A 111,005-nucleotide genomic window follows, 5' to 3' on the forward strand; every position below is an offset into this window, starting at 1 on the left:
AATCCATTTTTTATTGCTAGTTATTAAAGTTGACGGCAGCAATTTTTTGAGGTACACAATAATTATTAATGAACTTGAATCAGGATGTTTATTTCCTCTTTGGATTTTGTCTTAATCCAGCCGCCTGTCATTGAGGAGGAATGTGCAGTGCATAGATAGTCGTGCTCGAGATTTTCCAGTTTGGTAAGCCTACCTCCACGCCCACATAGGCATCACATTACCCAAGGAGATCACCCCCAATTACATTAGTAACGTCAGCATCTAAAATTAATACTCTTACAAAAAGACATCTGGGCTCTCACTGTCTCAATGTCAGTAAATACTTTATCTGTAGAATAAACCATTAAAAATACAACACTGATTTGTAAAAAAAAATTAAAATTAAAATATTAATTTTTGCCCTTTCTGGCCAATATAACAATTGCCATTTTGAATTAGATTTTTAATACACAAAACACAATATCCTTCTAGATAATGCTGCGCTGTATATGAAACAAAATAGATTTCAGTAATGAACAAGTGAAACAGCTTCCTAACAGGACATCGGAGTGACCAGCCTTAGAAATGAGAACATTTTCGACAGGCAGTTTCTGCTCTTTTCTGACAGCTATACTGGGATATTTTCTGTACATAGGATATCTTTATAGCAGCTTTTGCTGCACAGGATTTGCCAAATGTTTAAAATAAGTTTTCCAATTTTTTTCTGTGGTCTTAACTCTGGTTTTGGAAAACATCTGTTCTCCAATGAGAAAGTATGCATCTTTTCTAAGGATGCCGATGCACCATTCCAATCATTTTCTACATCTTAAACACTCTAAACAATCAAACACAGTATTTCTCTTTTGCTGCCTCTGATGCATTTATAATCTATTGGAAACAGAGGGACATACAGGGCCACAGGGAGACAGCAGGGCAGTGGGTGTAGTTTTGCATTGCCATCGCAAATAGAGAGTATAGACAAAATGAGTCAAATGACCTCCTCCATGCTGTAACCCTCTCTGGTAATAATATACGATAGTGTATTGTTTTGCATTTTCTACAAGTTTATCCCCTGTAAACATTTGCAAATCAGAAAGTGATGATCATTTTGTGACTTTGAACCATTAGCCTGCAACGCCACATACCAACCGAACAGTCAACTCCCCCGTGGGCTGCAAGCCATTTTCTAAAATAGAAACAAACAATAAAAGCATAGATTACTTGAAATGGTTTGTACAATGAAATGGAAACAAACTCATTAAATTTCAAATGAAAGTTCAAATTAAATCTAAACATCAGATAGCATTACAAAAGAGATTCTATTCAGTTCCTCTTTATTTTTGTAAGCTTATTTTTCCAGGTACCATAGGGCTTACCTATCTTACCTCAATTGGAGAAAGCACTGATGTTCCATTTCTAGGCTAGGAGGTATCTCCCCTCTCCCCACTCTATCTCTGCAACTTCGTCCAGCCCTATAACCCTCTGAGGTATCTGCATTTCTCCAATTCTGGCCTCCTGTGTATCCTTGATTTTAATCGCTGCATCATTGGCAGCTGTACCTCCAGCTACCAAGGCCCTAAATTTTGGAATTCCCTCCCTGCCTGTCTTTCCTCCTTTAAGACACTCTTAAACGCTGGCTATCATGACCTCCAAATACCTCTTTATGTTATTTAGTGTCAAATTTTGTTTGCTAATGCTCCTATGAAGCTCCTTGGGAAACTTTACTATTCTAAAGACACTTAAGTGGAAGTGTGTGGTTGTTCTGTGAGGACACTCTCTAATGCTTTCTTACTCAGGATAAATGTCTCCACATAATGTCTTAATGCCTCCTTCAGATAAAGGAAAGGGAAAAATGACTATAGGAAAGCTCACCCATTTACACTCAGGCTTGGGCTAATAAGTGGCAAGTGACATTTCCACCACACACATTCCAGACAACGAACATCCATAACAGGATAAAATCTAGCCATCTCCCCATGTCATTCAATGGCATTACCATCACAAAATCCCCAACTATCAACATGCTAGGGTTATCATTGACCAGAAACTGAACTGGACCAGCCACATAACTATGTTGACTATAAGAGCAGGTTAGAGGCTGGAAATTCTGCAGAGTAACTCATCTCCTGACTCCCCAAAGCCTCTCCATCATCCACGAGGCACAAGTCAGGAGTGTGATGGAATACTCTCCACTTGCTTGAGTGAGTGCAGCTCCAACAACACTCAAGAACCTCAACACCATCCAGGGCTATGCAGCCCCCTTGATTGGTACCCCATCCATCACCTTAAACATTCACTCCCTACACCACTGAAGCACAGTGGCAGCAGTGTGTACTATCTACAAGATATACTGCAGCAACTAACCAAGGCTCCTTCAACAGCATCTTCCAAACACACGACCTCCTCCACCTAGAAAGATAAGGGCAGCAAACGCATGGGAATATGAAGGTCCCCTCCAAACCACTCACCATCTGATTTGGAAATATATCGCCGTTCCTTCAATGTCACTGGGTCAAAATCCTGGAACTCCCTCTCTAACAGCATTCTGGATGTACCTACACCACATGAACTGCATCGATTCAAGAAAGCGGCTCACCTAATGGTCTTCTCAAGGGCAATTAGCGAGGGTTAGAAATGTTGACCTAGCCAGCGATGCCCACATCCTGTGGATGCAGCTTCATAAGTTTGTAGAAGCTTTCTCCCCTCCAAGTCATATGCCATGCTGACTTGGAACTGTAATCGCCATATCAGGGAGATGATGGTGTCGTGGTAATGTCACTGGGCTGGTAATAGAACCATAGAAAAGTTACAGTACAGAAAGAGGCCATTCAGCCCATTGTGTCTGCGCCAGCCAAAAAGAGAAAAAAGAAACTAGCCGCTCATTTCAATTCCACTTTCCAGCACCCGGTCTGTAGCCTTGTCGGCTACAGCACTTCAGATGCAGATCCAGGTACCTTCTAAATGAGTTGAGCGTTTCACCCCCTTGGTGAAAAAGTTTTTCCTCATGTCCCCTCTAATCCTTCTACCAGCCCCTCATAATTTTGTACACTTCAATTAGGTCACCCCTTAGCCTCCTCTGTTCTAAGGAAAACAACCCTAGCCCATCCGATCTTTCCTCAAAGCTGCAGTTTTCAAGCCCTGGCAACATTCTTGTAAATCTCCTCTGTACTCTCTCCAGAGCAATTATGTCCTTCCTGTACTGTGGTGACCAGAACTGTACACAAAATTCCAGCTGTGGCCTAACCAGAGTCTTATATAGTTCCATCATTACATGCCTACTTTTGTATTCAATACCTCACCCAATAAAAGAAAGCATTCCATATGCTTTCTTGTCCACCTGTCTACCTGTCCTGCCACCTTCAAGGACCTATGACATGCACTCCAAGATCTCTCACTTCTTCAACCTCTCACAGTGACTTCCCGTTTATTGAGTATTCCCTTGCTTTGTTTGCCCTCCCCAAATGCATCACCTCACACTTTTCCGGATTGAATTCCATTTGCCACTTCTCCGCCCACTCAAGCAAACCATTGCTATCATTCTGGATTCGACAGTTATCCTCTTCACTATTAACTACAAGGCCAATTTTTGTGTTATCTGCAAATTTCCCAATCATGCCTCCCACATTTAAATCTAAACCATTAAAATATACAACAGACAGCAAGGGACCCAACACTGAGCCCTGTGGAACACCACTGGAAACCATTTTCCATTCGCAAAAACATCCATCGACCATTACCCTTTGTTTCCTGTCACTGAGACAATTTTGGATCCAACCTGCCACCTTCTCCTGTATCCCATGATGTCTCACTTTCCTGACTAGTCTGCCATGTGGGACTTTGTCAAATGCCTTACTGAAATCCATGAAGACAACATCTACGGCACTACCCTCAACAACCCTCCTTGATACTTCCTAAATAAGTTAGTGAGGCACGATCTTCCCCTAACAAAACCATGCTGACTATCCCTGACCAATCCGAGCCTTTCTAAGTGACGGTTTATCCTGCCTCTCAGAATTGTTTCCAATAATTTGCCCACCACCAAAATCAGACTGACTGGCCTATAATTTTCTGCCTATCTCTTGCATCATTTTTAAATAATGGTACAACATTCGCAGACCTCCAATCATCTAGTGAGGATTGGGAAATGATCCTCAGAGCACCTGCTATTTCCTCCCTGGCTTCCTTCAACAGCCTGGGATACAATCCATCTGGGCCTGGTGATTTATCCACCTTCAAGGGTTCCAGTCCCTCCAGTACTTAGGAACAACCGTCTTGCTGATGCTCAGTTTGGGTTCTGCCAAAGCCACTCAGCTCCTGACGTCACTACAGCCTTGGTTCAAACATGGACAAAAGAGCTAAACTCTCGAGGTGAGGTGAGAGTGACTGCCCTTGACATCAAGGCCGCATTTGACCGAGTGTGGCATCAAGGAGCCCGAGCAAAATTGGAGTCAATGGAAATCAGGGGGAAAAACGCTCCGCTAGTTGGAGTCATACCTAGCAAAAAGGAAGACAGTTGTGGTTATCGGAGGTCAGTCATCTCAGCTCCAAGACATCACTGCAGGAGTTCCTCAGGGCAGTGTCCTAGGCCCAACCATCTTCAGCTGCTTCTTCAATGACCTTACCTCCGTTATAAGGTCAGAAGTAGGGATGTTCACTGATGATTGCACAATGTTCAGCATCATTTATGACTCCTCAGATACTGAAGCAGTCCATGTCCAAATGCAGCAAGACCTGGACAATATCCAGGCTTGGGCTGACAAGCGGCAAGTAACATTCATGCCACACAAGTGTCAGGCAATGACCATCTCCAGCAAGAGAAAATCTAAACATCGCCCCATGACATTCAATGGCATTACCATTACTGAATCCCCCACTATCAACATCCTGGGAGTTACCATTGACCAGAAACTGAACTGGGCTATCCATATAAATAATGTGGCTTCAAGAACAGGTCAGAGGGTAGGAACTCTGCGGCAAATAACTCACTCCTGACTCCCCGAAGCCACAATCTACAAGGCACAAGTCAGGAATGTGATGGAATACTCCCCACTTGCCTGGATGAGTGCAGCTCCAACGACACTCAAGAAGCTTAACACCATCCAGGACAAAACAACCTGCTTGATTGGCCCCACATCCACAAACATTCATTCCCTCCACCACCAATGCACGGTAACAGTAGTGTGTACCATTTACAAGATGCACTGTAAAAACTCACCAAGTGTCCTTAGACAGCACCTTCCAAACCCACGACCATTACCATCTAGAAGGACAAGGGCAGCAGATACATGAAAACACCACCACCTGGAAGTTCCCCTCCAAGCCACTCACCATCCTGATTTGGAAATATATCACCGTTCCTTCACTGTTGTTGGGTCAAAACCCTGGAATTCCCTCCCTAACAGCACTGTGGGTGTACCTACACCACAGGGATTGCAGTGGTTCATGAAGGCAGCTCACCACCACCTTCTCAAGGGTAATTAGGAATGGGCAATAAATGCTGGCCTAGCTAGCGAAGTCCACATATCTTGAATGAATAAAAAAAAAACTTCCTTTCTCACTATGCTTATTGTATCTAACATTTCACACTCCTCCTCTTTAACTAGAACGTCTGCATCATCCCTCTCCTTAGTGAAGACAGAGACAAAGTACTCACTGAGAACCCTGACCACATCTGCTGCATCAACCCACAAGTTACCATCTACATCTCTGATAGGCCCTACCATTTCCTTAGTTACTCTCTTGCTCCAGATCTGGCAACATGGGTTGAAATCATCTGAGAGGAGAAATATAAGCAAGTCTCTGCTAGACGGAAGAAGGAAAAGGGAAGGGAAAATGAAAAGATTCTCCAATCACCAAGAGAAGCATAAGGAATAGGAGGAGGCCATTTAGTCCCTCAAGCTGTTCTGCCATTTAAATTATTCTTTCAGGGTTGTGGGCATTGCTAGCAAGGCCAGCATTTGCTGCCCATCCCTAATTGGCCTTGAATTGAGTGGCTTGCTAGGCCATTTCAGAGGGCAGTTAAGAGTCAGCCACATTGCTGTGAGTCTGGAGCCACAGGTAGGCCAATACAGCAGATTTCCTTCCCTAAAGGGGCATTAATGAACCAGATGGGTTTGTACATCAATTGATGAAGGTTTCATGGTCACCATTACTGAGACTAGCTTTCAATTCCACATTTTATTAATTGAATTTAAAATTCTCCCAGTTGTCATGGTGGGATTTGAACCCATGTCACCAGAGCACTATCCTAGGCCTCTGGAATACTAGCCCAGTGACTTTACCACTATGCCACCACCTCCCCAGATAATGAGATCATGGCTGCTCCGTAACCTCATTCCATTTACCTGCATTTGTCCCATTAACCCTTAACAAACTTTGGTTGACAAAGATCTATTAATGTTAGTCTTAAAATTAACAATTATTCCAGCATCAATTGTTGTTTGAAGAGGAGAATTCCAAACTACCGCCATCCTTTGTGTGAAGAAGTGTTTCCGAAAGGTCTCACTCTAATTTTTAGACAATGCCCCCTAGTCCTAGACTTCCCACCCAGCAGAAATAGTTCCTCTCTACCTTGTCTGTTCCCCTTAGTATCTTGAAAACTTCAACAAACCACCTTTAACCTTCTAAGTTCCAAGGAATACGACGCTAGTTTGTGTAAACTCTCCTTGTAATTTAACCCTTTTGGTACAGGTATCGTACTTGTAAATCTACACTACGCTCTCTCCAAGGGTGGTGCCCAGAACTGCCCACAGTAACTCCAGGCGTGGTCTAACCAGGGCTTTGTAAAGCTAAAGCATGATTTCCACCCCCCACCCCTTTGTATTTTAGTCCTCTAGATATAAAGACCAGAATTCCATCAGCCTTTTAGTTATTTTCTGTAAATGTTAAGGACATTTTAATGATCTATATTGAGACCCCTTCAGGTCTTTTTGAGCCTCCACTGTTCCTAGCTTTTCAGCATTTAGAAGGTACACTGTTCTGCCCCTTTTAGGTCCAATGTGGATGACCTCATATTTGCCAATGTTGAAATCCACTTTGTCACTGGATTTTCTGCTCCCCCACCGGTGGGTTTGAAGGTGGAGGGGGGTCTCGTAAAATACAGTGCATGACCTGCCTGCTATCTTTCTTTTTATTCATTCATGGGATGTGGGCTTGGTTGGCTGGGCCAGCATTTGTTGCCCGCACTCAACCTGTCTCAAATTTTATGGGCGCAGAGGAAACGTCAGGCATTAATTGGCCACTTAAGGGTCTCATCCTGTCCCCACTTGCCGGTATTTTACCGCTGCAGAGGGAAGCACACACCATGCGGGAAGCCCAGCAGTTTTAGTTTTGCAGGCCAGTGTTTGGGCAAGTTGGGGAGGACCTCCTTTGCAGATCCCCTGTGCCCATCGGAGGCAACCGTACCGCAGAGTCATTCTTTCCCTGTTACCCTCCAACCTGGCCTCTCAAACCCAGCCCCTCACCCCCTTCACAGGGGTTTGCAAGCCTGGCTCCGTCGATACCCTGCTCTTAACTCGATTCTGGGCTCCTCTTCATCGGGATTGCCTGTATAACCAATAATGGCCACCGCTCCCGCCTGGCACCACTGGGACTATAGAGCTGCCGGCAATCTGATTGGCCGGAAGCCCTCTAAGACAGGACTTCCTCCTGAGATTGGGGCAAAAAGTCTCAGCTTGAAGCAATTAACGCTGCTCCCAACATTAAATTGCTGAGGGGCAGCTGTCACTAAGGTGGGTGGGCTCGTCACTGACTGGAGGGTCAGGGGTCACAGCGCCCCGTAAAATCTAGCCCTTTGTAATTTTATGCATCCATCTACACTGGTTATAATGCTGCCTATCTTAGTGTCAATGGAAAATTTTGCTATGTGGCTTTCTATTCCATCACCTGTTATTATAAAGTAGTGAATAGTTGAGGCCTAACACAGATTCTTGTGGGACACCACGAGTCACACACAGCCAATTAGAGAACATTCCCATTATCCCTACTGTCTATCTCCTGCCACTTTACAAGTTTCCTTGTCAGGTCAATAATTTGCCTTCAATTCCAACTTTAACTAACTGTCTCTTATGGGGCACTTTATCAAATGCCTTCTGGATGTCTATATAAATGACATCTATGGATAATTCCCCATCTACCATTTCATTCACTTTTTCAAAAAAATTCAATCATGTTTCTGACCCTTTACAAGTCTATGTTGGCTCTCTCTGATCAGCTACGCAATGATATTCAAACACCCTAACCAAGAAGCAGAAATCTCATAAGTGATACAAAAAATCATGTCAGTGAAGCAGGGTAGAAACATTGACCCAATCTTCCGTTGTCCATCTCATCAAAATCTGGACTTAAGTTGGGAGATGCACGTCTGGACCCTGCGCATACTTGCGCTGAAATTGCCCAGGAAATTTAAACTTCCGGTGGGCTGATTTCCGCTGCCTGGACCCCTCTGCGAACACCTGCGGCCCTGAGCTCAGTGTCAGAAACTTGGGCCAGATGCATGGCACTTACCCAGATACTTACCCAGGAAATGTTATGCTGGTTAACACCTGGTCTAAATCAGTGATTAGCAGTGTACCTGAACTGAGTACCACAAATGACCCCCTCAATCACCCCCCCGATCTGACTACCCCTCCTGACCTGACTTCCTCTCCCACCACCACCCCTAAGACGCAACTCGACTACCCCCTTGACCCAACCTTACCTGAATACGGCAGCTACTGTTTTAAAAGGTGGCATATCCTCTCCTTCCCCCCAACTCACCTACACTCGCCAGTTTTCCACAAGGATGACTGGCTAAGTGGATCGGAAATCCCAACTGAAAATGGACAGTATTGATGGGGCAATGACAATGCTGCTGACTGGAAGATGTGGGCCATTAGGTTTGTCTATCGGGCGGGTATAGCATAGGGAACACATCCAAAAGACTGGCTGGATTTTGTGCTAGTAATGATGGCAAATTTCTGTCAGTGACTCCATGCTTCTTCATAGGTGCACTGCTGAAGTCCTCCAAACTGGAATCAAATGGAAATCATTGAACTAATGAGAGTTTCCGCTTTTACACTATTATTCTCGCTTATTCACCTCATTGAATGAGGTGTAACTGGATTTTTAACAGCATATTAAAGTCATAATTACCGATAAACATCCTCACTGGCCCTGAAAAATAATTCTTTTATCGTGGAATGAGAAATTTCCCCATTTCATGTACTGCTTTTTTTTTTAAAGATATTTTAGCTTCTACCTGAATCCCATGTGCATATCCCAATCATTTATTTTTACTATCTATAAAATTTAAATTAAAAGTGAAGGCTTTCAGTGTTTTTTACTTCCTGGTTTCCTGTCTGTGAGAATATTTCATTCTGATTGGCTGTTTGTAGAAATCACTGTTGATGAACATCTGGAGATTCCCTCGATTTGGTACCAGAATCAAACTGATGGCAAAGGGGAAATCCAGCCACAGAGATCACAATATGCGGGCAGCTCTCTTTAAGATCAGCATCGAGCACTGTTACTTCTCTGCTAACTGTGAAATCTGGGATATTAATACGTTTTACTACTTACAGATGATGAATGCTGTGTATTTCTAGCATTTTTGCTTCAGGTTTCCAGCATGCAGAATTAATTTTTTATTACATGCGCATGATAATTTTATGACATTGCAGAAAATCTTTGTTTCTACCATGAAAACATGTTCCTTGTATATTTGTTGGTACTACCACTGTCAATGTTCTGCATAAAGGACACATTTCGCTTCAAGGGATAAATAAATAAATACATATAGATAATGTGATAAGCTTAGGAGTTCTCTGAAACCTCCTGCTACTGAACTAGAATTTGCAAAACATTCGGTGACAGTCAGATATTTGTAGTAGCAGGGAGGATATCATAATGTTATGATCCCAGCTGATGTTACTACTGGACAAATCAGATTCCTGGGTAGAAGCCGGCTTGATAGATCCTAACTTTTATTTTTTATTTAGGAATGTGGATGGTGGCTACTGAACAAAGCCACTGATGAACTTGTAATAAAATAAAACATTTAATTAAACAAGAAAAAGATGAACTATATTACATTACTCCTTCACCCACAACCATATCTTTTCAGATAAATATGGATTCATAAGAATAACACGAGTTATAAAAAACCTATCTCTTATTCTAATGTTCACAGTAAGTATAGAGACCATATAAACCAGTAGGAGACATGTGGTCGGACACATCAAAATCAAGTGAAAGATGCCAACCAAAGCAGATGCTATGGATCTCTCATCAACTCCCCCCCCAGACACTCGTCACACTGTGAGCCAATCGGACTCATGAAAACTTTGTCTTTCACACGGGGGTTTCCAATCCCAACGCTCAAAGAACTCCCCTTGGAATCTTCTCCCAGACAACAGTTTCACTCAGTCATCTTCCACAAAGATCCACCTCCAGGGTTTCAATCTCTCCTTCTGACGTTCCTTTCCCCTGGATCGCCATGTGCACTGAAGCTTCACCTTCCACGCACTTTCTCGCAGATACTCAGCCTTGCCAAAAGAACACCACTGCTTCACAGGCACATAGAAAGGAGTCACCAACCTTTGGCTATCTCCTCAGATCTTCTGGCTTCTCACAAGTCCACTTTGCCTGGATTCTGCTCCCCGCAGCTTTCTCTCTTTAATTTGGAGTCCTTTCCTCTGCTCCTTACTCTAACTTTACTGAACAGGATCTTGTTCCAGATTCCTGTCTTATACTTTGACTTAACTTAAAGGTCTTCTTGGGACCTTTCTCCTTTTCCTCTAGGACCTGCTCCCTGCAGTTCCCTCTCCCAGTAGACTGCTGACAACTTGGTATCTCCCTTGAGACCCAGAACTCACTCTACATTCGCTGTTACTTTAACTTTAGAGAAACTCATCTAAGATTTTTAGATTTATTTCCCTCAGCAATTTGCTAGTAGGCTCCGCTAGAGAGAGACTTAAACTGCTCTATTCACATTAGAGCATAATCACCAACTGAACTCCAACTGCTTTCTGTTTCTCTGTCTCTGTTGCCACCCAGTTGCTAGGAAACAGCACCATTTTCCCTAAACAAAAACAGAATTACCTGGAAAATCTCAGCAGGTCTGGCAGCATCGGCGGAGAAGAAAAGAGTTGACATTTCGAGTCCTCATGACCCTTCGGCAGAACTGAGTAAAGTTAGGAGAGGGGTGAAATATAAGCTGGTTTAAGGTTGGGGGGGTGGGTGGGGTGGGGGGAGAGAAGTTGTGGGGGGGGGCGGTGGTTGTAGGGACAAGCAAGCAGTGATAGGAGCAGATAATCAAAAGATGTCACAGGCAAAAGGAACAAAGGGGTGTTAAAGGTGGTGATATTATCTAAGAAAATGTGCTAATTTTCCATTTTCCCTACTTTGTTTTAACTTCCCTAAAACCTCAGTAAAATGCAGGTGTACAAACAAGCCCACAGGCTTGCTGACTCCAGTCTAAAATGAAATCAAAAATCCAGGTTTCACCTTTCTAGCTTACAAATAAAAAACATATAAATTAAACTTAACTTTAAAGCTAAAGTTTAAACTTAAAGCTGTAGCGTATTCCTAAAACCCACCAATAGAAGTATAACTTACTTGAAACTAAGTCCAGATCCTAACAATAGTAACATTTAATTCAGGCCATATAACCATCCAGCAAATTGGGGGAAATGACTTGGAGGAGCTACTTGACAATATGACGGAGCTAAATTAACAGTAAATGTGTATGAATTAACTAAGAGACCCTGACGAATGCTCTGGGGACATGGGTTCAAATCCTGCCATGGCAGCTGGTGGAATCTGAATTCAGTTAATAAATCTGGAAGTGAAAGTTAATCTCAGTAACGGCAACCATGAAACTATCACTGATTGTCATAAAAGCCCACCTGGTTCACTAATGTCCTTTAGGGAAGGAAATCTGCCGTCCTTACCTGGTCCGACCAACATGTGACTCCAGACCCACAGCAATGCGGTTGACTCTTAACTGCCTCTGAACTGGCCCCACAAGTCACTCAGTTCAAGGGCAATTAGAGATGGATAACAATTGCTGGTGTTGCCAGAAATGTCCACATCCTGTGAAAGAATAAAAAAAGAAACTTAACACTCTCAAATTTTAACATGCATCAAAATTACATCAACAAAAACTCTTTTATTTTATTCATTCACGGGATGTGAGCTTCGCTGGCTGGGCCAGCGTTTATTGCACATCCCTAGTTGCCCTTGAGAAGGCGACGGTGAGCTGCCGCCTTAAACCTCTGCAGTCCATGTGGTGTAGGTACACCCACAGTGCTGTTAGGAAGGGAGTTCCAGGATTTTGACCCAACAACAGTGGAGGAACGGCGATATATTTCCAAGTCAGGATGGTGAGTGGCTTGGAGGAGAACTTCCAGGTGGTAGTTTTCACATGGATCTGCTGTTCTTGTCCTTCTAGATGGTAGTGGTCATGGGTTTGGAAGGTGCTGTTTAAGGACTCTTGGTGAATTCTTGCAGTGCATCTTGTAGATGGTACACACTGCTGCTACTGTGCATCGGTGGTGGAGGGAGTGAACGTTTGTGGATGTGGTGCCAATCAAGCGGGCTGCTTTGTCCTGGATGGTGTCAAGCTTCTTGAGTGTTGTGGGAGCTGGACTCATCCAGGCAAGTGGAGAGTATTCCATCACACTCCTGACTTGTGTCTTGTAAATGATGGACAGGCTTTGGGGAGTCAAGAGGTGAGTTACTAGCCACAGGATTCCTAGCCTCTGACCTGCTCTTGTAGCCACAGTATTTATGTGGCTAGTCCAGTTCAGTTTCTGGTCAATGGTAACCCACAGAATGTTGATAGTGGGGGATTCAGTGATGGTAATGCTATTGAATATCAAAGGGCAATGGTTAGACTTTCTCTTGTTGGATCTGGTCATTGCCTGGCACTTGTGTGGCACGAATGTTGCTTGCCACTTGTCAGCCCAAGCCTGGATGTTGTCAAGGTCTTGCTGCATTTGGACATGGACTGCTTCAGTATCTGAGGAGTCACAAATGGTGCTGAACATTGTGCAATCATCAGCGAACATCCCCACTTCTGATCTTATGATTGAAGGAAGGTCATTGATGAAGGAGCTGAAGATGGTTGGGCCGAGGGCACTACCCTGAGGAACTCCTGCAGTGATGTTCTGGAGCTGAGATGACTGACCTCCAACAACCACAACCATCTTCCTTTGTACTAGGTATGAGTCTAACCAGTGCAGAGTTTTCCCCATGATTCCCATTGACTCCAATTTTGCTAGGGCTCTTTGTTGCCACACTAAGTCAAATGCGGCCTTGATGTCAAGGGCAGTCACTCTCACCTTACCTCAGGAGTTCAGCTCTTTTGTCCATTTTTGAAACAAGGCTGTGATGAGATCAGGAGCTGAGTGGCCTTGGCAGAATCCAAACTTGGCATCAGTGAGCAGGTTCTTGCTAAGCAGGAGCTGCTTGATAGCTTTTTTGATGACTCCTTCCATTACTTTACTGATGATCAACAGTAGACTGATGGGGCGGTAATTGGCTGGGTTGGATTTGTCCTGCTTTTTGTGTACCGTACATACCTGGGCAACTTTCCACATAGCCGGGTAGATGCCAGTATTGTAGCTGTACTGGAACAGCATGGCTAGGGGCGCGGCAAGTTCTGGAGCACCAGTCTTCAGTACAAACAAGCTTCACGTTTAACATTAACATCAGTTCTCCAGGTTAATATAGTGTAACATGTTAATACTATGAAAAGGCCAGAAAATCTGGCTCTTTAATCAGCTAATCTATCATATGAGCATTTGAAATAGGAGCAGAAGTAGGCCATTCAGCCTGTCAAATCTGCTCCGGCATTTGATAAGATCATGGCTGATCTGTTTGTGTTTTAAATTCCACATTCCCATCTAACCCTAAATGTCAACCGTATAACTAGGGAAGTAGAGAGGGTTTTAAACTAATAGTGGGTGTAAGGGATCAAATGTAGAAAGACGTGGCTTATCAAAAAGTAGAGACAAGGTAAGAACGCACCAACTAGATGTTACAAAGATAACAAAAAGGCAAAACTAAAGGCGCTGCATCTAAATACGTGTAGCATTCATAACAAAGCAAACAAATTGATAATGCACAGTGAAGTAAATAAATATGATATAATTGCCATTATGGAAATGTGGCTGCAGGGTGACAACAATTGGGTCCTGAATATTGAAGGGTATCTGACATACAAGAAGAATAAGAAGCTAGGTAAAGGTGGTGGGGTAGCACCGTTGATCAAGGATGGATTGGTGCAATAATTAACTGTTGACCTTGGTTCAAGAGATCAGGATGTAGATTCGGTTTGGGTGGAGGTGAGGAATAGCGAGGGAAAAAAGTCACTAGTGGGAGCAGTCTACAGGCCGCCTAACAGTAACCACAACGTAGGACAAAATATACAAGCAGAAATATTGGGTGCTTGTGATAAAGGGAAAGTAATAATCATGGGTGACTTTAATCTACATATAAACTGGAAAAATCAAATTGACAGTAGTAGCCTGGATGAGGAGTTCAATGGGGCTTTTGAGATGGTTTCTCAGAGCAGCATGTTCTGGAACTAACCAGAGAGCAGGTTATGTAAGACTTGGTACTGTGTAATGTGACAGGATTAATTAATGACCTCAGAGTGAAGGCACCCCCTAGGTAGCAGTGACCAAAATGTGATTGAATTTTACATCCAGTTTGAAAGGGTGAAGAGTGGATCTAAGATTAGTATGTTAACCTTAAATAAGGGCAACTGTGTGGGCATGAAAATTGAGCTAGCTGAAGTGAACTGGGATACTAGGCTAGCAGATAGATCAACAGAGAAGCAATGGCTGACATTTAGGGGGATATTACAAAATACTCAGAATAAGTATATTCCTACTATAAAGAAAAAAATTTAAAGGGAGGAGCCACCATCCATGGTTAACTAAAGAAGTTAGGGAAAGCATCAAACTTAAGGAAAAAGCATATAACTGTGCAAAGATGACTGGCAGGTCAGATGATTGGTCAGAATATAAAGAAGGGTGGAGAATGACTAAAAGGTTAATCAGGAGAAAGAAATTAAACTGAGTGGAAGCTAACTAGAAATGTAAAAATGGATAGCAAGAGTTTCTACAGGTATTTAAAAAGGAAAAGAGAAAGTGTTCGAATCATATCTCTTTAAATTGGATTTTTCTTTTTAAACATGGAAGGACATTACATTATTTGGACATTTGGAGGCTGCCTGAGAGTTTTTTTTTAAAAGGGTCACAAGTTCACCTTGGAACTGTCAACAAGCAGGCCTCTTGCAAGCAATCACCTGAGCTATATGGTACTTGAGTTGTATGTTTGTTCTGAACTGCAAAGTACTTTAATTAATGAAGCTGGAAGACAAAAAGGCAATTGCATGACAGAGGCAAACCTTAAGTTTGAACCTGTGGTTTTGCTTTCAGTCTTGTTGGGGAAAGGCTGAGAACAGAAGGCTACTCTGACTAGCTCTCTCTCCCTCTTTGATTTGTGAAACCGTGTGTGGTTCTTGACTTGTAGCCAGATAATCCTCATCTGAGTGTAGTTTGTCTGCATAGTTTTCGACTTGCTGGCTGAGACAGGAAGAATTGGTCCAGCGATCTTCTCCTCCATGCTGAAGCATCGTTGATGAACTTTGAACTTCCCAACATCTACTGGGTCCAGTGGCACATCTTCACCTGACGGAACTTCAGACTGACAGTGTCGAACCTCCATGAACTTTAATTTTTTTGTCTTTCTAAGAATGTTTTAATTCCATCCGCCCGACTCTGCAGAGACTATGTGTCTTTTGTTTGTGTGTGTGTGTGTGCACACACTGGGGAAGCTTAATAGGGTTGGTTAGTTATACGTCCCGATTACAATCATGTGTCAACCAGTTCTTGAAACTTGTTTAAAAGGAGTTTTGTTTTAGGATAAATTAATCATTTTGAGTTTTTTTGAACAGTGTCCCTTTTCTGCTGGGTAAGAGAAGTATAGGTAAACAATTGGCCATTTTGGTGAGAAAATTAAAGATTTAAGTTAATGTTATGGCCTGTAGAGTGGTCGGGCCGGATAATCCGTGCACTCTTCCCATCCCAGTTGTAACAAAGTAAAGTGAATGTTGGTCCTCTAGAAAGTGAGAATGAATAATTAATCGTAGATAATAAGAAAATGGCCGATAAAATGAACAAATATTTTGCTTCTATCTTCACTATAGAGGATGCTAAAAACATTTCAGTAATAGCTGTAATAAATCAGGAGCTGGAAGAGAGAGAGAGAGGAACTTGGTGAAATTACAATCACGAGAAAGCGGTACTGAACAGATGGGCTTCATGCTAGGGTACAAAAGAGGTGGCTAATAAGGTAGTAGATGCACTGGTGTTAATTTATTAAAATTCCCGAGATTCTGGAAAGGTCCTATCAAACTGAAAAGTAGCAAATATAACCCCTCTATTCAAGAAGGGAGGGAGGGAGGCAGAAAACAGGAAACTATAGGCCAGTTAGCTTGACATATGTCATGGGGAAGATGTTAGCATCAATCATTAAAGAGACTGTAGCTGGGCACTTAGAAATCAGGAACAGTCAGCATGGTTTTGTGAAAGGGAAATCATCGGAAGCATTTGATAAGGTGCCACATTAAAGGTTATTATGGAAAATAAAACCTCATGGTGTAGGGGGTAACACATTAGCATGGATAGAAGATTGGCTGGCTGACAGAAAACGGAGAGTATGCATAAATGGGTCTTTGTCTGATTGGCAGGATGTGACTAGTGGAGTCCTGCAGGGGTCTGTGCTAGGGCCTCAACTTATTACAATTTACATCAATGTCTTAGAAGAGGGGAACAAAGGCATGGTAGCTAAATTTGCAGATGAAACAAAGGAAAGTATATTGTGAAGAAGACATAAAAAGTTTGCAGACAGATATAGATAGGTTGAGTGAGTGGGCAAAAATCTGGCAGATGGAGTATAATGTGGGAAAATGTGAAGTTGTTCACTTTGGCAGGAAGATTAAAAAAGTAGAGTAGTACTTAGATGGAGAACGGCTGCAGAATTCTGAGTTGCAGATGGATCTAGGTGTTCTAGTGCATGAGTCACAAAAAGTTAGTATGCAGACACAGCAAGTTATTAAGAAGGCTAATGGAATGTTATCCTTTATTATAAGAGGAATTGAACATAAAAGTAAGGATTTTTTGCTTCAGTTATACAGGGCATTGGTGAGACCGCATCTTGAATATTGTGTGCAGTTTTGGTCTCCTTATTTAAGGAAGGATGTAAATGCGTTAGCAGAGGTTCAGAGGGGGTTTACTAGATTGATGCCTGGAATGAGCAGGTTGTCTTATGAGGAAAGGTTGGACAGGTTGGGTTTGTTTCTACTGGAGTTTAGAAGAGTGAGGGGGTGACTTGATTGAAGTATATAAGATCCTGAACAGTCAACAAGGTGGATGTAGAAAGGATGTTTCCTCTTGCGGGCGAGTCCAGAACTAGGGTGCACTGTTTTAAAATTAGAGGTCACCCTTATAGGACGGAGGTGAGAGGGAATTTTTTCTCTCAGAGGGTTGTGCGACTTTGGAGCTCTCTGCCTCAGAAGGCAGTGGGGGCAAGGTCATTGATGAATATTTTTAAGACAGCGGTGGTTAGATTCTTGTTAGGCAAGGGAATCAAAGGTTATCGGGTATAGATGGGAATGTAGAACTCGAAACACAAAAAGATCAGCCATGATCTTATTGAATGGCAGAGCAGGCTCGAGGGCCTACTTTTGCTCCTATTTCGTATATTCATATGGAGAACCTCCCTTCATAAATAGTACGTCATTTGATGTAGCATTGGATTTGATATGACACTTAAGTGCATACTGATGGAGTGCTGCACTATTGGTAGTTTTGTCTTTTGAGGAAACATTAAACTGAGGTGTGACCTGTCCAGGTGAGTATAAAAGAGCAAAAAGGTACTTTACAAAAGAGGAACTGGGTGTCCTTCTGGTCCTTTGTCCATCATTTATCACACAATCAACATCACCAAATTAACTGTTCTCAATGCAGTTTTTTCATAACGCTCTGCACAGATTGGTTTCTTGCCTACCTGCCTGCCATCAGCCCTTTAGACTTTCGCATAAATCCCATGAGCACCGGATTCAGCCACAAAAACGGATGTGGCTCCCACTTCCGATTCCATCCCTAGTCTGTTAAAAATGCATATGCCTCTCACATCAATGGCATTCAAATGGAAAGACATTCTTAGCTCTTCTGCAGATCCCAAAGACCAAACCAATGTCATTCTAAAACCATCTGCAACCAAAACAAAAATAGCTGGAAAAACTCAGCAGGTCTAGTAGGAGATTTTAATTTTCCACATATTGACTGGGACTCCCATACTGTAAAAGGGCTGGATGGCTTGGAGTTTGTCAAATGTATTCAGGAAAGTTTTCTAAATCAATATATAGAGGTACCAACGAGAGAGGATGTAATACTTGATCTCCTATTAGGGAACCAGACAGGTCAGGTGACAGAAGTATGTGTAGGCGAACACTTTGGGTCCAGGGACCACAATGTCATTAGTTTTAAGATAATTATGGATAAGGATAGGTCTGGTCTTCGAGTTGAGATTCTAAATTGGAGAAAGGCCAATTTTGTGGAAATGGGAAAGGATCTAGGAAGAGTGGATTGGCATAAGTTGTTTTCTGGCAAGGATGTGTTCAGTAAGTGGAAGGCATTCAAAGGCGAAATTTTGAGAGTGCAGAGTTTGCATGTTCCTGTCAGGATTAAAGGCAAAGTTAACATGCATAGGGAACCTTGGCTTTCAAGGGATATTGGCGATCTGGTTAAGAAGAAGAGAGAGGTGTATAGCAGGTATAGGCAACAAGAAACAAATGAGGTACTTGTAGAGTATAGAAAATGTAAGAAAATACTAAAAAAGGAAATCAGGAAGGCAAAAAGAAGACATGAGGTCGCTTCGGCAGATAATGTGAAGGTAAACCCGAAGGGTTTCTACAAGTATATTAAGAGTAAAAGGATAGTAAGGGACACAATTGGTCCCCTTGAAGATCAGAGTGGTCGTCTATGTGTGGAGCCTCACGAGATGGGGGAGATCTTAAACAGTTTTTTTGTATCAGTATTTACTCAGGAAACTGGCATAGGAAGGAAGGGAAACAAGCAGTAGTTTCATGGAACATATAGAGATTAAAGAGGAGGAGGTGCTTGCTGCCTTACAGCGAATAAAGGTAGATAAATCCCCCGGGCCTGACATGATATTCCCTCGGACCTTGAGGGAGACTAGTGTAGAAATTGCAGGGGCCCTGGCAGAAATATTTAAAATGTCCTTAGCCATGGGTGAGGTGCCGGAGGATTGGAGGGTAGCTCATGTTGTTCTGTTGTTTAAAAAAGGCTCCAAAAGTAAACCAGGTAATAACAGGCCAGTGAGCCTGACGTCAGTAATAGGTAAATTATTGGAAGGTGTTCTGAGAGATCGGATATATAATTATTTGGACAGCCAAGGGCTGATTAAGGATAGTCAGCATGGCTTTGTGCGTGGTAGGTCGTGTTTAACGAACCTTGTAGAGTTTTTCGAGGAGGTTACCAAGAAAGTAGATGAAGGAAAGGCTGTGGATGTTGTCTACATGGACTTTAGTAAGGCCTTTGACAAGGTCCCACATGGGAGGTTAGTTCAGAAGGTTCAGACACTTGGTATCCATGGAGAGGTTGTAAACGATACGAAATTGGCTGTGTGGGAGAAGACAGAGAGTGGTAGTGGATGATTGCTTCTCAGACTGGAGGTCTGTGACTAGTGGTGTGCCTCAGGGATCTGTGCTGGGACCATTGTTGTTTGTTGTCTATATCAATGATTCGGATGATAATGTGGTGAATTGGATCAGAAAGTTTGCTGATGACACTAAGATTGGAGGCGTTGTGGACAGCGAGGAAGGCTTTCAAAGCTTGCAGAGAGATCTAGACCAACTGGAAAAATGGACCAGAAAATGGCAGATGGAATTTAATGCGGAAAAGTGTGAGGTGTTACATTTTGGAAGGTCAAACCAAGGTAGGACATACACAGTAAATGGTAGGGCACTGAGGAGTGCGGAGGAACAAAGGGATCTGGGAGTTCAGATACATAATTCCCTGAAAGTGGCGTCACAGGTAGACAAGGTTGTAAAGAAAGCTTTTGGCATACTGGCCTTCATAAATCAAAGTATTGAGTATAGGAGTTGGGATGTTATGGTGAGGTTGTATAAGACATTGGTGAGGCCAACTTTGGAGTATTGTGTGCAGTTCTGGTTGCCTAAATACAGGAAGGATATCAGTAAGATTGAGAGAGTGCAGAGAAGATTTACTAGGATGTTGCCGGGTCTTAAGGAGTTGAGTTACAGGGAAAGATTAAACAGGTTAGGACTTTATTCCTTGGAGCGTAGAAGAATGAGGAGAGATTTGATAGAAGTTTACAAAATTATGAGGGGTATAAACAGAGTAAATGCGAGTAGGCTCTTTCCACTTAGATTAGGAGAAATAAACATGAGAGGACATGGCTTTAGGGTGAAAGGGGAAAGGTTTAGGGAGAACATTAGGGGGAACTTCTTCACTCAGAGAGTGATGAGAGTGTGGAACGAGTTACCATCTGATGTGGTAAATGCGGGCTCACTCTTAAGTTTTAAGAATAAATTAGATAGATACATGGATGGGAGAGGTCTGGAGGGTTATGGACTAGGTGCAGGTCAATGGGACTAGCGGAATAATATTTCGGCACAGACTAGAATGGCCGAATGTTTTTCTGTGCTGTAGTGTTCTATGGTTCTATGGTTCTATGGTCTGACAGCATCTGCGGAGAGGAAGACAGTTAACCTTTCGAGTCCAAATGACCCTTCATCAGAACTAAAGAAAAATAGAAATGAGGAGAAATATAAGCTGGTTGAGGGGGGTGGGACAGGTGGAGTTTGATAGAGGGCCAGTGATAGGTGGAGGCAAAGAAGAGATTGCCAAAGATATCATAGACAAAAGGACAAAGGGGTGTTGACAGTGGTGATATTAGCTAAAGGATGTGCTAATGGTGACATTAAGGGTAGAAAGCAGGACGAGCAAGTGACAGATGGTACTAGTGGGGGTGGGGTAGGGGGAAGGGATCGAAATAGGCTAAAAGGTGGAGATAAAACAATGGATGGAAATAAATTTTAAAATAATAATAGAAATAGGCGGGAAAAGAAAGATATATTTTAAAAACATATAAATTATTAGAAAAAAGGGGGATCGGAAAGGGGGTGGGGATGGAGGAAAGAGTTCACGATCTGAAGTTGTTGAACTCAATATTCAGTCCGGAAGGCTGTAAAATGCCTAATCGGAAGATGAGGTGCTGTTCCTCCAGTTTGCGTTGAGCTTCACTGGAGCAATACAGCAGGCCAAGGACGGACATGTAGGCATGAGAGCAGGGTGGAGTGTTGAAATGGCAAGCGGCAGGGAGGTCTGGGTCATGCTTGCGGACAGACCGAAGGTGTTCCGCAAAGCGGTCACCCAGTCTGCGTTTGGGCTCTCCAATGTAGAGGAAACCGCATTGGGAGCAACGAATGCAGCAGACTAAATTGAGGGAAGTGCAAATGAAATGCTGCTTCACTTGAAAGGAGTGTTTGGGCCCTTGGACGGTGAGTCCATCTGCAACAATTTTTTTTTAAATTCATTCACGGGATGTAGCGTCGCTGGCTAGGCCAAATTCACTTCCCATCCCTAAATGCCTGCGAGAAGGTGGTGGTGGTGAGCTGCCTTCTTGAACTGCTGCAGTCCATGTAGTGTAGCTGCACTCAGTGCTGTTAGGGAGGGAGTTTCAAGATTTTGGCCCAGTGACAGTGAAGGAACGGCGATATATTTCTAAGTCAGGATGTTGTGTGGCTTGGAGGGGAACTTGCAGTTGGCGGTGTTCCCATGCACCTGCTGCCCTTGCCCTTCTAGGTGATAGAGGTCACAGGTTTGGAAGCTGCTGTCGAAGGAGCCTTGGCGAGTTGCTGCAGTGCATCTTGTAGATGGTACACACAGCTGCCACTATGCATCAATGATGAAGGCAGTGAAGTGGTGAATGGGGTGCCTGTCAAGTGGGCTGCTTTGTCCTAGACGGTTCCAGCTTCTGGAGTGTTGTGGGAGCTGCACTCATCCAGGCAACTGAAGAGTATTCCATCACCCTCCTGACTTGTGCCTTTTAGATGGTGGGCAGGCTTTGAGGTGTCAGGAGGTGAGTTACTTGCTTCAGAATTGTCAACCTCTGACCTTCTGTTTTAGCCACAGTATTTATATGGCAAGGTTCTTGAGAGTGACTGGAGTTGACACTCCCTCTAATTTCCTTCCTTCCAGGAGGAAAACACCCAACAACCATTCTGCACCTCTTCATGGTTCAACAGCTGTGGACTGTAACTCAGTTTATGGGCAATAACAAGTGCTTGATTTGTTACATGCTCTAGGGTTCCATCAAGTTATCCTTGACCTCATTATCTGAACAAAATCACCATATTGTGTTAAAGGTGAAATACATGACTTGCTAAAATGAAGAAAAAGCTAGATTCAAATTGTGTATTTCATAGTCAGATCATTCAACAGAAGAAAGGAGTGATCGACACATGGAATGAGCTCTCAGGTAGGGTAGTGGATGAAAGTCCTGGAAACATAACAAAACAACTGAATGGATGACTTTATTGTCATTCTGATTGGTAAAACTAAACTGGGTTGAATGACCTTCCTCACCTGTAATGATATTACAATCTGTTAGTATATTACTGAATAGATACATAAGCAAAATACTGCAGATGCTAGAAAGCTGAAATCAAAACAGAAAACGCCGGAAACACTCATCAGGTCAGGCGGCATCTGTAGAAACAGAGTTAACGTTTCAGGTCAATGACCTTTCGTCAGAACTAGTTAGGCGATGGTTTTGTTTCATATGAGAAACAGGTGAAATAGGTCCTTCAAAACAATTGCCTTTAAGATTAAAGGATTAGTACAGGAAGTTGCTGCAGATCTGAAACTGAAATCCCAGCAATAATTCTATTTTTTTGTTGTTTAGGACAATATTTTCTAGGCTTCCACCTAGCAATATTAGAAAGCTAGGGCTGCACATTCAACATATATTTTTGGCCCTGAAATGTGCTGGTTTACCATCACTGAAATATACAGGAAGCAATTGAATCCTCTCTCATGGCTTGAGAACATAAGAAATAGAAGCAGGAGTGGAGCGCACAGCCCATCAAGCCTGCTCTGGCATCCAATACCATCATGATCTTCGGCTTCAGCTCCACTTCTCACCCGCTCCCCACATCCCTCGATTCCCTGAGAAACCAAAACAAATCTATCTCAGCCTTAAATATTCAACAATGGAGCATCCACAGCCCTCTGGGGTAGAGAATTCCAAAGATTCGCAATCCTTTGAGTGGGGACATTTCTCTTCATCTCAGTCCTAAATGGTCGGCCCCTTATCCTGAGACTGTGCCCCCATTTTTTTAGATTCCCCAGCCAGAGGACACAACCTCTCAGTGCCAGCCCTGTCAAGTCCCTTCAGAATCTTGAATGTTTCAATGAGATCACCTCTCATTCTTCTAAACTCCAGAGAATATAGTTCTAATTTACTCAGCCTCTCATCGTAAGACAACCCTCTCTCATTCTTACTGAAATCTTAAGCACCAGAGTTAAAGTTTATACCTACTTTTACTAATAATCATACTTCACTACATCAGGATACAGAAAATCTATTGAAATCAAGTGGGCTGGCCCCATTTCTTTTAGAATGATAACAGGCACGGAAACGAGGAGTTTAAAAAAAGGAGTTGATCAGCTTTGGGGAGTACTTTTCTGGAGTTCAAACCAATAAATGTCTACTGGAACTAATTGCAGCAAAGGGTCAGATGACAGCCTGGTTTAAGATAATCTTTCCATTTCTTTGGTGTGTATCAATTGTGCATCATTATATCACAAATTCCACCAATTTAACCTGTTGCAATGCATATTATTTTCCACCACCACTTTTATAAAATATATCCAGTTGGCGCTTCTCCTCACCAATTTTTCCTCCCCAACTCTGGCTCAAGTTGCAACGATTCATCTGTGACTCTCAACATTGGCTGCCAACAGGCGGTTTGACCACAGGGGATTCACAATCAAATCAATTTCTGCCCTCCAGCGAGTTCCACAGGTGCAATTTCCACAGGGGTGCTGCACAGCAGTTTGGGGTGGAATTTTCCCAGATTTGCACTAAGTGCAGTAGCGGGCGGGTAAAATGATGTTTTACCTGCCGGCCGCGATGGCGGGTTTTCACGCCATATCGTCCCAAACCCGCTACGTTATTTATGCATTCTCAGGAAAAACGCTGTTTCCATGGCGAGTGGGCTTGCATCTGCCCGCCCACCATCGTGTCATTGCTGCTTCACGCCGGGCGCCATATTTAAAGTCCAGCCACAAGCCACACATCTCAGTGCTTCCAGACCACCACTGCTGCACGGAAGACATGGCCTTGAAACTGAAGAAGACTGAAGTCCCCAGGTTCAGCGGCACATCGCTCGAACGCCTTCTGGCCGCAGGATGGACAGCAACAGCACTAGCCCAGCTTGGGAGCCAGTATCAGTGGTGGTCAGCACCAATGTCCTTCAAAAGAGGACAGCCACCCAGTGCCGCAAGAGGATCAATGATCTCCTCCGTTCTACCAGGGTAAGTCACTCTTCTCATCACTTCCAACTCACGTACCCATCACACATCCACAGTAATCTCACTCGCTGCCAGTTCAAAGGGACATCACCATTCACTCTCACACACACCATCATTGTCCTCAGCCTGCCCATGGGACCACTCACCACCCTCACAGGCCAGGCATACTTATCATCTGGCCTGGCAGGCATCCTGCTTACACTTTCTCCATCTCAATTCATGCAGGACAAGCTGACACACATCAAGAGGGAGAGTTCGCAGACCGGTGGAGGAATGCTCGAAGTCAAGGTCCTCATGGACTTTGAAAACAGAGCCATCCAGCTGGCTGGCGAGGATCTGGACCGTTCCTGTGCTGACGGTGAGGTCGCCAAGTGAGGGTCCAGCAGTGCAACATACATCGGACAACCATGCTGTGAGTAATGTGTCCTGTTTCACAGGCCACTGCCATGCACGAATTATCTCCCCTTGCTTTCACAGACACATCTGGGAAACAGCGGATGGAGTCCATGACCCAGGGCCTCCAATCGAGCCCCGAGAAAACCTCTGAAGAGGAACCTGGAGGCACCCTCGAAGTCCCGTCACAGCGCTCACCCACACTCTCCACCAGCGCAGAGACACACACCTCGTTGGGACCTAGCTTTAGAATAGCCTCGGGATCGCAATCTGGTGAACACATCGCACTGTCTGATCCATAGCAGGTGGAGGCAGGGACCTCCCTGTCATTCGATACTCAGAGGACTGCTGGAGGCCAGAAATTTGCAGAGTCAGATGACGAATCTCTGGACTCGGTCATGTCACAGTTGCTGGAGCTACAAAGGCAAGCTCGGGAACATCAGGAAGGGATGTCCGCTGCACTCCTCAGATTGCAAGGCCCGATGGAGGAATTCATCCACCTTCACTCTGAGGTTATAATGCTGGCATTGCCAACGCACCGAGGCCAACACTGGTAGGATGGCAGCTGCCATGGAGACCTTGGTCCAGCACTTTGCCCCTGCACTGCTGTGTGGGCTGAACTCCATTGCTGGTGTCATAGATGGCCTCCAACAGCGTGTACACAAGAGGGTTGCCGGGCAGCTCGATCTCACTTCAGCTACCCCTGCTCCTCAAGGAGTCATCCTGGGGCCCTCGGGCACCCATAGGGAGGATCAGTAGGTGCACACTCCGGGCCCATCCACCCAGGTGACTCCAAGAGCGTCCGGCCCATCCAACTCCCCTCTTCCCGTGACCTCAGCAACTGCAGAGGCCAAGGTGGGTGCTGGTGCCACACAGCAAGACCCCAAAAGTAGGCCGGAGCCCTCCAAGTCTCGGCCCTCCAGAAGATGCCCACCAAGACCATCACTGATAGGGTGTCGCAGTCAGCAGGCTGCCTCCAACTCCGCTGTGGATGTCCGGCGAGCGTCAAGTCAGGGTTAGGAAAGTTAAGGAGAATTAGTTGCACAGCCTGGGCATGGGTGTTAATCACATGTACATACTGTTCACTATTGTCAATAAACTCCCAAGAATGTCTCCCTGCCTCTGGCTCCTTATTCTGATGAGCAGTGTTCCTGTCACTCAGGTGTGAAACCTTTCTGCACAAGATAAAGGCAGGTGTCTCAGTCCAGGGCCTTGTCCCTGTGCTCTGTGAAGCCTTTGGACCAAAGTGATGGTCCAGCCTCACACTTAGCAGAAACATTACCGATGCCTACACCTCGGGGGTGCTGTTCATTGCTGCCAGAATGTAGTGGGCAGGCGCCACAGAGTTCTCTCATTCTCTCTGTGTGCTCTCAGCACCTTCAAGGTGGGGCTGGCCCCCATCTCTTCAGCATCTGTGACCAGTGACGCTGTGCTCCTGAAGGGCTCAGGTGAAGGCAGACAAAGGATCAGATGCTTCTAAAGTTTCATGGCTGCGTCTTTATGATATGACTCTGATCACAGAGTGAAAGCGAGCTGCCCTCGGCTAGACAGGAGTCAGACATTCTCAGAGGCTATGTGAAGATCTATGGAATGTCCTCACCGCATGTCGTCATCATTCTCCTGCAATCGAGCGACTATTAGGGCCTCCGCTGTGTCTCCATGACAGCAGCATTCTCACAGAGGTTATTCACACTGCCATAAGCCAGACTGGAGTCAAATGTTCACAGATGCAATGTGAGGATCTATGGGCTCACCTCGCTGCATGTCGTCACCATCCTCCACAAAACTAGCAGCTACGAGGACTTCCCGAGCGCGCCTGCCTCGTCTGGCCAGTGCGAGGGCCTCATCCCCGTCATTGTCACCTGAGGACCTCACCCTCATCCCCGTCGCCATCCTCCTCATCGGAGGAGACCTCCAGATCCTCTTCAGCCAGCTCATCTCCCTGTTGCAGTGCCAGGTTGTAAAGGCCGCAGCAGACGACAACGATGCTTGACACCCTCATGGGCTTATTGCAGACAAACATCGGAACCTCAACTTCAGCATCCCGATGGTCTGCTCCACCAAGTTGTGAGCTGCAGCATGAGCCTTATTATAGCGTCACTTTGCTGCAGTCTGAGGCTGCCGCACGGGTATCATCAGCCACGGCCTCTGCAGGTAGCCCTTGTCTCCGAGGAGCCAACCCTGCAGCTTCTGCGGACCCTGGAAAGACTCCAGGGATTTGTGAACGACTGAGGATGTAGGTGTCGTGCACACTTCCTGGAAACCAGGCGCACAACTGCAGGATGAGTTTCTGGTGGTCGCACACCAGTTGCACATTCAGCGAATGGAAGCCCTTGCGGTTGATGTAGTTGACCGCGTGTTGCGACGGAGATCTGAGCGCCACGAGTGCAGTCGATCACACCCTACACCTGTGGGAAACCCGAGATCTGGGCGAATGCAATCGCTGTCGCATCTTGGCTGTCCTGGTCCCGGGCGAAATGTATAAAGTTGTGTGCCCTTGCAAAGGTGGCATCCGTGACCTCACGGATGCATTTATGGGTGGAGGCTTGTGAGATCCCACAGAGGTCACCTGTGGCACCTTGAAGGGAGCCACTGGTATAGAAATTGAGTGCCAGTCACTTTCACAGTCACTGGCAGTGGATGGCCCTCGATGTCCCCGTGGCGCCAAACCCTGCAGTAGCTGTTAGATGTGACCGACCAGTTCCCTGGACATGCGCAGTATCTGGCAACACTGGTTCTCAGTCATCTGCAGGAATGAAAGGCGACATCTATAAATCCTGGGTGTCGCTAGTCGCCGGCCTGTGACGGCTCACTGTGGCTCTTGGGTGGCGTATGTAGGAACCCCAGCTGCCCCTTCTTCCTGAAGTTGCAGATAGGCAGGTTGGCAGAAGGGGTGGTGTTGCTTTGTTAGTAAGAAATGAAATTAAATCGATAGCAAGAAATGACGTAGGGTCAGATGATGTAGAATCTGTGTGGGTAGAGTTGAGGAACCGTAAAGGTCAAAAAACCATAATGGGAGTTATGTACAGGCCTCCGAACAGTAGTCAGGATGTGGGGCACAAGATACACCAGGAGATAGAAAAGGTGTGTAAGAAAGGCAAGATTACAGTGATCATGGGGGATTTCAATATGCAGGTAGACTGGGAAAATCAGGTTGGTAGTGGATCCCAAGAAAAGGGAATTTGTGGAATGTCTACGAGATGGCTTTTTGGAGCAGCTTGTGGTGGAGCCCACTAGGGAACAGGCAATTCTAGATTTAGTGATGTGTAATGAGGCAGATTTGATAAGGGAGATTAAAGTGAAGGAACCCTTAGGAGGAAGTGACCATAATATGATAGAATTTACCCTGCAATTTGAGAGGAAAAAGCTGGAATCAGATGTAACGGTATTACAGTTGAATAAAGGCAACTACAGAGGCATGAGGTGGGAGCTGGCCAGAATTGACTGGGAGATGAGCCTAGCAGGAAAGACAGTGGAACAGGAATGGCAGGAGTTCCTGGGAGTAATTTGGGAGACACAGCAAAAATTCATCCCTAGGAAGAAGAAGCATACTAAAGGGAGGACAAAGCAACCATGGCTGACAAGGGAAGTCGGGGACAGCATAAAAGCTAAAGAGAAAGCGTACAATGCGGCGAAGAGCTGTGGGAAACCAGGGGATTGGGAAGCCTACAAAGACCAACAGAGGACAACTAAAAAAGAAATAAAGAGGGAGAAGATTAAATATGAGGGTAAACTAGCCAGTAATATAAAAGAAGATTGCAAGAGTTTTTTTAGATATATAAAGGGTAAGAGAGAGGCAAAAGTGGACATTGGGCCACTGGAAAATGACGCTGGAGAAGTAGTAGTGGGGAACAAAGAAATGGTGGAGGAACTGAATAGGTACTTTGCCTCAGTCTTCACGGTGGAAGACACGAGTAACATCCCCAAAGTTCAAGAGAGTTGGGGGGCAGAGGTGAGTATGGTGGCCATTACCAAGGAGAAGGTGCTAGGAAAACTGAAAGGTCTGAAGGTGGATAAATCACCTGGACCAGATGGATTACACCCCAGAGTTCTGAAGGAGATAGCTGAAGAGATAGTGGAGGCATTAGTGGTGATCTTTCAGGAATCACTGGAGTCAGGGAGGGTCCCAGAGGACTGGAAAAGCGCTAATGTAACCCCTCTGTTTAAGAAGGGAGTGAGGCAAAAGACAGGAAATTACAGGCCGATTAGCCTGACCTCGGTCATTGGTAAGATTTTAGAGTCCATTATTAAGGATGAGATTTCAGAATACTTGGAAGTGCATGATAAAATAGGGCAAAGTCAGCATGGTTTCATCAAGGGGAGGTCATGCCTAACATATCCGTTAGAATTCTTTGAGGAGGTAACGAGTAAGTTAGACAAAGGAGAGCCAATGGATGTTATCTACTTGGACTTCCAGAAGGCCTTTGACAAGGTGCCGCACAGGAGGCTGCTCAGTAAGATAAGAACCCATGGTGTTAGAGGCAAGGTATCAGCATGAATAAAAGATTGGCTGTCTGGCAGGAGGCAGAGTGGGAATAAGGGGGTCCTTCTCAGGATGGCGGCCGTTGAATAGTGGAGTTCCACAAGGGTCAGTGTTGGGACCACAACTTTTCACTTTATACATTAATGATCTAGATGAAGGAACTGGGGGCATCCTGGCTAAGTTTGCAGATGATACAAAGATAGGTGGAGGGACAGGTAGTATTGAGGAGGCGGGGAGGCTGCAGAAGGATTTGGACAGGTTAGGAGAATGGGCAAAGAAGTGGCAGATGGAATACAACGTGGGGAACTGTGAGGTCATGCACTTTGGTAGGAAGAATAGAGGCATAAACTATTTTCTAAATGGGGAGAGAATTCAGAAATCTGGAGTGTAAAGGGACTTGGGAGTCCTAGTCCAGGATTCTCTTAAGGTTAACTTGCAGGTTGAGTTGGTAGTTAGGAAGGCAAATGCAATGTTGGCATTTATTTGGAGAGGACTAGAATATAAAAGCAGGGATGTGCTGCTGAGGCTTTATAAGGCTCTGGTCAGACCACATTTAGAATATTGTGAGCAATTTTGGGCCCCGTATCTCAGGAAGGATGCGCTGGCCCTGGAGAGGGTCCAGAGGAGGTTCACAAGAACGATCCCAGGAATGAAAGGCTTAACATATGAAGAACGTTTGAGGACTCTATGGAGTTTAGAAGGATGAGGGGGGATCTGATTGAAACTTACAGAATACTGAAAGGCCTGGATAGAGTGGACGTGGGGAAGATGTTTCCATTAGTAGGAGAGACTAGGACCCGAGGGCACAGCCTCAGAGTAAAGGGAAGACCTTTTAGAACAGAGATGAGGAGAAACTTCTTTAGCCAGAGAGTGGTGAATCTATGGAATTAATTACCACAGAAAGCTGTGGAGGTCAGGTCATTGAGTGTATTTAAGACCGAGATAGATAGGTTCTTGATTGGTAAGGGAATCAAAGGTTACGGGGAGAAGGCAGGAGAATGGGGTTGAGAAACTTATCAGCCATGATTGAATGGCGGAGCACACCCGATGGGCCGAATGGCCTAATTTCTGCTCCTATGTCTTATGGTCTTATCCTGCCTTTGCGCAGTCAGAAGCCTCAGTTGCTCTCTCCTCCGTCATCTTCGCACTCTGTAGGCCATCAGGCATACAGCTAGTTCACCAGGCTCCATGATCATGATGTACTCCTCCTGCAGTTAGCAGGGGTGTACTAAGAACCTGTCCAGATTAAGTGTGCAGGCCTCTTAACGACTCCCAGAGAGTGCTGGCCACCACTTGGAAACCCCACCAACTTCACCCCAGTTCGCCCGACCGATTGGTGGCAGCTTTGCCCACTGCACTGCATGCTGTGCTCTCAGCTCAGGTGCAGGCATTCTCCTAACCCACGCTGCAAGGCTGCACTGTTAGTTTGAACCATGGGGAATACTGGTCCAAGCCTAGATGCTGAAATTGCAAGGGTCGGTCCAACAGTGACTGCTCCACGGCCAGTTTTAGCAAGGAGATTGTACAACGTGTGCAGTCATCCAACTGTTCTGCTGTCCACTAAAATGTTCATGACTTTGCAGTCTGTGCTGGGAAGGTGGGGGGGGGGGGGTTAAAAGCTTTGGGGCACTTGGTGGCACTTTGGTGCCTCTGTATTGTTTGAGTGGGCAGATAAACTAGAAGCCCAACTCTGATCATATCAATGTGGCTGCGCCTGAACGGAGTTACAGAGGAATGGTCATTTTATACAGGTTTCCCTAATTCATGGACAGTTCCCTCGCCCACCCTACCCCCACCCCGAATGCGTGTGTGCCATATTCAGCGGCGGGCCCTTGGCATCCACCCCCCCCTCCACAAATCGCCTCAATGGCAAGGCTGCCCTTAATCCCAACCCCCCCCAGCGCCCCTCAAGCTTGAAGTCCAACAGGCGACCCTGGCGAGCGCTGCACAACGTTACTGTGACTCACCTCCGAGTTCCCCAAGTGCACGTCGCTTATGTGCTGTTGCGAAACACATCAGCATGCTTTCCCGCCAACGTGGACAGATGATCCAGCCAGTGGGGGGACGATTCCGGCGGGCTGGGCTGATAATGATATTCTGATGTATTACAATGAGGTTCCCGATGTCCGGTGGCAGGAAACGTGGCCTGCCATTGGCGGGTTGAGCGGACGATCGTGAACCGGTTTCACGTGCGCCATATTGTCCACTCACGCCACCAATCACGCCCAACACCAGCGGGCAAGGAAAATTCCGCCCCTTGGAGTGGGAACCCTGGCAAATCTTTCTCTTCCTAATTCTGTAGCACGGAGGCTATTTGTGGCTTTTTAAAATTCATTTACGGGATGTGGGCGTTGTTGGCCATGCCAGCATTTCTTGTCCATCCCTAACTGCCCTTGAGTTGGTTCTCTGATACATCCTGACTGAGATTAGTTAACTCAACAAAGACCAGGGGTCAAGTCTTTTCTGGTCTGCATGGTTCAGTTACTGACTGAGCCATCAGGAGATACCATTTTGTGTGAAAATGATAAACTAATACTTGCTCAATTTTAGTGATGTACAAAAGTAGTCTCTAACAAGAAAACTTAATGTGTAGCTCAGCGATATATTTTAAGAAGTGATTGCAGGGGAGAAAAAAAATCCTTTCCAGTAAATAACGTCCTGGATAAAAAAAATACCCTCCAGTAACATGCATCAGATCATACTGCTTTAAATATCTGTCTTCCTTAATGCATTTTCTTATGGTCTGTTTCATATTTTTTTAAACTTTGAAAGTACTGTACATTAGAAAGTGATATTTGGAAGTGTCAAACTTAGGGATTTTGCTGCCAGTTTTTGGCTGCCAAATCTACTGCCTTCGGAAGTCTAAATTTATTGAAAAGGTGCAATGAAGTTTGAGTCCCTTCAGGAGAAGCAAAGTAATGAATCCATAGCATTGCAGTTCTTAAGCAAGTTTGACATTGTTCTATGTTCGATTTGTGCAACTTGTTTTAAATAGCATAGCTCCTTTTAACCAGTTTGCCCAATAAAGAGAATAATTTTTGCCACTAAGACCGGCAGCTGGATTCTCAATTTATTTATTTTAAGTTCAGTCAACCCTTTGAAGTTTGAGTGAATGTCACCTTGATAAATTAACTCAATGCCAACCTTGGCCTTGTGAGTATTACATTAAACAAAAATCTATCAATCTTTGCATCTGATTTTTCAACTCTTTCTTTCGAACACTTATCATCCCTTATATATCTTTCAATCAATATTCATTCTTATTTATAACAAATTTCTCAGCATTAAGGCAATAGGAAGAGGAACCAAGCGCTGTATACAAGCAACTCTTAGTAAACATTATGATTTGAAAAATGTTTTCCAACACTATTCACAACTTTGTTGTACCCATATCCTGAAGATCAGCTTCCCAATTAGATAAAATGCAGGAGATCCAAACTATATTTTTCCTAAACTTGTAATTAATGGTGAAACTCTCCAGACATTCAATTTTAAATTAAAAGTCCAGTGCCTTGGAATTAAGGTGTCAATATCAACAGACAAAATTTTAACACATATGTGTAATGTTCTTTTCAACAGAAACAATGACCTGTTAAAGATTTTTATTTTATTTTAACTGTATCGCCCAAAAGTCCGACTTTCAAACAAAATACTAAAAGGCCAGTTGGGTCTCTTGTTCTTTCGCTTGTTTTCACACTGTCATGCTCTGTGTGCATTTCGTCTCGTAACATTATCTTCAATTCCATCGTGCCTCAGGGTAAATTGTTCGAAATGTCAGGTTTATTCGTGGATTTCTGTCATGGTACTCTTTTGGCACTCGATGCTAAAAACAATGATAGTAAAATGTATTCAAAAATGTACAGTACTAGTTTCAACATTCTTGAACAGACACCCTACCCGTCCCACTCTTGGACAGTTCCCACGCAATGAATTGCTAAGTCCCACTCCAAACACCTCATCAAGATACCCTTATTCTTTTCCTCCCTCAGCCACTTGTGAGAATGGATGTTTTTTAAAAAAAATATTTTGGGGTAATATTGCGTTATTCTGTAAAGAAGGCTGGATGTCTGTGTCTGTGTGTGATTAATTAAGCTGGGCAAGAGGTTGGTAGGAGTTCAGGTTGTCTAGGGTTTTGGAAACATGAAAAGGATAAGAGGTGTTAAGTTGAGGCGCAAGTAAATAGGTTTGATCTAACATTTGCATTTTTTGATAAGTTGAGAGGTTGTTTGGTTTTCAAAGGGGAATCAAAGGTAGAAAGAAAAATGTTTGCATCTTGCAGGAGTCCATAGGGAAATAGTAGTGGGGATGTGATATTTTATTGAGCCAAAAGCAAAGACAAGGTGGAAACATGAAAGATCTTATATTTGGAAGGGTTTGAGTTTCAAAGAGGTGTGAGAACAATGAGACTGAGATGAAAGGGAGAAAAGGTATATTAAAGTTACTGGGGATAGCTATCGAGCTGGATAGCTGTTAAGCTGGAGATGGCTCGAGATAGCTGAAGCTGTCTTGAGCTGTTGAAAAGTCTTGGACTGCGGCAAGCAGCTTTATTCTGAAGTTGATTCCATACCATAAAGTGGAAGAGGGGTAAAAGTCATATGGTACACCTTTATTGAAGCAAAAGCAGTTTGTCTTGTGTGATATTACTGGATTTTTTCATATTTAAACATCTATAAGTGAGTGTTGCTTGGAAGGTGTTTACCTGTGGGTTTGACCAAGTAGAGAGTTTTGGAAGAATGTTTTGTAAAACTAAATGTAATTTTGTAACTGTAATCTTGTATGCCAGGTTGTCTTTTCTTTCTTGTTAATAAAACTTATATTATTAAGTTTAAAATACCCTAACGTGTTCCTGGACCTCTTACTGCTGAGATCGGTATGTCATCTTCTCATTATCAGAATACAAAAAAAAAGGTTGTGGCCTGTAAGCCAAGTTTCGCTCTGGGATTTGGTTTGCGCAGCAATTAACATCGGCTGTGGTCATAACACTCTGCACTGAGTGACTGCTCATCCTCGATGATATCAATCTCCATCTCAACTCACCTTATCCTCTCTTCAATGATTTAATTTCCCTCCTATTCTCTCTTAACCTCTCCCTCCATATAAACTCACTTAACCATATTCATACCCACACCCTTGGCCTTAATATCGCACTTAGCCATTCTGTTTCCATCATCTGGAAAACTGACAAGGTTATCTCTGATCCTATCACAATTCATGTCCCCCCTACCTCCTTATAATCCCACTTCCTTTTGCATCTTACCAGCACCCACCCCCTCAAATCCCAGAAGTTATTTACAATTACATTTTGAAACTCACACATGTCCAAATGTCTAGAGCTTGCACTTTCATTCTAATAACTAACCACCAATCTGCTCAAACACACACTCACCTTCACCTTTAATGTCATTCATCCCAATAAAACTCTTACTCTCACATTGCATCTGTAAATTGGCCATACCCATCTCTCCCCCCATCACCATCTCTCAACCCTTCCACTGCCCCTGTGTTGTCAGCCTGATTGTCCAACATCGGGTCCTGGATCAGTTGTAATTTCCTCCAGTTAGATATTAGGAAGACCAAAGTATTCCGAAAGTCAAACTTATCTTTAAGAGTGCGGTTGGGAACTTCAACTCCCGACAGACCTCGGAGCTTTTGCACATGCACAGACTGGGAGTGGGCTGCACATGTGCAATTATACATTTTCACATTCTTTGGGCCCAGCATGCCTGGGCAGAGATGAAAAACGATGCGAAAACTCAGGTCAGATAACTAGGTATGGAGCACCATGAAGACTAGTGTCCCAAAGAGGAGAGGGGACAGGGAGAGGTCCCAAAGAGAGAGGGGGCAGGGAGAGGAAAAGATCTCAGTTCAGTTAAAAGAGAGGAGCAGAGAAGGGGGCTCAAAACAGGAAAAGTCTTCTCCCAGCAGCCCTTTAAGTGAAGAGGCCAGGCCGAAGGTTGGTGACCTTGTGCTCCTGGCCGTTGCGGCAAAGGTGAAGATTGGAATCCCTCGTGAAAGAGACAGAGTTTCAGTGAGATTGGTTGACTCACTGTTTACTGATGTCTGGGTGGATTGCTAAGAAATCCATGGACTCCGTCTTGGTCGCATTTACCATTTATTGTATAGTATGGGGTGTTCGATCAGTTTGCCTCTTAATTCACATGTAGCACATATTAACCCTGAATGTTAGAGTATAAGATAGATATTGTAAATTGTTTTATCTTTCTCACTTTGTATAGTAAAGTTTATTTTTGTTTCTTCAAAACCTGTGGAATCTCGTGGCTTTATTCACTGGGCAAGTATCTTGAATCTCAAAATTTGTCTACTTTAGCAAAACATTATTGGTACTTAGCAGAATCTGACAGAAACCTTGGGAGTCTGGCCAAGGATCATAACATAAATTGGGGGCTTGAGGGATTTCAAATCCACAGACAAGTATGAGTGCTGGTACTTGCTGAGCTTAAGACTGATAAGATTTCCAGGGTGAAATTTACTATACTAATTGAAAAGAAGAATGGTTTTGCCAATCGCTATGGATTTTCTGGAGAGGAAGATTTATCTCTGAGTGATTTGCAACAGTTAACCAAGGCTAGGTTAATCAAATTAGCAAAGAGTTTGACTTAAGAGCACGGGCTAAGAAAGCAAAAATAATTGAGGTAATAGCACAGCATCTGGGATTGGAAGAAGAAAAGGTTAATCCAGATAGAGTTTCATTTGAGTTAGCTAGAATTCAGTGGCAGATGAGGCAGCTTGAGATAGAAAAAGTCAATGAAAAAACTAGAATTGGAATAAGAAGAAAAAGCGAGAGCAAAAGAAACGGAAATGTGAAAGCTTGAACTTGAACTCCAGAGAGAGAGGTTAGCAATGGAGGAAAGAGATAAGGAAAGGGAAAGAGAGTTTCAAAGCCAAAAAGAAATCAGATAGCATGAACTGGTTAGAGAAAAGCGTGAGTTGCGGGGTGAAAGAGTGTAGTCGTTCAGATGAGGAATTGAGTCCCATCCCGAGCTTTGATAGAACAAAGAGTCTTTGTCTATTGCCTAAATTCATGGAAGGCAGAGTGGAGAGATATTTTATCTCATTTGAAAAGGTGGCTACAAAGCTAAAGTTGCCAAAGGACACATGGACTTTTATTTTGCAAAGTGTTTTGTTTGGAAAGGCTATTCTAGATTTTCAGAAGAACAATCTTAAGATTATGCGGTAGTTAAAACTGCAGGACTGAATGCTTATGAGCTTGTCCCTGCAGTATTTCAGTTGAAATTTTGGACTTTAAAGAAAAGACCGAATGAAACATTTGAAGAATATGCTAGGGAGAAAGAAATGTTGTGGGCCCGGTGGTTTTGATCCTTGAAGTTAGAACGAATTTTTGAAAATGTGAGGGAACTAATGATACTGGAAGAATTTCAAAATAGCATCCCAATAGCTATTAGGTCACACTGGAAGACCATAGGGTTTCTAAGGTACAGGAAGCAGCGGTTCTGATAGATGGGTATGTTATATCACATAGACAGCTAGGGGGCAGTAGATATCCATTTATAAATCTGCAAGGAAGCTGGAGGAACATGAAAGAGTCTAGCTTTAGGGATCAGGAAGAAGCTGTTCCAGTCAATAGAAATGATAGTTTAGAGAATAAAAGGGATACAAGTAAACTGGTATGCTTTTATTGCCATAAGACAAAGCATCTCAAAGCTCATTGTTGGAAGCTGAATGGTAAACCGGTGGCAGTGACAGGAATGCTTATGGAGTCCTTAGAAAAGGCTGTACCAGAAAAGGAAATGGGTGGTAAACCCATAACAATAGTTATAACAAGTGAAACGTGTTCCCTCTGAACCTACAAGAAAAGGGGGATATGGCTCAGGATAGTCAAGGGAAGAATATAAACGTGTGCAAAAGACTGAGGAACACCTCTTGGATAGACTAGAAAATGACGAGTAAAAAGAGAAAAATTCCTTCAGTGCAAGTTTATTCATTGGGTGTTGATCAAAACAATGAAAAGACAAAGTTTGTTATGGAGGAAGTGATCAAGGGAGATAATTTTGAAGCTGATTGTCAAACAGGCAAACACAGTTTCGGTAGCAAACTTGAAGAACCCATTGAAGGCATGTTTCCTTCAACAGAGGGGAAGAGTAAGAGAAACACCATGTCCTTCTGCCTTAAAGTTGAGAAATCTATGCGAAAGTCATTTGTATCACATAGCGTGACTAATATGCATCCATATGTGAAGAGGGGAAGACCACATAATGGTGGTCACACCAGCTAGATTGAAAACCCCAATACAAAATAGAGATACAAGCTCGTCAAGATGTTTTTAAGGAAAACTTTAATATATCCTTACTACCTTTGGTTGACCATGAAACTTTATGGCCAAAAACCATATAAATGTCAGCGTTCTGTTCAGAGTTTAAAGAAATGGTGTAGGAGAAAAGGCAGTTGCTGAGTTACAATAATTCGATGATGTTTAAATCCTGCTAATCCTATTTGTTACATGGACTGGCTTTGTCATTTTATAATAGTGTGCAATTGTAGAACAAAATGAAAACGTTATTTGTATAATATGTAAGAAGCTGTTCGTTAGATGGTTATGATGTTAAACACTTCTTGTGAAGAAAGCGTAAAGCTATTGTAAAGAAACCTTCACTGTAGTAAAGCTTCTTTCTTCCAAGGGATAGGGTGTGATGAAAGTCAAACTTTCCTTCCAAAACGTTGAGAGCGGAGGTTGGGAACTTCAATTCCTGATGGACCTCGGAGCTTTTATGCATGTGCAGACTGGGAGTGAGTGCACATGCGCAGTTCTACACTTTGACATTCTTTGGGCCCAGCGCACCTGGGCAGAGATGAGAAATGGCACAAAAACCCAGGTCAGGCAGCCGGGTACAGAGTGCCATGGAAAACTAGTGTCCCAGGCAGGGGACGGGGAGAGGGGACTGGGAGAGGTCCCAAAGAAGGTTCCTAGAGAGGGGACAAAGGCAGGAAAAGGTTCCAGTTCAGTTAAAAGAGAGGAGCAGAGAAACAGGCTCCAAACAGGAAAAGGGCTGCAGGCATTTGGGGCAAAGGTACCCCTTTGGAGCAGGAGTGTTTTGCTCAGCATGGCTTTTAAGTTGGTGCTCGAGTGTATACGTGGGAATCCGGGGGAACGGAATCTCAGGAGACTAGACTAGGTTGAGCGTAATTGATGCCACATGAGTCTGGTAATTGAAGAGGGCTCAGGAGAAGTCCTGAAAACCCAAGAAGTGTCTCTGTGCTGTGGGCTGTTGAGGCAAAGATACTCCTATGGAGCAGCCGTGTTCTGCTCGATGCAGCGGAAGAGCTGAAGCCGTGCTTGAGAGTTGGTGCTGGAGTGCATACTCCGGAACCCAGGGGAAGAGAATCTTAGGAAGCAAGATTGAAACCTTGCTAGGTGGGCCGTCGTTGATGCTGTTTGAGTTGGAACGACTTTGAGAGAATTCCAAGGCAAGATATCTGAAGGTGAAGATTGGGATCCCTCATGAGAGAGACAGAGTTTCAGTGAGATTGGTTGACTCAGTGTTTACTGACATCTGGGTGGGTTTTTAAGAAATTCATGGACTCCGTCTTGGTTGCATTTGCCACTTATTGTGTAGTTTGATATGTTCAACCACAGTCTGCTTGTTAATATCAAGTACATGTGAAATAGCCCTGAATGTTAGAGTATAAAATAGATATTGTAAATTGTTTTATCTTTCTGACCTTGTATAGTAAAGTTTATTTTTGCTTGTTCAAAACCTGTGGAATCTTGTGGCTTTATTCTGTTAGCAAGTATCCTGAACTTCAAACTTAATCTACTTTAAACAAAACGTTATTGGTCCCTGGCTGAATCTTACTAAAAACGTGGGGGCCTGGGCAAGGATCAGAGCAAAAGTCATGGTCTTTGGACTTGACGCAAGCCTTGCACCCTCATCACTGATCCCAACCCCAATGCCAGGCACTGTCTCGGGTGAAAGTCAACTGTTCACAACCTTACTGTCCTATTTGGCTCCAAACTGAGCTTTCAACCCCATATTCCTCTCCATCATTAAGACTGCCTACTTCTACAGCCGTGCCCTTGGATCACCCTCATCCATGCCTTTGTCACCTCCAGGCTTAACTATTCCAATACTCTCCTGACTGGCCTCCATAAAGATCAGTTGATCAAAAACTCTGCTGCGTGTATCTTAACCCTCAGTATCTCCAACAAGAGAGAATCTAACTATCGCCCCTTGACATTCAATGACATTACCATCACTGAATTGCCCACTATCAACATCCTGGTGGGTTTCCATTGACCAGAAACTGAACTGGATTAGCCCTATAAATACTGTGGTTACAAGAGCAGGTCAGAGGCTAGGAATCCTGGGTTAAGTAATCCATCTCCTGACTCCCCAAAGCCTGTACACTATCTACAAGGCACAAGTCAGGAGTGTGATGGAATACCCCCACACCTGGATGAGTGCAGCTCCAGCAACACTCAAGAAGCATGTCACCATCCAGGACAATGCAGCCCGCTTGATTGGCACCCCTTCCAAAAATTCACTCCCTCCACCACTGACGCACAGAGGCAGTAGTGTGTACCATCTACAAGATGCATTGCAGAAATTCACCAAGATTCTTTGGACAGCACCTTCAAAACCCATGACCACTACCAACTAGAAGGACAAGGGCAGCAGGTACATGGGAAAACCACCACCTGGAAGTTCCCCTCCAAACCCCTCACCATCCTGAATAAAAAAATGTCCTGCTCATCCACAGCTCCCTGACCTACATTGGCTCCAGTCCTCCAACGTCTCTGATTTAAAATTCTCATCCATCAGAGCTTCCTCCCATCCCATTTTTAAAATTTCATTCATGGGATCTGAGTGTCACTGGCTAGGCTAGGAATAATTGCCCATCCCCAATTGCCCTCGAGAAGGTGGTGGTGAGCGGCCTCATTAAACCTCTGCAGTCCACATAGTATAGATACTCCTACAGTACTGTTAGGGAGGGTATTCCAGAAATTTGACTGGGCGATGATGATGGGGTGGCAATATTTTTCTAAGTCAGAATAGTGGGTAACAGAGGGGAAATTGGAGATAGTGTTCTTGTACTTCTAAAGCAGTAGAGGTCACAGGTTTGGGTGGTGCTGTTGAAGATACCTTGATGAGTTGCTGCAAAGCATCTTGTATTTGGTATGCATTGCAGCCATGTTGTACAAGTGAGGAAGGGAGTGAATGGTTAGATGGTGGGTGGGATGGCAATCAAGCGGAATGCTTTGTCCAGGATGACGCTGAGCATCTTAAGCATCCAGGCAATACCTCAGTCTCTGATTGCTTTTGTAGCCACATCAGTGTTTTTGTATCCAGTCAGGTTTCCGGTCAATGGTGACCCTCAGGATGTTGACAGTGGGGGATTTAGCAATGGTAATGTCATTGAATATCATGGGGAGGCCTTGTTGGAGGTGGAATATATTAGTACAGCACAGAAATTCACAGCCTATTGCGTTTGTGCCAAATTAGGCCTCAATTATCCCCTACTCCCTTTGCCTCACAATTGGTGGCTTTGCCTTACCATAAATTGGTAGCTTTGCCTTCAGTCAGTGAAGGCCTGAGCTCTGGAATTCCTTCCCTTACACTTTGCCTTTTTCTCCTCCATAAGGACCCTCCTCATAAACTACCTCTTCAATCAAGCTTTTAGTCATCCCTCTTCTTTGGTTTGTTATGAATTTTTGTCTGATTATGCTTTTGCAAAGTGCAATGGGATATTTTTCTATGTTAAAGGTGCTGCATAAATAACGATTGTCAAGCAATTAAAAATTGAAATTGATTTTGCAATTGATTTAAAATTTCTAATCTCAATTAATCTTGGCTTTAATTGCAGTAATGCTCTACTCTGCAAGCCAAAACTGGGGATCTGTGGAACAACAGCCCTGATGGGGTCCAAGGCTGATGGAGAGACAGCCTGCAGCTGGCCTCAGGATCTATGGTGAACACCACTGACAGACATTGCTGTACTCACACTCTGCTATTTCCGTGGCAACAGTGCACATGCATAGAAGGTAAATTTCACACATGCCCAGAAGCTTATGGTGAGTTGTACTGAAGGTTGAAGGCAGCTCAGAGATATTTGCCATATAACTTCCACACTTAATGTGCATTGAAAATATTAATCTAAAGAAAATTTACTGCATTAATCACAGGAGTTAATTGTGATTAGCTGGCAACCCTAATATAAATACAGGCTGTTGTTTAATTGTGAGGATGAATAAGTAGAGTGGGATTTCACATAGTTTTCAATCGGAGCCTGGCAAACACAAGGTACATTTGAGTTGCCTTTACATAAGAAATAGGAACAGGAGTAGACCATTCGGCCCCTTGAGCCTGCTCTGCCATTCAATAAGATCATGGCTGATCTTCTTGTGTTTCAATTTCCACATTCCCATCTAACCCCGATAACCTTTGGTTCCCTTGCCTAACAAGAATCTATCTACCTCAGCCTTAAAAATATTCAATGATCCCGCCTCCACCATCTTCTGAGGCAGAGAATTCCAAAGTCGCACAACCCTCTAGGAGAAAAAATTTCTCCTCATCTCTGTCCTAAAAGGGCAACCCCTAATTTTAAAACAATCCTCCCCTAGTTTTGGACTCACCCACAAGAGGAAACATCCTTTTGACATCCACCTTATCAACGCCGTTCAGGATCTTGTATACTTCAATCAAATCACCCCTCACTCTACTAAACTCCAGTTTAGCCCAACCTGTCCAACCTTTCCTCATAAGACAACCCTCTTATTCCAGGTATCAATCTAGTAAACCCCTTTTGAACTGCCTCCAACACATTTACGTCCTTCCTTAAATAAGGAGACCAAAACTGCACACAGTATTTGTGGTCTCAACAATGCCCTGTATAACTGAAGCATAACATCCTTACTTTTATATTCAATCCCTCTCATAATAAAGGATAGCATTCCAATAGCCTTCTTAATTACTTACTGTACCCGCATGCTAACTTTTGTGACTCATGTACTAGAACAGCTAGATCCCTCTGCACCTCAGTATTATGCACCCGTTCTTCATTTAAGAAGTACTCTGCTTTTTTGTTCTTCCTGCCAAAGTGAACAACTTCACATTTTCCCACATTAAACTCCATTTGCCAGATCTTTGTCCACTCACTCAACCTATTTATATCCATCTGCAACCTCATGTTCTTTTCACAACATATTTTCCTACCTATCTTTGTGTCATCTGCAAATTTAGCTACCATGTCTTCACTCCCCTCATCTAAGTCATTGATGGGAATCATGAAAAGTTGAGGCCCCAGTACAGACCCCTGTGAGACGCCACTCGTCACATCCTGCCAATCAGAAAAAGGCCCATTTATGCATACCCTCTGCTTTCTGCCAGCCAGCCAATCTTCATTCCATGCTAATATGTTACCCACTATACCATGCGCTTTTATGTTCTGTAATAATCTTTGATGTGGCATAGTCATATACTTTGAAATGGGACATTCTAGACAGTATCTTAGCTAAGAACTGACCATGTAGATTACACGCGTGATTGAAGGCGCAGATTTTTAGGCACCTGAGTCAATTAATGTAATAACAGTAATGAAGCATCTTAACTGAAGTTTGTTCAGCATTAAATTCAGAGAACGTTTTTGCTGTTAACACAAATGCTACAAAATGTTTTAAAAAGACTTAACACTGCAGATAAGGCAATTAATATGCATAAAATCAAACCAAATGTACCATAATTCTTCTGTTGTTGGAATGCAGAATGTACTCACAGCTGTAAATGAAATTACACTTAATACAGCTAAATGTGATTACTGACATTGAAGTAAATCTTGCAAAGGGGCAGGACGAATTCCTCAATCACTTTCCTTTTCTCATTCTTTCGTACAATGTGGGCATTGCTGGCTAGGCGCCCATCCCTAATTGCCCTCGAGAAGGTAGTGGTGAGCTACCTTCTTGAACTTCTGCAGTCCATGTGGTGTAGGTACACTCACTGTGCTGTTAGGGTATTCCAGGATTTTGACCCAGAGCAGTGAAGGAACAGCGATATAGTTTCAAGTCAGGATGGTGTGAGGCTTGGAGGGGAATTTGCAGGTGGTGGTGTTTCCAAGCATCTGCTGCCCTTGCCCTTCTAGGTGGTAGAATTCACGGCTTCGGAAGGTCCTAACGAAGAGACCTTGGTGAGTTACTGCAGTGCATGTTGTAGATCTTTACACACTGCTGCCACTGTGCGTCAGTGGTAGAGGGAGTGACAGTCTAAGTTGGTGGATGGGGTGCCGATCTTTGTTCTGGTTGGTGTCAAGCTTCTTGAGTGTTATTGGAACCACACTCATCCAGGCAAGTGGAGTGTATTCCATCACATTCCAAATTGTGCCATGTAGATGGTGGACAGGCTTTGGGAAGACAGGAGATGAGTTACTCGCTGCAGAATTTCCAGCTTCTGACCTGCATCCAGTTTTCTTTAAAAGGTGCATGTGATCCAGTCACTGCCCTTTGAAGCTAATTACAATGTTTTGCAGGCACCTGGTAAATTAAGGCAAGATAAATTAAAGTCACCTGAGATGCATCAAGAACCCCAGTCTGCCTCACTCTTTTTTCCCCCAGAATGCTATTTGTGGGGATCTTGCTGTGCACAAATTGTCTGCCAGGTTTCCTGCATTACAAAAGTGACCCTATTGGCTGTGAAGTGCTTTGAGATATCCTGAGGTCATGAAGGGCACAATCTAATCTTTCCTTTTCATCCCCCTGCAGGAAAGAGCAACAACAGAATATTGGTATTGAACCTATATGCTAGCAAATGCTGAGGCTCCTGGTGGAGAAAACATTTTTATTTGAGGAATATTTTGTGCATCTGTTGCGTTACTTAGAGGCTCTTTGTATGTTTCTCACCTGCCAATCCTTCTGAGTTTCCCCTTCCATTACCAACAAACACCCATGGTTCAGTGGAATTCGAATTCTTTCTGCATATGCATAATCTCCTTTCTCTTCCTGTGTGGAAGAAAAGAGAGATGATGAAACAATTTAAGAATATCATAGCCATTCATGAATATAAATTCTGATTGGGTGTATTCCTTGAGATTTCATCAAATGACGACTCATGTCCAACCAAAGTCCAAAAGCCTTTTCTCCCTGTCTCCAATACTTTTAGAAGTAATAAATAAAAATGCTCAAAGAAAATGGAAAAAGAAATCACTTTTCTCAACGTCACTGTGAATTTTTCTCCTGGATTGCTGCAGCACTGTCTAGGAGATCAATCATTAATTGTTGAAGACTCCAGGACAATCCTGGAGGGCTATAGTAACCTTACTCCCAACCACTGGAAACTTTCAGAGATTTCAGAGCAACACAATATCGATGGAACTGTCCGCCTTGAACCTCTCAGCCCACAACCATATCTCTCTGCGCGGAATTTGTTATTTTTCTACGCTAACCCCAGTGACAGAACGCCACTCATTCCCCTTCACCACCACAGCTTCTTGCTTAGTACTATAGCCAACACGTAGCAGGCAGCAGGGAACTGCACACAGTGGGACAAGGACGATTAACGTTGTGCTCACGCAGGCCAATCAGAACAAACCAAAGTAATGACATGAATGCCTTCCACCTTCCTAATGATGACAACGTGGCAAATTAAAAAATTGCCCCTCTGAACTCACAAACTCAGTCTTCTACTTGTTAGCATTCTGACATTTTGTAGCCTCGCCAATACCAATCTGGAGACCCTACAATGACCGCTTGAGGAGTGCGTAGGAAGGCATGAGCTCCATAGATACTGCACAAATCAGGATGGGGAAAACAGAGAAATTGGAAGATAAAAACCCGTGAGAATGAGAAATAAATCATAAAAAAGAGATACCTCAAAGTGATAAAATCAACAGAAAAATAGATGGAAGAGACAGCAGGAATGAGACACAAAGAAAAGAAGTCAAAGAGAGATAAAGCTGGAGATAGAGAGAGATAAGTAGGAAATTAAGTCAGAGAACAGTGTTTGAGCACTCAAGACAGAGAGAAAGAGATCAGGAGGGTGAGATGAAGAGTAGGTAGTTGATAATGTGGATGTAAAAAACAGATGTGGTGCTACATTTCCTATATTTACTATTCATTTTCCAAATTCATGTCTGCAAGCTCAATAATACAATGTTGTGCAGCACCACTGGCTTCATGTTCCTTTTCTCATCTGGAGGAATTGCCTCCCATCCACATTGCAGTCAGAGCCCAGTCCTTCCAACGCCCCATCCCCTGCCCAGCCTCCTATTACTATCTGCAGCCAGAAGAGCATGCACCCCACCTTGGCCCGATGCCTCCCCTGATTGTCAGTACCTCTAACTGACTGAACAGAGCAAGAACAGGCAACAGAACAAAAGAGGAAGAAAATATGCAAAAGAGAGTAAAAAAATAAATGAAGAACCAGAAAAGCAAAGCAGGAGAGAAAAAGAGAAAGACAAAACTATAAGGTGGGGAGAAAAAGAGAACAAACCAACATGAAAATGACACAAGAATGACAGATGGATAAGACATAAAGTCAATCCTGCAATAGCTGGTGAGCAAAGCTACAGAAAATTCAGTAATATGTCTGTTAAAAGTTTTAGTGACTCAAGTTTTACGAGGTCTGCATAGTGGGTGTAACTTATTGCCCTCTGCTGAGGTGAGTATGGAGGTGGGGGGTCATTTAATCAGGTGGGAGGGTAGCAGGTGGGGACCCCACTGCCATCCCGCCTCTGCCCCGAATAAATCTGGGGCGGGAAGCTTCATGGTCGGTCTTCCCGCCCAGCCACCAATTGAGGCCCTTGACTGGGCTTTTAATGCCCATATTAGGGCCTTATCCCACCGCTGCTGGTATTCAACCATCAGCAAGGGAGACAGTCACCATGCAGGGAGCCTGGAAAGCTAAACCCAACTAGGTTTGCTTGCGGCCTCAGTGGGTAGGTGAGGGGTGGTTTGCCCCTGTTCAAAGGCACTCAGTCATATTCCCTGATCATGGGTCCAGGGTCAGGGAGAGGGGGCCCACAGAGTCACCCCTCTGCCCTTCCTGCTGACCCCCACCCCGTGCACCCCATCTCGCCCTCATTCACCTTTGGCTTGAGGTCCCTCGCCAATCATATTGAGTGTATTTCTGTTAACTGCCACTGCTCCCATTGGCGCTGTTTGCAATGTACAGAGTCCAACAGCTCCTGGGGCAGCAGGACCCCTGGGGCCCTTGATCCTGGGGAAGGCTCGCCACTGTCCACATAAGGGCCTGATACAAGGGCATGCCTTCTTCTTGCCAGCTCTTCAGTTGGGTGGGTGGGTGGGGGGGTTGGCGGGGGGGAGATCCCACCCCACCCCATCGTCTGCGTTAAATGCTGCTTAATTTATTGAAGACTAAGACAGGCGATCTGTTTGCCTTGTGGGCACAGACTTCTTTGATCTAGAGTTAGTTAAGAAAATGGGGTAGAAATTTCTTCGCATGGCTACACAGATTTCCCTCTATTCTCTGATGATAGGCAGTGCTCCATGGAGGCATTCTTCAATGGTCTCATTGAAGAATGCTGTTTGGGCCATACAGGTAGCGACCCACAGGCCTGCCTGCTCTGGGGGGAATTGAATTAAGTTTGTTTCATGCGGTGCTGCTCGAAATGGCATGGTGCGATCAAATGTCTCTCCCAGTGATTCTCTTCGATGGGGACAGTGTCCTGACATACAATCAGATGCATCAAATTCTCTAAGCAGTGGCTCATGCATTACAAGACACTGTTACATTTTAAACCAGAAGAACAGTGGATTTTTCTGAACAGCCATCCTGGTTCAACTGTAAATTACAACTTATGCTATGTAGTATCAATGTCTTGATGAATCACCAAGCAGAACATTCATTCCATAGTTTTAGCCTGTATGAAGTGGGGTTTCCATTCAATATTTTCTGGCTTCAGTTCAACATGAGATGTACTTGGAAGAGTACTTGGAGATGTACAATCCACAGTACTACTGATAAGTAGACTAATTATTAGTATAGCTGACAATGAAAAAATGTAGCTTTCAGATCATTAAGCTGGCAGTTGTCAAGCCATTTGTGCAAGAAAACAGCATTGGTAAAAAGTCCAAACTATAATACATATTCATATGTTTAAAATGGTGCCTCAACACCAATTTCAGTCACTGATGCAAAATATCCCTTTTAAAAAACAGACTTGATTCTGTCCTGCAACCAAAACATTTGAAGATAGTTAGGTACTACGATGCTTCCATATATGGTTTTGTGTCCTTGGTCTCCATATGTATGTCCCCATACCCAGCCATTCTGGGGGGGGAAAGACACATTGAAAGCCAGACAATTCTGAGAAAGGGAGAAGAGTTAAAATGCAGAGAACTCCTGCCTGGCTGCTCATGTGACTTCCAACAGATGGTGTCAAAATGTCACTGGGAAAGGTCAAGAATGGGATCCTGCCCTCCTAGTCACAGATTGTGTGTGCTGCAGGAGACCCAAGAAAGTGTATGAGAAAAATAATTAGTTGGGGGAGTATCAATCTAAACAACATAAATAGAAGTATGGAAATTATATAGAAATACATAACAAGCTTATTCATTTTTTTTACATTTTCTGTATTACATTTCCACTAGGTTTTCCCTTTAATTTTTTTTACATTAAAAATATTTACAAAATGTATGTTTAGCACAACCACTTATGGTAATCACCAACCCTTTTACAGTGAGAGCTTGGTATTTTCAACTACCAATATTAAAAATGTCATTTGATAAATGGAGTGTACACAATTATACGTATTAACAGATACAGGCTACTTCAGAAGGAAGGCAGGCTTAAGCCTGGAAATTACTGCAAGCGTCTTATCATACAAACACACTAAATAAAACTCCTCTCTGCTATTTTAACAGAAACATTAACCCATTCAAAATAAACAGGTTAACACATTTTTATAACGGCAATGATGAATTTCCAGATTTTAATAATGTATTTAAAAACGTTCACCCCTTCATTGGACATTCTGTTAAAACCAGATTGCATTTTAACCTTACTCAGAATAGCTTGAAGTTGCTTCTCCTCAAAAACATGATTGGTTGAGTGCATGACAAGCAAATCTATACCGAGAAAGTGATGGAAATATTAGAGAATGGGTGAACACAAGCCAACTTGGTTAAGTTGGTAGCAGTTGTGCCCATAAGTCAAAAGGTTGTGGGGTTCAAATACCAACACATGACTTAATGTCAGCTGATAATTCAATGTATTACTGAGGAGTGCCACATAGTTAGGGGTGCCACTTTTAAAAGCAAAAGTTAAACCGTGTTCCTGTCTGCTTGTTCAGGATGTAAAAGCCAAAGGCACTATTTGAAGAGCAGAACAGAGGAGAACCTGCAGTGTCTTGGACCATATTTATCCTTCAACCAAAACTAAAACTGCTGTGTATGTAGCCTTACTTTGCACAAACATTTGCCTACATAACAGTGAATACAACGCATAATAATGTAGTGGGTGTCCTAGAAATGTGAAAGGTGTTATATGAATACAAGTTCTTTCTAACAGCAATGTGAGAAACCTAGGGATAGATTGCCTTTTCATCCACAGTAGAAAAATAGCGTGTGCTTGAGATGGAGACAATATAAATACATAATTAAAATGGAGAATCATTTAAATGAAGAATTACGTTGTGGCAAAATTATTACCTCATTCTAGAATATATACCATACAAGGCAACCAACTCACTAACATATTAGAGTGAGAGAAGAAAGATCTCTTCCATAGCATTGCCAGTTAAAATAAGTAATGTCTTTGTACCATAAGTGCTGATGTACCCATTGCTGAACAGACAGTTTAGGGACTTGAATATCACTGAAATTAGATCTTGCATCAAAAAATAAGTCTGAGTTTGTACAAACCAGTACTTCTATTTGGGGCACTGGCCTGTGACACGACTCTTCTCTCCTTGCCACCCTGAGGAAAAAGCTGCTATAACATGTTCCCAAAAGTCAAGGTAGATCAAACATTCAAAAAGATTTCAATTTATGCACACATGGCTCACTACCGAAGCTAACTTTGCATTACCCAGGAGAGAGGAGCCAGTCAATAACAAGGGCTTGTTTCTGTCGGCAACATGTCTGAGAACAGTTTGCACTGTCCCTAACCTCCCAACAAACCACCTCCCTCCCCCAACCCACCCTTTAACATCGGAAATCCTACACAATAGTTAGTGCTATGTACTTCCCTTTTCCTCTCCAATAGCAGAATTCAGGGCGGACCATTTATTTGAACCTAGTTCATAAAGTCACTCAAATCGTGTAATGGGGAGTTTTATAAAACACACTCAAATTATAAAAATTAATATTTGCATGACCTATTCCTTCGTAAAACAACTGTTGTGAATACAAGTTTTCAGCACACCTACATGGCAAATTTTCCTAAAGCTAGCCCTCCAACCATTTTAATTGCAAAACTTAACAAATGTCGTCTGTAATGCAATGCTTAAGATCTTAGGCAGATTACTGTTATTGAGTTGTCCATGGGAAGAACATATTTTTATTTTTTCCTCCAGGAAGGCTATTCAGAGATACCTAATACTTTAAACCAGCACTTTAACGCAGTTGCTATGGGAACCTTCTAAAAAGTTAGATTTTGCCTGTTATGTAATGCCTCCCACACAATTTTCAGTAGCACCACTACTATCCACAGGCAGTTGTTTCAAAAAAAACCTAGGCTTTTCAAATTGTTTTTAAAGCAGCATTGTCCTGAACATGTAAGTTTGACGTTTTGACATATCAAGGTTTTCAGAATGAGCTAGAAATGTAGACTCTGAAATTATGCGACTCAATTTAATCTTGACCTTTGACTTTATGTAGATATCCTATAACATCAGGACAATTAGTTGATGCTAAGGATGTGCCGTTCAAGCAACACTCCAGCCTTTAATGTATTTTAAGTTGTTGGTTACCAATGGTCGATTTCAAAAGAAATGCTTCAACAGTGGCTATCTGACAAAGGTGGGGAGTTATGTGCCTGACACACAAGCAATCCAATGACAGTTTATTTCAGAGTCCCTAGCAAATAATGGAAATACTGTGTCTTTGGCAAGATACTCAGCCTTCAGATCTGGACTAACAAAATAGGGTAGATTGCTAACTAATTACAGAATTTAACAACATAAATACTGAACTGGTTAAATGAGAGAAAAGTCAAATAACAGATAAGGTGAGCTGTCAAATCAATTCTTATTTTAATACTCTAAAATAGAAGCGAGTGTTATGCAGAGGTGGGACCTCTCAGTAGTGCACCCATCCGAGTCTCATCAAAAATAATAAATACATCGTGGGAATGAGACGCTGATGGCATACAGATAGTTTCAAGTAATCTTATCTCAATTGTTTCTGTCCTGCAGCATTCACAGAGAAAAGTACAGGGAAGTCATTCAGCTTATCTAAACACATCCTTCCTGACACCTACAGCCTTTCCCATCACAGCGGTCTCTTTAGCGATTCCAAAGTTTTTTGCCTTTCCTGAAAGAATGCCCTAGCTATTGATCATTTTTTGTGTGAAGTGCTTAATTATTTAAGTCTTGAACTTGGCTTAAACCAGTTTAAACCTTGCTTTTGCTCATCTTAGCCATAATTTATCTTGAAATAGTGCTCCAGATTAATGCTTTCTATACCACTCAGCACCATATATATATACCTGTACCCCTCACATTTGCAGCTTTTTAAGGCTAAAAAGACTGAGGTTTTTTTTTTAGAACCTTTCCTCAATTCAATTCTCTGGTTCTAGTGTTTTGCCTTCTGGTCTTTCTCTGCACCATTTCCAGGTTGGATACTTCCATTTCTCAATTGAGAACAATATTAAAGCTGCGGCCTAATATCAAAATTTATATTCTACTGATTTGCAATATAACTAAGCATTATTTGCTTTATTGACTAGACTTGCACTAATCTATATATAATTTCTTCCACTTGAAAAATTAGACTCACAAGCAGCAAACCGCACTTACAAAATGTTTTCAATATAGCAAAATGTCCCAAGGATGTTTCAATGGGGGAGAAGGAAGAGTGAGAGAAAGGGGAAATTGATTCTATGCAGGAACTGGGAGGAACTTGAAGGCCTGGTTGGAGGAATAGATTTTCAGAATGATTTTGCAGAGAGGGAAGGGGGAAGGAAAGAGAGAAAGAAAGAGAAAATGTGTGAAAGAATGTGGGAAGAGACAGAAAGAAATAGAATAGGAGACAAGCCAAACAGGAAAAAAGCAAGTGAAGAGGGTACTCAGTAGAGCGCATACCTCTGCCACACTGTGGTAATTCAAACATTATTACAATTAAGTAGCTCTTCCTTGAGGCTTTTCCCTTCCTGGTTGATACTCTGTAATGACAAAGCTGAAAAATGAAAACTTTTTGTTAAGAGCTTCCATCTCAACTGAGGAGGCTTCAGGCCAATCCGCATCCAACAACCTGCTCTGAAAAACTCTGCTCGCATTTTGAGAGCTGTGACAAATTCCACTGCAGCAGCAAAGACAGCGCACAGTGGAGTGCTGCTTTAGGCAGCTTTAGAGTGCTTAAGTTGAAGTTTGGTGAGTGAGGGACTTTTAAGAGTTCATTTCTATCTAAATTCGAGCCTTTCTTTAATTTAGCAATTAACTAAAAGTTGCTCTTTGGGTTGGGAAAAGGCGAGTTTTAGTCCAGCTTTAAAACAGGGGTTATACAGGCTCTGCTTGCAGCTACAGCTAGTAAATTAGATAACTGGTTTAAACAGGTTTTCAAAAGCTAGATTCAGAGAGCATAAAAGTTGGCCATCTACAGTGCTGCCCTGGAGTGCTGCTTTGGGCTGCATTAGAGTGCTTCAGTTGGAGTTTGGTGAGTGAGGGAATTCAGTGAAGAGGGAAGGAAGTGATCCCTTCATTTTCTACCTTTCCTCAGAAACAAGAGCAGCAGCCTTGGTAAGTAGGACCTGATGAGTGTTTCCATTGCCCTTAATATCCTCTAAACTAGAGGAAGTAAAGGTAAAGGGAGTAATTTAAGGGTAAGTCATGGCAGGGCAGCTCAGCCATGTGGAATGCTCCTCCTGTGCAATGTGGGATGTCAGAGACACTTCCAGTGTCGAGAGCGACCACGTGTGCAAGCTGCAGCTACTCAAAATCCGCGTTTCGGAGCTGGAATCACTGTGGAGCATCTGCAAGGAAAAGATCTTCGTGGATAGCATGTACAGTGAGGTGGTCACACTGGTAAAGAGTGCACAGGCAGAAAGGGAATGGGTGACTGCCAGACAGAGTAAAAACACTAGGCAGGTAGTGCAGGAATCTCCTGGGTCGATCTCCCTTTCTAAAAGGTTTTCCATTTCGGATACTGTTGGGGGAGATGGTTTCTCAGGGGAATGCAGCAAGAGCCAAGTCGGAGGGGGTGGGTGGCGGGGGGAGAGAGAAAAAAGAGTGGGAGAGCAATAGTGATACCTGGTGCCAGGATTAAGGAAGCCACTGAGCAGCTGCAGGGCATTCTGAAGGGGGAGGGTAAACAGCCACAGGTCATGGTCCATATTGGTACCAACAACATAGGTAAAAAGAGGGATGAGGTCCTGAAAGCAGAATATATGGAGCTAGGAAATGAATTAAAAAGCAGGACCTCAAAAGTAGTAATCTCAGTATTACTCCCAGTGCCACGTGCTAATGAGATCAGAAATAGGAGAATAGACCAGATGATTTAGCTGGCTGAGGCATTGGGACTGAGACATCTGGGGAAAATGGGACCTGCACAAGCTGGACGGGTTGCAACCCAGCAGGACCGGGACCAATACCCTCGCAGGAATATTCGCTAGTACTGCGGGGAAAGAGTTTAAACTAGAGTGGAATGGGAACTGGAGTGGGAAGACACAAGAGGGGGAAACAAAGATAGGAATGAAAGGCAAAAGTGGAAGGCAGAGGAAACAAGGGCTAGCACTGTATCTGAATGCACGGAGCGTTCACAATAAGGTAGAGGAATTAACAGTGCAAATCGATATAAACGAGTAAGATATGATTGCGATTATGGTGACATAGCTGCAGGGTGACCATGGCTAGGAACTGAATATCCAAGGGTACTTGATATTTAGGGAGGGCAGGCAAAAAGGAAAAGGAGGTGGGCTGGTGTCGTTAGTTAAGGGTGAAATCAGTGCAATAGTGAGAAAGGAGAATCAGTCTGGGTGGAGCTAAGAAGCAACAAGGGGCGGAAAACATTAGTGGGAGTTGTCTTTCAGCCTCCCAACAGTAGTGGTAAAGTAGGGGACGGCATTACACAGGATATTAGAAGCGCGTGTAACAAAGGTGCTAGAGTAACAATGGGTTACTTTAATCTACGTTTAGACTGGGAAAACCAAAATAGCAGTAATACTATGGCAGATGAATTCCTGGAGTGTGTACAAGATGGTTTTTTAGACCCATATGTCAAGGAAACAACTAGGGAACAGGCTATCCTACATTTGGTATTGTGCAATTGTTATGAAAGTATAATAATTTTTAGAAATTTTTCTGGTTTATTGTAAAGCAGGTTTATGGGTGTGAATATAGTTGGGTCTGTCTGTGTGATTTAATTGCATTTGGAGTCAGGTAGACTGCCAGTTTGGAATTATCAAAAGAAGCTAGGTGTAGAAATGTGCTTGAAATGCTAATGAGTGAACATGGATGCTGGCTTAGCATGTAAGGTGCGAAGGGAATTTGCATTTTTAAATAAGTGAAGGGATTGTTTGGATTTCAAAGGGATGTTAGTCTGTTTACAACTAGTCACATAAGCAAGGCTAAGGAATGTGTTTATTTTTCGCAAAGGTTACTGACAATATTGGCAACATGAAAGTTTTTATATTATGGGAAAGGTACCGTTCCAAAGACATATGGAACAATAGAATTTACATATTAAAGAGAGAGAAACATTTATACAAGAGAATGAAAGGCTATGTGAGGAGAGTGCCATGTAAGATCTAACAGGAATGTGCGAAACAGCCTTCAAGAAGCCTCCAGCCATTTGTGCATAAGGTGGCTGTGTCCAGTAACTGATGTCGGAGAAAGCCATTTGGAATTTCACTGTCAAGTGGATACTGTGTTAATTTGCTGGTTCAGTTTTAAATCTGAAATCTATTTTGGACAGTTGCCTTAAAGTGGGTGTGTAACTGGGAGTCAGGTTAATTAGGAATTTTAGGAGTTATTATAGTAGTAAATAGTTGTGTCTTATGTATGTGCTTGAAATCTTTTATTTTGTTAATAAATTTTAATTTATTTTTAAAAATCTCTAAAGGTCTTGGTGGACTCATTACTTCTGAATTCAGTGCACACATCTTCTCGTAATAATTACAAATAGCAAAACATTTGTGATAGCACAACCAAGTTTCCCTTGTAGATTATGTCTGCCTGGCATCATCATCTGCCATGCCATAACACAATGAGAAGGGGTTAATTAGTAATCTTGTTGTGCAGGGTCCTTTAGGGAACAGTGATCATAACATGCTAGAATACTTCATTAGGGTGGAAAGCGAGGTAGTTCAATCTGAAACTAGGGTCCTAAATCGAAAAAGAAAAGATCTAAAAAGAAAAAGTATGAAGGTATGCGGCATGAGTTGACTAAGATAGATTGGGGAACTTTGTTAAAAGGCATGATGGTGGATAGGCAATGGCTAATATTTAAGGAACAATGTATGCATTCCAACAGTTATACATAACAGGAAAAGCAGCCCAACCATGGCTAACAAAAGAAATTAAGGATAGTATTAGATCCAAAGAGGAGTCATATAAAGTTGCTAGGAAAAGTAGCAAGCCTGATGATTGGGAGCAGGTTAGAATTCAGCAAAGGAGAACCAAGAGATTGATTATACGGGGAAAAATAGAGTAAGAGTGACCTTGCAAGGAAAATAAAAGCAGATTGTAAAAGCTTCTTTAAGTGTGTAAAAAGATTAGTGAAGACAAATGTGGGTCCCTTATAGACGGAAACGGGAGAACTTATAATAGAGAACAAGGAAATGGCACAGCAATTAAACAACTACTTTAGTTCTGTCTTCATGGAGGAAAGCACAAATAACTTCCCAGAAATGCGAGGGAACCAACGGTCTAGTGAGATGGAGGAATTGAAATAAATTAGTATTATTTTAAAAATAGTACTGGAGAAGTTAATGGGGCTGAAAGCTGATAAATCTCCAGGGCCTGATAATCTACATCACAGGGTACTAAAGGAGGTGGCCATTGAAGTAGTGGATGCATTGGTTGTCATCTTCCAAAATTCTGTAGATTCTGGAACAGTCAGGCAGATTGGAGGGTGGCAAACGTAACCCCATTATTTAAAAAAGGATGGAGGGATAAAACAGGGAATTAAAGACCAGCTAGCCTAACATGTGGTAGGGAAAATACTAGAGTCTATTATTAAAGGGTGTGATAACAGGACACTTAGAAAATATCAACAGGATTAGACAAAGTCAACGTGGATTTATGAAAGGGAAATCATGTTTGACAAACTTACTGGAATACTTTGAGGACGTAACTAGCAGAATAGATAAGGGAGAACCAGTGAATGTGGTGTATTTGGATTTCCAGGAAGCTTTAAATAAAGTCCCACATTAAGAGGTTAGTGTGCAAAACTAAAGCACAAGATTGGGGGTAATATATTGGCATGGATTGAGAATTGGTCAGCAGACAGAAAATAGAGAGTAGGAATAAATGGGTCTTTTTCGGAGTAGCAGGTGGTGACTAGTGGGGTACTGCAGGGATCAGTGCTTGGGCCCCAGCTATTCACAATATATATCAATGATTTGGATGAGGAAACCAAAAACATATTTCCAAGATTTCTGATGACACGGAACTTGGTGGGAATGTGAGTGGTGAGGAGGATTTTAAGAGGCTCCATGGCAATTTAGATAAGTTGAGTGAGTGGGCAAATGCATGGCAGATGCAGAAAATGTGGATAAGTCTGAAGCTATCCACTTTGATAGGAAAAAGAATGGAGAGGATTATTTAAATGGTGATAGATTGGGAAATGTTGATGTACAAAGGGATTGGGTGTCCTTGTACACCAATCACCGAAAGCAAGCATGCAGGTGCAGCAAGCAGTTAAGGTGGCAAATAATATGTTTTTTTTATTCATTTGTGGGATGTGCACTTCGCTGGCTGGGCCAGCATTTATTGCCCATCCCTAGTTGCCCTTGAGAAGGTGGTGAGCTGCCTTCTTGAACCGCTGCAGTCCATGTGGTGTAGGTACACTCAGTGCTGTTAGGAAGGGAGTTCCAGGTCTTCATTGTGAGAGGACTTGAGTACAGGAACGAGGATGTCTTACTGCAGCTGTACAGGGCCTTGGTGAGACCACACCTGGAGTATTGTGTGCAGTTTTGGTCTCCTTACCTAAGAAAGGATATACTTGCCATAGAGGGAGTGCAGTGGAGGTTCACCAGACCGATTCCTGGGATGACAGGATTGTTGTATGAGGAGTGATTGGGCCGACTAGGCCTGTATTCACTGGGGTTTAGAAGAATGAGAGGGGATCTCATCGAAACACATAAAATTCTGTCAGGGCCGGACAGACTGGATGCAGTGATGATGTTTCCTCTGGCTGGGGGGTCTAGAACAAGGGATCACAGTCTCAAGATATGGGGTAGACCATTTGGAACTGAGATGAGGAGAAACCTCTTCACTCAGAGGGTGGTGAACCTGTGGAATTCTCTACCACAGAAGGCTGTGGAGGCTAAGTCACTGAATATATTCAATGCAAATAGATAGGTTTCTAGACTCTATAGGTGTATGGGAGAGAGCGGGAGTATGGCGTTGAGATAGAGGATCATATTGAATGGTGGGGCAGGCTTGAAGGGCCATTTTCTACGTTTCTATGTTTCTACAACTTTCCAAAACAAGCATCCTAAATCAAACAACCCACAACATTCTAAAATAAAAAGTAAATTCATCCTATCTCCCAATGTTAATGGATTCTTAAAGAAATTCCAGGATCCAGATCCAGATCCACATCTTCGTCAAAAACTAACCAGTTTTTCCTTGGTCTATACCCTTTCATTGAAATCTATCCATTAGTTTTTAAGATATATTGTTGCCAGACAAACAGACTAATAAACAGGGCTGGAGGTAATTAAGAGCAATAATAGAGAAAGAGATAAAGTAAGCGTCTGAATGTGCACATGTTGAGAAAGAGAATTCCAGAGTTCAAGTTATGGCTATTAGCTCTGCCATCAACTGAATGAAGGGTCACAGTATGGTAATGCCAAAAAATTGGAGGGCTCCAGCTGAGCCATGACAAGATTACAGAAACAGAATAGAATGAAGCAATTAAGGGATGTGTAAACAGTATGAGGATATTGAAATCAATATGGCAAATGGAGACAAGATATGGACAGTCAAATTTTGAACACATAGTAGTTTGTGTTGGGTGGGGACCAGTAGGCTAGCGAGGTGAAAACTGGATGGACTGAGCATGATGGTATCAGGAGTGAAGTCTCAGCATTAGTGAGTTAGCTTGTAATTGATGTGGTTGGTGTCATTAAGCTGAATTTGGCAATCTTCTTGATGGACAGGTGTGGGGTTGAAGCTCTTGGAGACCAAGATTGTGCACACCAGGTTCAACTTGAGCAAGCAACCAGGGAGTGGAATGGAGACAGATCTTAGGGTTCAGAGCTTCCAGTATATAAGTCAAGCAGATGGCTTTGATCTTGTTATCTATTATTTTATAAATGTTTTACGAGTTTTAAACAGCATGGTTTAAAAGCTTAACTCGAAATCTTCTGCTTTAAACTAGGTTAAACAGAGAGTGCAGCTGTAATTTCATTTAAGTTTATTTAGGTTGCTAATGATACTAAAATAAGTGGACGAGAAATGGACCACGATGGTGGTCTTAGCACTGAATCAGTACTGAAAGATTACTACAGTTATTGATGAGGCAATATATTAGATCTATTCAGAGTGCAGCTTTTTTTAAAAAGGGAAGGTCATTACGAGATATACATAGAGGACAATTACTACACTAAAGTTTATATGCCATGCGCATTGTTCGAATGCATTTGTTGTAATCTAAAAACGAAGCAGTGATGCACTAAATTCTTATATTCTCAAAGCAATCACTGTTTACATTTCCACAGAATGGTTCTAGTTAGTAATAAAATTACAGACCAGATTAGTGAACAACAACCTGCCAAGATCACTTGACATTGCAGAATTACAATGAAATCTTGTAGCAAGTTATGTAAAACTTTTAAGGATGAATCATCTTAGCTATATTTGAAAATTGATGAATTAAAATAACTTTGGCTACAATTTTTATTGCTCTATTAACAGTGCAAAGTATTGCAATTAGTTTTGGAAAGTTCTTACCAAGAGTATCTGTCTATTGAAATAGCTTGTTTTCTTTAAAAAAATGTTTTATAAGTTTAGCATTCTTTGTTCCCTTCTCTGCTTGTCTGTTTTGGGTGGTGTTGAAACATCAAGCGCTTTTTTCTGTTTAAAATTGAAGTGCTGATGACACTGCTGCTTTGAATAAATTACTAATTAGTGAGGAGTTGAACTATAAAGAAGCTAATAATGTGGAGTATTTCAGTAATCTGGTCAATTCAGGCATACATATAAATGCTGTTCCCACACATCAAATTCATTAACACCTCTTCACTGGTTCTTCCAGTCATCTGCATCAATGGTTTTGAGACAAACAGCAAATTAGATAAATGACCAATTTCTCAATTTTTGCTGCTCCAGGTTGTGTTTGCCAGGACATCAGAAGAAATTTCAGCTCTCCTTTGAATGCTGCCATGGTTATTTCCACTTGCATAGGCAAACAAGGTGTTGGTTTAAATGTTACATCACTTTCTGCACCATTCCCTTTGAAGTGTCTGCCTCGATTATGTGCTTAAACCCCAGAGTGGGACTTTGATGACAGTATTTCCTTTTTGCTACATAGAGTAGAAGTCATTAACATTAATGTTGCTGTTCTGTGTCACCCACAAAGTAAATTCAAGAGACGAATTGTTAAGGGAAAAAGTACCAAAAACTGAGAAACAGAAAATTTTTGGAAATAAACAAATCCAGAAATCAGTTCCTTTTTTTGCTTTTGAGATAACATTAAGTTAAAGTTACATTCTTTATTTGCTTTGCGTTCTGGGTTCATCCTTTTCACCATTTTGGAGATTGGAGGAACATTTTTAAAAATTGCCACTGGAAAAGAGCTCCAAAGGCTAGCTTTTTGGACAATTTAAATGTCAGTATGAATTTTTGATGAATTTTTAAACAGAGCTTGCCAATGCAGCACAAAATACCAATTCACTACAGAAAAGGCAGGTGGATAAAACTGGTGAATGTATGAAAACACCAGATACAAAATGGAATCTACAACAAAAGCTAAAAATGACAATTTGCATTTGTATAGCTCCCTTAACATATAAAAAAAACATTTTGGATGAAGGCAAATGAATAGATGGGAGAGAGTTTAAGTTGGGTGAGCAAAGCTTAGTCGAAAAGATGCCAAGAAAGCTTTTTTAAAAAAAAGAGGTGAAAAGACAGGGGTTTAGTGAGGGAGTTGCAGGGAAATGCCAAGATAGTAAAAGGCTCTGCCATCAATAGTGAGCTTATTAGATGGCCACAAGAGAGGAAATCATAAGAAGAAGAGACGCAAAATGCATTATAAGGTTTTATTACTTATGAAATTACAGCCAGAGTTACTAATTTTGACATACTATACAAGAGAACAGCTACTGAACGAACTCTTGTTACTGGGTGACTGTACTCTCATAACGCATACTCTGGAGGACATTCAGCTACTTGCTGATCGCTTTTCCCTTGCCGCAGGACACTCTGGCCTGACAATAAGTCAGAAGAAGACAGACATATTGTATCAACCCACCCCTGGCCATGTACTCCAAGACCCCATTGACACTATCAACAACATACCCCTCTGTTCAGTACTGAAGTTTTGCTATCTTAAAGGAAATAAACAACCATCAGCTGGGAAAAGCACATCCCCATCCCCTTTCCAATCCCCCTTTTTCCAATAATTTATAATTTTTAAAATATATTTGTCTTTTCCCACCTATTTTTAAATTCATTTCGATCTATCGTTTTATCTCCACCTTTTAGCCCATTTCAATCTCTTCCCCCCACCCCACCCCCACTAAGGCCATCTGTCACTTGCTTGTCCTGCTTTCTACCCTTAATGTCACCATTAGCACATTCCTTAGATAATATCACCACCGTCAACACCCCTTTGTCCTTTTGTCTATGACATCTTTGGCAATCTCCTCTTTGCCTCCACCTATCACTGGCCCTCTATCCAGCTCTACCTGTTCCACCCCCCCTCAACCAGCTTATATTTCACCACATTTCTATATTTCCTTAGTTCTGATGAAGAGTCATGCGGACTCGAAACGTTAACTGTGTTCCTCTTCGCAGATGCTGTCAGACCTGCTGAGTTTTTCCAGCTATTTTTGTTTATGTTTAAGCTCAGCACTTGGCAGGTTCACACAGATTTTGGAATGAGCATGGAGTTTGTCTCAGAACAAGGATTAAATTCTAACAGTGGTTCTTACATCACTTCTTTATGGGTGCGAGACTTGGACAACCTACTGGCATCACATAAAACAACTAGAAGCGTTCCATTTTCATCGTCTGAGATCTATTTGCAACATCAGGTGACGGGGCAAAATCCCCAACACCAAGGTTTTTGCAAAGTGCTGCATGCCTGGCAGTGACAGTGTGCTCACTGGAGCTCAGCTTCATTGGGTCAGTCATGTGGTTCACATTAAGGATTCCCGCATACCAAAGGCAGCACTCTGCAACCAGCTGAGAATGGGAAACTGCACCACCGGATATCCCAAACTTTGATATAGAGACAATCTGAAAGCCAACCTCAGAACTTGTAAACTGTGGGAAAAAACAACCTTGGGCAAACCTAAATGGAGAAGTCTCCATCATCAAGCAATTACGACATTTGAAGAGAACAGAGTCGAGTACCTTCAGGACAACTGAGCGCAACACAAAGCCAATGCCTCCAACCATCCCGCCAATGTTGACTTCAAATGCAGTGTTTAAAATTGGTTTTTCTTTTTTTTTGACTTACTGAACAGGGTTGGGACCCAGCGCGGGTGGGAATTAAAAACCGTGGCCTTGAGGGTCGTCTCAGGATTCCGACGCTTTCAGGACAGCTTTGGATTTTGAAAGGGTCAGTGACGGGGAGGAAGTGGGAAACACAGTCGGCATCAATTAACGGACACATGAGCTCTTTTAGGAGTTCGTTAAGAAGCTTGTTAGTTGAAAACTGGAATTTTTAAATGTTTTTCCGGCAAGCTCGATCAGTGTTATGCACGTTTGTGAACAGCTGTTGGGTTTTCCACGGGGCCCTGGTAAACTGCTTTACATTAGTTTTCAAATTTACTCTTCCGGGTCCAAAGACCATTGGCGCAAGCGCCGCTCCTACTCTTTTCCTCCATGGTTGCTTTCTGCCATGATCCACCTCGAGGAACTGCCCAATCTAATTGGCAACAGAGCCACAGCCTTCAACATGGCTGCCACTTATCTTTGCCGCCGATGCCAGGCAGGCAGCTCCTGGGTCTTGAAGGTGCTCGGCACCACTAATGGAGTGCTGTGCTCGTCTCCTGCCTAATTCAGTCTTCTGCTTTTTTTTTTAAAAAAAAGTGGCAAGAATGACATGAAGATGGTGGAGTGGTGGTAATGTCACTGGACTATAATCCATTAACAGGGGTTCAAATCCCACTATGGCAGCTGGTGGAATTTGAATTCAATTAATAAATCTGGAATGAAAAGCTAGTCTCAGTAATGGTGACCATGAAATCATCATTGATTGCTGTAAAAACCCATGTGGTTCATTAGTGCCCTTTAGGGAAGGAAATCTGCTGTCCTCACCTGAACTGACCTACACATGACTCAAGATCCAGGCAATGTGGTTGACTCTTAACTGCCCTCTGATTTGACAAGCCACTCAGTTCAAGGGCAATTAGGGATGGGAAACAAATGCTGGCCTTTGCAGCAATGCCCATGCCCCATGAAAGAATAAATAAAGCAAAAATAACAACCCTCTCATCAAATTTGTCCTGTAGTGATGTACACCCTCTCCCCATTCTCATATCTGAGCACTTAGCCCCTGTAACAGCATAACCTATTCACAGAATCTTTACAATGCAGAAGGAGGCCATTTGGCCCATCTAGTCTGCACTAGCTCCCTGAAAGAGCATTCTACCTGGTTCCACTCCCCTGCCTAAATCCCGTAACTTTGGACATTCTTTCTTTTCAGATAGCTATCCAAATCCTTTTTGAATACCTCGATTGAAGCTGCCTCCACCACCATCTCAGGAAGTTCATTCCAGACTCCAACTACCCTCTGGGTGAAAAAGAAATTCCTCACATCACTTTTATTCCTCTTGCCAATTATCTTGAATCTGTGCCCTCTAGTTCTTAATTCTCCCTTGAGTGGGAAAAGTTTCTCATTATTTACCCTGTCCATACCCCTCAGGATCTTGAATACTTCTATCAAGGCTTCTCTCAGCCTTCTTTTCTCCAAGGAAAATAGTCCCAACCCCTCCAATCTATCATAATATCTACAGTTCTTTATCCCTGTAATCGTTCTGGTGAATGTCCTCTGTACTCTCCCCAATGCCTTCACATCCTTCCTCAAGTATGGCACCCAGAACTGGACACAGTACTCCAGATGAAGCCTAACTAGTGTCTTATAGAAGTTCAACATGACCTCCCTACTCTTGTACTCAATGTCCCCATGAATAAAACCTAAGATACTGTATGCTTTATTAACTGCTCTCTCAACATGCCCTGCCATCTTCAATGACTTATGTACATATACACTGAGGTCCCTCTGTTCCTGCACCTCCTTTAGAGTTTCTCCCTTACTTTATACTATCTCTCCATATTATTCCTGCCAAAATGACTTGTCTTGAACAATGCCATTGGAGATTTACCAGTATTATAAATAACATGTTTTGTTCTGTAATATATGGTACGTTAATTATCCACATTCCAGTTATCTGACTTCTGATTATCTTAAAATTTTGCCACACAAAATCACGCTCGAGGCATTTCATCTTTAAACAATCAACTAACGTTTCTTCAATTAATTTTAGTTTACCTTCTTTTATTAAATAAACATCATAATACTTCTTTTGTCTGTATTTTTACTGCAGTGTCTATACAGTATTGCTGTATTTATACATGCAAGATCAACTCTTGGCTTTTTGTCAATTACCATTATCTGCTGGGATTTTCCTCATTTACAGTAATCACTGAGATTGTACTATATCCACATGATGAACACAACTTTATCTGTGTGAAATAAAGGAGTACGATTATAAAGTGATTTCCCTTATCTCTAAAGCATTTTTAAAAATAGCCATACTTACTGGAGGTGGTTTTTTCCTCATTTCAAAGATCCTGGTTTCCCCAAAGCTGAGTGATGCAATAATAGGTTTCTGTCCCAGTGATGGTTCATCATCACTGTGCCAATCAATGCTGTCTTTGCCATTTCGGTACAGATTGCAAAGAAGCGAATTAAAGGTGTATCCAGTTACTTCCGCAATTTGATCCTTTAGCATAGTCAGCAAAGGGTGCCACTAAATGGAACACAAGAACTTATTATCAGGTCATAAAAAAACGCTGGTGTACCAAGGATAGCAGCACAGATGGGTAGATTGCTTTAAAAGAAAGTGAAACAACATACATGAGGGTTTGCTTTCATAGCTGTGCGGGAGTATGTGTAAGGGAGGTCCCCATACCAGGCTGTGAGTCGTGGCTCTTGATATGATCTATCTGCAGCACATAAAATATTCACAGGTGAAAATAAGTCCTTTCACCAATAGCCATTGTAGAGTTCCAAATATACCACACTATAGTCTTCTGTATTCACACTTAAAATAGGATGTTTACAACATAAAGCAGGAGTTAGTCAAAAAAAGAATCAGTCAAAGTTTTTACTCTTGAGAGCGTTCAGTGGCTACTGTAAAGTGCATTAATATGAATAGAGTTTGGCTATGATGCTCCCCACAGTCAAATAGTCTGCTGACGCTACAAGGTGCCAGAAGCTGACAACAACCACATTACAAGTCCATTCAGGTAAGATGAAATTTTAAAAGAAGTCTGCATTATTCTTTTATCATTTTAGGCGTTATAGAGCTTATTTCAAACATATTGAAATCACATCACAAAACATGTAATAGAAGCAACTGATCTATTACGATAGCTTCATTTGGTTCACTCCTCCTTTCCCTAAGCATTAAGGCCTACGCAATGTGCCTTTTTGAATAGTCCATCCATGTTTCATATTGAAAGGAACACTAAGGAATGTTTCCTTTAATATACTGGGGCAACTGAAATTATTCACAAAGAACTTCTGAAATGATGAGAACAAACAGCACAAAACATTAAGTTTGTTTTAAGCAACATTGTTATGTTGAAAAATAGAATCTTGCTTCAAAACAGAAATCAGAAGCTAGGCAATCAGTTTGGATAAGAGGGGTAACACCAAAGTGCACAGTGGACACCATTTAACTAAACAGTTCAGGAAACACCACTGATTCAATCAGAGAAACATTTGGTTAGTTAATCACATTAATTCCAATGTTGTACTGTACTAAATTATATTAATTTAAATACACAGAGCCAATTGGAAGGTTTGGCCAATTCAGATAAGTGCTGTTCAGACAAGGGGTATTTTACACTAGTGTGTTTGTGACTCTCTTATCTTTACAGTACTGATATTGCTCTTAGTTTGGGGTGGGGAATGGAAAATAGGTACAAAATAGAGCAAACTTCAATGTCCAGACTATAAGAAACAAAGAAATTTAGAATATTTATTTAGTACTGTTAGGGAATAGAGATAGCTTAAGTAAGTTATTTTGGTGTTTGTGGGTGTTAGGAATGAGTTTTAGCTTTAAGGTTTAAGTTTGATTTGTATTTCCGTATCTGTGTTAAGAAAAGGTCAAGTTGAGTTTTAGTTTCACTTTAAAAGGTGCCTGAATTTCTAATGAGAGTTTACGACTGTAAGAGAAGTTAAGCAAACACAAGAGTAGAAAAACTGGGCTGTTGCAACAGGGGTCCAGAGAGCGAGGTTCCTCCCACAGACACACACAGAAGAAACTAGAAACAGCAGTTTCTGAGTTCAGTTTTTGAAGACAGCTGTCAAGCAGAAGCAACCTAGAAGGGACAGAAAGCCAGTTCCAGGCAGCTGCCAGAGAGAGACTGAAATAAAAGGGACAGACAGCAAGTTCCAAGCTAAAGAAGAAAGTCCCCAAGAATCCAGGGGACTAGAACAGGAGAAAGTCCCAAGCAGACCTTCTAGTCAAAGGAAGGACAGGAACCTTGAAAGATTCTGTTAAGTGAAGTTAAGAGTGAGGGGCAGTGAAAGGCTCCAAGCTTAAAGCTCCAAACTGCAGGAAACAGAGTTAAAGCTATATAAAGCCTTGTGAGAAGTCAGAAGGTCCTAGAGGCAACTGAAGATCTGTAATTCTTTGCTATGGGCATGTGAAGCAGTGGTGTACTGTTGACAACAGAGTTGGTGAGAGAGTGTGTGGAAGAAAGCTTGAATGTATGTGGTGACCCAGGGGAGAGGAACATTGAAAGGAGAGTTTGAAACCCTGGAGTTGGACCCTTGCAGAAGACATCTGAAAGAAAGCATCAGTTTGGGAGAAGATTCCAAAGCGGGTTCTTGGAAAGTGGAGATTGGAAGCCCTCATGTGAAAGATGGAGTTCAGTGAGACTGATTAGCTCATGGTGTGACAAGCTCCAGGGGAGAGTTGAGGAGAGATCCATAGCATCTGGTTGAAGTGGCATCTGTCACTTGGCTTCAGAGTGTGGTGTGTCTGACCACAGGTCGCCAATTGGTTTACTGCACTTACTGTGAACATTATCTCATAGTTGCTTCACTGGATTCTAACTGCCAATTTAATTATTTATACTGGTATCAAGGCCAAATTGGTTCCAATCAGCATTAGTACAACAATCAAGGTCTAGATATATCTGTGAGCATTTTGAGGAAGGGAGACTGCATTCAGAATGCCTCATTTTAGTTTGGTTATCATCATTTTTGACTATAAAGTCTGACACAGACATTTCCAGGAAGATCGGCAACCACAGCCTAGTAAGAAAATAAATGGTCAAAATGTCTGGTGGAAATGTCAATGATAAAATAGCAAAAATGAATCACTATCAATTGGTGCTTGAAGTTGCATGTTGGGACAGCACAATCGAACATAGTGTGCCCTTGAATAATGGGATGCAGGCTTGCACCCAAGATTCTCCACATGTTGGACTACAGTTCTGAATCATTCAGCCTTTCCTTAGGCGGGGGCATGATCAGGGATTGTTTAAGTTTATGTTTAAAAACAATTTATATAAGAAAACGGCTTTCCCGCAACAGCTTCCACTGAAAATCACTTCCCGCCCTGGTCCTACAGCTGTGATTAAAAGTTCTAGGCAGAACGGTGTAAATTTCTGGGCAATTTCAGGGCATCTAGCCAAGTCTCCGATAACAGGGTCAGTGTCGGAGGCATCCACTCAGGGTTCCGGGCCGTGTATATATGTAAGCAAGTACCGCGCATGTGCGCGTGTTGGGACTTCTTTGATCAGAAGATCCAGCCAATTTACTAAGAAACAATGAGGATATTCCTGTTTGCTTATTGCATCATATATGTTTATGTAGCAGCAGGAAGTAAACATGCACTTAATTGTATATTTATATCTGTTATATATCAAGGGCCATTCGCTTTTTAATTCAGGTAAATATTTACCAATTTAGAACGAGAGTAGATTTATAATGCGATTGGAATTAGCATGAAATTTATATTAGCATTTAAACCAAAGGGAATTGGGATTGGAACAAGAGCTTTATAAGCAAAACAAAGTAATAGATGAACCGCAAACTTACTTCTATAGAATAATTTATTCTATAGTACGATGTGATTATTAGGGCCTGTGCTGTACCCAAGTACACAGGTTGAAAAAACACTGAACAGAACTCCAAGTGTTCAGTGTTCTGAATGGACAGGGACTTGGCACAGTTAGCATTTACCACACTAAATGCAGCAAAGGTTTGCCTGAATAAAGGCACAGTACTAAAACATTGCTCAACAAGAAGCATCAATGCTACATCGAGTCAGTCCCTCTACAGGGAATAGCTGACCACCAACTATAAAACTTTTAAAATCTAGCAGACTCTAAACTTCAGTATTAATGCTCCAACAAACATTTGAACTATCAGCTCATTTGAAATAAATAGCTGAACAACTCGCCATCATAAAAATTAATAACCAATCAGTAAGCAAACTTTTAAATTGTGAATGAAATATTAAATATTAGCATTTTGATCAGTCATAAGTTTGTAGAGACTATTAAAATAAAAAATGTTCTATTCACTATTAACCTAAAAGGTGTTCTATTACCATTAACCCAGTAGGCATTTTTTGCCAGTACCAAGAACATTATCATCCCAATAAAGATCTAACTTCATCAATGATTGCTGCAAATAAGGTGTCACTTAAATTCAAATGAGAGACCACACAAGTTAAAAGGGATTTGAATTAAACTCTGAAGATTGCTGAGTACAGGAGACCAAATTTGACATAGTCACAAGTAATAGTACATCATTTATCATGTATGAATAAGCATCGGGATGTAATCTAGCTTAAAAGGTTTATATTTTTATTTACACTTACATAACATTTCACCACAACTGCTCCTACACGCAGGCACCAATGGCTCGGTTGCAGATTTTACTAATTGAGCTCTATAAATCTGACAGGAAGTGCTTTTTCTGTAGACTGAGACTAGCCCTGCTAGATTTCTTTCGCCAGTGGGCTCAAAAGATACTAGTGTTGTAAATACTTAACTTCCTTCTCCAAACGCCTGGAATATAAATTCCTGAGCTGGGAGAGGGCACAAGTCCCATCTCTGTTCAGGTCCATCTAGAATGTGGGCTGAAATCAACTCCACTGCATAGGATTCCACATTGTTTAGAGAGGACCTTTAAGTTTTGAATTCTGGTTTGGGGAGCCTTGGACTCCAATCCCTGCCGCCCACTTATGCCAAAGGCACGAGCCTTGGGTACGGTGGATTCTGGGGTTTCCTGGGAATTTCTCCCTTTATGTTCCTGAAAGGCCTTTTTGGAACTTATATCAGTTGAGACCGGGCTTCCCAAATTCTGCAAACATTGACTAAAGAGGACTAATTATCTTCTCTCGTGGCACGGTGAGAGGCAAAAGCACTTCTTAGGTCCATTTGGATTTTTGGGGTAAACCTCAGGTGGCAAGGCAAGATGCCAAAGGTGTGAGATGACATACTGCAATAATGTTTGGAGGCTATGAATTCTAAGGGGGACTACTTTAAAGATTTACCTAGTTGAAGTTAGTTCTCCAGAGGAAGAAAAGTGAGAAATCACATCACTCACACTTCCTAGTGGCTGGTTATGAGTGGTTTAAACAGAAAGTTGGGCACAGGTCACTTGCAAGGTGAAAATAATTTGGAAAAAAAAAACAAGGAAACTGAACAAATGCCTATATTTTATAAATTTTGGAGCACAGACTTAAACTATAAATGTTTCTGTCACAAGTACAATATGCTAGAAAACTATGAAAATTCTGAAATGAAACAAACCCTCTCTGATGTTAGATTTTTGCTGCCACGGTATTTCCATATACAGCTGTTCAAACATCCAATCAGCTTCCTTTGAGTCAACAAAACCAGGTTTCAGATGTAATCTGAAAATGAAGAAAAAGCAAAAGGGAAAAAAAAATAGAATAAAGTAGTCGTTTGGTAGTACAGAACCTGAGTATTGCTGAAAAAAGACATTTTGTCGAAGCTTTTTGTCTTCCACTCATTACCACAAGGGTAATTTAGATATTCACTTGGGTTGTCATAGCCTCCAGGGCTATGGGCCAAGCACTGGGAAATGGGATTAGTGCAGTCAGACCTTTGTTGACCGGCACGGATACGATGGGCCGAATGGCCTCTTTCTGTACTGTAAACTGTCTATGAGTCTATGAAACAATTGCAAGAATGCCAATGTCAGGGCGAGCAACAACTTTATACTGTATGAGAAGAGAGTGCTGATTGGTTGGCAAGTGGACACTGATTGGTAGAGGCGTAACCACGGAGAATGCAACAATTAACGGTGACTGGCAGTTAACTGGCAGTGAACGGTGACTGTGACATCTTTTGGTTATCTCCTCCTATCACTGCTTGCTTGTCCCAACAACCAACCACCCCCCTTCTCCCCCCACCACCTTAAACCAGCTTATATTTCACCCCTCTCCTATTTGTACTTAGTTCTGTTGAAGGGTCATGAGGACTCGAAACGTCAACTGTGCTCTTCTCCGCCGATGCTGCCAGACCTGCTGAGTTTTTCCAGGTATTTTTTATTTTTTGTTTTGGATTTCCAGCATCTGCAGTTTTTTGTTTTTATCTCTGGTGACTGGCAGTTGACTGGCAGTGAACGGTGACTGGCAGTGAACGATGACTGACAGTTAATTTCAAACAATGCTTGGCAGTTAACTAATCAGTCACCATTAATTGGTGCATTCTTCAAGGCAACACCTCTACCAATCAATGGCCACTTGCCAACCAATCAGCACACTCTTCTCACACAATATAAAGTTGTTGCTTCCCCTGACATTGGTATTCTTGCGATTGTCCTGATGAGTGCAAGACAAAAAGCTTTGACAGAATAAAGTGGTGAAAACATTTCTCTGTTTGCCTGTAAAATCTAGGCATTTCATGATTCAATTTCCAGATACTTTTTTATTCATTCATGGGAAGTGGCTGCTGGCAGGACCAGCATTTATTGCCCATCTTTATTGCACTTGAGAAGGTAAGTGGTGACCCAGCTTCTTGAGTACAACTGAATGGCTTGCTAGGTCATTTCAGAGGGCAGTTTGGAGACAACCACATTGCTTTGGGTCTGAAATCACAAAGGCCAGACCAGGTAAGGGTAACAGATTTCCTTCTCTAAAGAACATTAGTTTCATGGTCATCATTACTGAGACTATTTATTCCACAGTAAACATTCATTTGACACAAAAATAAAAATACCTGGAAAAACTCAGCAGGTCTGACAGCATCTGCAGAGAGGAACATAGTTAACGTTTTGAGTCCGTATGACTCTCATTCATTTGAATGTTGGCATCCTACAATCCAATTTACTACAATCGGATTTATGGTGCAGCGTTTTCAATTTTTAGACTTTTGCTTTACATGAAGAGTGCAGCAATAAAGAAATAGGGCCAATTGTCCACCAACCCCCAGTCCAATCTGGGTATAATTAGCGTGGAACACACCAGAGGTGCAGTCAGCTAGGTCGAGGAACTGAGCACCCAAATTTGTTCAAATTCTGGGCAGGAATAGGTGCTCAGGAAATAGCTAGGTAAATGGCTTCAGCCACTGCCTCCAAATAAACCACATCACAAAAGGACAGGTGGTACAGTACTAAAAACTCTCTCTTGGCTTTATCTCTCTCTTGGTTTTATTCCCATGTTACATGAGATCACCACAATGCTGGTTGATCACTCTTCATATATATACCATCATTTTTGGGTTTGGCAGGTAGTTTTTAAATATTGTCTTCAACGTAAGGTGTAAAACGCAAGTAATACGTAGAGAAGTACCAAAACCATTTTTTATTCAAAAATAAAGACTTTTCTCCCTTAAGACAAATACCATCTAAATGGCAGCTCTGGAATCAATAGCACTGTTTTTCTGGGAGCAAGTTGCCCCTGAACTGTATCCAATGATTTTAAAGAAAGTTTAAGTGCAGAGGTCTCTAATATTCATTTTCATGAAATTTTCATTGCTGTGACCTCTTCAGAATGCTATTAAGTGCAGTGGGATAAGGGCCAAAATGGGAGGAATGGGTCAGCATCCATTTCTCCTCTGCATTGTACAAATTTTTGAAGCAGGGCAATGGGACATCAGCCCAATGGCGTACGTAGAAAAATTGTCAAACCGAATGGTTCAGAATGGAAAGCAAAGAGAAAGGTACTGATCACGGGAACATTGCAGCAGAACTACTACAAGGCACCACATAACAATCCAGGTAACACATCACATTTAAAGGTTGGTAGACTGCAGTGCATGAATATTTTGCAAAATAAATACATTTGCTGCTAAATTTCCAAAATAAAAGGTTTTGGTAATCATAACTTTGCTCATTGTGTGACCACTCAAAGCAGCAGTAAAGGGAGACAACAGTGTAGTGGTGATGTCACTGGACCAATAATCCAGAGAACCAGGTTCAAATCCCACCATAGCAGCTGGTGGAATTTGAATTCAATTAATAAAATCTGGAATTAAAATCTAGCCTCAGTAACGGTGACCATCATCAATTGTCGTAAAAACCCATCAGATTCACTAATGCTCTTTAGGAAAGGAAATCTGCCGCCCTTACCTGGTCTGGTGTACATGTGTCTTTTAACTGCCCTCTGAAATGGTCTAACAAGCCACTCAGTTCAAGGGCAATTAAGGATGGGCAACAAATGTTGGCCTTGCCAGAAACACCAAAGACTGAAAAAAGCAGCACGCTTCATCTTGGGAATGGTGCTTAAAAAGGAATATCAAGTTAAGTTTCTCCTGCAAGACTAAAGAAAACTTGAACTGTTGAAGCGGTTGACTCCAGCATTATGGCCGTGCAGTTACAGAATCTGAAACATCATAAAACAACTGCAGATTCATAGGTTAAGTAAAGGGTTGGTTTCTTTTAAATAGAAGTTTTCTAAAAACATATAGTCCCTTCAATTCGGTTAAATTACAACTGAAGAATCAAAGGACTATTTGTTGAGTAAGGATTTAATAATATCCAAGCAACCATCACTTTGCAAGAGAAATTCTACATCACCGTCACTGCTGCCAGTTTGGATATTCATGACAAAAAACACCCACTTTGATGGCTCATTGGATCAGTGAACTACCTAAAGTGGTACTGAACCATATGGACCTGGAAGTTGCAACATTTGATCCCGGGTCTGTGCAGATTTGTTAATCTCAAATCTAAATGGCAGTAAGGGTGCCCTTACAAGTACCTCTGAGCCAGAGAGCAAAAATGCTCACCACGCTTCCTACTCCTTTAGTGATTCTTGTTGAAAACATGTGTGTGTGTGTTTGTGTGTGTGTGTTTGTGTTTGTGTGTGTCATGAAGCTATTAAGGTATATATTATTGGAAATTATTTTCCTTTAAAAATAAAGGTTTGGTCTGTGGGTGTGTCTTAATTGCATTAAAGCAGCTAGTCTGGGTGTTTTGATGTTTACTAGTTTTGAGATGTAAGAGAGGTTGAATACAGTTGCATTTTGTTGAATAGAGCATTCAAGAAAGGGGGTGAAACCTGGCACCTAGCTAGCAAAAACCAAGCAATATGTTTATATTACTAATAAAATTGGTACAATGAAAGGGGTTTTATTGTTAGAAGAGGTGGAGTTCAAAGGGGCCGGTGATACAATAAGAATTTACATTCAATGAGCTGTGTTGGGTATAACAGACACCAGTTTTGTGTGTGCAGGGCAGAGTCAAGGTAAGATCAAAGCAGGTGTAAGCCTACAACTGTCTCCACAGGAACCAAAGTGAAAGGAACTGCATTTTGAATTTGTAAGGTGAAAATACTTTGTCTGATGTCTGCTGAAAGTCTATGGGTTGCTGTTGCCTTAATGGAAATTAGTTTGGGAATTTGTTAAAAGTTATGAGAGTATTAATTTGTAGCCATGTGTGTATATTTAACTTGTGTAAGTTAATAAATGTCTCATGTATTTTGATATAAAACCTCTCAATAACTGGTGGTCTGATTTCTGAATTTAGGGTCGCATCTCAAACATACAGAAATTAAAACATAGGTTATGACAGTTGTTTAAAGTTTCCCTCTGAGATTTTTAAATAACTCATCTTTTCCAACTGCTGTGTCATAACAATTGTGGGCTCTAGCAGGATAAAAATATTTCTAATTCATTGATTGGTTTGGAATTGGTGAATCTTAAGGCTATTAGTATGAGAAGCACTTTGAATTCAGGAGTTGGTGAGGTATTTTAGAAGTGATGAGACAGCAAGATGGTTTTGGCAATTGCTAAGACTTGTCTAGGAGTAAAAGAGATAGCTCTGATTGGGTTCGAGAAAATAACCAAAAGTAAGTTAACAGAGTTGGCAGATAAGTTAAAATTGGGATTACCTAAGGGTGCTAGGAAATCAGATGTAATCAAGCGTATAGCACAGCATCTACAGTTGGAAGTGAAACCTGACACTAGTGAGTCATAGCTGGAGGTAGTGAGACTTCAGTTACAAATGAAGGTTCTTGAATTTAAACAAGCAAAGGACAGATAAAACTTGAATTAGAAGCAAAGGACGGAGAAATGGCTTTTAAAAGGGGATTAGAAATTGTGAAGATAGAGAAGGAGGAAAGAAAGAGAGAGAGAGAGAGAGAGGGAGAGAGAATTCCAACCGAAAATGTTGGCAGTTAAAAAAGAGATGCCAGTAGGTGAGAAAGGATTTATCTCCAGAGTAGAACCCAGTGGGGAGATGTTTAAATTTGTTCAAGCTCTTCCAAAGTTTGAGGAAAAAGATATTGAAGCGTTCTTTATTTCATTTGAGAAGCTAGCTAAACAGATGAAATGGCCACAGGAAAATTGGACGTTATTGTTACAGTCTAAGTTGTTAGGTAAGGCGCATGAGGTATATGTTTCACTATCAGAAGAAATGTCGGTGAATTATGAAGTGGTGAAAAAGGCTATTTTGAGTGCATAAGAGTTGGCTCCTGAAGCATACAGGCAGAAATTTAGGAATATGAGAAAACAGCATGGGCAAACTTATATTGAGTTTGAAAGAGTAAAACAAAGTAATTTTGACCAGTGGATACGGGCATTAAAAATAGAACCAACCTATGCAGCTCTTAGGGAAGTAATTCTTTTGGAAGAATTTAAAGATTCAATCACTTCGGTAGTGAGAACTCACGTGGAGGAACAAAGGGTTGATTCTGTAAGACAAGCAGCAGAGATAGCTGATGATTATGAGTTAGTTCATAGATCTAAACATTTTTTTTGTCACCCTTTCAAATTGGAAAAGGATAAAAAGTGGGAAGGTGAAAGGAAGGGGATAGTCAGGTAAGAGGAGTATCTGGAAGTTCCCGAAAGTTTTTTCTCAGCATAAAAAGGTGCTGAAGGTAGAAGTGACATTTGAAAATTGAGATGTTTTCATTGTAATAAAGTGGGGCACACGAAGTCAGTGTGTTGGAGATTGCAGGAAAAACCTGATGGAACTGTTATGGTACAGCGAAGCTCTGAAAGTAAAAGTACTGTCGGTTCTGAGGTTCAGGCACAGGAGAAACCAGTAGTTTGTATACAGGTGAAACAGGGAGATTCAGTGATAGGTGAAGAAGTGGGAATGTGTTCACAGTTTACTCAAGAGAATTCTGAGGAGCAGGTTGCAGAAATGTTTAAAGACTTTGTGTGTGAAGGGAAAGTCTTTCCATGTGTATAGGGTGGAATAGGTAAAGATGTTAAAATTTTAAGAGACACAGGGGCTAGTCAATCCTTAATGATGTGGGATAGTGATTTTTGCTGTTCAAAGGGGGAATTCCAGGACTCTGAAATTGATTTTCCTTTAATCAAATTGGATAATGAGAGGGTGCTTGAAAATTTAAATGAAATATTGAGTTACCTTCCAAGCAATTGTCAAAGTAATTTGGAAAAGCTATTGCAGTCACACAAACCTATTTGTGGAAATAAATTGGGAAAGACACATTTAGCTATACATGATGTATGTATGGAAATATCAACTTCAATAAGGCAATAACCTCACAGATTAAATCCGGTAAAGTTATCACAAGCACAATAAGAAATTGGTTTCATGCTTCAAAATGATATCATTGCGTCTAGTCGCAGTAACTGGAGTTTATCTATTGTGCTGGTACCGAAACCAGATGGAACACAAAGACTGTGTTTGGACTTTCGAAAGGTGAATGCGGTGACAAAAGCAGATTCATATCTCATACCACGGTTGGAAGCTTGCATTGAGAAAGTAGCACAATTGAAATTTATCACAAAGATTGACATACTAAAAGAATATTGGCAGGTACCGTTGTCGGAGAGAGCAAAGGAGATGTTGGCTTTTGTAACACCAAGTGGACTATATCAGTTTAAAGTCACGCCATTTGGTATGAAGAATGCACCTGAAACATTTCGAAAACTGACAAAGAAGTTGCAGGTCTTAGCAATTGTGCTGTTTGTATTGATGATCTAATTATTTTCAGTCAGACGTGGGGGCAGCATTTACAGCATCTGGAAGAATTATTTACTCGACTACGAGAAGCTAATTTGGTGATGAACTTGGCTAGAAGTGAATTTGCAAAAGCGCAAGTTAAGCATCTAGACCATATGATGCGAAAGTCAAGGCTATCGTGGATTTCCCAGTGCCTACAACAAAACAAGAAGTTTTGAGATTTCTGGGCATGAGTGGGTTTTACTGGAAATTTGTCCCAAATTTTAACCAAGTGGTTGCTCCACTGACAACTATTAAAAAAGAACAATGAGTTTCAATGGGCACTGGAGTGTCAGAAGTCATTCAATAGTTTGAAAACTGTATTAACTACAACACCAGTTTTGGCAGTACCCAATTACGCCAAGCAATTCAAGTTGGCCATTGCCGCAAGCGATATAGGCATTGGGGCTGTATTGTTACAAGAAGATGACACTGGAATTGAAAAACCGATAGGGTATTTTTCGCAGAAGCTGAATGTACAACAGAGAAGATATTCAATGATTGAAAAAGAGACTTTGGGCTTGGTGTTAGCATTGCAGCATTTTGAAATTTATGTCGCAAACAATACATCAGAAACAATTGTTTATACAGACCATAATCCTTTGACGTTTTTGGGCAAATTGAGACAGAAGTGCAAGGCTTTTCAGATGAAGTCTATTATTACAATCATTTAATCTACGGATTATGCATATTGCTGGAGGAGAAAATTGTGTTCACAGATACGTTATCAAGGGTTTGAAGCTTAAAGGAAATTTGGACATTTTTTAAAAAAAAACCTGGACACTGAACTGGAGCGATTCCTGTTGATAACAAGGACTTGTGTATATATATTATGTTAGTGCATGCATCTGGTAATGTAACAGTGTAATAAGTGTAGGAGATAGTGTGAGATAGGTTATTACAAAACGAAGCCGTCTTTTAGAATTATGACGGTTCATTTTTCGATAGGGAGGGGGATGTCATGAAGCTATTAAAACCTCTTGAGAACTGGTGGTCTGATTCCTGAATTTAGGGCTGCGTCTCAAACATACAGAAATAAAAATATAGGTTATGACAGTTGTTTAAAGTTTCCCTCTGCAATTTTTAAATAACTCAGCTTTATCAACTGCTGTGTCATAACAGTGTGTGTGGAGAAGGATTTAACATGACTGTGATACTTCAGCTTTGAGCAATCACTGATTAGACTTTCTCATGAGGCAATAAAGCATAAAGTATCCGTGGGCTCCCAGTAACTCTGGAATTACATCTTAACTTGAGGCAGCACCTTTCAGAAGACGCAGGGGAAAAAAAACATTCACTTAAATTTTAATTTTCGCGATTCAGCATTTAAATCACTAATTCCAGGTGCTCATTTTACAAAACTGTTACTCACAAAGAAAATGTACAAAGATAAGCAAATCTCCAAAATCTACACAGACATGAGAAGAAAAAGCTTCATTTCTTACCTGGAAACTCCTGTTGGACCATTACTGATTTCATAAAAACCTTCTTTGCTAGAGAACAAAGAAAAATTTGTTTTAATATCTGAGGAGGAAATCTACAAGAATGGTTGGATACAATACAGAAAATGGCATTGAATGCATAATTTGGAAACATCACCACTACTAATAATGTCATCTGTTTTCAGTCATTTAGTTGAAATGCTATTAATCTTTCCCCTTATTATTCTGCTCCTTGCTCTATTCTATAGCTGGGAAGATTTGACAGTCACCCATAGTCCATCTCTTGCCAATATCAATCTGTAAATAACCAATAATAGATGTGTAAATAACAAAATTGAAGTCAGTACTACAAGTGGTCTTCATATTAATCTATGCAATTGACAGCATAATTTTTCAATACTTTTGCTTTTGTTGTCTTATCTCCTCTTGCCTTCTACATCCCAATGTTTGATTTCCTCTTTTGGTCAAAGCAGGACAGTTAAAACAGTAGGCTTTTCCACATCCATTAGTAACACAATTCCGTTGGTTCAGCACTGGCAGCATAAGGAGTGAGAAAAACCAAAGAGGGCTGTTTCAAAAGCATTCGTTTTAAGTTAAAATTAATTGCATCCCCTTTTCTGAAAAAGATTACCTGGGATGCAGGGGGCGCGGTGTGGGATCATTATTTCATTAATGGGTGGGAGGGTTATTTCTGAAATTCCTTATATGGTTGGAACTGCACTACTTGAGGGGGTGAGGGAATTTGGACTGTATTACTTAGTAGCCCTAAGAACAGCATTAACTGAGAGAAGTTCAAATTGGAGTGGGCAGGGAGATTTATTAACTACCCTACTGGGACTGATGGGAGTATTGGATAAGGAACTGCATTAGTTAGGAGACGTTCAAATGCCTTATCTGTAGTTAGGCTTGCAAGTGGACAGAATGCCAGTACTTGGATTGCAACATTAGCCTTAACTCAGTGGTGGAATGTTCATCTCTAAGTCAGTAAATTGTGAGTTCAAGCTCAGGTCCAGAGTTTCAGTAGATAATCTAAACTGACACTGCAGTGCACTATGATTTGATGCTGAACTTGCTTCTTTGGGTAAATGACCTTTATTGTTTTACATCCAGGGTAGTTTTAAATGATATTTGTTTTGCTATTTTCACCATGTTTGTTTTTGGAGTGCTCTGTTTGGGGTGCAATGATCAGCAAAATACAGAGAGAATAAAGGGCAACAAAGGACTCATGACTGCATGAGTGAACAAGTGGCAAATTAACAGGGGAAAGATTGACGCAGAACTGATCTGAACATAATAGGCTTTCCAGCAGAGTTGTAGTCCATGAAATAAAAGGGAGAGTGGCAGCATGGATACAAAGTTGGTTATGTGACAGAAAATAGAGAGTTGTAGTGAACAGTTGTTTTTCGAACTGGAGGAAGGTATAAGTGGGACTCCCCAGGGGTCATTACTAGGGCCACTGTTTTTCTTGATATATATTCGTAACCTAGATTTGGTTGAGGGCTGTTTACTTCAGTTGGCTAGATGGTTACTGCCTGGGTCAGATAAACGCCAGCAGCGCAGGTTCGGTTCCTTTCCTGACTCTGGTAAACTTGGGACCTGTCTCCTCTCCCTGTCCCTAAGAGTGGAAGGCAACAGCAAGCCACCACTGACAAAAACTGCCAAGATAAGCGGCTCAGGATGAAGTATCAGTGGATAATGAGCCAAGGACCTGCCTTTGGACAGAGCACACGTGGGATGGAATGCAGATTTGTGTGTACAGATGACAATTTCAAAATTTGCAGATGACATAAAAACTGGAAGTATAGAGAGTTTTAAAGGACGATAGTGACATACTGGATTTGTGTGTCTCAAGTCTAAGTGTCCTCAAAGTTTCCAACCTTTACATTAATTGCCCACTTAAGGGTCTCAATTTATGGCAGGGTGAGACGGCAATCCAATGGCCTCTCCACCACGAACTTAATGGGGCAGAGACAGGAAAGCAACAGGGTCCCACCCACCACCCAATTAAATGCCCCACTGCCACCAAACTCACCACGGGGGATGGGGGGGGGGGGGGTATTAAATGTTTTAAATGTTTCCTTGTATAGTGTTATAGAGTTGATTTTCTAGGAGTTTGATTTTCAAACTCTATAACTAAAGAAGAACTCCTTACTAGAGGTACCCATGTTACAAACTGATTGGTTTACACAGATTATGTGATCTTACAACACAAAATTCTTAAAGCTACAGTCCTACGTTTATCAAAACTATAATTACTACATTCCTCCCCCTTTTCTGTACATTTTGCATTTACAAGGATATTTAACTCATGACATTACACAGGTCATGAAATTATAAGTTCAATCTTTCAAGTGGTTTCCTGATCCGTGGAATGTCATAGCTCCTGAAACCTTTGCAGGAGCCACATTCTCTGGAACCACATTAACTTCAGGTACCTCATTAGGCACAGGCAGTTCAGTGTCATCCACTCCGACAGAAACATCTGGCATGTCTATCATTGATTGTACAACTTAAACGGGAACCACAGGTTCAGCAATGGTTACAGGTGGAACATCATTTTGTTGGGGTATCTCCCTTCTTCTTAAATGATCCACATGCTTGTGGGTGATCCGGCCCTCCACTTCCACGTGGTACCACAAACGTCCGGTCACAGAGCTTACTTTACCAGGTAACCACTTCGGTCCTCCACCAAAATTCCTTACACATACTGTTTCACCAACAGTAAATTCTTGCTCACGACTATGCAAATCATAAGTCGCTTTTTGGTTCCCTTGACTTTTTTCCACCTTCCCCTCCAAATTGGGAAGCATTAGTCTTATTCGAAGACGACGCTTCATCAGTAACTCTGCAAGTGTTGCACCTGTAGTAGTGTTCTGTAGTGAAATAGGAAACGAGTAAGTTTAATTTCCAACGATACACCTGTTAATTTTTTTCATTGTCTTTTCAGAACCTTCTTTCTTTTTGTCTTCTTTCTGTCAGAGTTTAGTCCCATCCTTCATCTTGTTTTCACAGTCGGCCAGACTTCTCTCAGGTGAAATCTCAACTTGTCTTAGTTCAGTAGTTGAGCTACCCATTACTTCATTATTTGCTCGCATCTTGGAAAGTTCTACCACTTTTCCTTTCAAAGCCTCTTTAGCTTGGGTTGAAAATGTCCCTTAACGAGGTCTACCAATTCACTGAAGGTCTTCAAATCGGGGGCACTGGGGGCCGTCAAGCTTCAAATTAGAGTGTAGGTCTTGCTCAAACAAATACTTAGGAGAATTGCTCTCCTCTTTTCCTCCCCCATGATTTCGTTGGCTTGAAAGTAGAACCCGAGACGTTCTATATGTTGAGACTGTGGCTGGCTCAAAGGGGTCAATTCTGTCAAACCAAGGCATCTCAAATGAGTATATCTTCCTTTCTTTTAATCATCTTAAATACTCACAATCGCTGGGCAAAGGACAGCTCCGGATCTGATTTATCCTCATCGCCAGTTTGTTATAGAGTTGATTTTCCAGGCAATTTTTCTTGGTGGAAACATTGAACTTTATTTATAAGGCAGCAGCAGCAACTACGTGCATGCATCAAGCCCTATAACTAAAGAAGAACTCCCTCCTAGAGGTTCCCCGAGCTACAAACTGATTGGTTTACACAGATCATGTGATCTTACAACAGAGAATTATTCTTAAAGCTACAGCATACATTTATCAAAACTATACTTACTACATATAGTGAGGATTCTCACAGTTTCAGAGTTTCCCCGACTGATTTTTTATTTAGTAACTGCATTCAAGTGATTACTTGTCAGTCAAGTTAGTCACAAAAATGCAGCAATGAATCAGGAAATCATTGCCTACCCAGGACATCTCAAACCATCCTGAAGAAATATAAACTGCCTATATGAAATCTGAAATGATATACACAGATGGAATAAAATTCCTTTATTATAGCATCTTTCATATCATGAATATATGCACAGGACTAAAATTTAGACCAAAAGTTAGTACGAGCCCACATAAAAAAAGGATTAACCTTGATGCATGAGATAACCTAGTAGTATGTAATCTATCTATTTAAATTGCAGTTCAGATATGTGTTTCCATGGAAACATAGAAGACTTGAAGGGGAAACTAGTGTTTATTAGAAAAAAAAATCACTGCAGTTGTTCCATAACCAGCAAAATCAACTTGGATTTCAGCTGATGTCACAAGCTACGGTTTGAGCAGTTTATAACTGACGTGTGAGCCCTGAGTTTGCTACCAGTTTTGGTTATTTTCTCTGCAAATTAGAATTTGGTACCTGTAATGTGTCTGTTATTTCCCCTATGGGAAAGAAGTGGTGACACTGATTCTACAGCAAAGGCTGAGGACTTAGCCTTTTGGGAACTGGACAGCAAACTGCTGATACAGCAAGACGTGGTGTTTTAGGTCTTCTCTGAACAGTTTGCATTCATCACTATTGCAGCATGAACAAAAGATCATAGCTTATAGTATTCTGCATCAGTATGAGAAACATTACAGTGCAGGACCTTAAGTCTTTTCGCCAAGAGTGATACAGAATAGCATTTTATGTACTTACTCAATGATCCTTTCTTCTGGAATTCTACGCTGAACCTAACGAGGAAACAAATTACACAAGAGAATGAAGACACTGCTCATTTGATTAAAAGAAAAATTCAAATCATTGCTTAACACTAGTTCAATCAGGAAAGACCTTTTCCACAAAGACAATGCCTCACAAATCCTTTCCAGATATTAAAATGCACATTCATGCTTGTTACTCCACGACTATAATTGTCTGGTAATGGCAGTAGATAAAATCCATTTTTGGCTGGGTAGGAAGAGGTGAGAGGCTAGGCTGCCAATCATGTGAGACTAAATCAGACTGTTCATAACCTCTGTGTCATATTAGATCCTGAGATGAGCTTTCAACCGCGCCGTCACTAAGGCTATCTATTTCCACTCCTGTAACAAATCCCAACTCTGTCCCTGCCTCAGTTCTTCTGCTGTTCAAACCCTCACCTCCAGATTTGACTATTCTAACACACCTGTCCAGCCTCCCACGTTCTACCCTCGGTAAATTGAGGCCATCCAAAACTCTGTTGCCCGTATCCCAAGTCGAACCAAATCCATTCATCCAACACCACAGTGCTCGCTGGCTTACACTGGCTCCTGGTTAAATAATGCCTGGATTTTTAAATTATCACCTTTGTTTTAAAAAAATTCCTGGAAGGACTTGGCTCCTCCCTATCTCTAGAATTTCCTCCAGCCCTACAATCCTCTGAGATATCTGCGCTCCTCTAATTCCTACCTCTTGACCGTGTCCAGTTTTAAGTGCTCCATCATTGGTGGCCATACTTCAACTGCCTAGGTTCTAAACTGTGTAATTTCATCTCTAAATAGCTCCCCCTCTCTACTTTGCTTTTCTTGTTTAGGAAATTCCTTAAAACCTACCTCTTATGTCAAGCTTTTGGTCATCTGCCGACATCTCCTAAGGTAGCTCAGTGTCATATTTACATATGAACATACAAAGTAGGAGCAGGAGCCTGGCTCTCCAATTTGATAAGATCATGGCTAATCTGATTGTGGCCTCAACACTACTTTCCTATCTACAACCCCATAACCCCTGCCCCCCCCCCCATAATTGACTCCCTTGTTAAACAAAGATCTATCTGAACCCATGTCCCTAGAGCATTAGCCTGGGCCTCTGGATTACTAGTCCAGTGACATTACCACTACGACACCATCTCCCCTTAGGAGGTTCACCAGGAAGTTGCCTGGGCTGGAGCGTTTCACCTATGAAGAGAGACTGGAAAGGCTAGCGCTTTTTTTCCTTAGAGCAGAGGAGGCTGAGGGGGGAGCTGATAGAGGTATACAAAATTATGAGGGGCATAGATAGGGTAGATAGGAAGAAACTTTTCCCTAGTGGAGGTGTCAATTACCAGGGGGCATAGATTTAAGGTAAGGGGCAGGAGGTTTAGAGGGGATTTGAGGAAAAGATTTTCACCCAGAGAGTGGTTGGAATCTGGTTGGAACACACTGCCTGAGGGGGTGGTAGAGGCAGGAGTCCTCACAACATTTAAGAAGTATTTAGATGAGCATTTGCAACGCCATAGCATACAGGGCTACGGGCCAAGTGCTGGAAAATGAGATTAGAATAGATAGGTGCTTGCTAGCTGGTATGGACACAATGGGCCGAGGGGTCTGTTTCTGTGCTGTATATCTCTATGACTCTATCTAACTCAGCCTTAAAAATATTCAATGACCCTGTTCTCTGGGGAAAAGAATTCCGCATACTAACGACCCAGTGAGAGAAAAAAAATTCCACATCTCCATCTTAAATAGGAGACCACTTATTTTTAAACTATGATCCCCTAGTTCTAATATCCCCCACGAGGGGAAACATCCTCTTGGCATCCATTCTGTCAAGTCCCCTCAGGCTCAATGTTTCAATAAGATCACCTCTTATTCTTCTAAACTCCAATGGATGCAGGCCCAACTTGTCCAACCTTTCCTTACAAGATTACCCCTTCATCCCAGGAATCAGTCGAGTGAACCTTCTCTGAACTGCTCCTAATGCAATTATATTCTTCATATTTTACTTTATTATGCTTCTGTGAAGCACCTTGGGATATTTTATTATATTGAAGGTGCTATATAAATACATAGTTGCTGTTGTCTTCACCAGGAGTGAAATGGGCCAATAGTGAATCTGCAGTAATGCAATAAGTCAATGGAAAAGATAGTTGGGTATGGTATAAAGTAAGTTGCTGATTTGTCACAATCACATTCCTCACTACTGGTGAACACCAATTTTATTCCTCATCTTTTTAACAGCAAAGAAACCATTTATGAATGTTTAAAAAGAAACAAGAGAATTTAACATTCATAGACTAATCACTTTTTTAAAAAAAGTTTCTGTAAAGTTTAGAAGTTAACAATAATTTGTATTTATACAGCGTCTTTAATGTAGTAAAACACTAAAGTTGTTTCACAGGAACTTCATCATACAAAATTTGACACTGAACCACCTGAGGAGATATTAGGGCAGATGACCAACTGCTTGATTCAAGAGCTAAGTTTTAAGGGGTGTCTTAAGGAAGAAAAAGAAGAGGGTTAAAGGTTTAAGGAGGGAATTTCAGAGCACAGGAGCCTTGGCAGCTGAAGATACAGCCACCAATGGTGGCTTATAATCGTGGATGCTTAAAAAGCCAGAATTGGAGGAGTGCAGACATCTTGAAGTGCTGTAGGGTTGGAGGTAATAATATGAAAACATACTATTGTAAGTGCTAAAACAAAACAGTCTCTTACAACTAACATTTAAATGATTTTCTGCATTGATTCTGAACAAATGATTACTGGGAATAAGGTAACTTGCTAAATAGTTATTATAATTGCAAATGATACAGGTTAAACAGTCTTGGCCAATTCCTTAGGATAGTACAGGATAAAGCCTTAAAATAGATTTAACCTGTATTTGATACAAAATAGTTTATCTCAGAAAAGCTAACTTTACAATTGGATCTGCTACCGTGACATTATTTTACGTAGAATTACATATTATAGCACAGAAACAGGCTAGTCGGCCCAACTTGTCCATACTTATGTTGATGCTCCACTGAGGCTCCAGTAATCGTTCCTCATCTAACTCTATCAGCATAATCCTCCATTCCCATCACCCTGATATGCTTAAAAAAGCTTCCCCTTAAATGCATCTATACTATTTGTCTCAACTGCTCCCAGTGGTAATGAGTTCCACATTCTTATCACCTTCTGTGCAAAGAGGTTTCTTCTGAATTGCCCATTTGTTTTCTTAGTGTTTTCTTGTGTTGATGGCCTGTCACTTTGCTCTGCCCCAAAACTGGAAACACCCTGTCTGTCTTTTCTCTATCAAAAGCCTTCAGAAATTTAAAGATCTCTATTAGGTGACCTCCTCAACATTCTCTTTCCAAGAGAAAAGGGACTCGATCTGTCCATCCTTTCCTGATAGACATAATTTCTCAATTCATCCTTGTAAATCGTTTTGCACTCTTTTCCGTACCTCCATATCTTTTTTATAATCTGATGACCAAAACTGTATACACAGCACTCCAAATATGGTCTCACCAAAGTTTGATACAAGTTTAGCATAACTTATCTACTTTTCAATTTTGTCCCTCTAGAAATACAAGCTAGTGCTTGATCTGCATGTGTTATGACTTGTGTTGTAACTTTTACTGATTTATGAATTTGTACTCCCTGGTCCCTTTGCTTCTCAATCCCATTTAGATTCTTATTTTCCAGTTAATATGTGACCTCCTTATTTTTCTTACCAAAACATAATACCTCATATTTATCTATGTTGCAATTCTTTTGCCAAGTATATACCTATTTCTTGTAATTTGTTGCAGTCCTTCTCAGCATTGAGCATCAATCCCAATTTGGTGTCATCCATAAATTCAGAAATTGTGTTTCTGATTCCAAAGTCTGATTTTTTAAAAAAATTCTTTCAAGGGATGTGGGCGTTGCTGGCAAGGCCAATGTTGCGCATTCCTAATTGCCCTTGAGAAGCTGGTGGTGAGCCATCTTTTTGAACTGCTGTAGCCCAACTGGTGAAGGTACATCCTCAGAGCTGTTAGGAAGGAAGTTCTGGGATTTTAACCCAGTGAAGTAACAGCAATGTAGTTCCAAGTCAGGATTGGAGAAAAACATGCTGATGGTGGTGAATTGTGAATAACCGTGGTTCCAGGACTTGTGAGACCCCGCTTCCCACCTTCTGCCACTGCAAATAGCTACCCTTTACTCCCACTCTCTAGTTTTTTGCCTTGCAGCCAGCCGTCTATCTATTCTGCTACTTGTCCCCTGACTCTGCAAGCTCTGACCTTATTCGTTAGTCTATTGCGTGGATTTATCTGTCGTCTAGATCTGCGGCAGGTGATGAGAGGAAACTCTTACTTAACCTTGTCCTCACCAATCTACCTGTTGCAGATGCACCTGTCCGCAGCAGTATTTGTAGAAGTAACCAATGCACAGTCCTTTTGGAGACAAAGTCTCGTCTTCACACAGAGGACACACTCCAATGTTTTGTGTGGCACTAACACCATGTTAAATGGGATAGATACAGAACAGATCTAGTAGCTCAAAACTTGGTATCCAAGGGGCACTCTGGGGCAACAACAGCAGAATTATATTCAGTCACAATCTGTAACTTCATGGTCTGACATACCCCTCACCCTACCATTACCATCAAGCCTGGGGACTAACCGAGGAGTGCAGGAGAGCATTGCAGCAGCAGCAGGAGCCATATCTAAAACTGAGGTGTGAACCTGGCAAAGCTACATCACAGACCAAAGCTAAGTGATCCTACAACCAACGCGCCAGAAAAAAAAACTCTGCAGTCCTGCCACATCCAATCATGAATAGTGGTGGACAATTAAACAACTAAACGGAGGATGAGGCTCCACAAACAGCTCCATCCTCAGTGATGGAGGAGCCAGGTATGTCAGTGACAAAAGACAAATCTTCAGCCAGAAATGCCAAGTGGATGATCCATCTTGGCATCCTTCTGATGTCCCCAGCATCACAGGTGCCAGACTTCAGGAAGATGGTCGTGGTTGTGGAAGGCCAATTATCTCAGCCTCAGGATATTGCCGCAGGAGATTTTTTTATGCTAGTGTCCGAGACCCAAACATCTTTAGCTACTTCGTCAATGAACCTCCCTTCATCATAAAGTCAAAATGGAAATGTTGCAGTGTCCAGTACCATTCATAACTCCTCAGATACTGAAGCAGACTGTGCCCACATGCAGCAAGATCTGAACAACATTAAAACTTGGGCTGATAAGTGTCAAGTAATATTTGTGCCACGCAAATTCTAGGCAATGACCATCTCCAACAAGTGTTATGGAAATTTTCTCATTTCCCTTTGTTATGACACAGCGGATGGTAAATGCTGAGCTGCTCAAATCTCAGAGGGAAACTTGAAACAGCTGCCACAACTGTTTTGCAATTTGTATTTTATTTTGCCTTGAATTCAGTATAAGTCCACCGAGATTTAGAGGTTCTTTTTACAAAACTAAATTAAACATTTATTAATAAAAGAAAAGATTTTTTTAGCACATACATAGGTCTACAAATTACTGCTATAATAACTCCTAGATCCCCCTAATTAATCTGGCTCCCAGTTACACCTCCATTAAGGCAACAGTAAAACAAAATATAAGCTTAACAAACCCAGGCAAAGCACAATACACTGGACAGTGATATCCAAAGTGAGTTTTCTTAGCTTTGGTTGCTGTAGACATAGACTTGATGCATAAAGACTGGAGGCTTTTCACATTTGTGTTAGATCTTAGAATGCCTTACGCCTTACACATAACCTCACCTCCTTTATATATGTTTCTCTCTTTTTAATGTAAATTCCAATGTTCCCATATGTCTTTGTAACTTTACTTTCTCATAATATAAATCTTTCATAGTGCAAATTTTTATCAGTCACCTTTGGGAAAAATAAACACACTGTTTGGCTTAGCTTCTTCTTGCTATGTGTAACATCTTACCATCTCTTTGAAATTCAAACTAACCTAATTTACCTAAAAATGCAAATGTTCCTCACACCTCATATTCTAAAACTTCAGCCATGTTTATGCATTTAGCATTTCAAACCTAGCTTCCCTTTTGATAGCTCAAAAGCTGCAGACCAGCTGTCTCCCCGCCCCCCACACATCCAGAGAGAAACTAAACCAAACCTCACTATTAACCTACCTTTACAATAAATCACAATAATATTGTGAAAATTATTAAATTTTCATGACAGCTTTCACTTTATCTTCCTAACTTCTCCATTCCTAATTTTTCCCTCTTTCTCTTACTCCTTCCAATTCAAGTTTTGACTTTTCTTGTTCTAATTCTCTGTCACTATTTCTTTCTAATTTCACCCTCTCTTTTCTAATTCAATTTTTGCTAATTCAACCTAACATTAGAAGAATCAACATTTTTTTTCCTTAAGCTTCAAGTGATGAACCAATTCTTCAACAATCTCTGCTTTCTTGGCTCCTGATTTCAAGTGAACCCCTAATTCCTCTATGGACAGCCTTCAAATTATCCTTTGTTAACAGTTCTAAGGTGTTAACAGTCAAGTTCCCTATGTGGGAGGTAGGATTAGTAAGTTTGTGGATGACACAAAGATTTGCCGGGTGGTTAACAGTGAGGTTGAGTGTTTTGGGTTGCAGGAAGATATAGACGGGATGGTCAAATGGGCAGATAAGTGGCAGATGGAATTTAACCCTGAAAAGTGTGAGGTGATACACTTTGGAAGGAGTAATTTGACAAGGAAGTATTCAATGAACAGCATGACACAAGGAAGTTCTGAGGAACAAAGGGACCTTGGCATGTGTGTCCATAGATCTCTGAAGGCAGAGGGGCATGTTAGTGGGGTGGTGAAAAAGGCATATGGGACACTTGCCTTTATCAATTGAGCCATAGATTACAAAAGTAGGGAGGTCATGTTGGAGTTGTATAGAACCTTGGTGAGGCCACAGCTGGAGTACTGTGTGCAGTTCTGGTCGCCACATTATAGGAAGGATGTGATTGCACTGGAGGGGGTGCAGAGAAGATTCACCAGGATGTTGCCTGGGATAAAACATTTAAATTATGAAGAGAGGTTGGATAAACTTGGGTTGTTTTCGTTGGAGCAGAGAAGACTGAGGGGCGACCTGATTGAGGTGTACAAAATTGAGGGGCATGGACAGGGTGAATAGGGAGCAGCTGTTCCCCTTAGTTGAAGGGTCAGTCACAAGGGGGCATAAGTTCAAGGTGAGGGGCAGGAAGTTTAGGGGATGTGAGGAAAAACTTTTTTACCCAGAGGGTGGTGACGGTCTGGAATGCACTGCCTGGGAGGGTGGTGGAGGCTGGTTGCCTCACATCCTTTAAAGAGTACCTGGATGAGCACTTGGCACATCATAACATTCAGAGCTATGGGCCAAGTGCTGGTAAATTGGATTAGGTAGGTAGGTCAGGTGTTTCTCACATGTCAGTGCAGACTCAATGGGCCAAAGGGCCTCTTCTGCACTGTGATTCTGTGATTCTCTCTCCAAAATCACCAGAACATTAAAAATAGTCAACAAAAACAGAAAATGCTGGTAAAACTCAGCAGGTCTGTGGAGAGAAAGACAGAGTTAATGTTTCAAGTCCGTATGAATAAGAGTCATATAGACTCGAAATGTTAACTCTGTCTTTTGCTGTTTTTGTTTCAGATTTCCAGCATCCGCAGTATTTTGCTTTTATTAAAAATAGCCATGTTGACTTCCCACTGAATACAGCAAAAATAAACGTGAAATCTCGTTTAAACTCCGGAAAATTTCAGTGTATCCATTTTACCGCCTCTGGGATCGATGCCACAAGAACCCCCAATTTGTTACGATCCTTATAGAGATCGGTGACTTTTTAAAAGAAAAGAAATCCCATGATGCCAACAGGAAGAAACTGATGGACAAGATTTCACTTTGTATAACTTTTACTGTGACAAGCAAATCAAAGTCAACATAATTCAAACATTAATTATCAGGCCAAATGATACTTCATAAAGAAAAGTAAATTTCTCTTTAAATAGTTGATACAACAAAGATATGCCGTACAAAACTACAAGCACTAACCCCCTCAGCAAAATATGACATTAAACTTAGCTACCGAGTCCCAGAACTCTCTGTACTTCCTAGTTTCCTAGTAGATTCAGTTCCTTTAATCATATAGGAGGTAGGCCTGAAATGCCATCAGACTGCAGTCTCACCACACTAGGTTCCCCCAGGCCCCCAAAGGACCTCCAACCTTCACTGCTCGGCCACCAGAATCTGCCTTTTTGGTGTACTACACTAGCTGCCACAACCTCCCACCTCAGCTGCCTTACACCCAGTTTCACAGTCCCTGCCCCATTCTCAGAGAATTCTCCCTGCTTCTTCCTCAGGAGATCGGTGTCCTTATTTTCTACAACTCCTCAGACCAGCTGGAACTCGAAATCCTGTTAGCTTTAATTAGCCTTTTGTCTAACTTTTATCCCCATAGCAACCTCAGCCAGTGTTTAACTTCTTAATACTGATGTCATACCCAATAAATCCAATTATCCCTCTTTCCAGAATTCTCTCTTAGTTTCACTTTGGGTTTAAAGGGACCTTAATAAAAAAAAAAATAGGCTATTTCCCAAAGCGCACGGTTTACCACACAAGAGAGATTCTAACGATCTCCCCTTGGCTTTCAACAGCATTATCATTGCTAAATTCCTACTATCAACATCCTTGGGGTCACTACTGACCAGAAACTGAACTGAACCAGCCATATAAATATTGTGGCTCTGAGAACAGGTCAGAGGTTGGGAATTCTGCAGTGATTAACTCACCCCTGACTCCCAAAGCCTGTCCTCCATCCACAAGGCACTCGGCAGGAGTGTAATGGAATATTTTCCACTTGCTTGCATGAGCACAGCTCCAACAACACTCAAGAAGCTTGACATCATCCAGGACAAAGCAGTCTGTTTGATTGGCACCCCATCCCACCACTTCAAGCATTCACTCTCCCCACCACCGGTGCATAGTAGCAGCAATGTGTACTATCTACAAGATGCACTGCAGCAACTCGCCAAAGGTCATCAATAGCAACTTCCAAACCACAACCTCTCGAGCCTAGAAGAACAAGGGAACCAAACACATGGGAGTATCAGCTCAGAGTAACATTGCTTAAGCCATGAAAAGTGGCTTATTGACATGTCTCCTGACTGCAGGTGCTAAGTGAAACTGGGGAGAAAATACATTAATCTAAACATCACAAATATTGAAAAAGTTAAATTTTCACTTTTCTTACCAATTTACAACTTGCTTTCGTACAGTTCCATAGGCACCAGCCAATAACTTATTAAAACTCACATAAGACATGGCAGATGGTATCGTAATAGGCAAACCTGGGCTTTCTCTCACCCAATATCTACAGTGGCTAGCAGAGAACTGTGAGGGGTGAGAATTTTCCTCTCTCTAATTTCCTGGCACAGGGCCTAAAACTATAGTGTTCTGGGCTCAGATCAGCTAATTCAACACAAATCTAAGCTGCAAGCTTCTTGGTCTGTATGGTTCAGCTACTCAGTGGAAAATTTCACTGAGCTATCAAGCCTTTATAGAAAGGAGAAAGAGATAAGCTAAACCTTGCTGGAGTGGGGCTTCTTGCAGTGTGTCTCATTACTTAGACCTTTTCTCCTACACTCCTCAGCTAAATATAATTTGCTGTGCAACTTGCTGGAAGTGCGAACTGATAACAGCGCGGCAAGGGCAACAGTACATCGGAGATCTTAGTGAACGAAATACCAACAGTACATAACCTTAACCACTGAGATTAAGAATTGAGAAAGAAACAGAGAAACAATGGAGAAGGACAGTGAATTAGAATTGTCAGTTACAGAGACAGAAATAATGCGAGGGAAAGAAAGATTGGATTGAGAGAGAGAGAAAAGTAAAAGGACAGAACTTTGAAGTCAGAAATGATTTAAAATTTAAATTTTTAAAAATCTTAGTGAAGAATTTATTATATGCAAGAATGAGATGCAACTGCTTCGATTATTTCCTTTCTGGGCCAGAGAAACTGACTTACATTGCATTAACAATTACCATGTTGTTAAAAAGGTTTTTACAATTACTCGCCAATTTTCCTGTTTTCAACAAATAGCAACTGTGAATTCCACCAGTGTATAAGTTCCTCTCGTGTTTAAAGGGCATAAGATTTACACCCTAAATGAGTGGAAGCTTTGTGCTTAGCTTTGCATTTCGCAGTATATCTTAAAAGGTTCATTCACTCCTAAGAAGGCTGTAATCCAGCTGTGTGTTTTTCAAGGTACAATAGTCAAAATTGACCAGTAAACTTTGGAGATTCACAACTCTCGGCATATCTCTTCATAACACACCGTTATTTTTCCAGCAAGATGTGATCCTGTGGTTATGTAATCTTCGGTTGTATTTTCATAATCAAAAGTATGCCGTACTTTCTAAAATGACAAGCTGAATCTACACCTTTAGTTTCTTTAAACTTGTACGGTAAGAGCTTTGAAAAATATGACTAACTACTTCTGGTCCCATTATTTGAATCAAGCAGCATAAGTACACAGCAAAGTAAGAAGAAGTTAGTGCTAAAAAGTTTGAATGATCAGAATTTAAACTAAGCGATTTTGAATTAAGAATAGACTGTGCTTGCATATCCAACCCTAACACGGTCCTCACTGATTTTTTTTTTCCATTTTAGATTCCTTCCATTCTATACAACATTTCCCTGTGGAGAAGACTGACCCCAAAGCTGCTTTTAAATTGGCCAATTGTGCACTTGTTTACATGTTAAATTCTCAATTTTGGTCAGGTTGCAGGAGTGGAGCCAAGTGGAGGCCAGGTGCTTCCTCACAGAGATGAAGGGTCTTAGCCACACTTGCATTTTCTAACAACCTGGGAAAAACATGAGAAGAAAATTGAGAAGCAAGATTGAAAAGAAAACCTTAAATGTAGGGTGATTAGGAACTACGTCATATTAACACAATAACAAGCACAGCACAGTGGTTAGAATGCAGATTTACAATCACAATATCTTCAGCTGTACTAACAGGGTCGGTACCAGACACTCCCAAACAAGGAGGAAAGAATTTGTGGGCTGAGTTGTAGAAGAAATCAATCAACATTAGCACCAGCAAAAGGTCAATCATGTACCCTCAAAACAAAAAGAGGTGAATTATCAGTGCTGCTGGTTAAAATGAGTACTGAGAGGATATTTTTTGAAATCCTGTTGATACAGAAACGTTAGGAATAGAAGTCATTTGAAATGTTGTCTCAAGGAGAAGTGACAGAAAAAATTACCTCTCCCAGGCACGTAGTCCTCAAAACACAACTATATTCTCTCAATTCTGAATCATAGGTAAATAATTCACACACAGTCTGTCGCCCACACAGTTACCTCTCCAATGCCTCACTATCGCCCACGCTGTCTCACACCCACACAATATAGTTACTCACTTGAAGTTACCTATGTCCGAACTCACCCAATCATCATAACAATGTACTTAAACATTAGTTATCCACATCAATCACACATTAATCTCAGTCTTTCATCACTGTGTAGGCATCACTTAGGAAGCAAAATAAAAAAGAGGAGATAGTAATCTAAAAATATTTGATTTAAAATCTTCAAAAATTATATTGATAACGTAGGTTCTAATTACTTATTTGTTTTTTTTTAAAAAAAAATCAATAAAATCATCCAGCACATTTTGTAATAGTCCGTTTATACCTGGAATGAATTAATCCATTCATTTCACTCCTTTTACCATTATCAATGCAGTAGTTTTGTTCCCTTCAACTTAGCAAAGCCTTCAGGCTGGCTTACTGAATATCAGAAGCACAAACCCAGGTTCTACCTCTGGTGTCAGAACCAAAAGCCAAGGCAGAGACTGCAAAAATACAAAACACGTATGTGCTGTGATTCTCATAGCCAAGGAGCAAAAATCCTAGTTACCAAAACTGGTTCCGGGAACAATTTTGTGCTATATGAGACTGATAAGATCAAGAATTTTCCCTCTTCAATAGTTCTGATAAATAAGTCACATTTGTATTTTCATGCATGTAATTCTAGGCGGCAAGGTTTTTAGATGTTTTGAAAAAACACACAGCTGGATTACAGCATGCTCAAAAGTTAGTAAAAAGAATTCTGAGGGATATAATATGTCTGCATATGGAGAGGCACGGATTAATCAGGGATAGTCAGCATGGATTTGTTAAGGGAAGGTCATGTCTGACAAATTTGATCGAATTTTTTGAGGAGGTAACCGGGAGTGTTGATGAGGGTAATGCATTTGATGTGATCTACATGGACTTTAGCAAGGCTTTTAATAAGGTCCCTCATGGCAGACTGGGCAAGAAAGTAAGAGCCCATGGGATCCAAGGCAAGTGGCACATTGGATCCAAAATTGGCTGAGAGGCAGGAAGCAGAGGGTGGTGGTAGAGGAATGCTTCTGTGACTGGAAGTTTGTATCCAGTGGGGTTCCACAAGGCTCGGTGCCGGGGCCCTTGCTGTTTGCAGTGTACATAAATGATTTGGACTTAAATGTAGGGGGTATGTTCAAGAAGTTTGTGGATGACATGAAAATTGGTAGGGTGGTAAATATTGAGGAGGATAGCTGTAAACTGCAGAAGGATATCAATAGACTGGTCAAGAGGGCAGAGCAGTGGCAAAAGGAATTCAACCTGGAAAAGTGTGAGGTAATGCACTTAGGCAAGGCAAGGGGTTACTCTATGAATGGTAGGACCCTGGAAAGTACTGAAGATCAGGGGGACCTTAGTGTGCATATCCATAGATCCCTAAAGGTAGCAGAGCAGGTAGACATGGTGGTTAAGAAGGCATGTGGGATACTTGTATTCTACGCCTCGGCTAATAAAGGCAAGAGCAGGGAAGTTACGGAACTGTATAAAATGCTGGTTAGGCCACAACTGGAGTACTGCATGCAGTTTTGGTCATCACATTATAGGAAGGATGTGATTGCACTGGAGAGGGTGCAGAGGAGATTTACCAGGATGCTGCCTGGGCTGGAGGGTCTGAGCTATGAGGAAAGATTGGATAGGCTGGGGTTGGTTTCCTTGGAGCAGCGAAGGTTGAGAGGGGACGTGATAAGAGGTGTATAAGATTATGAGGGACATAGATATGGTGGATAGGAAGGCACTTTTTCCATTAGTAGGGGGGTCAATAACCAGGGGGCATAGATTTAAATTAAGAGGTAGAAGGCTAAGAGGAGGGTTGAGGAGAATTTTTTTCACCCAGTGGGTGGTGGGAGTCTGGACCTCACTGCCTGAAAGAGTGGTTGAGTCAGAAACTCTCATAACTTTTCAAAAGTATTTAGATATTCAGTTGCATTGCTATAGCCTCCAGGGCTAAGGGCCAAGCACTGGAAAATGGGATTAGTGTAGTCAGATCTCTGTTGACTGGCATGGACACGATAGGCCAAATGGCCTCCTTCTGTGCTGTAAATGTCTATGAGTCTATGAGTGAATGAACCTGTAAGATATACTGTGATATACAAAGCTAAGCACAAAGCTTTCACTCATTTAGAGTGTATATCTTATACCCTTTAAACATATGGCAGGAACTTACACATTGGTGGAACTTACAGTTGCTATTGTTTGAAACCAGGAAAATTGGTGAGTAATTATCATGCATCAAGAAGTTATACCACCAAATATTCAGCATTTTGTAATAAACCAGTGTCACTGGCTAACACTGAAATCAATGTTCATCAGCATTGTGACTTAGTACATATGAAAAACTGATTTGTGCCAAGGTTAAGATATTAATACCTATAGGAATAAGAGATTGCATGGAACACTTTTCATTACACTGCTTTAACATACAGATTTTTAAAACATGTTCTAAATGCATTAAACAATGATCAAGAAGGAGAACTTTCTTTTCTTATTAGAGAAGTGTGATTGCACTTGCAAAGATCATTCTGTCTGGTGAAGTATGTACTTCTACTGTGCTTATCCTTCCATGGATTTCCTGTGGAGTGAACACAGGGATCTGTCTGGTAAATCTGTTGCTGGTCTGTATCAAACAAGATATAAAGTTGATCTCTACTCATGAAAGGTGTGTACTTTGGATATTTGTGGTAAGTACTGTACGTCAGTGGATTGCATCATATAATGCATGTAAATTGGACACAATGTACTGAACAAGATAGGATCACATACTTAAAAAAAACATTCATTATATTACACAACAAAAACAGAATTACCTGGAGAAACTCAGCAGGTCTGGCAGCATCGGCAGAGAAGAAAAGAGTTGACGTTTCGAGTCCTCATGACCCTTCAACAGAACTGAGTAATATTAGGAGAGGGGTGAAATATAAGCTGGTTTAAGGTGGGGGGGTGGGGGGAGAGAAGTTGGGGGGGGTGGTGGTTGTAGGGATAAGCAAGCAGTGATAGGAGCAGATAATCAAAAGATGTCACAGACAAAGGAACAAAGAGGTGTTGAAGGTGGTGATATTATCTAAACGAATGTGCTAATTAAGAATGGATGACAGGACACTCAAGGTACAGCTCTAGTGGGGTGACCCCACCCCCACTAGAGCTGTACTTTGAGTGTCCTGCCATCCATTCTTAATTAGCACATTCTCTTAGATAATATCACCACCTTCAACACCTCTTTGTTCCTTTGTCTGTGACATCTTTTGATTATCTGCTCCTATCACTGCTTGCTTGTCCCTACAACCACCACCCCCCCAACTTCTCTCCCCCCACCCACCCCCCGACCTTAAACCAGCTTATATTTCACCCCTCTCCTAATATTACTCAGTTCTGTTGAAGGGGTCATGAGGACTCGAAACGTCAACTCTTTTCTTCTCCGCCGATGCTGCCAGACCTGCTGAGTTTTTCCAGGTAATTCTGTTTTTGTTTTGGATTTAGAGCATCCGCAGTTTTTTGTTTTTATTCATTATATTACCTCTGTTGGATTTTCAAAGACAAATCTTCTATCAGCTGAAGTCTGTTCTTTCAGTGGCCAGGGCGCTCCAGCAACATTTTCTGAAGAATGTCTACTAACTAAAAGTAAATGACACACTACACTTTAAAACATGTATATTACAAACACAAAATGCTCTTTTATATTCTAAATCAGAGTTCTTTATTCTAAGTACACCGAAGATCAAAATCAAAAGTTTACATGCACTCATGTATATTCTAACAAGACTACATTTGTGTGTAGGCATTTGATCACTTTTCTCCCAGTCTCATATGAAAGGTGCTCCCAGAATATGTTTTTACATTAAAAGGGTCTCAAGTCAAGTATTGTGATATCAATGACTCATTCTCATCTCAGTAGGTCTTCTGTTTTTGTGGCAGAACATGGCATTTATGAGATGGATTTGGTCACATCTTCCTTAATTGACTTCTTACCCATAACCCCTGACTTTGTACTTCCCCTCCTCTCTTCAAGTGCTTCCTCTGCTATATTCAGGCAATTCACTTTAAGCTCTGCCATTACTGCTCTTGAACTAGCCTTTGTGAACTGCAGAAGAGCAATTCTGGGCAACTCGGCTTTCAACAGTCACAATCGGCAACTCACAATGTGGGAAACCATGGCCATCAGTCTATATCTTATACTGATACTATAATCGTCATCAGATTCCTTTGTTTTAAGTAAGGGAAAACCAATAAACTCTTGAAGAATCTTGTATATCAGCAGTGTGTTACCCTGCATAGATAGAACCAAGATGGGATGTGATTTCACATCCACAATAGTCCACATTGCTGCATACATGATCTGACCTGTAGTACAGTGAATAAATGCTGAGAAGGGCCCAAGAACCTAATCAGAGAGAGAAGAACCCTTCCCTTGATTTACTTAAATAATTATTAATAGATTCAGAGAAGGAATTGGAGAAGTTCGGTAGGAACTCAAATCTCTCAGCTATGGACACCGCAGGGCCGTGGATACCGCGTGACACACGGAGACTCAACTGAGGAAAAGAATGAATACAAGACTTTAAAAAAAATATTTTCATAACAACTAAAGAAAAATATTTGATGAGATAGCAGATCTCCCAACTCCTGACATTAATTCACGAACCAAAGCAAAATGATAATTTCAGGCACAGTAAGTTTGGTACATAGACACAAGCAATGAGCAGCATCTAACTGTTCAAAAAATATGATTTGCAAATTCAGTCATTAGTGTTATTAAGCACTTGGTGCCCTCAACTGGTCATGTACTGTAATCATGTAACTGCCTCAGGGATACAATCAGCAAATATGAGGATCATTTGCAGATTTGATCATTTCTACAACCAAAATGGTATAGGAATTATTATGGGTTCTAAAAAGAAAAAAAGTAACAAATGTGTTATTTCTTTCTGAAATAAGCATTAATTAACTAACAGCTTGCAATTATATCGATTTCAAATTAAAGTCAAAAGTAAGTTTTATGAATGTCCCACACTAACTAGATAAAACATCACACCATGCTGTAAAATTTGATGATCTCCCTTATAAGTAGTTGAGCTTTTATGATTCGGTTACATAAAGCAATGGGAGGCAACGGGAGGATTTGAATAGCTACTTGCACTCCCTTCAAAAACTGACATTTACAAAAAAATAATCACAAAACAGCAAAAATTTCAAATACTGGGAATAAAGAAATACAAATACAAGATGCTGAAAATATACAGCATATTCTTAAGCCTCTGAAGAGATGGATCAAAGGTTCTGCTGTAGACTTTATCAGAACTAATGATATGGTGCTTACAAAAGACTGAGTGATTAAGCAAAATGCAGCATCAACATCAATGCCATGAAATGGTAGAATAAAAGCTCACGCTTGCAATACTCAACTCAAAATGTTACAGGAGAAAGAGTACCAAGCAAAGGCTATCCATCTCTCTATGGGGAAAGTCAAAGTGATTCATCTCAGGCTACCTTCCATTAGTTGGCTTAACAACAACATTGGGATAGGCCTGGGACAGATCACTTGTGTGGGAGGCCCAAGGAGGGGTCGTTGTGGTGGGGAACAAAATCTAAAAATATGATTTGACTTACAATTGGTTGTGCTGAATAATTTGAAGAATAATTGAAAATTCAGAAAGCAATTACATTCTTTTGACAAAATGTTCTATTTTTCATTATGGTACAGAAATTCTATTGAGCCTACAAAGGATCCATTAATGTGTCGTTTGGACTCATGAATGATGTTTTCATCTAATACTTTGCAAAACATGACACTTAATAGCATTTATATTGTCCCAAATGCAACAAAAAAATTGTATTACCACAATAATGAAATAAAGTATTGACGTCATTATCATTTTACATATTAACGGAAAATGTTAACTATTTGGGTACTGAAACCCATCAAAATACATACCTCTTCTGGGTAGGCATTCAAGTGCAACAAGTTCAGAGGGAGACAGGTTAGAGTGAGTGAGGGGAGCGGAGAAATTAAGACGGCCAATGTCACGTTGACAGTTCTCATTGAAAAGATCAAGGCTGGGTGAGAGGCCAGAGAAAGGGGTTCAAGTATAGGGAGAGTATTAGAGATGTTTGAAAGGATCCAGTGAGCAGGCAGAGGACTCTTGCCCAAAAAAGTGAGCACAGAGGCTCTTCTGGATTGCTTGCACAAGGTTAATATCCTGTCGCTTATCGTAGAATGTTAGAAAATTTTCATATTAAATTTCCTTCATTCATTCCCTGTGGAGGGAAGAGGAAGAGAAATGGACTCCCTCTTCCCCTGATGATCCAAGCAAAACTGGTGAACTCAATGGGCAAAACACAATTCCAACTGAGATGCAAATTTGGACATCCTATTTCAGAATCCAATACTCTAGTACTGTGCCCTCAAGTTGCATAAGCTGCAGTACAGCGGCTGTGCCGCAATCCTAAGGTGCTGAGAACTTTAGTTCCCATAGCAGCACCTCAAAACCTGTTTATTATTAAGATTCCATATCTCTTGACATTTTTAAAGAATTAAAATGAACTGACAAAACTTCATGAGATGCAGTAATGTGAATAGATAAAGTAGGGGGACTAGGTGGTTTAGTAAACAAGTAAAACGCTGGGAAAAACTCAGATTATGCATTCTCTAGTTTATTTTTGGTTCAAAAAAAAAATTCACTGATATCCATCCTGATTCCCCATGATAGAAATCTTAATGTCATGCTCAGCGTGTTATGAACTTTCAGTCAATACTTTTAAAAACTGGACACAAACAAGGTATTAAAATGACTGCTGCAAATCACGTGACCTTGACGTTTGCGTTACAGTCGGTATCAAGTCTCAGGCGAATACTGTGTCAAATATGGATATTCACAGCCATCTGGGGAATTCACACATATCTTTGTTTAAGGATGGGCCAACACAAAAGGACTACAGAATTTCCAGACTGCCCGACTCCCTATTTCAAATCAAACAAAAAAGATCAAAACTCAATTGGTGGCAGATGGAAGTGGCATTCCCCATCCAAACTAGACTGAGTGAACCTCAGAGGTTTTAACCCACAACACAGGATGCGAAATCAACATAAACACCACCTTATTTGGAAAAGGACTTGAACTTGTGAAAAGCCACATGGGGGCAGCCGTGTTCTTGTCTGCTTTTAAAAATCAGCTAACAGCTATTTGCAGTTAATCATTAGTCATCAGTTGGTCAGAAAGCCAGATGACAAAGTAGCTGCAGGTCATCAAGCAGCCAAGGTAATTAACTGCATGCCTCGAAAGTGGGGATCCCAACAGAAAGAAGGATTCACGCCCAACAAGTTCCAGTTAAAAGTTTGCCTAAGAACTAACCTCCAAGCTATTCAACTACAAGAACCCTCACAACCAGTGAAACCTTCACTTTACAAGACCCTCACTTCAACTTTAGGCCCATCAAAATCATTCAAGAAACCAGGTCTACCACTTGGGAGAATGAAAATCATAAATCAGAGACTGAGATTACTCTAATCTGTAAAAGTACTGAAGATGCAGAAAATTTGGATTTATTTTAAAGTACTAGCCAGGACCAGCAGCTAAGGCACCAAAGCATAGACAAACAGTCGCAGCCTTACATGAAAGCTATAAGCTTGTACAAAGGGCTCAGCTGTAAATTTGCAATTAGGAAATGGGAGACACACGGGCAGGGACACGGGATAACTGAATCAAGAAATGGGGAAAGCCATTTCGCACTGTCTGATAGCCATCTTCAAAAAAGACAATGCCCAGTCTCTGCACTGTAATTACTGTACAAGAACACAATTATCAGCCCACCGGGATGTCATTGTGCTGTGTCCTTTGTCTAACAAACACCATTAAGTTGTAACTGATAGTAAAAGATATATAAACTCTGCTCATTTGAACCTCGGTGGAGAAGCGCCTGCATTGCCCAGCGTTTGCTCCCCGCATGCGTAATAAAGGAACCACTTGAATATTGCATCTGGACTCCGAGTGTTGAAATTTTGTACCAGAGTATTCCTCGGACCTTTCAGTACATTACCTTCATCTGTATTCAATCTGTGTGTGTATGTGTGTGAGTGAGCGAGTGAGAGAGTGAGTTTGACTGGGTAATGTTGCGATGATTCGGGGTAAGTGTGTGAGAATAAATAACCTTTATTTTTAACTCAGAAAAGCTTGCTGCTAAATTTAATTAATTAGAAAACACATTCAAAGGCGTAAGAAAACACACACCTCTTTCCACTTCAAACATACTGATCACGGGTCTCTGTGACACTTAATTTTTTGCTACCAGTTCTAAAAGAAATGCTGATTACTTTAAAATTACTGTTTACATGTCATACCTTGAAGTGAGCTTGCTGTGGTCTTACTGGGGCCTGCCCATGCACCCTGCACTCTTGCCCGCTGTCTTTTGTCTGCCATAAATCTTGTAAATCTCACTTCTTCACTGCCATAACACACTAAAAGAAGAGGAACATGAGATCAAGCCATCAGACTAACAACTAGCATTTATATAACACCTTCAATGTAGTAAAATATCCCAAAGCACTTCACAGGTGTGTTATCAAGCAAAGTTTGACACCAATTTACAAAAGATTTCAGGACAGGTGACCAAAAACTTGACCACAGAGTTAGACATTAAGGAATGTCGTAAAGGAGGGGAGACAGAGAGGAGGCGAGGCTTGGTGGGGGTGGGGTGTGGGAATCCAAAACTTAAGGCCCAGGCAGCTAAAGGCACAGCCGCCACTGGTGAAGTGATTAAAATCAGTGATGAGCAAGAGGCCAAAAATGGAGATGTGTAGGGATTTTGGAGGGTGTAGAACTGAGGGTGGTTACAGGAATAGGGATAGGGAAGATCATGGAGGGATTTGAAAATGAGGAAGAGAATTTTAGAATCGAGGTGGTGTCAAACTAGTGGCAATGTAGGTCAGCAAGCAAAAGGATGATGGGTGAATGGGACTTGGTGCAACTCAGGATACAGATTGCAGATTTGGATAAGTTTATGGAGTTCAAAAGATGGAAGTTGGCCAGCAGAACATTGGAATAGTCAAGCCTAGAGGTAACAAAGGCCTGGGTGAGATTTTCAGCCATAGATGAAATGAGTCAAAGATGATGCTACCAAGTTGGAAGCAGGTGGGCTTGGTGATGGAATAGATATGTGGTTGGAAACTCGCCCCGGGGTCAAATAGGATGTCAAGGCTGCAAACAGCCTCAGACAGTAACTAGGTTAAGGGAAGGAGTAGTGTTGAAAGAATGGCGTTTGAGGTAGGGACTGAAGACAGTGTCTATAATGACCAATATTAAACCTCTATCCACCATCCATTTTTTTCTGCACATTCATCACTGATAGTGCTTATTATTGTGGATGTCACCTCTATCAAGTGCAAAACTTAAAAGGGCTATGGCAGAAGATGGGATTGTATTAGTAAGTTAGGTAGGGCTTTGAATGATTGTATTTTGTCAGCAAAAAAATTTGAAGATTGAAATAAACTTAAAAGTAAACTTTTGACCTCTGGTTCAGACAACCTGCTCAAAAACTAGACTTGTGCCAAACCTCAGAGCCTCATTGCGTTGTATTAGCAAAAGTTTATTTTGTGCTGCAATAATGCGACTGAAATGCTTCTTTTGTGCATCCAGTAAATTTACTAGGTTAGGCTGAATGAGAGGTGATCTTATTGAAACATATAAGATCCTGAGCGCAATTGATAGGTTGGATACCAGGAGGTCATTTCCTCTTGTGGGGGAGACTAGAACAAGGGGACACAGTTTAATAAGAGGCCTTCCTTTTAAGATGGAGGTAAGAATTTCTTTCTCTCAGCAGGTTGTCAGTCTGTGGAATTCTCTTCTCCAGAAAGCAGTGGGGACTGAATCAGTGAATTTATTCAAGGCAGAGTTAGATAGATTTTTGATAGACAAGGGAGTCAAGGGTTATGGGGGCAGACAGGAAAGTGGAGTTGGGACCATGACTAGATCAGCCATGATCTTAACAAATAGTGGCACATACTTGGAAGGGCTGAATGGCCTACTCCTGCTCCTATGTTTGTTAAGGCCATTGCCACGAAAACAGATCTTTCTATTGGTGGGGGGTGGCAGTGTACGTTTATTTTCCGGATGCTGTAAACTGTAAGTATCTCAACATCCAGCAGCACTAACACTACAAAACAAAATTACAGCTAAAGGAAAATCTTTCTAATGGAGCATTTTATATCACTGAACCTCTTCCTGGAGCACATCGCACAGGGAACAGTTGCTGAGCGCAGCTTGTACAGTACTCCAACACGATGGATGTTTTACGGTGTTCGGACAAACAAGTAGAAATCACTGAATTTGGATCTTGTAGCTCATCACCATAAGTGCACCATTTGTGGTTGAGCACATCTACTGAACTGAGATTTGTATGCAGTTTTAAGGATGCATGTGAATTTATATATTAAGAAATTATGGAAATGTATGAAAAATATATAGAATATATATCTATATATGTATATTAAAAATATAGGAAAATGTGAATTTATACATCTCCTTTCATATCTTCAGGACTTTCCAAGGTGCTTAGCGGCCAACTGAATTACTTTAGAAATGTGTTCAAATAGGATAGTCAATTTGTAGTAGAAGCCCACAAAAAAAAAGAATCGATAATGTAATAATCTGTTTTAGGTTTGATGTTGACTAGGATGTCACTTTTCAAATACCTCCATATTGTTAGTTACATCCATCTAAGCAGACAGACAGGTTTAATACCACAACTTAAAAACACGACTTAAGACTTCTAAAATTGTTAGGAATCTAGAAATAACCCGTTGCACTTCTGTAATTGAAGCCTAATTTTCAAAGCAGCAGAAACTGAATTTTCACACATTCCCTTTTACTTCCACCGGGTTTCCCCCTGGTTGCTATGGTGGTGTGGGGGGTTTCTCCCTCAATTGCTATGGGGGAGGGATGGGGGTTTCCCCTCAGTTGCTATAGGGTTGATTCGACCTGATTCCCACCAGGTGCTATGAAGTTTCTTCCCTGGTTGCAATGGCGGCTCCTACCCCCGCCCTTTCAGTTGCTATGGGGTTCCTCCCCATTGCTATGGGGCTTCACCCCCGGTTGCTCGGGGAGTGATTATCCTAATTGCTCTGGCAGTTGCCTCTGGTTGCTAGGGTGGTTCCCCACCTGGTTGCTATGGGAGTTTCCGTCTGGTTGCCATGAGACAACTTCCCAGTTGCAATGGGGTTCACCATCAGTAGTTATGGGGGTGATTCTCCCAGGTAGCTATGGGGGTTCACCTCCCCACCCAGTTGATATGAAGATGATTCTCCCTTGTTGCTACAGATGTTCAGCCCCAGGTTGCTATAGGGGGTTCCCGCCTGCTGTTACATGGGTTAGCCCCTGGTTGCTATGGGGGTTCCAACCCCTGCATCTCCCCACCCCCCCAGTTGCTATGTGGTTCTCCCTCCCTGTTGCTATGTGCATTGCTCCACTGGTGACATGGGGTTCCACCCCTCCCCCCCCCCCCCCCCGGTTGGTAGGAAGGTGACTATCTCGGTTGCTATCGGGGTCCCCTTGATTGATGGGGTGGTTTCCCCACCCGGTTGCTGTGGGGGTTCCTGCCTCGTTGCAATGATGGACTTCCAAGGTTACTGTGGGGTTCCACCACCATTGCTAAGGTTTCCCCCCCCAGTTACTTTAGGGGTAATCTCTCCCCACCAGTTGCTGAGGGGGTATTTGTCCCACCCCCTGTTGCTATGGGGCTATTTGTTCCCCCCCACCGCCATTGCTATGGGGGTGATTGTCTCCCCCCCACCGTTGCTATGGGGGTGATTGTCTCCCCCCCTCCCCCGCCCGCCGTTGCTATGGGGGTGATTGTCTCCCCCCCTCCCCCGCCCACCGTTGCTATGGGGGTGATTGTCTCCCCCCCTCCCCCGCCCGCCGTTGCTATGGGGGTGATTGTCTCCCCCCCGCCTCCCCCGCCCGCCGTTGCTATGGGGGTGATTGTCTCACCCCCCCGCCCCCCGCCGTTGCTATGGGGGTGATTGTCTCCCCCCTCCCACGCCCGCCGTTGCTATGGGGGTGATTGTCTCCCCCCTCCCACGCCCGCCGTTGCTATGGGGATGATTGTCTCCCCCCCCCCCTCCCCCTCCCCCGCCCGCCGTTGCTATGGGGGTAATTGTCTCTCCCCCCGCCCCCGTTGCTATGGGGGTGATTGTCTCTCACCCCGCCCCCCCGTTGCTATGGGGGTGATTGTCTGCCCCCCCCCCCCGTTGCTATGGGGGTGATTGTCTCCCCCCCCCACGCCGTTGCTATGGGGGTGATTGTCTCCCCCGCCCGCCGTTGCTATGGGGGTGATTGTCTCCCCCCTCCCCCGCCCGCCGTTGCTATGGGGGTGATTGTCTCCCCCCACTCCCGCCGTTGCTATGGGGGTGATTGTCCCACTCGGTCTCCGCTCCCACCTCAAGCTCTGATTTCCGGTTGTGCCACGGTTTCTAGGTCCGGCCGGACTCCGACAACGAAAGGTCTCCGGAGAATCGTTCCTACCCCCCCTTCCGCCTCCCGCCTCAGGCGGATCATCCAGTCCCGCGCGGGCGGGGAGAGGAATTGGCGCCTTTTCTCTCAGCGCAGCTCACCCGGGCTCGGCCCAGCTGGTGGGTCCGCGGTCGAAGGAGAAATGCTCCCCAAAGGCGGCCAGAGACAAAAGAGAAAAAGAAAAGAGCGAGAGAAAATGTGTGTGTGAGAGAGAGAGAGAGGAGGGAGGGAGAGGGTAAAGATGGAAAACTAAATGGAACAACCTCCAACTGCTGGGAAATTAAAGGGAAAACTCCCCAGAGTTTCCTCAGAGAAAGATCCAGCGGAGTTTTCCAGGTATTTTGCTGATAATATAATTCTAGCCCTCAAACTAACACAAAGAATAATCTAAAGTTGTTAACCTGTTCAAGGAGAAGTGGACATTTATCACGAACTAAAAGAATGAGGCAGGGATGGAGAGAGAGAGAGAGAATAATTAGAGGGGTGGGGAGGGAGAGGGGATTTGGAGGTGAGGAGATGGAGGGAGAGAGGAATTGGAGGTGAGGAGATGGAGGGAGAGAGGAATTGGAGGTGAGGAGATGGAGGGAGAGGGGATTTGGAGGTGAGGAGATGGAGGGAGAGAGGAATTGGAGGTGAGGAGATGGAGGGAGAGAGGAATTGGAGGTGAGGAGATGGAGGGAGAGAGGAATTGGAGGTGAGGAGATGGAGGGAGAGGAATTGGAGGTGAGATGGAGGGAGAGAGGAATTGGAGGTGAGGAGATGGAGGGAGAGAGGAATTGGAGGTGAGGAGATGGAGGGAGAGAGGAATTGGAGGTGAGGAGATGGAGGGAGAGAGGAATTGGAGGTGAGGAGATGGAGGGAGAGAGGAATTGGAGGTGAGGAGATGGAGGGAGAGAGGAATTGGAGGTGAGGAGATGGAGGGAGAGAGGAATTGGAGGTAAAGAGATGAAGGGAGAGAGGAATCGGAGGTGAGATGGAGGGAGAGAGGAATCGGAGGTGAGGAGATGAAGGGAGAGAGGAATTGGAAATGAAGAAATTAAGGGAGAGAGGAATTGAAAATGTGGAGAGGGAGGGAGAGAGGAATTGGAGGGAGAGTGGAAGGAGAGTGGAATTGGAGGTGAGATGGAGTGAGGGAAATTCGAGGTGGAGAGATGGACGGAGAGAGGAATTGAAGCAAGGGAGATGGGAGGAGAGAAGAATTGGAGATGAGATGAAGGGAGAGAGGAATTAGGGTTGGGAAGATGGAGGGAGAAAGGAATTGAAGCTAGAGAGATGGGAGGAGAGAGGAATTGGTGATGAGATGGAGTGAGAGGAATTAGAGATGAGATAGAGGGATGGAGGAAATGGAGTTGGGGAGATGGAAGGGAAGAGGAATTGGCGATGGGGAGATGGAAGTGGTAGAGAAATGGGAGATGGAAGCAGAGGATTGGAGGAAGGAGAAAAAACAGGCAAAGTACTAGAAGGGAAGGTGAAGGGAACAGGAGAAGGAAATGAGAGGAAAATGAGTAAGAAAGAAACGGGGTAAGGGTGGAGGAAGAAGGGTGTTGAGAACAGGAGAATGAGGGCCAGGATGAAACAGGGAGAGAAGAAAAGGGAATAGAGGAGGGCAGGAAGGAGGAGAGCAGCTGGAGAGGGGGTGGGGAAATTTTACTTGTTGCTTTATAAATTATATTTAAAAAACAATCAGATTGAATTTTACCCAAATACATTTTTAACATTTGTCCTCTAGCTTTTAATATCCCAGCAGCTAAGCTACTGAAGAATAGTGATGCATCCTGAGAAATCTGACATTTGCAAAAACTGCGCAATTCAAATTTAGTTGACAGGCTTAACAGTGTGGGCAAACATCAGCCCAGGATTTTGGGAGAGGCTAAGTGTGACGGACAGGAGGGGGTTTAATTAAAACCACCCTGATTTCAGCTCTCACCACCCGTCCCGTGAACAGAAAGGTGTTTTTGATTTTTGATTTCCCCTTATATGTGGTGGCATATTTTCCCAACCCCTCAGTTTTGGTGTGATCCAGTTCTCTATTCACAACCCCACAGCAAACTCGAGATAAGATGAAAGAAGAATCGTGTGATTCCGCAATTGGACAACATTTGCTAAATAATCCTCAGTGTGCTAAGAATTACGCTGACAACCAATTTAAGATTGTCAGTTTGGCTCGCAGTGTGGCACATTTGCGTGTAATGGAAGATACATATATTAATACACAGGGCCCTGATCTTTACAAACAGAAAGAACATGTACACACATTGTTTCAGATAAACAAAATAAGTGACAGCCATTCGCTGACTCATTCCTCAGGGCAATGCCTTGACCAATCAGGGTCAAGCCGACTGGTTTAAATTTCAAACAATGCTTGGCAGTTAACTGTCAGTCACCATCACTGGTGCATTCTCATGGCCTCTACCACTTGCCAGCCAAGCAGCACTCTCTTCACATACAGTATAAATTGTCTTTCCCCACATTGGTATTCTTGCAAAGTCTCCTGAAAAGCTTCGACATGTCTCTTTTTTGAGCAATACATAAGAGGAATAAGGAGAAGAAAGAGGTACGGGGCAAAGGCCATGGAGAAGATAACAATTATTGTTTCACGTGAGTCCGGACTCCAGAATCAAAAGTGCAACGGTGCATCACTTCACTGCTAATGCTGGGTAATCCACCCTTCCAGCTGCAATGACTTCCACGATGGGAGAGGCATGTAGAGAGATGAATTTGTCTTATAGGCACTGGTACTGAAGTTCCAGTAGAAAACAGTGTAGGTGACGAGCCAGGTATTCGAAAACCTGGACAGAGCTTGTTTTCAGTTGCTGCCTGCTAGATGGAAAATGGCAGTCTGCTTATTCTCAGCTCCAGAAGGCAATATTACAGGTTCTAGCAACTTGAGGGGGTGGGGTGGGGCGGGGCGGGCAGTGGGGGATGCTATGGCATGACTCCCATTTCTCCACGTTGGTTTGGACAAAGGATGTATATTCCTGGTCTGGATTCTTGAGATGGTTAATGTTTCAACCATTAATAAGTTCAACAGAGGTTCCCGTGTCCTTTTGCCCTCACAGATGAATCTCTGTCTCCGTTGGCCAAGGGCCTGGCCTTAGAAATGTAAATGGTCTTTGTACAAGTCCTTGGGATTTGATCCCTGCAGTCACAGGGGTATTTGCGTCTCTTTAGAGATAACCAGGTTGCTGCTTTTCTGAAGGTCAGGAATCCCTTTGGTGTGAGTCATAGCCAGTCATGGCTTCAGTCAGTTTAACACCTTTAGCTGAAAGGCTGGTCTCAATCTTAATGAAAAAGAAATTAATGAACTCTTCATTCTCATGAGGCAGCAGTGCCGAGGGGACAGTTGGTAGTGGAGAAAATAAATTGATTATTTTTATTCTCTAAGCTGATAATGCATATCTCGGATAAAGGAGAATGAGACACAGATGTCCTTGATGTAGCCTAGCCAGGTGGATGAGTAAACCAGTTGTGCAGGAAGTGTTCCTAAGTCAGTGCCCTTGGATTTTAGACAACAAAGGTGGAAGCCATACCAGGGCAAAACAGGATAGGAGAAAGTAAAGATTTTTCTGGGGACTAGGGCATCAAAGATGTAATTCCACTGTTTTAGCAGCTACAATAATTTTAACTGAGAGGGTTCTTAGACTCTCAAATAAGATAACCTAGCTTGCATCTAACACCTGGTTACATCTGAGACTGGATGCCAAAAGTGGTAAAAGAATCAATTGCGCTAGTACTAATGTTCATCCCCTTAAGCATAAAGCTCACCACAATTTGTTTAAAAAGAAATCTAACCAAAATTCAAGCAGCTCCTTATTGCAGCATGTGCAGCATATCGATATTACTTCTGAAAAATCTTCTCCCTGTGTGTTTACACAGCTATACTTGCGATCACTTCTGCTAACCTTTTTATCAGCTAGTAAGTCCATGCCTGCTCTCTGTAGAGCAACTCCGTCGACAGTCCCATTCCTTTGTTCTATCCTCTAGCCCTGCGAATTTATTTCTCTCACATACCTATCTAATTTTCTTTTTAAATTATTGATCACCACCCTCATAGGCTAGACAACGAGTTCTAGATCATTATAACTTGCTGCATCTGCTGGTGGGGCAATTAAAATGGACGATGCTCAAGAGGGTAGAATTAGTGGAGTGCAGATATCTCACAGATTTGTGGGGCTGTAGGCTGTTACAGCAATAGGGAAGGGCGAAGTTATGGAGGAATTTGGAAACTGGGATGAAAATTTAAAAATTGAGTATTGCTTAACTGGGAACCAATATAGATCAGTGAGCAGAGGCGATGGGTGAATGGGTCTTGGTGGAAGGACAGGGGCAGCAGAATTTTGGATGACTTCAAGTTTAGAGGATAAAGTGTGGGAGACCAGCCAGCAGTGGGGTGGAGAGTGAACAGCCAGTGGTCGTGGTACATATTGGTACCAACGACATAATTTAAAAAGGGATGAGGTCCTAAAAGCTGAATATAAGGAGTTAGGACGTAAATTAAAAAGTAGGACCTCAAATGTAGTAATCTCAGAATTACTAGCAGTGCCACGTGCTAGCGAGAGTGGGATATGTTGGATGAATACGTGGCTGAAGAAATGGTGTAGAGGGGAGGGATTCAGATCCCTGGGACATTAGGACCGGTGCTGGGGAAGGCGGGACCAGTACAAACAGGACGGGTTGCATCTGGGCAGGACCAGGACCAATGTCCTCGGGGGTGGAGGGTGTTTACTAGTGCTGTCGGGAGGATTTAAAGTAGAATGGCAGGGGGGTGGGAACCTGAGCAGGGAGACAAAAGAGGAGGAAACAAGGATAGAAACGAAAGACAGAAAAGTAAGAAGCAAAAGTGGAAGGCAGAAAAAACAAGGGTGACAAACAAATGGGGTCATAGTGCAAAATAAAGCTAAGATGACTAATAAGGTTAAAAAGACAAGTCTAAAGGCATTGTATCTTAATATGTGGAGCATTCGCAATAAGGTAGCTGAATTAACAGCGCAAATAGATATAAACGGTTATGATATAGTTACAATTATGGAGTCATGGCCGCAGGGTGACCCAGGATGGGAACTGAACATCCAGAGATATTCAATATTAAGGAAGGACAGACAAATAGGGAAAGGAGGTGGGATAGCACTGTTAGTAAAGGAGGAAATCAATGCAATAGTGAGGAAGGATATTGGCTCGGAAAATCATGATGTGGAATCTGGGTGGAGATAACCACACAAAGGGATGAAAACATTGGTGGCGGCTGTCTGTAGGCCCCCAAACAGTAACGGAGATGTAAGGGAAGGCATTAAACAGGAAATTAGAGACACATGCATTAAGGATACAACTGTAATCATGGGTGACTTTATTTTGGACAAACCAAACTAGCAATAATACTGTGGAGGAGGATTTCCTGGAGTGTGTACGTGATGGTTTTTTTTAGACCAATACATTGAGGAACCAACTAGAGAGCAGGCT

The 111,005-nt window shown here is 42.1% G+C and overlaps 1 protein-coding gene across 2 annotated transcripts; it reads right to left on the bottom strand.

The window, feature by feature from the left end:
• Positions 1 to 32,551: 32,551 nt before the first annotated feature.
• On the bottom strand, positions 32,552 to 105,691 carry alkbh3 (alkB homolog 3, alpha-ketoglutarate dependent dioxygenase). 2 transcript variants are annotated; one of them, XM_078549568.1, is made up of 10 exons: positions 105,650 to 105,691; positions 101,384 to 101,500; positions 96,566 to 96,663; positions 81,664 to 81,698; positions 77,110 to 77,157; positions 69,034 to 69,137; positions 64,109 to 64,197; positions 63,792 to 64,001; positions 44,360 to 44,458; positions 32,552 to 33,316 (listed from the first exon to the last, which is right to left on the bottom strand). In XM_078549568.1, the coding sequence occupies exons 2-10, from the start codon at positions 101,460 to 101,462 to the stop codon at positions 33,230 to 33,232; spliced, it is 849 nt and encodes a 282-aa protein (XP_078405694.1). In that variant the 5' UTR covers positions 101,463 to 101,500; positions 105,650 to 105,691; the 3' UTR covers positions 32,552 to 33,229. The 2 variants fall into 2 exon arrangements, with proteins under 2 accessions (XP_078405694.1, XP_078405693.1); XM_078549567.1 differs by lacking the exon at positions 105,650 to 105,691 and adding an exon at positions 105,476 to 105,563.
• Between the last annotated feature and the right edge of the window lie 5,314 nt (positions 105,692 to 111,005).

The sequence above is a fragment of the Cetorhinus maximus genome, chromosome 9 (assembly GCF_964194155.1).
Source record: "Cetorhinus maximus chromosome 9, sCetMax3.hap1.1, whole genome shotgun sequence".
NCBI classification, from domain to species: Eukaryota; Metazoa; Chordata; class Chondrichthyes; order Lamniformes; family Cetorhinidae; genus Cetorhinus; species Cetorhinus maximus.

What these genes read in the sequence shown, in the direction of transcription:
- alkbh3 (XM_078549568.1), bottom strand. Translation starts at nt 101,462, where the DNA reads ATGGCAGACAAAAGACAGCGGGCAAGAGTGCAGGGTGCATGGGCAGGC. An exon ending in CCAGAAGAAAGGATCATTGA is followed by an intron (nt 77,158 to 81,663) that starts GTAAGTACATAA and finishes TTTGTTCTCTAG; the next exon opens with CAAAGAAGGTTTTTATGAAA. An exon ending in TGAGGAAAAAACCACCTCCA is followed by an intron (nt 44,459 to 63,791) that starts GTAAGTATGGCT and finishes TCTTCCACACAG; the next exon opens with GAAGAGAAAGGAGATTATGC.